Raw genomic sequence first — 121,896 nt, 5'->3', positions numbered from 1 at the left:
CCTCCCCCTTCTCTCTCTCCCTCCTGCCTGCTCTGTAAGACGTGTTTGCTTCCACTTTGCCTTCCACCATCATAGTAAGTTTCCCGAGACCTCCCTAAAAGCAGAAGCCTGGACAGCCCACATAATCGTGAGCTGATTAAACTTCTTTTCTTTATAGATTACTTAGTCTCAGGTATGTCTTTATAGCAGTGTGAGAATGAACTATGAGTTCGTTCAATTAGTTGACATTCATTTGGTCAACTATTCACGACCAAATGAATGTCATGTAACTGAAGAGCCTGATGTCATATTAGGGATATGATAATATCACATAATAGCGTGACATACTGCTAAGATGCTTCCTAAGGTACCACTTTAAAGTATAACCAAGACAGCCTATGCTTGCGTAACATTGTTTTTCATCTCTTACAACAGCAATTTTTTTTTTTTTTTTGAGACAGGATCTTGCTTTGTTGCCCAGGCTGGAGTGCTGTGGTGCGATCTTGGCTCACCGCAGCCTCGACCTCCTTAAGCAGTCCTCTTGCCTTAGCTTCCTGAGTAGCTGGGACCCAGGTACTTGCCACCATACCTGGCTTTTTTTTAAAAAAAATTATTTTTAGTAGAGACAAAGTCTTGCTTTGTTTCCCAGGCTGGTCACAAACTCCAGGGCTCAAGAAATCCTCTTGCTTTGGGCTCCCAAACTGCTGGGATGATGCATGTGAGCCACTGCACCCGGCTGACAACACTAATTTCTATTTTCTACTTTGTTTAGGGCCCAAATCTCAGAATTATTTTTGATCCCTTTCTTTCTCACATTCCACATATAAACCATCAGGAAATCCTGGTATCTTCAAATCCTCTACCTTCAAAATACACAATCAGATTACCTGAACTGGATGCTAATTATGAACATGATTCCTGATAGTCACCTTGCTGTCCCTCCTGGCACTCCCTTCCCTGAAAGCTCAACAGTCAGAGGGATCCTTTTAAAACATAAGTCGGCCGGGCGCGGTGGCTCAAGCCTGTAATCCCAGCACTTTGGGAGGCCGAGGCGGGTGGATCACGAGGTCAAGAGATCGAGACCACCCCGGTCAACATGGTGAAACCCCGTCTCTACTAAAAATACAAAAAAATTAGCTGGGCATGGTGGCGCGCGCCTGTAGTCCCAGCTACTCAGGAGGCTGAGACAGGAGAATTGCCTGAACCCAGGAGGCGGAGGTTGCGGTGAGCCGAGATCGCGCCATTGCACTCCAGCCTGGGTAACAAGAGCGAAACTCCGTCTCAAAAAAAAACAAACAAAAAAAAAACAAAACATAAGTCACAGCTTGTCCTCGCTATATTCAAAATTCTCCGTTGGCTCCCAGCTCATACAAAGTAAAAGCCAAAGTTCTTATCACAGTTGGCAGAAGTCCTTACAAATGGCCACAAGGCCCTTTGTCATTGTGCCCCTGCACCTGCTTACCTCTGTGACCCAGAACCTTCCCTCTAGCTGCTCTGCTATGTGTTTCTGTTCCTGCCTCAGGGCTTTTGTACTTGCTGTCACCTCTGCCTGGAATCCACAGGGCTCCCTCAGCAAACTTAGGACTCTCAGACATCATGTTCTTAGTGGCCACTCTCTTCTTCCTTGAACATACTGTTTAAAATGACTGCCAGGATGGGCGCGGTGGCTGACGCTTGTAATCCCAGCACTTTGGGAAGCCGAGGTGGGGGGATCACCTGAGGTCAGGAGTTCCAGACCAGCCTGGCCAATAGAGCGAAACCCTGTCTCTACTAAAACTACAGAAATTAGCTGGGTGTGGTGGCATGGGCCTGTAGTCTCAGCTACTTGGGAGGCTGAGGCAGGAGAATTGCTTGAATTGCTTGAACCCAGGAGGCAGAGGTTGCGGTGAGCTGACATTGCACCACTGCACTCCAGCCTGGGCAACAGAGTGAGACTCTGTCTGAAAAAAATTAAAAATAAATAATAAAAATAAATGGCTAGCCCACCCCCAGTATCTCCTTTGCCTGCTATAATTTGCGTAGATTTTTAAGAATCATCTGACACACGCACATACACATACATATATTCACACGTTTATTTGCTATCTCCCTGACTAGAATGTAAGCTTCATGAAGGTAATGATTTTTATCTCTTTTGTCTACTGACATATCTGCAGGGTCTAGAACAATAGTGCCCGACATGCAGCAGGTGCCAGTCTTTCTTGAATAAATGAAGGGGAAATATCATTTTGGATTTTATGTTTCCACAAGCAAAGTTATACACAGACGATCTTGTAATAGTAGCTCAGGAAATCAGGCATGTTTTCTGTATACTGGAGTTTTTTGGCCTTTTAAAAAAATTCGCTTTATCCATTTCTTACCTTCAAACTTCATGATTAATTAGGGAAAATTTAATATATCGGTTCATTAATGATGTCAAGACAATATGGCACAGGAAAGAACTCTTTCTTTGGGGAATATAACAGTGTGTATCTGGTGAAAAATAAAAGGTGGGGGAAAGAAACATGTTGTTTTTGTGTTGTGTGATCTGTTGGCATAAACGTACGTATGCAGATCGTGTGGAGCCTGCTTTGGTGTCTCCTGCTTTTGAGGTTGTCCCCCTCGTATTTGCTTTGTGGTCTCTCCCTTAGAAAGTGTTTTCTCTATAGGCACGCACCCAGGAAAAAGCAATATTCATCCAGGCACGTGCAAAGTCCTGCACACTCTAAAGATTCATTTGTAAAATGGTCATGTTATAAATCTCGGCAGACAATCCAGTATTTGTCCAGCCAGAGTGACCTCTGCACTCAGGAGACGAGGAAGAGGGAGGGAGTGGGGAGGAGGGACCGAATGGGCGCTTGGTTCCGCTGGTTGCAATTTCTCATAAACATTCAGCCTGTGTGATGTTACTGGGATGTGTCTGAAGTGTTAAGACGTGGCTATGTCATAGCTCATTTTCCAGAGCAGCTTTGGATGGCATGTTTGAATTAATTCCTAAGTCAAAGGGGGCACACTGACCCTGGTTTTTCTTGGGCAGAAGTTAGCTTCCACCTCTTCCTGACCCTCACTCTTCCATGCTCACTGGGCTCCTCCTCCATGATCCCCAACCCACTTTTTAGAACACAAAGCCAGTTTTAGTTCCGTCTTCCTGGTGCTCTCTATGGCCCTCCCATTCGTGTAAGATCATCACATTTTAGCCCCTTCTTTTCTTTTCTTTTCTTTTTTTTTTTTTTTTTTTGAGACGGAGTTTCGCTCTTGTTACCCAGGCTGGAATGCAATGGCGCGATCTCGGCTCACCGCAACCTCCGCCTCCTGGGTTCAGGCAATTCTCCTGCCTCAGCCTCCCGAGTAGCTGGGATTACAGGCACGCGCCACCACGCCCAGCTAATTTTTGTATTTTTAGTAGAGACGGGGTTTCACCATGTTGACCAGGATGGTCTCGATCTCTTGACCTCGTGATCCACCCGCCTCGGCCTCCCAAAGTGCTGAGATGACAGGCTTGAGCCACCGCGCCCGGCCAAGCCCCTTCTTTTCTTAAGGAGGACAAAGACTCTCCCCAGTTAAGCCTTTCCCTTTTCCTCAGGTTTCCCCTTCCCGACTCAGCCTTGGTTTACCACTTAGATTTGCCATATGCGATAGAAATGAGCAACAACATTTGACTAATTATTGGTACTTTTTTTTTTTTTTTTTTAACCAAACATCAAGTTGGTGACGAAGTTATTTGGAAATATCAACCAAGCCCCAAAGACGACACAAGACTACAGGAGAAGGCGCTCTGGGAGGAGATGATCCTAACACACAACACCCATTGTATATCCAGTTCTAAGTGTTTAACATATATTAACCCTGTTACTTCTCAAACAACCTCCTAAAGTAGGTACTACCATTATCATCCCAGTTTCCCATAGCAGGACACTGAGGACCAGAGAGGTAAATGGTGGAGTTGGAGATTCTAATCAAGGAATTCTAGCTTCAAAGATAATTCAAAGACTTGCCCCCAACTGTGGACCAAGAGCTCAGATTCCCTGACTGTCTGCATTGTATTCTTTCTTATCTACCTGAATTCAGCAGCTAACACTGCATTTTCTCTGCTGTTGGGGGACTATCCCATAACTGTTTAGCATGGAAAAGTTGAATACAGGTTCAGGCGGGTTTTCAGTGCTGATTTTATTTCCTATCCATGGATGTTAAACTGAAATTTGCCTTTCCCCAGGCTAACCCTAGACAGTGACAGCCGGCTGTGATAAAAATGGAACCATCTGTCTATGAGCCGGGGCTCAGGGTATGAAGAGACACCCTGGAGATCAGGTGCTGGGAGGAAGATATGGGGGTTGAAGCTTGCCAATGAATCTTCAGAATATGATTCCCCTTGGCCCTTGCACAGCCAGTGGAGCGTGGTCCTTGTTTGATTTGGAAAGGTGGAGCTAACCATCCTTGGGGCTCTCAGTTGCCAGGGTCAATTGTCGGCATATCTTGGTTCAAATAGGATTTGGCTAGAAAAAGTCTCTAGAGATCGGCTCCAACCCCACCGACCCTCCCTGTCTTCCATCTACACCTCTGCCCAGATGACTTGTTAGGTAAATATGACCTTCTGGCTTGTCAGGGTTGTTACAACAATGCAAGATCTAAAATCTACCAAAAGCAGACGCTTGCTGTTCCAGAAACAACACGAATCCAGATACAGGGCTTCATCTGGGGCTGGAGCTTGAGGCCTGTGTTCCTTTCCTCTTCCTAGAGCTCACGGGAACCATCCAACAGGACATCGCAACTCACGAAAGGGGATCCTGGCCTCTTTCCACATGCAGTGCTTGCTCTTGTCCTCAGCCTCCTCAACCCCGTCATGAACTTCTCTCTTGACTGTTTCAGTCCAAATTACATTGTTAGGGGGAGCCAGAAATCAGGTAAAGTCAGTATTTCCAAATCCATCCACTCCTGCTCTGGGAACATAGTAGGTACTCAGTCAGTTCGCCCAGCTCACGGAGGATTGAATCTCCTACTACAATGGAATTTTGAAAAAATCCATCCCTCACAGTCTGGTTAGCCCCATCTTTGCTTTCAACTTTCACTGGGACATGCTGTACCTAAAAGCGAAAACCCACAGGCCATTAGGCCTTACGCTGTTTGGCGGAAGAGGACACAGCCAAGAAGACAGATCCATCTTCCTTTCCCCTGGAGTCAGCACTGAATTACCTGCGGCAAAGTCCCTGCTGGCGGAGCCTCTGGGCCTTTGGCTTTTTACTGTTTGGACTATTTGTATTCCTTAGTATCCCTACCAGAGACAGAATCTTGGGCAAGAGGTGACATCCACAAGAGCCCATTCTCTTAGTGACTGACAGCCCTAGGGAAGGAAAAGGAAGGCAGGAAGAAAGTCTGGAGTTTATGCTTTAAATGAGGCTAAAACATTTACCCACTGGGTTGTCATTCATCCTACTTTTTGTCTATCACACAGGTCACCCGTCAAGAATCGACTCTACGACTTTACCCCTGTGAGTTGCAGGGAAGAAAAGGGTCCTAGCTTCTGCCCCGGCCAGATTCCTTCCGAGTGACTTGGGGAGTTTCACTGGGGGAATCAACTCTCCTTTACCTCAGTTAGCAGGAAAGCCTACACAAAGACACTGGGAACATGACAGCAAGAGGCCACCTGCCTCTCTACACCCCTCGATGACACACTTAGTGATCCCAGCGGACTACACAGAACATTCCAAAGAGACCAGGGGCCACGGGTTCGTGGCGGAACCATGGCAGGAAAATGATCGAAGACAGAAATATGAGACTCTGGGCAATGATAAAATAAATCATTTTAATGGAAGGCTTTCTGAGACTGCAACTTTTTCTTTTACTATGAAATAGTCAGTTTCCCTGCCCTGGGGTTTCTTAGGGAGTGGTGCACGGCTGGACTCCCACCCCACAGAAAGCTAGCATGTTACTCTGACACGCTACGTTGAGCCCCTCCGGGGATCCAGAGGTGTGTCTTACTGTCAGGAGACTGAAGTTAGCTGGTGGTCAGTCCACGGTATTTCATCCCTGTGAGTGTCCAGGCCTGAGGGAGGGGACAAGGGGCTTCGCTTCCCGCTCAGGGCGTTTCTCCATGAGGGAAGAGAGGGGACAGATCACTTTTGAAATTCTGACTCTGACCTTTACAAAGAAAATTAATAGACACTTTAGTATTATATACAGGGCAGAGGGGAGAGGACACGGAAGGGAAATTGCACTTAATTACAGTAGTTTATAGTTTACAGCCATTGGACAAATTTACTTCTTTAAAAGAAATCTCAAGATCATTTGGGATGGGGCGGGGGAAGGAGTCTGCGGATATTTACAGTGTGTTTGGCTCAGTTCAATAGCACGCGTCCTCCTCTCCTCGTTTCAGTAACAGATTCAAGTTTTTGCATCAGTTTGTTCGATGAAGGATCACAACGTAGAAACAACAGCTTTCTTGCTTCCTCTTCGGGGGCGGTTCCTTGTCTCCCACCTCCAGGACAGACAGGAGTCCCTGACATCGTGGGAGAGGCATCGTGGCAATACTGCACAGAAGGGAAGCTGGGCTCTGGGCTGTGCCTCCTGAGAGTGGATTGTCTGAGGTGCCAGCAGGACGCCCATCAGGTAAGCAGGGACCTCTCGCAGGTGCTTGTCAGGTCACCGGGCTTCTCCATGGCGGCTGCCCAGAGGGTGATGGTGGGGAAAACGGGCTCCTTGCTGCTGTGCACAGAGTGAGTGATGTGTGGGCATCACCAGGCTTGCAGAGGACACTGCAGAGAGAGAGGAGGGAGAATGCTCAGCTGTGTCATTTGGCGGGGACATGGGCCATTAGTTTGGCTTCTCCAAGGGAGCTGACGCCCAACTCAACCAGCAAAGAGCAGCAGGTGGAGGGCTGGGGGCCTCCTGTACGCTCAGTTCTGCAGTTTTCATCCTGAGGCAGACTTCCTGCAGGAAAACCTGGGAGCCGGCCTTCCCGGCCACTTCAGAAGACAGAAGTGAATCACTGGGGACCTTTAACTTGTCCTAACTTGCTGACCTGACTCCTGAAGTTGGGCTCCTCTTTCTGTGACAGTGGAATTTATGGAGTGCTCAGTGTGCTTGAAAAAGCAGCTGGATGAGAAGCTCTTGCCTCTTGGGGAAGCAAGGGTCTCTTCCTAAGACCTCTAAGAGCAGAGGTCTCCTGAATGAACGTTTCTCAAACTTTAATGGACTCACAAGTACCAGAGAGCCTGTTAAAATGTGGATGCTGGTGCAATTCTGATTTATAGGCCTGGGGTGGGCCTAAGAGTCTGCGTTTCTAATAAGTGCCCAGGGTATGCCAAGGAGGCTCACTAGGGCGGCCAGGCCAGAAAGCACACGAGAAAACGACCACTCACACCACTCATCGGCAATGGTGTTTTGCAGATGGCAAAGTGCTTTGTACGGGTTTCTTACTTTGGGCTAAGAAACTCATAGGACCAGGGAAAGGATCCAAAGGCTGAAGCGCCTCTGAGGCCATCGTTGAGGATGAGCCAGGGCGGGAGACCCCAGAATGGCCGGAGAAGGCCTCAGGAGGAGCCACCTCACCCGACTCAGGGCGGCCTCGCCCAGTGCCTGGGCCTTATTCATTTGAATCGTCCTGGAGCGTCATTGCTCCCCGTTTGACTTCCGGAGAGTCTCTTTTTGGCCTCCCTCGGCCTCCTCTTTCCTTTTTGCTTTTGTTGGTATCTAAGGTTCTGCCTTTGACTTAGTGGCTTATTCTCTCCAGATCTGCCCCCCCGCCCTCCAAACACACACACAAACACACACACCCCAACACCTACCAATACTGCTAAAGGCCACTGTTACCTCATTGATCAGTGCTCCGACCATAGCCCTTTAGGAGGAGACCATTATGTGTATTTGACAGATTAGGGAAACAGGGCTCCAAGTGAGTCAGCCAATCGTCCAAGGTTTGAGAACTAGGAGAGTGTGGAGCCACAGCTTCAAACCAGCTGTGTTGGTGGCCACTCCGAGTGTGCTCTTTCTATCATGATAGTAGCTGAGGAGCCTTCTACTGAGCTTTGTTCTCTTGGACAAGTTACTGTCTCTGTGCCTCAGTTTCTTTCCCTACAGAATGGGAGTTGCTGTGGGATTGGATGAGTTGACACCTGTGGAGTCCTGAGAGTGGTCCTTGGCACAACTGTTATGAACACGGGGTTCTTCGGCCCATGCTGCTCCTCGGTGCTCTTAAGAGTGGGGCTGCAGGCTGGGCGCGGTGATTCGTGGCTGTAATCCCAGCACTTTGGGAGGCCGGAGCTGGCGGATCACGAGGTCAGGAGTTCGGGACCAGCCTGGCCAATGCAGTAAAACCCCGTCTCTACTAAAACTACAAAAATTAGCTGGGCATGGTGACGCATGCCTATAATCCCAGCTACTTGGGAGGCTGAGGCAGGAGAATCCCTTGAACCCTGTTGTGAACCGAGATCGTGCCATTGCATTTCCAGCCTGGGCAACAGAGCGAGACTCTGTCCCGAAACAAAACAAAACAAAAAGAGTGGGGCTGAGCAGCGCGTGCATGTGAGGAGACAGGCGTCTGACCCTTCTACGTTCTTGAGACACTGGTCAGGATCCTCCGATACCCTTTGCCTCCTCTTCCTCCCCTGACCCTCCCCACTCTCGAGTCTCTTTACTTCTCACTATCAGCCTTTTCCCAATTTTCCGATTTCAGGTGGAGGAGAGAGAAAATGGCTTGTGACCTTGCAGGTTTCAATAGAAGAGCAAATAAGAAAGGCAGATAAGGAGACGCCAGTGAGATTCTATGACCTGTCATTAGGGATGGGCTTCCCAGCTATCAAATGTTTGCTCACATAATAAAATGGTGGCAGAGCCCAAAATGTTGTCAAAGGACTTGGAGTTCTTTGCCCCCTTCAGAGTCTAAACACAAACATCTGATAAGGGTGCACTGTGGTCCCTCAGAACTGGAGGCCCAGCACACGCAGCCCCAGGGGGGCCTTGCCCAGAAGATCTCTGAACGATCGCAGGGCCCTCCTTCTGAAAGGCGTGGTAGCTGTGCCAAACGTGCAAGGCATTCTCATTCTAAGATACGTAACAGTAAGAGTGAACATTCTCGAGGTCCTCCTGTGAGCCAGGCACCGTGCTAAGAGCATCACTGCCTCGAATTCTTACATCGACCCTTTGAAGTAGGTGATTATCATGACTTCATTCAACACATGTTTGAGTGCCTACTGCGTACTTAGTACTTTTTTAGACACCGGAGACGCATCGGTAAACAAGACACTGTCCACTTCGTTACAGACTTTACCTCCTAGTGAAGGCTTCGAATAATAAACAAGTAAACAAATGTGCGCGCGTACGCACACACACACGCACATGCACACACACGCACACACACACACACACACACACATGCACACAGGCACATGCACACACGCACACACAACTTTAGGTGGAGATGAGTCCTCCACAGAAACCTAAGCACAGAGGTTAGGGTAGCTTGGGGAAAAAGAGATTAACTTAGATGAGGGCATCCGGGGAGGCTTGTGAAGGGGGAATACCTGAGCTGAAGGAAATGAAGGAGCAAGCATGTAACAATGCACGGAAAAAGAGCTCCAGGCAGACACCACAAACGCAGGAGTGCTGGAGTGGGATGCTTCAGCTCTGGCACAGCTAACGCTGCGTGGGCAATGGAGGGAGGAAGACGGTGAGATGTGCGACACTGGAGGTAGCATCATTACATGGGGCCCTGCACGTCTGTCTCTGTTTTAGTTTGATTGTAATGGAAAGCTGCTGGAGAGTTTTGACAGGGGATCGACACGCTTGATTTCTCTTTGTAAGAGATCACTCTGGCGGACAGACCGTAGCTGGGCAAGGGTGGAAGTGGGAGATGGGCAAGGGCCGCTGAGATGAAGGAGACTGGGCTGGGACTAGGCCAGTCCTGATGGGGGTGTGAGGAGAGGTCAGATTTGGGATGTATTCTGGGCCCCCCAGGAGAACGTACTGATGGACTGGATGTGATGTGGAGAGAAGAATCAAGGATACGCTCAGCTATCTCACTGGAACGGCTGGTACCAGTCTTGGAAATGGGGAAGCCCACGGAGGAAGCGGTTTTGGTAGGATGAAATCAGGGCACAGTGAAGACTTCCTATTTTAGGCCTGTTGAATTCGAGAGGCTTATTAGATCTTTTAGACATGCATGTCCCTGCCGAAGAAGGATGGTTTTGGGAATGGGCACTCAGTAGGGAAGACTGGACGGTAGACAGAGTTCTAGGAGCCGTCGGTGTGTACACTTGTCCGAAAGCCACGGGACCGGAGGAGATCACCCAGGAGTGAGCATAGACAAGAAGAGGCCAAAGAGCGAGGCCCGGGCCCTCCAACACGTAAATGCTGGGAGGGTGAGTTGCCAGCTGAGGAGATGAGCAGTGGCCAGTGCCACAGGAGAAGAACCAGGAACGGTAGTATATTAAACTCCCGCGGAAAAAAAGGAGGGAGCGATCGGCTGTGTCAAAGACAGAGATTGAAAAGGCACCACTGGAATCAGCAGCCTGGTGACTTAGTGAGCTGGACATGGTGGGGTGTGAGGACAGGTGGGTCACTTCTATGATTGTGAACTTAGGCGACATTCACTGTGACTCCATTACTTAAAAGTCCTGATTCTAATTCTGGTTTTACAGATGAGGGAAATGTGGTCTAGAGAGGTTATAGGTAAGCAGAGTTTGTGCTCCTCACCTCTATGTAGATCACTTCTTTCAACCCCCTCAACAGGGAGAAATAAATGCCCTTTGCCACTGAAAACCCTTTTCCCAAACTCAGAGACACTCGGTGGTGCCAGCGGGGGAAGTCAAGAGTGACCCAGCTTCCATGGGCTGGGTGTTTCCTCTGCGACAAGCACCAAGGAAAGTGTCTTACAAGTCTTTGTACAGTTAGTCCTTTCAGTGATCCCATGAAGGAGATAGCATTATCTTCATTTTACAGGTGAGCAAACAGAGGCTCAGAGAGGCTAAGACATTTCTATGAGGTCACACAGGTAGAAAATGGTAGAATCTTGAGCCCAGATTGATGCTCCCAACCATCAGAGCACTCTGCTTCCCCACCCAGTGAAGAAGTCGGGAGAGGGCTGGGTGCCGTGGCGTGATCCCAGCACTTTGGGAGGCCGAGGTGGGCGGATCACGAGGTCAAGAGATCGAGTCCATCCTGGCCAAGATGGTGAAACCCCCTCTCTCCTAAAAATACAAAAATTAGCTGGGCGTGGTGATACACGCCGGTAATCCCAGCTCCTTGGGAGGTTGAGGCCGGAATATTGCTTGAATCCGGAAGGCGGAGGTTGCAGTGAGCTGAGATCACGCCATTGCACTCCATCCTGGGCAACGGAGTGAGACTCCATCTCAAAAATAAAGAAAGAAAGAAAGTTGGGAGAGAGGGAACGGCTGAAGGGGACAGACGATAAGGCCACCCACCTCCCCCTTTTCAGTGCCCTGACTAGTTACTGCTCTGGGGACCCTCTCTTGACTGTCCCATAAACTAGGAAGTCAAGCAGCAGGGAGAGAACGCTGTGGAAACAGGAGGCGGCTCACAACGCGCCCACACTTGTTCTAACTGAGGTCAGTGCTCGCTGTGGTCTTGTCTCTAGTCCAGTGGGGCATTGATAAACTCAGGCAGAAACCCACTCAGAGGTGACTTGCCAGCTCCCAAGAGTTCGGGAGGGGGAGAGGTAGGTGCTGTGGAAGGGACAGCTAGGCAGTAGCTGCAGAAGGATTCTTTGCAGCAAGAGGTCCCAGCCTGGAGTTCCTGACCCGTAATCTCCAAGGCCCTTGGGGCATGTCTGCCTTGGCAGCAGGAAGTACTGGAATCAGACGGATACGAGTACAAACCCTGGCTTTAGCCTTGTACCTGGCACAACATTGGGTTACTATGGGTGCTTCAAAGTGGACATGGGAAGGTGAATGTCGTTTAATAGGTTAAGAGTGAGAAAACCCGTCTGGAAGTCCAGCTCTGAAATTTGTGATCTGTGTGAACTTGGCCAGATCCATACCCATCTTGGAACCTGTTTTCTGCTTCGTAAATCAGGTATAAAAATAACAACTTGGCCGAATGGGTAAGCGGGTTCTCCAGGAAAGGTAAGCTAGAAAAGCATCTGGGGTGCTGCTTGGAAAACGGAGGCATCAAAAAAATACAAGTTCTGCATTCATTCATTCGTTCATTCACGCGTTCACTCATGTGTTCGTTCATTCTTTCTTATTTACTGAACATCTGCGATAGCCCAGGCCTTTGGCTAAGTCCAAAGGGCATGGGTGCTTTGAGAGGCCCTGAACTATTTGCTTTTTTCCATGGAAGTGGGTGAGCGAGTGTCTGTGTATCAGCAGGAGAATGGGAAACAGGGATCTGGAGCAGGCTGATTGAGAGATGGTAGCAATCCTGAGACATTTTCTTGTCCCAGACTCCTTTGACTGCATGGAGAGCAAGCACTGAGTTGGACATTCGGAGTCACTAAGCTGGGTGCGCGGTGGCTCACGCCTGTAATCTCAGCACTTTGGGAGGCTGAGGCAGGTGGATCATGAGGTCAGGAGTTCGAGACCAGCCTGGCCAACATAGTGAAACCCCGCCTCTACTAAAAATACAAAAATTAACCAGGTGTGGTAGCACACACCTGTAATCCCAGCTACTCAGGAGGCTGAAAGGCGAGAACTGCTTGAACTCGGGAGGGGGAGGTTGCAGTGAGCCAAGACCACACCATTGCACTCCAGCCTGGGTGACAGAGTGAGACTCAAAAAAAAAAAAAAAAAAAAAGCAAGAGTCACTGGAAGAGGAAAAAACTATCTCCTAAAGGATCACAGACAGGAGAGAAAACAGGGAGGGAGCGACCACTTTTGAGTGCTTGACGATGTACGAGGCACTCTGTTAGGCACCTTGAATATTTTGTGAGATGGGGATGGGATTTTTCCCATTTACAGATGAAGAAACTGAGTCTCCTAGCAGAGAATTAACTGCCCAAGGTTATATACCAGGGAGTGATGGAGCTGAAATTAGCTCAGGTCTGCTGGCGCTTCCTACCACCGTACAATGCCTCTAAAACAGCACTGCTCTGATGTGTCCCTTTGACCCGAGCAGGGTGCATGCTAATTGTCCGGTCCAGTGCACCCATCAGCAAGTAAAATGCTTGGAGAAGCCCTGCCCAGTGGCATTTAACTCTGTGTAATCCAGCAGTCCCCCCAACATATTTGACCAAGACATCCTTCTCTCTCCTCATGTGTATGTCCCTGATACCTAGCGATATGGTTTAGATGTGTGTCCCTTCCAAATCTCATGTTGAAATATGATCCCCCGTGGTGGAGGTGAGGCCTAGTGGAGGTACAGGATCCTGGAGGCAGATCCTTTGTGAATGGCTGGGCACCATCCCCTTGTGATAAGTGAGCTCTTACTCGAGTTAGTTCACACGAGACCTGGTTGTTTAAGAGTGTAGGATCTCCCTTTTCTCTCTCTTGCTCCTTCTCTCACCAAGTGACATGCCTACCCCCCCTTTTCCTTCTGCCCTGACGGTAAGCTTCCTGAGACCGCACCCGAAGCGGATGCTGGCACCACACTTCTGTGCAACCTGCAGAGCCACGAGCCAATTAAACATATTTTCTTCCCAAGTTACCCAGCCCCGGGAATTCCTTTATAGTGATGCAAATGGACGAACATAAAAAAATGGTACTGGGAGTGGGGCATTGCTATAAAGATCCTTTAAGATGTGGAAGCAGCTTTGGCAACGGGTAGCAGGCAGAGATTGGGAGTTTGGAGGACCAGAAGACAGGAAGATGAAGGAAAGTCTGGAATTTCTTAGAGACCTGCTAAGTGATTTTGACCAAAACCCTGATAGAAATATGGGGAGTGAAGGCCAGGCTGATGAAGTCTCGGATGGAAATGAGGAACTTATTGGGAACTAGAGCAAAGTTCACCCTCCTTACGCCCAGGCAAAGAACTTGGCTGCATTGTGTCCATATTCTAGGGATCTGTGGAAGTTTGAACTTAAGAATCACAGCCTAGGGCAGGCATCCCCAAACTTTTTCCACAGGGGGCCAGTTCACTGTCCCTCAGACCGTCGGAGGGCCGCCACATACTGTGCTCCTCTCACTGACCACCAATGAAAGAGGTGCCCCTTCCTGAAGTGCGGCGGGGGGCCGGATAAATGGCCTCAGGGGGCCGCATGCGGCCCGCGGGCCGTAGTTTGGGGACGCCTGGCCTAGGGTATCTAGTGGAAGACATTTCCAAGCAGTAAAACATTCAAGAAGTGGCCTGGCTGCTTCTAACAACCCATGGTCAGCTATGGAAGCAAAGGAATGATTTATATTTGGAATGCTGGAATTTATGTTTAAAAGGGAAGCAGAGCATAAAATTTTGGAAAATTTGCAGCCTAATCCTGTGGTAGAGAAGGAATTCAAGTGGCCTATGGAGCAACAACTTGCTAGAGAGATTAGCTTGACTAAAGAGAGCCATGTGCTGCTAGCCAAGACAATGGAAAAAGGGCATGGAAGCATTTCAGAAATCTTCTAGGCAGCCCCTCCCATTACAGACCCAGAGGCCTAGGAAGAAAATATGGTTTTGGAGGCCAGCCCAAAGGCCCTGCTGCCCCGCACAGCCTTGGGACCCTGCTCCCTGCATCCCCACTGCTCTAGCTTCAGTCCTGGCTCAAAGGGTCCCAGGTACAGCTTAGTCCACCGCTCTAGAGGGTGCAGTCTATAAGCCTTGCACAGAATTCAGGAGTGAAGAAGGCTTGGCAGCTTCCACCTAGATTTCAGAGGATGTGTCAGAAAGCCCGGGTGTCCAGGCAGAAGCCTCTTGAAGGGGCAGAGCCCCCACACAGAACCTCCCTCCACTAGGGCAGTGCAGAGGGGAATCATGGGACTGGAGCCCCCACACAGAGTCCCCACCAGCATACTGCCTAATGGAGCTGTGGGAATGGGCTTGCCACCCTCTAGACCTCAGAACGGTAAAGCCACTAGCAGCCTGAAACCTCAGCATGGAGAAGCCACAGGGGCAGAGCTGTCCAAGGCCATGGGAGCCCACCTGGCATGCCAATGTGTCCAGGATGTGAGACATGGAATCAAGGATTATTTTAGAGCTTTAAGGTTTAATGTCTGCCCTGCTGGGTTTCAGACTTGATGGAGCGTTATCTCTTTCTTTTGGCCAATTTATTTCTTTTGGGATGGGAATGTCTACCCAACGCCTGTACCACCCTGTATTTTGGAAGTAAGTGTACATATAAGCTCCTAAGTGGAAGGACTTGCTCTTGAGTCTCAGATGAGACTTTGGACTTTGAGTTAATGCTGGAATGAGTTAAGACTTTCACTTTGGGAGGCCGAGGTGGGTGGATCACAAGGTCAAGAGATCAAGACCATCCTGGTCAACATGGTGAAACCCCGTCTCTACTAAAAATACAAAAAAGTAGCTGGGCATGGTGGCACGTGCCTGTAATCCCAGCTACTCAGGAGGCTGAGGCAGGAGAATTGCCTGAACCCAGGAGGCGGAGGTTGTGGTGAGCCGAGATCGCGCCATTGCACTCCAGCCTGGGTAACAAGAGTGAAACTCCGTCTCAAAAAAAAAAAAAAAAAAAAAAAAAAAAAGACTTTCGGGGACTATTGGGAAGGGATGATTGTATTTTGCAATGTGAGAAGGACATGAGATTTGGGAGGCCAGGGGTAGAATGATATGGTTTGGATATGTGCCCCCTCCAAATCTCATGTTGAAATGTGATTCCCAATGGTGGAAGTGGGGCTTTGCGGGCATAGCATCATAAATGGCTTAGCACCATCCCCTTGGTGACGAGTAAGTTCATGCTTGAGTTAGTTCACGTGAGATCTGGCTGTTTAACAGAGTCTAGGGCTAGGCATGGTGGCTCACACCTGTAATCCCAGCACTTTGGGAGGCCAAGGTGGGCAGTTCACTTGAGCACAGGGTTTGAGACCAGCCTGGGCAACATGGGGAAAAAAAAAAAAAAAAAAAAGCAAAAATCCGACGGGCATCATGGTGTGTGCCTGTAGTCCCAGCTACTCTGGAGGCTGAGGTGGGAGAATTGATGGAGCCCAGGAGGTTGAAGCTGCAGGGAGCTGTGATTGTGCCACTGCACTACAGCCTGGGTGACAGAACGGGACCCTGTCTCAAAATATAAAAATAAATAAATAAATAAAAAGAGCCCAGGGCGTCCCCCCTTTCTCTCCTGCTCCCATTCTCGCCACGTGATACGCCTGCCCCGCCTGCACCTTCCGCCGTGATTGTAAGCCTTCTGAGGCCTTCAGCAGAAGCAGATGCTGGCCTCATGCCTCCTGTACAGACGGCAGAACCGTGAGCCTTTTAACCTCTTTTACACGGCCTCAGGTATGTCTTTATAGCGACACAAACAGACATCGCGATAAGCCATACATCTGAACACACCAGCAATGAATTTGAAATCCCTTTTGGAATAGAAGACCTTAAAAAAAAAAAAAAAAGAGCAGAAATGCCATCAGGTCTCGTTCAGAACTCACTGCTGACCCTTTGCCTTGGGAACAGAGGTTTTACAAACTGTCTTCGCCTTGGGTAGCTTCTGCTGTCAGGAGGCAGCACATTTACCCTCATTTAACTTCACTCTGCCTCTCCCATTTCTCCCTCTCTTTCACCTTGTCGGAAAAATGTTTCCTGACTGGAATACAGCAAGTGAGCTTACTTTCTTACTCTTGTTCCCCACCACAGTAACGACAAGAGTGGCAGCAGTTGCCACCGAATTTTAAAGATGGGTAGTGGAAGGCAAGTATTTGGAGCCAAAGACCAAAGCCTGAGGGTCCAGCTCTAGAGTTTATCATCTGTGTGACCGTGGGCAGGTCACTCTTCATCTCTGGGCTTTAGTTTATTTCTTTGTACTTAGGAGGTTGCAGTAAAAAGGAAATGATGAGACAATGTTCGTGAGAAGTATAAAGTGTAACGTGCCACGTGAGTGTTTTTCATCCTTACTGAGTGTAATAATCGTCCTCATCATCACAGAAATGAGTCTACTGCCAGACTTCTGCAACATCTGGGGACACGGAGACAACGCCATTCTGGGAGGCCACACACGCAGCTCCAGGGTCTGCTGGCCACTCTGTCCAATGGCGAGGAGAAGCCAGTGGGGGGGGCTGGTGCAGCGTCTCAGGGAGCATCTTAAAGTATTTTGATTAAGAGACCATTTCCTGAATTCAGAGGACTTGTTTCAACAAGCAAGCATCAAAGTCAACTTGGGAAAGACAGGAATAATTAATCACGGTCCTGTCTGGGGCTGACCAAGCGGCAGATGGATTGATAAACCTTTCAAAGGGGAAGGTATTCCCAAGGAGGGCTGCTGCGCCTGGCTGCCCCCCTGATTGAGATTTGTGAGCACAGATAAATGTTTTCCCTGCTCACTACAAAGAGTGGGAACTCGCACGGGAGTCGAAGGGCAGGGTAGCGAGGGCTTGTCCTTTCATCTTCTATTGGGTGAGAGAAGAGTAGCAAAGCAGGTCCCACACACCTCTCCCTCTACCCCCGGCTCCAGAGCCCAGCTGCCCTGGCCATGTGTATGTTTCAGTGCCCAAGACACCAGGTATTTAATCTACACCACGTTGCTGAATCCTTAGAACAAGCAGATGTTACGACTCCCACTTTAAAGATGAAGAAATAAAGGCTCAGGGAGGTCAACGTCACCAACCAAATGGCAGAACGAGGAATAGAATCCACCTGCTCCACTACGCTCTAGGGCTGGGAGGAGTTTGGGGCAAAGGAAAGAACAGAGAACCCTGATCCCATGAAGGAACCTGCCGGGAAGCCCAGGGCCGTGGATGAAGTGTGATTTGCAGGGCTTTGATGAAAAAAAGATCATCAACAAGACCAAATTCTGCTGAGAGCCTTTGACATGAAGTTCAAGGTTGTCACCTACTTATCTAGTAATCAATAGAGGCCAAACAGTTCTCACACTGCAGACACCAGCAACTAAAAGATATCATTGTGTTACTCTGGAATCTTCACCTATGTTCAGACATCTTGTCCTGTTTTCTAACTCTCGGGGTCTTCTTGCGGTCCAGCAGTGAGCCTCGCCATCAGCTACCCGTCTTTACTATCCTATCACCTCTATTCGGAGGTGGGACTTAGTCATCAACTGAAACAGTGACTAAGCCTCTGGATTCCCCACTTTCAGTGCACCAGGAAGTTGATTCTCAATTTCTTGATAAAACCCCAAGTGGATGCATACCCCTGGAAAAGCCAGGCTGTCTACTGGGGAGTCCCCATGGGTTGGCCTAAGTGGGTCATTCCCAGAGCTTATGGCATTCTGGGTCTAGCCTGGGTCCAGGGGAATCAGCCTCAGGACCTCTGACTTCCTACTCACTTTCTCCACTGACTACTTCGTGGAGCCTCAGGGATCCCTCTTGCAAAGCATGGACCTCAGCAGGGGATCTCTCCTCCTGAGCCCTCCTTGGAAATACCTTTTCCATAGACCATTGATCATTCTATTAGGGAACACTCAATTTCAACACCTAAGCGCTCTATGTCATCCAGTCTCCAGTGACCTATCAAACTTCTGTCCCGGTTTGGTGCTTTTATTGGGGAATCTGGGGAAGCAATAATAAGCCCTTTCAACCTGTGGCCTTTTCTCTCTCTCTCTTTTTTTTTTTTTTTTTTTGCCCTGGGACCTTAAGGATTCCCTTTGCAAGTAACAGGGAGCCTCAGAAGGACCCAACTTCTTCTGGCCAAGTGCATGCTTGCCACGCCCTCTGCACATCAATAGCCTTAGTCATATCCTCCCCACACCCCAACCCCCGCAAATCCTGCTGGCGTTACCTGTTTACTTGAAGACATGTTGGTGAGCGTGCTGATGCTGCTGGTATCTGTGACCACCATTGCAGATGGAAACCGGGAGGTGTGGGAATACTGGGGGGGTTCCTGCTTGTGTGCATACACTGGAGAGAGAGCGAAGACAGAATCAAGGTGCATACCCAGGCACATACCCAGCTCCAGAGCCCCCATCCCACACCACAGCTCCTATTTCCCCAGGCAGATAAAAGGGTTGGTGGATTTAAGTGAGGATTTTTTCATATTAGTGATCTATAAGATTCATGTAAATTTTAAGTCACATGACCAACTCCTGAAAGCATGTGGACTCTTGGCTGTGAGGGAGAGACCAGCCTGTTCTCAGAACATGGGGCCTACCAGAGAGGCCTCTAGTACAGAACAGGGGTAAAGATCACTGGCCAGTGCCTCAGCTTGCCCTTCCCATGCAGGGAGGCAGGTTATTTCCTGGTCCAGGGCACCATGGGCTCTCTCTTCATGGGTGGCCAGGCCTGCTGGGCCTCAGCAGCCTACAGGTCCCTGGTGACCACTCTCTGACTGTCCCACCCAGGCCTGACCACTGAGGAAGCCTGGCCAGGGGAAGGGATAGGGGCAAATGGGGAGCACATTGCCAGGCTCTGGGAGGATGGGAAGTGGGGCACATGTGGTCTCAGACTCTGCTACAGGCTGTGGCAGATTTTTAGAAGCCACTAAAATGTGATTGGAATGTGAGATGGTGCTCAGAAACCAGCTCCACAGGCCCGGAGGGGGGATTGAGCCCTGAAGATAGAAGGCTGGACTTGGCTATTCTCTTTCAAACCCACAGCTTAGCCGATGCAGCTAGGGAAGAAACACAAATCTCTTTCACCATCCTTGCCTTCTAGGAGTCCCTTTATAAATAGTCTTTATAATTCTTTATGCTTTCCAAAGGCATTTCAGCCCGATGTTTATTTCTTCTTCATAATGACCCTAAATGCACACTATTTCCATTTTTATGGATGAAGAGATTGGGCTCAGAGTGGCTAAGTAACTTGCATTAGGTTACATGGCTGGTAAGTATCACAGGCAGGATTTAAATCCAAGTCTGTCTGATCTAAGACTAGTGCTTTATACTGAACACTTCCTTGGGGTTTCTGAAGCAGAGAAGCCATGATTCACCCCAAACTCCTGGGTCACGGGCTGCAGCCAGACCTGGCCAGAGGACTGGAAGCCTGGGACACAGGATGGAGGGCAGAGAAACCGAGGCTGGGACTGGATGGGAAATAAGTGGTTGAGAGGAGGCTTAGGGTAGGTATAGAAATCAAATACGAGAAACAGTCTGCGTGCAGGCATGCAGGGGTAGTGGGGAGGAAGAGACTCTAATGCCCAGGATGGCATGCCCCTGGTATTTTTCGCTTGTGTTCACGGTTCTTGATTAGAGGTGTTTGGGGTGTATACATTGGAAAACATGGGACTCTAGAAGATTCTTCTTCTATCTTAGGGAAGGCAAACAGGATGCAAGTTAGATGCCAGCTCTGATCATTTCATAATGGCTGCTTAGAAGTTTGGATTGCAAAGGCTAAGCTGAGGTTCACTGGGAAAAGGTGCCGGTGGTTTAAGGGCGCTGTCCTTTCCAGAGGTGTTAGAATGGGAAATTGGGCTGAGTGTTCCACCTGCCGTCTATCTCCAACTCCCCTTCACCTGCAGGCCTACACCCACTTCTCCAAATCTTTCCGTAGTGATCTCAGGGGTAGACAAGAGGACTAGAAAAAGTACAGCAACACACAAGAGTTATCCTTGACCAACAGTCTTGGTTGGTGGATCATAGGCGGGAGAAAGTTACTTCCGAGAAAGTGCAGACCGATAAACTTCCGAGAAAGTTCGGACCCAGAGAGGGAAAGTGGTTGGCCACCGAGGGTCCTTAGTGCTCCCTCCCCACTACATGCCCGTGTCCTTACTGTGTGAGTTCTGCAGCTGAGTCACAGCAGCCATGAAGGGCTGCTGGGCCATGTGGCTGCCTGGGCTCTGCTGCATGAGGGGCTGCTGGTGAGAACTGTGCAGCTGCTGGGAGAACTGGACGGGCTGCAGGGCTGCCAGGCTGCCGGCCACGCTGTTGATGACAGGGACACTCTGTGCTTGGGAGGTGTTGAGGCCTGTGGGAGCAAGAGGAAAAGATCAGAGACGGCGTCTGGGAGGAGGAGAGGTCCACGGATGTCATCGTTTGAGCCCCTGCTCAATGTACCAGCCACGGGGCTGAGCCTGTGACACAGGAGATCGCACGCGAGGTGAGTCTAAGACACGAAGACTTGGAGAGATGAATGTACTTGCTCAAGTCCCACAGTGAGTTGTGGGTTGGAGATGGGTATTAAACAGATCTGATTGAAGCCCGAGAGTCTCCCAGTCATCCTGTGGCCTCCCACATTTAGCTCTCTTGAGGTTACTAGGGCCCTGGAAAAGCTGGCTCTTCTTGCCTACTCCATCCGTGCCAGGCTGTGAGGCTTGCCCTGGTGCCTGCAGGGCAGAGTTAAAGGTGTCCACACCGAAGCACAGGTTATTGCCAGATCTATCTGTCCAGTAGAGGGCAGGAGTGTGCAGGAACCCAAATTTTGATTAAAAAACAACTTCCAGAGTCCCAGAAGTATGAAGTTTGGAGACCCTTATTCAGTAGACTGTACAAAGACCCCAAGAGAGGTCAAGTGCCAACTCTCTTGACTGTAACAGAGAGTGGAGAAAACTGGACACAGCCAGTCTCTGAAGCGGGCGTCTCTTATCTGGCAGCATAGGGCTTGTGGCAGTAAAAGGACCAGGTTTTAGAAAGAGGAAGTAGTAAGTTCAAGGCTGACTCTTGGCAGGTACAGTGGGTCTTGCCATCTTTCTGTTCTGCGGATGTCGGGGTCCCTGTGACTGGGAACTGCGCCTGTATTCTGAGGCCTCTTTAGAACCTGGGCCAGCGCTGTGAGGAGTGGATTCCCTGGTACCCACGCTCTATCTCTCTGTCTGAGAGAGACACTGAGGAATACAGCTAAGGCAGGGTTGGAGTGGGGACAGGACGATCGGGAGAGAAGCCACGGACCTACGTCCTGGGTCTGCCTGTGTTCCTGTGATCTTGCTTTCTGGGAAGTGGGGGTAAAGAATGGGATGAAGAAGCAATCCAGGGAAAGGTCTGTTTTAGGTGGATGCGGCAGAGACACCTAGAGGGGGTTTCCTGAGATGGAGAGGGTTTCATAAGCCGGTTGGTGGGAAGTCTTCAATGGAGATAACACAGAGTCCTCCACAATCGCCTACTCGGAGCTTTAGCTGATACTGTTATCAGAAACCTACAAGGTGAGACCTCTGAGCAGAAAGGACAGGGGGATAATGCCACTCCTGGCTTTCCTGGGTGGGGGCTGGGGGGTGCGATCCTCTGATCACCCACAGAACAGCACTGTCTCCAGTTCCCCAGGGGGCTCAGTGTCTCCTCAAGCCGGCATCTCACCAGATACCTCGATTACCTTGTTTCCCTCTCCTACCTCCTGCTTCCGGCCTAAGTCTCCCAGGAAGCCCCATGGATTTGCTCTTTCTGAGAAATCTCTGAGGGCGCCGCTGCTGCTCTTTTTGGGAAATCACTGCCCAGAAAAGCAAATTATCCTGCGTAGAGTACATGACATCTGAAGACATAGTTCTGAAACCTGCATGTGCTTCAGAAGTCGTCTGGGGGAACTCTTTAACAAAGAGACATTCCTGAGCCCCACCCAAGACCTAATGAGTCAGAACCTTCAGAGGTGGGGCCCAGGAATCTTATTTTCAATGCAGTTTGTGATCCTGATGGACTGAGAGCCACTGATGCCATTCCAGCTCCCTCAGTGGGTAAGTCTTGACCTTTTCATCTGTTTCTGTTTCTGGGCACTGGTTCCTGCTTGGGAAGTATGCTATCCAGTCCGAGGAAGACACGAGGAAGAGAATAGGATAAAGAGATGAGAATGAGTAGAGAATAAGGATTTGGCCCTGCCAAATAATCTGTTACCATCTTCTCCACGGGCTTCTGCAATTCTGAGGCTGGGCCTGGGGTACTCAACACGTCAGTCAGTTAAATGAGGATGCCTGCAACCAGTTCCTCGTCTTGATGGTCTGCAGTGTGGGACCTCTGTGTCTCAGCAGTGTTCTGGTGATTGTCACCATTCCTCATGCGCTGTTTACCCCAAGTGTACACAGATAATGTACACACACAGCCATCCTTCTAAAGTCAGTGTGCACTCTGGTGTACCCTGCCTGAATAGGAGATTAAGGATCGTTGTGAGACGATAGAGAAATATGAGTAGAGGAAATTAGGAGGAACAAAATGGAAAGATATAGACTAGTCCCAGGCAAAATTTTAATTCAGATGGCGCCTAAGGGGGAAAATGTATACATATAAACTATATGGCAGTGAAAGCTTAGCATGGGAAGAAAGAAGGTAAGTGGGACAGTTTATTATTTTGGTTGTAGAAATAAGGAAGTAGAATATCTTCCCCATGGGGCTTTTAATCAAATCTTCTAAATTGCAAGCAAGCTGGTTTTAGGTATCTTATCTCATTCTCAATCCAAACTCTGATATTCGTATAATTACCATATTCTATATACCAGAGGGCCCAGTCAAAAGGCAGTACATGTAAAATGATCATTTATATTGTGAGTCCTCTAAATGCTTCTCCAATCCCATTTTCCTTCTGTCGAAATAAATGCACTGTGTGACAATTTCCAAGACGCTAAGGACAGAGTGAAAGCCACATATACTCATTCAATACATTTGTCTGTCATTCTCTTCGGTAGTGAGAATCCAAGTTCTGACGCTAGCTAGAGCTGATTTAGGGAGAGAAGAAGAAAGATGGGGCAGAAACAAAACAAAGAGGTGGCCAACATGGGCCCTAGACAACCATGAGCAAGGTCAAGAGGACAATGGGGTGACACAAGGTTGAAAGAAAGCTGACCAACGTGCTACCCTTAGATCTCTCCCAAGACATCCCAGCAATACGTCCAAGGGTCACAAGGATGGTTTTCAGAAACAATGACTTGGCCTGAGCTGTCACAGTGAAGCTGAAAATATGCTGACCACTCATCAACGTGAAAACTCTCAAAGAGACATCCCCACCCACAGTTCACTTCAGCCTTCCCATGCCTCGAGATGGCCCATCTATGGGACGCCACGGGCTTGCTGTTGAATATGAGCCTCCTGGAGTTGGAGGGACCCGATCGATCTCCCTGTCTTCAGGCATGTGCCAAAGCAACCTATTTCTCCTTAAAGTTTTCAAGGCTCTCGGATACAATGACAGTTTCCGGGTCCCCGCTTGGCGTATTTTCTCTGCTGGCCAAGGAGGTTTCAGATACCACACAAAAGTCCCTGTTTAGAAGGACGCCCGTCATTCTTACTTCATCGTCACCAAACATAAAGAATCTCCTGAAAAACCTACCACCTACTTAGCGATAGGAATGAACTCAAGACAAAGTATACACTATTATATATATTCATGCTTCAGAGATTTACAAGCATGTTCACGTTCACTGTCATTTGATCACTTCAACAACCTATTTTATAGACGAGGACAGCGAATCTCCTAAAGGTTCAGTGATTTGACCCAGGACGCACAGCTGCTAAACTGTGACCAGGATCCAAATCCACTCCATAATTCTCTCTTCTCTTAGGCTAACCAATCCAAATATCAGATTTAAGGAGACAGATGAGAAACTAAAGAAGTTAAACCAAATCTACAAGCTGTGGGTGAGTTTGAAGACCTATAGTTATTTTTTACCATATTAATTTGCTTCCCATTCTTCTTCGCCCTGCCCCCAGGTTTTCTGACCAAGAACAAAACTTACTTTGTGCAATTGCCATGACTCCAGAGAGGGGTGTCATGATGAGGTTTTGAGATTGCTGGGGATTATGGTGGGAGAGGCTGTGGATATTCGTCAAGGTGCTGACCGGGGGCAAACCTCCTCCCGAGACTGAGATCTGAGGGAGAGAAAAAAAAAAGCAAGAGAAACATGGATGGACGTGGGCTACTGAGAGCAGTTTCCAACATGATGTGACTTAGTGATTCCTTGGCCCAGCTAGTTCTCAAATTCCTTCCTTCCTTCACTCCATAACAATTATTGGCTGGGAGCAGTGGTTCATGCCCATAATCCCAGCACCTTGGGAAGCCAAGGCAGGAGCACTGCTTTAGCTCAGGAGCTCAAGACCACCCTGGGCAACATGGTGAAATCCCATTTCTACGAAAAAAGAAAACACACACACAATTATTAAGTGTCTACTGTGGGACAGACACTATTCTAGGTGCTGAGGATACAGCAGTAAGGAAAACCGACAACGACCCCTGCCCTCATGGCACATCTATTGTTGACTGTCTGAGTTACTAGCCAGCTTCAGAAATTACTAAGGGTTGGGGGAGATTAGCCATTTTAGGGTGTCTCTACTTTTTCCATATCTCCATTACACATAACGAAATTTTTTATTTCTTTTTTGGTTAAGAATCCTATATTGTCATCACCATTGTATTTTAATGACAGATTAGTATGAGAAAGCTACTGAGCTTTGTGTATTTACTTGGTACATGACCCACTTCACTAAATCCTATTAGTGTCTTTTCCTCATTGATTTTTTTCTCCAAGTAGGCAATTGTAATACAAGCATCTAATGCTAACAGGGTCTTTTCCCTGCTAGTACTGATATATCTACATGTCCTATTGCATTGCTTAGAGCTTATAGTATTAAACAATAATAGCTGTCATGGATGTGCTTGTTTTGCTTCTGATTTTATTAGTCCTGTTTCCAATGTTTTCCCATTAACTATAATTCTAATTTAAGGGTGCTATCAGTTTTATACACATGTGTACTTTTTCATGATAAATAAGTTTACTACTTACAGTTTCAAAATATATTTTTTTCCTTTTTTGAGGTGGAATCAAGCTCTGTCACCCAGGCTGGAGTGCAGTGGTGTGGTCTCGGCTCACTGCAACCTCCACCTCCCAAGTTCAAGCGATTCTCCTGCCTCAGCCTCCTGAGCAGCTGGAACTACAGGGGCTCGTTACCATGCCTGGCACATTTTTATATTTTTAGTAGAGATGAGATTTTACTGTGTTGGCCAGGCTGGTCTTGAACTCCTGACTTCAGGTGATGTGCCCACCTCGGCCTCCCAAAGTGCTGGGATTACAGGTGTGAGCCACTGTGCCCAGCCTCAAAGTAATTTTTAAAGTTATTATTAAGAAAGGACTGGGCCATCTCATGCTGAACTAACCCAGGCGTGGCGTGCTTGAGAGCCTCAGGAACCCTGAGAGGTGCTTTAGGGTTAGGATACACCAGATATCTGAGTAACTCAACTTTCCTTCTTCCATCTTCCACCTTCTGGAGCTCTTCAGACTATAGGTCTCACACCAGCACCCAGGTAAGATGCTATCTCCCACCCTGCCCTTCTGGTCAACCCCATAGCGTCCAAGGTTAATTTGAAAAAGAAAGCAAGCAAAAACCAAACAGGTTTGTTTGTATTTTTAAAATAAGCATCAAGAAATGAGTTAGGGGTCACATGACCAAGAAGGAATTCTTACCACATCAAACAGGAGAGAACCAGCCTGTTTGCTGGACTTGTTTTTCATAACGTCAGAGTCATTAAAAAAAAAAAAAAAAAAAAAATCGTAACCCGCCCTCAGACTGAATCTCCTGGGTAATGTAGTTCCTTTGGAGAAAGTCAACCAAGTGACAGTAATTTCTCTGTCATTTCAGCGTTTTGTTAATGGTGTAAGAGAAACGTGGAAGCCAATGATAAAAAGAATTTAAATGTGTGTGGCTTTAGAATTTGTGAAGTGCTTTCACTGATGTCCTTAACTGATAGTAACACAAATAGGGCAGGCATTATTACTATCAGTCCCTATATTACAGATTAAGAAACTGATCTTCAGAAGAGTTGAGACTATTTCTATGTCACTTGACTTGTAAGTGAAAAAGCCAGAATTCAAATCAAGTTTTGCTGGAGCTTAAATCTTATCCACTTACTAAGGGAAACCTTGATCAAGTTACTTTCCATTCTAAAACGCAACCATCATTAAAAAAAATTTTTTTTTTGAGACTGCTCTTGCTCTGTCACCAGTGCTGGAGTGCTGTGGCATGATCACAGCTCACTGCAGCCTCAAACTCCTGGAATCAAGCAATCCTCCCACCTCAAACTCTGGAGTAGCTGGGACAACAGGCATGCACCACCATGCCTGGATAATTTTTTTTATTTTTTGTAGAGACAGGGTCTTGCTGTGTTGCTCAAGCTGGTTGTGAACTCCTGGGCTCAAGCAATCCTCCTACCTCACCTCCCAAAGTATTACAGGAATTACAGGCGTGAGCCACCGTGCCTGCTACCACCTCTATTTGGCTCCTGGACTGAAGGAAGCTAGGACACCGCGAAGGCTATCAGTGGTGATCCTTACGTGGTAATTTGGAAAGCCTGAATTATATTCATGCTGTCATGGTCTCTTCACTATGCTGGGTGCTTTATCTACTTGTAATCTACAAGGTCGGTATTATTATCCCTATTTCATAGATTAAGGATACTGAAGTTTAGAGAAGTTAAGAAATGTGCTCACGTGGTAGAATTGGGGTTGAAAGCCAGCTATCTGCCACCAAGGCCTGAGCTTTTCACAATTAGGCATATTGCTTGACGCTGTGAAAGCATCCAGTATGTGCTTTTCTCTTTTCTTTCTTTTTTTTTTTTAAAGGTTCAACATGCACAGACTGCAACCCTAAACTTGGCCAGTGTTTTGTCAATGCATGACATTTGGGCACAGGGGTGGGTAGGGGCAGACAGTGCAACAGAGAGTTCAAATGGATTGGCCTTATTTCCAAAACCAGTCCTTGGGGAAAGATTTCAAGGCATGTCCTAATGAAAGTCAGCACGCAGAGATTGTCATTCCTAGAACAGGGCTGACCCAAAGAACAACAGTGCCACAAGCAATCTTCACACCAAGCCTATGACACAGGCTTCATTATCCCCCATTTTACAGCTGAAGAAACAGGTTAAGCAATTTGTCCGCCCTACTGCTGGCGAATGACAGAGCCAAGACTTGCACACACTGATTCCCTTGCCTGCATGCTTTTTAGCCGTGCTCCACTCTTGCCCTGGTGGACCAAGATCCACGACGGACATGTTATTATATTAACAAGAAAACAGACTCTTGAAGTTGGGCATCCGATGATAGTGACATAACGTATGCACCAGGGTGCTAGAGACAAGAGAAAAGCAAGTCCCTGCAAACAAGCTTCCAGTTACTCGCTAGCGTTGAGGTGTGCAGTCTTGGTCAATCATCAATCCGGTAGCATACCGCTCACTGAAAGCACTGCCGAGCAGAACAGGAAGCAAAAAGTGTGTCCGCAGGCTGCGTTTAGAGCAGCCCTGGCCTGGGTGAGGCAGCTTGCCTTTTAGGAGGAGGAGTGGCAGGGCTCAGAAAACCCCCAAGGACCTTCAAGCCATGAGAGCTGAGACTTGGAAGGTTTTTCCACACTGAGAAGTCAAGATCTCTTCCACAAGGCCTCCTTCTCCACGGAAGTCCGGGTCACCTCAACCCTAACTTGTTCGGGACACTCTTGAGAAGTCATAAAGACTCATTTGTGCCTCTCACAGGTAACCGCCACAAATGGTCCTTTATATGGAGAAGAATCTTTCTTAAGGGATAGGTGGGCGTAGGAGAAGGGGGGCTGCAAGATGCCTCCCCCAGGAGCGCCCCTTCATTTTTGTTTGCAGAGGCTGCGTGTGACCAGGGAGAGCAGCTCAGGTCCTCCGAAACCAGAATTGGCCGGGCCACTGCTCCCCTCAGAAACCACACTTTGTTTTTCCTCCAGGGAGCCAGGGACCCGATCACCTGTGACTCACCATTTCTGTGTTGCCTATACAGCACACACGTCAAGATCTACAATGGCCTCTGCACCCTGCTGGGCCCTCACCCATCCCGGCCCCCACTCTGGGAATGTGTGCGGCTCCACCTTCGGTGTGGAAGTCAGGAAGCTGTGGCTCCTCCCTCCCCTGAAAAACAGATCATGACCCAAAGAACAGGGCTTTCCATTCTCTACCCTTGCCAGCGTCGTAATGCCCCTGTTTTCCCACAAGCCACTGTCTCCTGCCCTCATGTCGCTAGAGGATCAGAGCCTAATCCGAATTAGAACCTAGTTTGTTTTATTTATTTTTTATTATTATTATTATTATTATTTTTTTTTTTTTTGAGACGGAGTTTCGCTCTTGTTACCCAGGCTGGAGTGCAATGGCACGATCTCGGCTCACCGCAACCTCCGCCTCCTGGGCTCAGGCAATTCTCCTGCCTCAGCCTCCTGAGTAGCTGGGATTACAGGCACGTGCCACCATGCCCAGCTAATTTTTTGTATTTTTAGTAGAGACGGGGTTTCACCATGTTGACCAGGATGGTCTCGATCTCTCGACCTCGTGATCCACCCGCCTCGGCCTCCCAAAGTGCTGGGATTACAGGCTTGAGCCACCGCGCCCGGCGCTATTTATTATTATTAATTATAATCTTTTGAGACAGGGTCTTACTCTGTTGCCTAGGCTGGAGTACAGTGGCATGAACTCGGCTCACTGCAACCTCCGCCTCCCAGGCTCAAGTGTGCTTCCTGCCTCAGCCTCCCAAGTAGCTGGGATTACAGGTGCAAACCACTACTCCTGGTTAATTTTTGTATTTTTTTTTTTTTAAATAGAGATGGTGTTTTGCAATGTTGTCCAGGCTGGTTTCAAACTTTCTGGCCTCAAGTGATCCCCCTGCCACAGCCAAGTGCTGGAATTACAGGTGTGAGCCACTGCACTGGGCCTGGAATCTAGTTTGAAGTAGAAAATTCATATTCAAGTTGTCCGTTCTTCACCAAGTGTGCCCAACTTGCCTCTGGGTGTGAGGCCGTGGTTATGGATATAGAAACTTTCATTTAATGAGAATGATATCGACATTAACACGACAACAACAATGCTGTGATTTCTTATTTCCTTTGCCAAACGCTGCAGAGTATTTCTCCTATCTTATCCTACTCATGCCCCCAACAAGTCTGTTGTTACCACCTCCACTTTATAGATGAGGAAAAGCGATCATAAGCAGTCAAGTAACCTGTTCGAGGCTGCACAGCTATTAAGTGCTGGAGCTGGGATTCGAACCCGGGCAATTGGAACTTCAAAGTCGGCGCTTCTCCCGCCCTAAGCATTGCCCCGCCCCATTTACCATTTGCGCTGTGATCTTCGCTGTCACGGCCTTCCACGTCTTTCACTGTTCCAGTTCGGGAAGCTGCTCCCCACCGCCTCCTATCCACTACATCCTGACTTGCTAATGGCTCTCCTTGTTTGTACCGAGGCGATGGTAAGGAGGAAGATGGGGACTGTGTCAAAGTGAGGTGCTCTCTAGGTTAAAAAATTGGCTTTGGAGGCCTTGGGGGAGGGATGCATGAATGTTTTATCAACACAAATGTCATTGGCAGCCCCAAAACAAACAGTGTCCCACCGGGCTTGCTCCTTTATGAGGCATTCAATCAATAACATGAGAGCAGAACTCTGTCAGATTTATGGGCTGGGTTCAAACCGAACACCTCTTCTACCCGCCAGAGCCTGGGTCACCAGCACTACCTCTCCCTTCCAACTCTGGACAGCCCCCATTTTCCCCTGTGAGGCGACAATGGTTCATTGTTTGAGGCAGGCCTTGTGAGAAGTTGTGTTTGTTTTGCCTCTTATCTTATCAGCTCCAGAGCTACAATGGCCCAGGTGTACTCACCATTTTACCATCAGGTGAGAGGAGATTGTGGCCCGGGTCCAGGCTGGCTGGGGAGGCCTGCTGTAAAACCGACTGGCTGGTCACCATGGCGCTGTTGCCATGGTGACTGATTGTCGAGGAGGAAGTGACCTCACTGTTTCCCTGCTGGCTGTAGCGCACTCCTGCAAAACAACACAAACCCAATAGGGAACATGAGTGACCGCAAAACAACACAAACCCAATAGGGAACATGAGTGCCGCCAGGGTCCTGGAACGATGACTCGGCTCCCCTTGTTTTCAAGGGTGGGTGATAAGAAAATAAAGTTGCCTTCTCCTCCCCTGTCCAACCACAGGAAATATCAGCTGCTTTCCTCCAGGGTAAGCATGGCCATGTTCTGTATCTAATTCTAGAATGTAAGCTCCATGAAGGCAGGACATTTTTCTCTCTTTGGTTTTGTTCATTGATGTATCCCTAGTGCCTTGGCGCTGCACAGACACTCAGTAAACTTCTGTGGAATGAATGAATGACTGAATGGATTCTGTTGGTCATTGCTTCCACACAGTCTTTCAGGATTTGGTGGTTGAGACTAGTCTTCTCTTCCTACTGGCTGGAGTATTTCTTTTATTCTTCAAAACGCCTTCTAGAAATGTGTCCCTGGCATCTCTCACGGTGCTGCAAAGCATAAGTAGACCCATGTGACAAAGGAGAGACCCTTGTCCAGTGATCCTTGAAAGAGCCATAGCTTAGGTATCAGTCTCTGTGTACCGCCTTTGTGGCCAGGACCAAGAGGTCAGGGGCATGGACAGAGGCAGAGCAGGACAGGGATGAGGCTGCATCCAGGAGCCAGGCTCTGGAACTCACATTCCTTTGGTGGGGTCCCATTGGGCTGCCTTCCAGGGCACAGGGAAAGGTGCGTCTGCCAGGAGGTGGGTCAGGCAGCACACACAGACAGATGCGGATGTTTAGTAAACCACTGGAGTTGGCTCTGCGAGGGAAGGTTAGAACCAAACATGTTTACAGCCTCACTGCTCTCCCCGTCCCTCTTGCTCAGGCACCAACAAGGAGGGCTGCTCTCAGGAAAGAAAAGTTCTGGACAGAGATCAGGCAACTGAAGGAAGCCAAAAAGAGGGCCCAGAACCTGGATCCAGTTTGCAGGTGCAAATCCTGCTTGATGTGCCCATGCAATAGCCAAGGACAAGGTCGGGGGTACACGGGGCCTCTTGCCCTAAGCTGAGTGCTTAGAAAGACTATGTGCTTGTTTTTTTGCTTTGGATTTGACAACAAGGTTTGGAGGACCCTGCCCTGCAGAGACCAAATGCTCTAGGCATGGAAGAATCTGGAGAAGCAGACCCACTCTTTAGCTGCGTGTCTTCTTTTGCCCAGTTGCCCAAGATGAACCATCCCTGTATACTGATTCTGTTGCTGTTTCTTTCAGCCACCCACCCCCTGCCCGAGCTAGAGCCCCCCACTCCCCCTTCCAGAGGAGGCTATACATTCCCCCAGGGGCCAGGCACACTGCCATAATCACTGTCATAATCTGCCTCCAATTCATTAAGATGAAGCTTACCAAGATGAGACCAGATGAGCCCTAAGCCAGTTTTCCTTGGATCTTCCTAAGGATAGTACTCAAGGCTGACATGACCTAGAGCTTAAGAGGGTTAGGGAAGCCGGGCGCGGTGGCTCAAGCCTGTAATCCCAGCACTTGGGGAGGCTGAGGCGGGTGGATCACGAGGTCAAGAGATCGAGACCATCCTGGTCAATATGGTGAAACCCCGTCTCTACTAAAAATACAAAAAAGTAGCTGGGCATGGTGGCACATGCCTGTAATCCGAGCTACTCGGGAGGCTGAGGCAGGAGAATTGCCTGAACCCAGGAGGCGGAGGTTGCGGTGAGCCGAGATCGCGCCATTGCACTCCAGCCTGGGTAACAAGAGCGAAACTCCGTCTCAAAAAAAAAAAAAGAGGGTTAGGGAAAACAACAGACAAGTGCCAAAGCTGGATTCTGACCTTCAAGAGCAACTTGTCTGTGTATGCCGTGACTTGATGCTTGCTCTATAAGATTTTCTACTGGCCATTTTCCCCATTCTTTGAATCAAGGAGCTGGTAGTGGGAGAGTGGTGACAGTGGGATGGCACTGGAATTGGTGGTTATTGGTTTAAGGCACTACATTTTTTAGAAAGAACTGGAACCGTGAAGTTAAAAGGAGGGACAGCGGCCAGCTCCCCAAGTCAACAGCCTCTGCCCAGTCCCCTGTCCTCCTGTGCACCTATGTGCAGTCCCCAGGTCTCCTGTCTGCCATCTCGATGCCATCGCATTGGATTAAGTGAGGTCTTCTTCCTTCACTCACGTTTGCCACCCAGTTCCCAGCAGGATGCTTCCAACAGTTCAAAGTGTTGTTACATAGAAGAAGAAAGAGATCTGAACCTTATGAGCTCTGAAGGCAGAGCTAGATCCAGTGGGAAAGAGGGAGGCAGATTTCAAATAAATGAAAGGAAGAATTTTCTATCAAGGAGGGGGCAATGGGAAGCCTATGGACTCTGCAGCTAAGCCAACTCAGGTTCAAATCCTAAAGCTGCTCTTAATACATCTGTGAGGGCCGGGCGCGGTGGCTCACGCCTGTAATCCCAGCACTTTGGGAGGCCGAAGTGGTCAAGAGATCGAGACCATCCTGGTCAACATGGTGAAACCCCGTCTCTACTAAAAAGACAAAAAACTAGCTGGGCATGGTGGCGCGTGCCTGTAATCCCAGCTACTCAGGAGGCTGAGGCAGGAGAATTGCTTGAACCCAGGAGGCGGAGGTTGCCGTGAGCCGAGATCGCGCCATTGCACTCCAGCCTGGGTAACAAGAGCGAAACTCCGTCTCAAAAAAAAAAAAAGAAAAATAGAGAGAATGCATCTTCAACAGGGCTCTTTTTGGGTTAGAGGTAACATCTATACAGTTTCTTGCAAAATGCCATATAAATGGCAAGTATGGGGGGGATACTGTGGGGCTGAAGCTGGTGTAGGAATGGACCCCAAGATATTTGCCCTGAGATTCTAGAATTCTTGATAGCCTAGGACAGATTCTAAACACTGAATGGAATTATTTTTCCATAGAGACCATTTTCCAAAGAATCCTACCCTGGCAGAACCACTGATGCTTTGCTCTGGAAGCAACTTGGGAGGGAGGTCTGGCCACTGCCCTCTTGCTCCTTTCGTTTGGAAGAACTGGACTTCACCCTGTTTTTCTCCTGCTTTCTCTGACTCCCTAACCAGCTATTTACCTCCCCGAGAGGCTCTGCTCCTGAGAGAGAGGTGATAACGCTGGGAGTCAGGTGTGTTTCCACCTCCCAGCCTGTCCCCATCATCGATTCAGTCTCAAGTCAAACAGTCTCTGGATTTACCCTATTTAATTTGGCTGACGGAAAAGGGCCAGCCCTCTGATGATCAAATATGGGTCACAGGGAGGCTTCTCCCCTACCAAAGGCTACGCAATTATTTATTTAAAAATAATTAACCAAGGATTTCCGCAGGAAACAAAAGGCTTCTTTACAAGGGAGCATGTCAGGAGAGACTCTAGAGCCATTTGTTAGAATCCAGGCAGCATATCCCAAGGCTGCTGTGGTTTCCACACTTTGCTTTCTCCCCACCACCGTTTATTATATAAGAAACATAACGGTGGAGCTGCTCAGTTAAAAGACAGACACACCTCGACCTCTGAGTGTTCCTTTAAAAGTCTCTGGTGAAGTGATAGAGGACTGGCTGGGAACTGAGGGATCCCTGTTTTAATCTCAGCTCTGCTATCGATTTCTTGGGTGAGCGCCAGCTTCCTCATCTATAAGCCAGAGGACTGCCCACTGTGGGTGGGTGGGGCATTGTCACAGCAGTGTGATGGGAGCCAGGCACCAGGCTGCTCATCAGCCCCAGATCCATCTGCAACTGTTCCCACGATGTTCCTCTCACCAAGAATGTGGCAATCACTGACCCCTGAGAGGGTGGCTGTAATCAGCCAGCCATCTTATGAGGGGACGGGGTGGGAGTGCATCACAAGGTGTTCACCAAAAATAAGTGTTGTTGTTAGAGGCAGGCGAGGCCAGTCCTCATAGATTTCAAAAACTCAGAAGAGCACTTGAAGTGAGAACAAAAATAAGTGTAGGCTCTGGAGCCAGGTAACCCGGGTTTAAATCTTGGCTCTACTCTATAAGACCTGTGTGACCTTGGGGAAGTTCCTTAACCTCCCTGAGCTTCAGTTCCTTATGGTTAACAATATCCACCTGTCAGGCCACTGGGAAGACAATGGAATGAGTTAATGGACGTCCAAGTACCCAGATCATCCTGGGCATGTAACAGCTGCTGAAAACATGTCAATTCCTCCTACTTTGGAACTATGTTTGTTTAGAAGACATTTTTAGGCCGGGCGCGGTGGCTCAAGCCTGTAATCCCAGCACTTTGGGAGGCCGAGGCGGGTGGATCACGAGGTCGAGAGATCGAGACCATCCTGGTCAACATGGTGAAACCCCGTCTCTACTAAAAATACAAAAAATTAGCTGGGCGTGGTGGCGCGTGCCTGTAGTCCCAGCTACTCAGGAGGCTGAGGCAGGAGAATTGCCTGAACCCAGGAGGCGGAGGTTGCGGTGGGCCGAGATCGCGCCATTGCACTCCAGTCTGGGTAACAAGAGCAAAACCCCGTCTAAAAAAAAAAAAAAAAAAAAAAACCAAAAGAAGACATTTTTAGGAAGGTGAGGTCGTGCCACTTTATCGGGCATCTACTGTGTGCCAGGCACTGTGCTAGGGAGTGTTAAGAAGTGGAATGACATCTTCCCTTCTTCTTCCACCAACGCAAGTTCTTAAAGTGAACGTATGACAAAGGGCTCTGGTTTAATGTTGATTAACCAAAGACGCCAGGTTAATAGCTACCAGTGGACCCACAGGAGAAATGACGGTGACAGATGATAGCCATTCACCTTCCACTTCCTAGCTCAAGCCACTAATTGGCCCTGTCCCTATTGTTGGCTCTATGAACCACAACATGTGTGTCCAGCAGCAAAAGCCATCCAAGGTGGAGTCTAGAGACCTCCCTGAGGCCCTGGTGAGTAGATCATCTACTTTCTCCTGTTCCTGGGCATCAGCATCATGGGTGTTGGGTTATTTCTGGATTCCTAACAGCATATGGGACAGACGCAGATCATTTGGATTCTATCTAATATGACTGGTCAGAATGTCAAAGGCTGGCCGAGGTGCATGGTTCCAAGAAGCCAGCATGCTTGCCCTGCCTTCCTGTGCCAGCACTGTCTCCAGGGTGCTTTTCACACTGCTGCAGCCTGGGATTTCTTCCTAAAACAAAAAAACACCATGCCTCTGCCCTGCTTGGAAACATCTGATAGCTCCTCACTGCTTTCCAGAAGAGCCCCAACACCTGAGGCTGGCAGAACTCGGCCTTTGCGACTCGTCTGTCTTACCTGCATCATCTCTCACCACAGCCATGATGCGCTTCTCAAATGGCCTGGCCATCTCCTGCCTCTGCACCTTTGCTGCTCCCTCTGCCTGGAAAGCTCGTCCCTTTTTCTCATGTCACATGGTCTCCCTGGAGATGGCTGCTCCATCCTTCGTATTTTACATGCAGCAGGCAGAGACTTACAGCAGGAGTCGGCCACCCTGCACTCTGACCATATGTTTACTTTTCTTTCCCTCTTAAAGAAGAGATGAGTTTTTACTTGTTGCATCCTCACAGCCTAGCAGACTGCCCAGTACTATGAATATTTATTGACTGAAGCAATGAAACCCCAGAGGCTTTGAGCACCCATGCCCCAGATAACGAGCATCACTTCTAGCAGAAGGAGAAAATGCAGTCAGTTCTGTGTTTATTGTATTGAAAGTGTAAATCTGTTCCAACTCTATTGACGTAGTGGGGAATAATTTGAGTGCAATGTGAATTTCACATTTGCAAAAACACTTAGTGAATGCAGAAACCTGTATCCAGCTGAACGGAACCACATAGGAGAATAGTAAAAACATTCCTGTGTGTACATATACACACCGCAAACATCTGTCAGCCACCTCACTCCACTGCGGGTACTGGTAAGGCACATCCATACGATGTTCCTCCCGCTTCAGATAACCCTTTCTCCACCACTTCACAGTAACTCACAATCCGCAGCTCTTCTGATGCTCACTTCCCTAAGAAAACTGGCCGTATTTATTGTTGTACAGCATTGATCTATTTCTTAACTATTTAACGGGTATAAAACTCTGGTAATCTTTTTATTGGATTCTTATCTTTTAAAAGTGTGTTGGCTGGGCATGGTGGCTCACGCCTGTAATCCCAGCCCTTTGGGAGGCCAGGGCAGGTGGACCCCTTGAGGCCAGGAAGTTTGAGACCAGCCTGGCCAACATGATGAAGCCCCGTCTCTGTGAAAAATACAAAAATTAGCTGGACATACTGCTGCGTGCCTGTAAATTCCAGCTGCTTGGGAGGCTGAGGCAGGAGAATTGCTTGAACCCAGGAAGTGGAGGTTGCAGTGAGCCGAGATCACGCCGCTTCACTCCAACCTGGGCAACCAGAGTAAGACTCCATCTCAAAACAACAACAAAAAAAAATGTGTCACTGAGGAAGTTTTCACGTGTTGTGCTTTAAAAAATTTTTATTTTAGAGATGGAGTCTCATTCTGTCACTCAGTCTGGAGTGCAGTGGTGTAATCTTGGCTTACTGCAGCCTCCACCTCTGGGCTCAAGTGATTCTCCTGCCTCAGCTGGGTCTACAGGCTCCCACCTCCATGCCTGGCTAAGTTTTTATGTTTCTGGTAGAGATCAGGGTTTCACCATACGGGCCAGGCTGGTCTCATACTCCTGACCTGAAGTGATCTGCCTGCCTCAGCCTCCCAAAGTGCTGCGATTGCAGGTGTAAGCCACTGCATCTGGCCTCAAGTGTTGTGCTCTTAATTCTGTTTTTCCCACAAGCCCTGTGGTTCTTATCGCATGGGTTAGCAAAGTGTGCTGATTTTTAGGCTGCATATGTCAGGTTATATAGAACCAACTGCGCCTGTGTGTTCCAAGACAAACAGGACTGGCTTACAGGAGGACTCCACAGAGGAGCTGTCAGGGTGTCATTCCAGAGAGACTTTGCAGAAACCTGTGCTTCAGGGACTTAGAGCTATAGCTTGTAGAGCCCCTGGCCATTTAATTCAGCTCTAAGAGCTTCAAAAAGCAGCTGAGACCCCAACTCCACATTTCCAGAGATCAACTGGGCACCAGCCTCTAGATCAGGCATCCCCAAACTTTTTACACAGGGGGCCAGTTCACTGTCCCTCAGACCGTCGGAGGGCCGCCACATACTGTGCTCCTCTCACTGACCACCAATGAAAGAGGTGCCCCTTCCTGAAGTGCGGCGGGGAGCCGGATAAATGGCCTCAGGGGGCCGCATGCGGCCCGCGGGGGGCCGTAGTTTGGGGACGCCTGCTCTAGATTCTTTTTAACAATCTCTCACTCTCTGCCTTAACTCTGATGATTCTAGATCACTTAACTTTTGGGCCCTGGCATTTTTGTCTGTGAAATGGACGTACAAATATTCCTTCTTCACAAGCCAGAATCGTGAATGAATAAAAGAATGGCAGAGATGCATCAGTTCTGTTGTGTAAACAGAAGAGCAATGTCATCCAGGAAAACATGACCAGAATTGCTCTTTTAGGAAGAAGAAAGGCGGAAAGTGGGGATTCCTGGGCAATGTGGGGCTCAGTTTGCCCCTGATGTGGCCTTTGGCACTGAAGCCTGGGAGTTCCTTTCACTGAGGTCTGCGAGCTGCACCCAGAATCTGGTGGGATGCCTTTCACCCTTGACATTTCAGAGCCAACCTCCCATCCCTGATAATGCAGGAATGTTCCTCTGGCTGGTGGACCTCTGCCAGCGGAGTAAGCGTCCCAGCTACCAACAGAGTAAACATTACTCAACTCGCTAGGGCTCTGTCACACACATTCTTCCCCTGTGTTTCTAACCTCACGCAGAGCGCAGCCCAACCCTGATGGGTCTAGAAACTGGGAATTTAAACTCAGGCAGGAGAGAGCATGTGAAGGAGACAGCTCGTCCAAAAGGAAAGAACTATGTCCATAAATTATGAGTAGACAGAGCCATCTTTTCTATGAAGGCAAATCATTATGAGAGAGAGGACAGGGAGGGTCGGGGCCCGGTTTGACGGACCCAGTACTGAGGTCCGGTAACTGCCTTTTCCCTGAACACATTACTTTTTTTAAGGACAGAGTCAGAGAGACAAATGATTCAGTCTCGTGAACTTCTGAGATGCTCATTTGGAAGAAAAGAATGCGAACAATTCCCTGGCTTGAAACCGAGAACTCCAGAAATGCAAGCTTTCAAATGAGTTAGCATTGCTGCCTCAGTTTCCTTTTTGTGGCACAGGACTTTTGCTAGTTCTTATGGATATTTCCTCCTCTGTGAGGATAAAGATCCATGTTCGCAAAGAGTTTAGAAGATCAAAAATCTGCAAGTCTGGAAGAAAAAGCTGATGCCAGATGAAAGCCATTTAAATGCTGGGGTGGTTTCAATTCCGGGTCCCTTTCTGCCCTAACACGGCTTCGTTAGGAGCTCAGTTCACAAGAGGAGAAACACAGACAGGCCTGCGGGGACAGTCAACATTCTTGACTCAAGGAGTAAAAGTTGAGTGATACTTAAGGGAAGCCCACAAACTGGTTTTCTTATTTAAAAAAAAAAAAAAAGAAAAAATCAAAGCAAATGTAACCAAGAAGAGAAAAAGAAAACAATCTTTGATCAAAAGCACCTTGGCTGAGAACAGAAGCTGATGTGCGTGGTGCACCTGAGAAAACGGCACGCACAGGGAGGTAGAGGAGCAACAGAAACTCCGCGTGTCCTCCCTGCGAGCTCCACCTGTGCCACCACACCTCCTCCCTGCTAGAGCGGCAGTTTCTGCAGGCAAACGTCAGCTGGTTTGCGACGAACACTTGAGCCTGAAGCCTGCTGCTGTAGGTGAAAGGAACCAGCCTGGCACTTGAAAACTTGGGCGGTACTCACATTTGAGACTATGTTACTCGCGTCGGCTTCTCAGTGTGTCCCAGGCACCCATGTGACAGAGTGGAAAACCGATGTTTAGAAAGGACAAGGTTGTTTGCACTATCTCCTGCTGGGGGGTCTCCCAGCAAGTCAGTGGTATGCCAAAGCTGACCCTTCTCCCTCCTCCCCATAAACCCCAGATGGGCTCCAGATATGTTAAGCCTCCCCACCACGATCCGTTAATAGCCTGAAATGATTCTGCAGGTTTGTCTTCTGGTTCCTTGGCTGCATCCCTCACTGGAATGTCAGCCCCATGAGGGCAGGAGCTTGTGTGGAGTCTCCATTTTCTGCTTGACGTAGAGTCATGCTAAACATTCAATAAACATTTGTTGAAGGAGTAAATGATGAACGAATGACCCTCGCTTCCACTCTGACTGATGACTCCGCCTCCCTTTCACCTTTAGGCTATTGAATTGAGTGGTGGTAAAGGGACTGACGTATATCCACGTATCGTCTCAATCTCCCCGTTTTTCTTTTCTTTTTTGAGACAAGCTTCTAGCTCCGTTGCCCAGGCTGGAATACGGTGCACAATCCAGCTCACTGCAGCCTTGACCTCCTGGACTCAAGGAATCCTCCCACCTCAGCCTCCCAAATAGTTGGGTCTATAGGTGCATGCCACCATGCCTGGCTCATTTCTTCTTCTTCTTGTTATTGTTATTGTTTTGTAGAGGTGGGGTCTATGTTGCCCAGGCTGGTCTCAAACTCCTGGGCTCAAGTAGCTCCTTTGCTTTGGCCTCCCTCTGCCAGTTTTTCTATGGGCAAGAGAGGCAAGCAGGCTTTTTAAGGAGGAAGAGAGAAGGGGAGAGAGCTTCAAATATAATCGAAATTGAAGAAATAGTATTGATAGACTTGGACAGTTTCACATTTGAGGAACCGAGTTTGGGGGCCACTGGGTTGATCTGGGGATAATGACAAGAGTCAATTAATGGGAATGTGCTGTGGCAACATGAATAACTTAAATGCCCTTTTCTCCAAAGAAACCAGGGTGAAACGAAGAAGGGTTAACGGTGGTCATCATTAGCCCCAAGGGCTTGGGGACAGACACTGCCCTGCTGCAGTCTGACTCCTGGTGTTTTCTGAGCAGCTGCCTTTGCAGGCAGAGATAATATGGCTGCGACAAAGGCCTCTAGGCCTGGCCAACAAGGAGAATGGTGATGTTCCCAGTGGGTCTGGCAAAGGGAGAAAAGCTGTAAAGCCATCAGCAGACTGAGCCACTGGGTGTCCACACAAAAGTAAGGTCCTATAAACAGACATCTGTATTGTGACTGAAGGGCTAATAAAATTGCCTTAGAAAACAGAGGTTTTCCACCACGGCCTATTCACAAGCAAGACCCTACTGGGAGATGATACCCAGGGAGAAAATCCTTTGAGGCCCGGCAAGTGTCGGAGCTGCCTTGTGACAGGGATTTGCCCGGTCAGATCCCAGCCTCTTCATCACTGTCACAGAGGGCATCTCCATCAGTCTCATTATCATCATCATCATCACCATCATCATGACAGATAGCCGCTGATCACGAGCAGGCCTAGGGAGGTTCGTCCCAGGGAACACCAGGTGTTGGGCACTGAGACAGGAGCACCAGCCAACTGCTCAGGGAGCACCGCCAGAGACCTGGTGGCTGCCCAGAGCGGGGCAGTTTTGTTTCTGTCTCTTCAGATCATTGATTTGCAGTAGTCCAGTCCCTTTTCCAGACCTCACTTTGCTCAGTGGAAACACAGGAAGAAGAATCCTTGCTCTTTTCTCACCCTAGGGATACTGGTTCGAGATTATAAAAGTGGTAGAACATTAAACTAGCTAGTAGAACTAAATTACATGAGTAGACTAGTTTACCAGTAGAACATTAGGGAGAAAGTCATCATATGTTATTTGAAAACTTTCTAGTAGCATTAAATGTTGACATTAATTTGTGAACTTACTCTCAAGCAGTGTTAACGGGGTGAAGCTGGATGACATTGTTTCTAGAGAAGACAAAATATGCATACATATATATATATATATATAATTATATAGCACATACATGTTATATAAAACAAAACTAATTCCATGCCCAGTTTAATTATTTTTTTAACTCCCCTTCTCCCCACCCCAGTTTAATTCTTAAACCGAATACCAAATTTATAAAACAGGGGATTTCTGCACATGCTTCGACAGGAAACCCTCAAACAGATATCTTTATTTCACAAACATATGCAGTGTCTACCATGTTCCAGGCACAGGGCTCCAGGCCGGAGACACCACGGTGAAGAAATCCAACTCAGGTTTAGATGCCGGGACAGCCCACAATTCTACCACTCTGAATACATGCACAGAGAGCAAGGTGTTCAGAGGCTTCGGGGACCTTCTTCTTCATGATAAGACCAAAGTTTACAGTAGGGATGCAAACCCTCCAGTTCCCCTGGCTGTAGACAATGAGGAAGAAAGCCTGCTCATTTCTGTCTCCATCCATAAAACACCTTGAGAGAAATGAAGCACTTTTGTGTCCATCGCGCAAACTGACGTTACACAAATAGGAGATGCTGTTTAAGGGTTTTCCACCCTTGCTAAACAAGAACTCGCTTACGCTTCACGGCCAACTGAGTCCAGTGGGTGCCAACCAGGAAGGGGCACCCACAGTGGACCAGGCCAGAAGGCATGGGCATGCCAGCTGCCATTCAAAGGCCCCGAAAGTGTTAACCTCCAGCAGTTATAGGTGTCTAGTTTATACCCATTATAAATCTGTTTACTGTGACTGGCTCCACCCAATCTGCTGGTGTTGTAAAGCTCTAATGATCCCTAATAAAGGTGGAAGGCTTCTAACAGCACCCAGTTCCTGAAATGGGGAAAGGAGCGAGGGAGTGAGGGAGAGAAGGAGAGAGAGAAAGACAGATGATGAATTTCACAATAAAATATCACAATGGCAAGCCTTCCTTTGCACTTCAAGCTGCGGAGTTCTGGGCCCCAAGACTGGATGCAACACACAGTCTCCAAACAATAGCCGGACAGAGTGGAAAGGCCCTCACCCCACACCCTCATTTGCCAGAATCCCCAGGAAGTGAAATGATTCACCCAAGGTCACCCTTGCTTATTGGTGGCTGATCTCCTGAATCCTAGACCAAGGCCCCTCACCCCAGGCTGCCTTTCCTTTCCTAGTTTAGCCAGAGGCCATGAGAATTACCCTCAACCCCTTCAGAACTCTCCTGCTCCATCTGGCCTAGTGATGTCCCCCCTGACTATACATCCAAATCTCTCTCTCTCTTTTTTTTTTTTAAGATGGAGTCTCGGCTGGGCGCAGTGACTCACGCCTGTCATCCCAGCACTTTGGGAGGCCGAGGTGGGTGGATCACGAGGTCGAGAGATCGAGACCATCCTGGTCAACATGGTGAAACCCCGTCTCTACTAAAAAGACAAAAAACTAGCTGGGCGTGGTGGCGCGTGCCTGTAATCCCAGCTACTCAGGAGGCTGAGGCAGGAGAATTGCCTGAGCCCAGGAGGCGGAGGTTGCGGTGAGCCGAGATCGCGCCATTGCACTCCAGCCTGGGCAACAAGAGCGAAACTCCGTCTCAAAAAAAAAAAGATGGAGTCTCTTTCTGTCACCAGACTAGAGTGCAGTGGCGTGATCTCGGCTCACTGCAACCTCTGCCTCCTGGGTTCAAGCAATTCTTGTGCCTCAGCCTCCCGAGTAGTTGGGATTATAGTCATGTGCCACCACACCCAGCTAATTTTTCTATTTTTGTAGAAACAGGGTTTCACCATGTTGGCCAGGATGAGCTGGATTCCCGGATCTCGTGATCTGCCTGCCTCAGCCTCCCAAAGTGCTGGGATTATAGGCATGAGTCACTATGCCCGGCCTCCCTTTTTTTTCGAGACAGGGTCTCACTCTGTCACCTGGGCTATAGTACAGTGGCACCAATGGGCACTAGTGCTGAATTTATCTCAAGGTGTTTTATGGATGGAGATAGAAATAAGCAGCCTGCTCTCCTTGTTGTCTGCAAACCCAACTGCCTTAGCTCACTTTGGCCTCAAGTGATTCTCCTACCTCAGCCTCCCAAGTAGCTGGGACTATAGGCAAATCTCTTAGGGCTTTTGTCAAAAGCGCTGATGCCTGTGACCATTTCATTTCTCCATTCTGATTCTAAAGGTGTGTGTGGTTGGAGGGAGCCATACGTATTTCTAATGAGCTCCCTGAATGACTTTTATGTGGTCTGGAGAGAGATTTGAGAACCACAGATCTTGCCAATACTTAGTTCTTTGTTTCTGATGTTTCAAATGACGAGCAGCTTCATGGAAAGGGAAATCCTTCCAGGGTGAAACAGCAAGGCAACACCCTTGTCAAGAACTCAGGGACACCCCAAGCTCTTCCGTTCTCTCAACACCCTGAAGGTTCTGAGTCAATTCAATAATATTGTAATGGCAGCTAAACTTCCTTGCCAGGCACTGTGCTTGGCACTGGGTGTGTCTGATCACATTTAAGCCTCACAGCAGCCCTGAGGAGACAGGTATTGGGGCAAAGACACTAATAACTTGAGGCCACACTGCCAGATAGTGACAGAATCACAACCCAACCCAAGCCTGATTTGGGTGCTATACTTGGCTACCCAGACACACCCACCTGAATCCAGTCCTGAGAAGGGACTGCCCAAAACCAGCCCACCTTGGCTCAGGTAGACCTCACTTGGGAAAGTCTACATGCTAAAGACCATCTGCATGGTGTTTCTTCAACTTGGGAAGAACATGCAGAGTACAAGTCCTGAGGAGACTGGCTCTTGACTCCCCGAAAGCACTGGAGGCATTGAGTCCCCCCTTGCCAGCTGATTCCTCAGTGCCTGAATTCACACACGCGTGCTATTGTGGAGGCTGCTGAAGTCAGAGCATAGGGTAATGGGAAGGTACCTAAAGCAGATGCATGCTCACAGGTTGAGGGGAGTGGTTTCCAGAAAATCAGCCCTTAGGAGCTTCTGAGGTTTCCCTCTGCTCACTGTGGGGTGTGCGCACCCTCTCCTTCTTCATGCTCTTTTGCCTGAAGTTTGGGGGAACTTCCCTTCTAAGAACAAAGGGCATTAAGCTTCCCAGATGCAGCCTCCACTGGGAACATCCCACACCCCCTCTACCTGGCAGGTTCCCAGGGCTAGTTACTAACAAGCAATACACATGAGAGGGGTACTCGCGCCTCCTTTAATTAAAAAAAGAAAAATGCCCTATTAGCTGTAGGAGATTCATGGCCATCTTGAATTCATGAACATCATGAACCTAACCTGCTCCATGGTCATGACCCTCCCCTCAGCCCCCACCAATCCATGGTCTTCTCAGCTTCCCCTCACTGTGTCTGGAATTTGTACCAATGCTTTATAGCACTCAATATGCCTTATGGTTGTCACAGAGAAGTCCTAGGAGGAGCCGGAGACTGCCTCATACCCAATGTGCTACATACAAGAAGCCAGACTGAATTTGCTGCAAACATCAAGATGAGTATACCGCTGGAGATGCTCAAATCCTCTAAAAATCAAGATTGAGGCTGGGCATGGTGGCTCACGCCTGTAATCCGAGCACTTTGGGAGGCTGAGTGGGGTGGATCACCAGGTTAGGAGTTTGAGACCTGACCAATATGGTGAAAATGGTGAAACCCCCCGTCTCTACTAAAAAAAGAAAAATTAGCTGGGCGTGGTGGCGCATGCCTGTAATCCCAGCTACTCAGGAGGCTGAGGCAGGTGAATTGCTTGAACCCGGGAGGCGGAGGCTGCAGTGATCCCAGATCACACCACTGCACTCCAGCCTGGGTGACATAGTGAGACTCTGCCTCAAAAAAAAAAAAAAAAAAAAAAAAAAAAAAAAAAAAAATCAAGATTAAATGAAACCTCAGAATGACAGGGAAACGGGGAAAAAACTGAAAAACCAAAAAATGAAGAAACCATCCACCAGCCTCTGCAAGGAATGATAACAGCTACTATTTATGAGAGCCCGTTATGTACGGAGTGTTTCACATAGATATTATCTCATTTAATTCTTCCAGCATCTGCATGAGTGGGTTTCTCTACCCCTTGAGAGGCAAGCACAGAGATTCCAGAGACTTGCCCAGGGTCACACAGCAGTTAAGTGGCCAAGTTAAGGTTGGAATTCAGGTCTGCCTCCACAGCCTGCCATTTTGTTGCTGTACCCACTGGATTTAAAAGGGCATTTCCCCATATTAGACGTCAAGGCTGGCGATGGGGAGACAAATTATACCAGTTAGGAGGCAAAGGGGAGTGAGTGGCTAATTCACTCCCACTACTCAAAGTGTTTCCCAGACCACCCTCTTCAACAGCACCTGGGAACTTGTTGAAAATGCAGAAACTCAGACCTCACCCCAGGCCTACAGAATGAGAATCTGTATCTTACTCGCCCCTGCCCTCCCCCAGGGAGTTAGCACACACTTTAACATTTGAGAAGCGAAATCTGAGAACCTTAGAGCTGGTTCTCAAATGTAACCTGTCTATTGGTGTCACTTAGAAAAGTTTTTACTACTGATGTGCAGTCCCACTCACAGCCATGCTGACAGGTCGGGGGTGCAGCTTGGGCACTGGGAGTTTTAGACACTCCCTCAGGTGATTCCAAAGTGTGGCCACGTTTGAGAACTATTGTCCGACAGTGGGGTCAGCAAACTGGTCTTTTGGCCAAAGCAGCCTGTGTGACCCACATGCTAAGAACTGGTTTTACATTTTAAAATAGTTGAAAAAAAAAAAAATCAACCGAAGACTACAGGATGGTATGTGAAAATTATATGAAATTTAAATTGCAGTCCCCATACAATAAAGTTTTATTGGAAGAAAGCGATATCCATAGCCCATAGACTGCAAAGGCACGGTTGAGTGGTTGCGACTGAATACTTAATATTTACTATCTGGATCCTTACAGAAAAAGGTTGCAAATCCCTGTTCTAGAGTATTTGTGACTAGCTAGGATAATAACCATGGTTAACTGACTGATTCGACTTTATTTGTGGGCTGCATTCCTTTTTTTTTTTTTTTTTTTTGAGACGGGGTTTCGCTCTTGTTACCCAGGCTGGAGTGCAATGGCACGATCTCGGCTCACCGCAACCTCCGCCCCCTGGGTTCAAGCAATTCTCCTGCCTCAGCCTCCCTAGTAGCTGGGACTACAGGCGTGCGCCACCATGCCCAGCTAATTTTTGTATCTTTAGTAGAGACGGGGTTTCACCATGTTGACCAGGATGGTCTCGATCTCTTGACCTCGTGATCCACCCGCCTCGGCCTCCCAAAGTGCTGGGATTACAGGCTTGAGCCACCGCGCCCGGCCTGCATTCCTTTTATATATATAATTTCTCTATGTGTATGTGTGCGTACATATATGTATAATACACATATACGTATGTCTATTTCTCTCTCTCCTCTTCATCTGTGTTTGTACTTCCCACTAAGAAGTGGGTAGAAGTATAAGGCCAGATCCTCTTTCTTGCCGTTAAGCAGGCAGCTTCAAAGGCCCTTGCACCGATTTCTGCCTCTCTCTGCACCTGTGGTGCTTCTAAGTTCCTGTCACTTCCCATGAAACCTTCAACAAACAGTTTCCAAGAGCACTTCTCCCAGAAGCTGCAGGCCAGGGCTGTGTGCTTGCAGGCGGCTTCCTTCCTCCTCAGAACTGACTGGAGGCGGCAAGGAGTCCTTGAATCCTCTAAGGATCCTTCAGGGGTATTAGGCATGACCAGTAGGGCTGCCTTAGGTGATAGGACTCCACTATCTCCTGGCCCCTTTGTGCAGAGGCTTGGAGCCCCACCAGGCAAGCCGCCCAGTTTCTTTGTATGCAGACCAGGGTTGGTCCCTATCAGGGGGAGGCTGACAGCAGAATACCCTGAAGTCTAGGCCTCTTAATCTCATTCATATCCTGATTGTCTTCCCCAATCTAGTGGCAGCCGATGGGGTGGTACCCACAAGATAAAATGACCTTCAAATTCAAGAGATAAAATGGCACTCCGATAAAGTCCCTAAGACGGAGCACACTGGAATCACCCACGTCCACCGCTAAACCTCAGGTCAGTATGAAAGTGTTTCCTACAATAGCAGACATATCACGGCAGGATTGTCTCTTTTCGGAACTGAAGTAATCTGCAATTTAGGGACAATGGGCCTTATTCACTGTGAGGAACTTTGCCGCCCGAGATGAATATTTTTTACAACGGCTCTCATAAACCCCTCCCCCGGTCTGCCGCCCAGGGAGCAGGCGGAGCTCCCAGCGGTGAGCTGAGGTTTTCCAAGCTGTCTCCGAAGCCCGTTAAGTTGTTAAGGCATTTAGCAGCCCAGACAGTACCGACTGCAAGGGCAGTTCAAATCCCCACACAGATGGGCATGGGATCGTGAAAGAGGGGGCTTTGATTTCTTGCCTGGGTAAGGCACGGAATCCACGTTGGTCAGGGGCAATGGTTGGGGAGGAAGCAGTAAACTAGCCAGAATGAGAGACTCCCACCCTTACCCCACCTCTTTGGTGGCCATGATCTCCCAAAGCCTCCATGTCATTCAGAGGGGAACTGTAGGAATGCGGAAAAAGGAACTGGGTGTGGGGTGCTGTATGTGTGCGTGTGTGTGTGTGTGTGTGTCTCTCTCTCTGTATGTGTGCTGGGTTTTGTGCCTGAAAAGTTCTTACATCTGCAGAAAGCAAAAAGAGACGAACAGTGTGCAACAGCTCGAAACCTGTCCCCCGCACTTACGAAGAATATGAACTTGGGGACATTCCTTCCATTCTAAACAGTTCATTTCCTTGATTGTAAAATAAAGATGGCACTAGGGAAGGCTCCTACCCTGCAGGTTTGGGATGCAGGTTACGTAACACGATGCACTGAAGAGCCCAGCCCAGGGCCTGGGACCCAGGAAGTGCTCCATTGACACTGGCCATTAGAATTGCTCTTGTTGAGTCACCACCTTGCCACTGGACACTTTGGAGATTTCCTTGGGTCCTGCAGAGTTCAGTGCCAGGGAAAACAACAGCATTCACACAGGTACCCTGGCCCGCAGTTTGGCTTGTCTGAGACCCAGGGTTAGATTCCTGCCGGTAACCTGGGAGGGATGTGAGGGGGATGAGGGAGAGGCAGGAGGCAGGATTCTGTTTCCCAAGCTCTGCGCCACAACAGGGAAGTCAAGTCCACTGGGCTTGGAGAGGAGAGGGAGGAACAGAGTTCTGCGAGAGGGAGGAGCAGCGGCCACAGAAATACGTCTCTTCTTCGGTAAAGGGACCCCTAAAGTCCTCCTGGAGAAGCCTCTTCTCTTCTGTGCCTCATTTTCTTTGCAGGAGAATAAGTCCCCACTTCCCTCCCAAAAGGTGACAAAAGAGTGAGTATATCAGCCAGGCTCGGTGGCTCATGCCTGTAATCCCAGCACTTTGGGAGGCTGAGGTAGGCGGATCATGAGGTCAGGAGTTCAATACCAGCCTGGCCAATATGGTGAAACCCCGTCTTTAATAAAACTACAAAAACTAGCTGGGCATGGTGGCACGCGCCTGCAGTCCCAGCTACTCAGGAGGCTGAGGCAGGAGAATTGCCTGAACCTGAGAGGCCGAGGTTGCGGTGAGCCGAGATCGCACCACGGCTCTCCAGCCTGGGTAACAGAGTGAGGCTCTGTCTCAAAAAAAAAAGTGAGGACATCACACTTGGGAGAGCGGAGGCTGATGAAGACCTTTTACCCTTCCTCGCCTCCTCAAGGCGGTGGCCAGGTGAGCTTGCTGCCGACTAGAGCAAAGCACACAGCGGGCAAGGCAGCCACAGATCACACCGCGGTACCACGGCTCGGGCCAAGGCTAGCCGAGCTGCCATCCCGCGCCAACTTCCTCCTCCTCCTCCTCGAGCCAATCAATACAAGCACCAGGCTCCAACCAGTCCTTCTCCTTGCTGCCGCCCTGCCCTCTGACCTTTAGGGGCCTTTCTCTTGACTCATCTCCAGAAGGGAGGTAGAGGCCATCACTCCGGGCCTGCTCAATGGCCTCAGAATGGGCTGTCATGGGGCCTATAACCAGGGACAGCTCCTGCTGGCTGGGAGCTGGAATAGGGGGTGAGGGCAGATAAAGGCCTTCAAGGCTGAAGATAAATGGCCGCCTGCAGCCTGCTACAGTAACTTCAGGCCCCCAAGAAGAGCAAACAAAGGGTGCCCCTGTGACACTCCCTGGAAAGATGAAGGCCCAGCAGCGGCAGCCAGGCGGGTTCAAAGCCCCAGCTTAATTGTCAATTAAGCATGCATAAGGGAGACAAAGCCATGACAACCCTGGGCCGCATGCTGGTGTGTGATTGTAAAGCCAAGGAGGGCTACACCGCAAACAGCTGATTCTGCTGACGATGTGTTTGCAGGGCATCTTGTAACCAATCAGCCGCTGACAGAGGCAGAGTGCTCCTCCAGCCACCCCCATTGTGCCGGACATTCCAGGACCAGGGTCACACCGTGGTCATCGTGGGCAAGTGGGCCACAGCGTGGTGAGCCTGGCCGGGAGGGGAGGTGCTGTTAAAGAAAGGTGCTCTTCCTCTCCACGCAGAGGGTCCTGGGGAAGCTTCGTCTCCAGGGTGCTGCCAGCCCTCCTAGCTCAGGTGCCCGTGTTTGGAGAGGGGAGAGCGTGGAGAGTGGGCATGGTAACTGGGGCCTTGTTCCCCCCAGCTCAGTCTTTGGGGTTGCCAGTGCTGACTGTGGATGCTGGGCTCTCCTCAGCAACATGGAGCTCCTTTTTTTACTTAGATGGAGTCTTGCTCTGGCGCCCAGGCTGGAGTGGCGTGGTGCGATCTTGGCTCACTGCAACCTCTGCCTTCTTGGTCCAGGCAATTCTCCTGTCTGAGCCTCCCAAGTAGCTGGGATGGCAGGCACGTCTGCCACCATATTCAGCTAATTTTTGTGTTTTTAGTAGAGATGGAGTTTCACCATGTTGGCCAGGATGGTCTCGATCTCTTGACTTTGTGATCCACCTGCCTCGGCCTCCCAAAGTGCTGGGATTTCAGGTGTGAGCCACTGCACCCAGCCCATAGAGCTCTTATTATATTCTGCATGCAGTTATATTTCTGGCTTGGCTAGTGACCATACCCTGGCTGTGGTCACTGAGGTGGGAAAAGCGCCATGCGGCTCCAGACAGATGCCACCTGAGTGCTGGGCTCCAGCCTGCCGTCTACCTGCGTGCATTACTCAGGAGCCCTGTCAGGGGGCACGTGCCATCCTGGCAGCCTGAGATGGGGACACACATCTTCAACCCCAGCATCCTGCATTCCAGGCACCTCTGTTTCCAGTCGCAGGGCCAGGACACATCTCACTGCCTCTTAGGGGAATGGCCTGGTATGTGAGATTAAAAAGAAAATGGGCCGGGAGTGGTGGCTTATGCCTGTAATCCCAGCGCTTTGGGAGGCCGAGATGGGCAGATCATGAGGTCAGGAGACTGAGACCATCCTAACATGGTGAAACACGTCTCTACTAAAATTACAAAAAATTAGCCAGGGGGTGGTGGCACATGCCTGTAGTTCCAGCTACTTGGGAGGCTGAGGCAGGAGAATTGCTTGAACCCGGGAGGCGGAGGTTGCAGTGAGCCCAAATCGCTCCACTGCACTTAAGCCTGAATGACAGTGAGACTCCATCTCAAAAAAAAAAAAAAAAAAGAAAGAAAATGGATTTCTGCTGCCTTCCAGTCTTCCCACTGCCCTTGCTGAGAGTCATAATGAGGGTCGTATGGGTTATTGGGAAAGGCGTCTTCATGCATTCACTCCTTTGCATCCTCACACGCACCCTGTGTGGAAGGTCCTATTTCTCCCTGTTGCAGGCAGGAAACTCAGACTCAGAGAAGTTATGTGAATTAGCCACAGTTATAACCTCACTGGTTAGAACCCAGATTCATAACTACACCCACAGAAGCCAGTCCTTGGGCTTGGAATAAGGACTACGTTGCAGAGGAGCCCAGAGTGAAAATTAAGGCAGAGGGGCTGGGCAGTCTCACAACTGTAAACCCGGCACTTTGGGAGGCCAAGGCAGGAGGACTGCTCGAGACCAGGAGTTCGAGGCTGTAGTGAGCCAAGACTGTGCCACTGCACTCTAGCTTGGGTGACAGAGGGAGATCTTGTCTTTAAAAAAAACAAGCAAAGGAAAGGCAGCCGCTGAGAATATTCAGCGTCCCATAACTGTTCCTTCAGAAACAGTAACAGGAACTCCCACTCTATAGAAAGAAAAGCCCCCAAAGAAAACCTCCGTCCACAGCTGGGTCTGGGGATTCGACGCTAACCTGGTATCTTTCCTACCAGACAGTAAAAACCCCAGAGGGCAGGACACACAGCTCCTACAGCACTAGCATATTGCCAGGACTGGGTAAGCACTCCACACATCTTTGTGCCGTGGGAAAGTACAGAGTGGGAACCGGCAGGCCTGAGCTCCAATCTTTGTTTTGCTACCACTGCGCTGAGTCACTTAGGCAAATCGCTGCCTCTTTCTGGACCTCAGTTCTTCGAATTCCCTCCAAATTCTAATATTACATGATTTTTAGAAAGATCCAGACTTCAGGGGCACCCCAGAGAGTCCACTTCCTGTGGGACAGGCCCTTCCTGGACTCCCCTCAGAGGATGACACAGGCTGTGTTTTCTGCCCACCCTGCTGGGTTTCCAGTACCTGCTCTCCACTCCTCCAGCCCCAGCCCTCTGGGTCTCCCGTCAGCACACCGGATGCCTAAGCCAGCGACCCTGTGGTGACCTCAGCAAAGCCCCAGCTTGTCAGAAGGCTGCTGGGCCTTTGTTTGGCTTCCAGGCTCCCTGACTTTGGTGTGGAGATCACAGGTCCCAGCACAATGGCCATTGTCTTCTCAATAATGCCCCTTGCCCCAACCACGCCTCCTGCAGCTCCCAGCTTCAGCTCCACAGACCGCTGTGGTGGGCAAGTGATCTGGTCCTGCTCAGTGCCGGCCACGTGCCTTTTGCCACAACCCTCAGAACCCTGCTTGGACTTTCCGCAACGGGGCGAAGTTACCCTGCAATCAGGCCAGTCTTTGCCTAGGGGCTTCTCTGCCTCTTAGGTGACCCAGACTTTGTCCCTGTGTGCTTGAGCCCTTCTCCTCTGTGGGAGTGGAACCGAGAAAAGCCATCAGCGCTGGCCCCAGCTCCCAGAGGCCTGGAAGAGGCCATGCCATGGGAGGGCACAGGAGGCATGGAACAAATGCTGGTACACCACCAGCTGGTGGCTCCGAGCCTGTCTCGGTGGCTTTGGTCTCCTCAACACTTGGGTCAGCTCCCAGCCCTCAGGAGGGCAAGCAGCGGGCGAGGGGGTAACAAGTTTCGGAATCACCCCAGAGTCAGAAACAGCGTTTGGCTTTCCTTTCTAGGAGGAGGCAGGAGACTGTGTTACACTTTGTCCTCACGGGTACCACACAGACCCCGGTGAGCACCCCAAATTAGGAAGCCAGCTTTGCCGGAAGAATGAAGGACCAAAAGAAATGCTCAATTCCAGCCTGTGCCTCACACAGCGCTCAGCAGGCAGGGTGCTTTCCCTTCCATTCTGACAAACCCAAACCCCACAGGGCCCGGCACGCAGAAGCACTCCATGAAGCATGACGGAGCAGGTACTCAGTACGTTTTGCCCAACTCATCACCGCAAAGATTTCAGGTGACTGACACCCCTCACCCTGAAGACACACGGAAGCCAACAAGCAGAGGCCACCCACAGAGTGGCCATCCCCAAAGCCTCAGGGCTTCTCCTGAGGCAGCCGGACTGAGCGAGGGGCAGCACACAGCCAGGGATGGAGCAGGTGGCCAGAGTGCCATCCTTCAACACAGCGAGCCATCACCAGACCTCTGCACACCCAAAAGGCAGCCTCCTCGGTGGAGAATGACTGCTGAGCCAGCAGCCACGCGGGGAAAAGAAGAGAGAAGACGACAAATAGGGGAAAGGGCTCCCTGGAGGCTGAGTGAGCCCTCGCAGCTCAGTGGCTGAGCCAGGAGTTGATGGAAACTGACCAGAGTCACACAGTATTTCCAGGAGAATATTCTGGCAGTGAGAGGAGAGCAGCCCTAGGATCATCCCAAAGCATTTGCTCCTCTGAGAACCCTTCAACAGGATGAGACCTGTGGGGAGCGGCGGGATGGTCGGGTTGCTGAGGCAGTGAGGCCCAGCCTCTACTTACCTGACAGCTTGTTCGGAGGAGAGGCGCTGGGCTGGTGGTGGGGGGAGCCGTGGGAGAGCAGAGGGTTCAGGCTGTGCGTCTGGTTGGAGCTGTAGGCGTCCATGGCCAGCTTCTGCCGGAACGCCTCCTCCTTCCTGCGGTTTGCAAACCAGTTGTAGACACGGACCTCCGTGACCAAGTTGGAGCCCAGGCCGTGGGCTTTGGAGGGGGACACCCCTCGCTGCAAACATTCTGCCCTGGGGATGGACGGAGGAGAGACGGTGAGTGACGGTGACGGGGGGCCTGGGTGGTGCGTGGCCGTAAACGCACTATCATAGCAGTCTTGGCTGGGAGTGTGAAGAGGCTGTGGGCAGGTAGAAGGCTGGGGAGGAGAAGCCTGCACAGAGAAAAGGCCAGTCCATGGAGCAATGTGATGAAGATGGCCGGAGGGGGCCTGAACGCAGGGACAGAGCAGCCTACGCTGCCTTGGGAGTCAGGGGCTTAGGCTCTGGTGTGGCTCCCGAGGAGAGAGAAGAGAGCAAGCCAGGAACAGGCAGTCCAGAGGAAGGTCAGATGGGGCTTCCCGACACCCCCCTATCTAGCCGTTCTTCCCACCACGCAAAAGGCAAAGCCCTGCGCTGGCTCTGTCTGAGTGCCTTCAAAGCCCTTCGAGAGGATTTCTGGTCTTTTGGGGTTTGAACTCCCGGAAAGAGGGCTAGGAAGCAAGATGCCTCGTCCCCTCCAAAAGGCAGGCTGGGTGGGGTACAAAAGCAGGGCACATTGATGTGGCCGGTCTCTAGCTCTATCAGCGCTGGTCAAGCCTCAAACCCAGATGTGAGGGATTCTTAAGACACTACTGGGTGCTGCAAGGCATCTCATTAGTCGGGGTACGGAGCACAGCCTGAGGATTCAGTGGCAGCACAGGCCACATGCTCTGCCTCCCTGCTGCCCAGCCTGACCTCCCTGGCTGCATCCACTGCCAAGGCCAGCCCAGCCTAGAGACAGAAAAGGAGTACACAGACCACAGAGCTGCATTTTTAGAAAGTCAGTACTGGAGTCAGGAAGAACAGGGCAGGAATGAAGTAAAAATATTTCCCAAGACTTTCGAATAGTTTTTTTTTTTTTTTAAATAGGTGGGCACTAGAGCCTGTAATCCCAACTACTTGAGAGGCCAAGGCAGGAGGATCACTTAAGCCCTGTTCAAGATCTGCCTGGGCAACACAGCAAAACCACATCTTAAAAATAAAGAAATAACACATCGTTTTTTGTTTTTGTTTTTTACAAAATAGAGATAGGATCTCACCATGTTGCCCAAGCTGGTCTCAAACTCCTGGGCTCAGGCAATCCTCCCACCTTGGCCTCCCAAAGTGCTGGGATTGTAAGTGTGAGCCCTCATGCCTGGCTGGTAGTTAACATATTAAAAAAAAAAACAAAACTCTGTTGAGTCAGTAGGGACAGAGTGGACTGAACAGATCTGACCAGTTCTTTTTTATTTTATTTTATTTTTTACCAATTCTTACTCTCCTGCCAAGTTTCCTTTTGAACCACACTGCATGTCTGATAATTGCTAGAGGCCAGATCTAGAGTCTGTGGCTAAGGGACTGTATGGAGATCAAACACACAATTTTCACTTCAGAGACATCATATTTTATATCAGCAGTCTCGAGTATCTTCCCTAGAATAAAAATCCATGGGGTTGTTTGTATTCTACCAAAGATTCCATAGTTAACGACCAATTCAGCAAAGTGAATGGGTTTCTTAACTACAGGGCTTCTCAGAGCCTTTAATACATTAATGTATGGGCCGGGCACGGTGGCTCATGCCTGTAATCCCAGCACTTTGAGAGGCTGAGGAAGGCAGATCATGAGGTCAAAAGATTGAGACCATCCTGACCAACATGGTGAAGCCCCATCTCTATTAAAAATACAAGACTTAGCTGGGCGTGGTGGCATGTGCTTGTAGTCCAGCTACTTGGGAGGCTGAGGCAGGAGAATCGCTTGAACCCGGAAGGTGGAGGTTGCAGTGAGCTGAGATTGTGCCACTGTACTCCAGCCTGGGTGACAGAGCAAGACTTCATCTCAAAAAAAAAAAAAAAAATATATCAACATCTGTATTTATCTATCTATATAAATGTACGTCATGGCTCTCTAAGTGGAAGTATCCATATAACGGTTCTCAGATGTATTGATTAAGGAATTGATATTGGGGGTTCTGCGGGACATACTTTGGGAAGCTCTGATCTAGCCACACTTATCTGGATAATCAGTGTCTCAATATCCCAGCACCGAGGGGATGGATCCCGGGTCCATGTGCTTGCCCACCTGCCCGAATGAGCTTCTGGCGGTATTACCTGTTGCATTCCTCCACTAAGGCCTCTCTCTCTTCCTTGCTGGGGTTCTTTTGCCGATCGTAGGCCTGGTACAAGATTTGCTGGGACGCGGGCCCCCATTTGAACCGGTTACGGCGCATCTTCTTGCTGGTGGGCTCAGAGCAGGCATCATCGGACTGCCCAGGCCCCTGGCTCTGTTGACTGAACTCTGGAAAGAGAAACAGCAGCTGATCCTGACTGCTTTTGTCTGTCATATTTCCAGAACTCTGGACTGTCTGGTTGAATTCTGAAAAGAGAAAGGAGTAGATTTGATAGGGTCTGTAGTCTTTACTCAGCAGATAGACAGACAGACAGACAGACAACAGACGAAGACACCTTTATGCCCCTCAACTAACTAAGTTCTGCAATCTGCTCTCACTGCAGGTGGAACTGTAGAGACTGGGAGGCCTCAGCACAGGCCCTTACTGCTCGCCTCAGTTGCTCCAGCAAAGCCACTCTTTTCTTTTCTTTGAAAGAGCTCAAACATAGCCAGCCATTGTTTTAAGAAAATTATTTTTTTTTTTTTACCCTTTGGCTCACTGGCCCTCAGACATGAAGCAATGCTCTATATCCTGAACTCTTGTATTTTGATGCCAAGTAGGGGAGCTCAATCAAGTCTCATGTCAAGGGGAAAATCGTCCAAAGGTACAATTCACACTGGTATAAAATATTCAGAGGCTGTAGCTAGCACTCCTCACCTCTCCTCCCTCTTCCTATATCCTGGGTGTCTACATTATAAAGTCAGGTTTTGAGAGAGATCCAAGATGGTTGATCACTAGCAGCTCGGGATTGTAGCTCCCAGTGAAAGCGCAAAGAACGAGAGGACGCCACACCTTCCCGTGAATTCTTGTTGCTCACGCACCAGGAGATTCCCAGCGGAGGAGCCCCACGGGTCGCCAGCGCGACTCTCGTGACCGGCGAGGCGGTTTTGCCGGCGCCTCGGAGCGTCGGTTCTCGGTGCAGAGTCAGAAAAGCACCATCAATCTTAACGCCGCTGATTTAGTCGGGCAGTGGGTTGTTCAGATTTCGGCGCTGAGAATCAATAAGTCGGACGTCCACTCAGAAACCCAATTACAAAGACGGTAAATACAAAGACCACAGATGGATAAATCTACAACGAAGGGAAGAAAACAGCCAAAAAAGGCTGAGAATGCCCAAGATCAGAACGCCTCTCCCTCAACAGGGGATCCCAGTTCCTCATCAGCAACGGAACAAGGCCTGATGGAGAACGAGTGGGTTCCAATTACAGAAGCAGGCTTCAAAATGTGGATAATGAGAAACTTCTGTGGATGAAAAGAACTTGTTCTAACCCAATCCAAAGAAACTAAGAACTTTGAAAAAAGGTTTGACGAAATGTTAACAAGAATACACAATTTAGAGAGGAAAATAAGTGAATTGATGGAGCTGAAAAACACAATACGAGAACTTCGTGAAGTATGCACAAGTTTTAACAGCTGAAGTGATCAAGCAGAAGAAAGGATATCAGAGGTCGAAGACCAACTCAATGAAATAAAACAAGAACACAAGATTAGAGAAAAAAGGATAAAAAGGAAGGAGCAAAGTCTCCAAGAAATATGGGACTATGTGAAAAGACCTACTCTACGCTTGATAGGTGTACCTGAATGTGACGAAGAGAATGAATCCAAGCTGGAAAATACGCTTCAGGATATTATTCAGGAAAAATTTCCCAACCTAGTAAGGCAGGATAATATTCAACTCCAGGTAATACAGAGAACACCACAGAGATATTCCTCAAGAAGAGCAACTCCAAGGCACATAATCGTCAGATTCACCAGGGTTGAAATGAAGGAGAAAATACTAAGGGCAGCCAGAGAGAAAGGTCAGGTTACCCACAAAGGGAAGCCTATCAGACTCACAGCAGATCTCTCAGCAGAAACCCTACAAGCCAGAAGAGAGTGGGGACCAATATTCAACATCCTTAAAGAAAAGAACTTTCAACCCAGAATTTCACATCCAGCCAAACTAAGCTTCATAAGTGGAGGAAAAATCAAGTTTTTTGTGAACAAGCAAGCACTCAGAGATTTCATCACCACCAGGCCTGCTTTGCAAGAGCTTCTGAAGGAACCACTACATATAGAAAGGAACAAACAGTATCAGCCTTTCTAAAAAATATCAAAAAGTAAAGAGTATCAATATAATGAAGAATTTACATCAACTAATGGGCAAAATAGCCAGCTAATATTAAATGGCAGTATTAAACGCACATATATCATTATTAATTCTAAATTTAAATTGACTAAATCCCCCAATCCAAAGACAGACAGGTAATTTGAATAAAAAACTAAAACCCATCAGTATGCTGCATCCAGACCCATCTCACATTCAAGGATACACAAAGACTCAAAACAAAGGATGGAGAAAGATTTACCAACCAACCAGAGAGATAAAATAAATAAATAAAAAGCAGAAGTTACAATTTTTGCCTCTGATAAAATAGTCGTTAAAGCAACAAAGATCCAAAGAAGCAAAGAAGGACATTATATAATGATAAAAGGATCAATGCAACAACAAGAAGAGCTAAAGATCCTAAATATATACGCACCCAGTACAGGAATACCCAGACATACAAGACTTATAAAGAGACTTAGACTCCCACACAATAATAGTGGGAGACTTCAACATCAATATTAGGCAGATCAATGAGACAGAAAATTAACAACGATATCCAGGACTTGAACTCAGATCTGGAACAAGTCAACGTAATTAACATTTATAGAACTCTCCACTTTAAACACACAAAATATACTCTCTTATCAGTACCACATCATATCAACTTAGAAGTTTAAACGAAATCTTGGTTGGCTCCTTGTTTGTTATTCTCTTCCCTCATTTTCTTTTATATCTCCATTATTAAGGACAATTATAGGCATACCCATATGTAGACTGCATTCTAGCCCGGGCAATAAAGCAATACCCCCATCCTCTCTCCCTCTTCCTCTTTCTCTTTCTTCCTCTTCTTTATTCTTTTTCTTATTAAAAAAAATAAAGTCAGGTTTTTAGAAAAAAAGTCACTTTCACGATTTTCACTTCTAAAGTAAAAATTTCAGAATTTCACTTTAGAAGTGAAAAATTGTGTGTCTGGCCACTATACAGGCCAGGGTAAAACTTTTCCTGAGCCACAGACTCGAGATCTGGCCCTTACCAATTGTCAGACATGCAGTGGTCCAAAAGGAAACTTGGCAGCAGAGTAAGCATTGGTTAGATCTGTTCAGTCCACTCGACCCCCATGGACTCAACAGAGTTCTTTCTATATGTTAACTACCACACAGGCACGGGGGCTCACGTTTATAATCCCAGCACTTTGGGATCACACTTTGAAATAAATATAACTGGAGCTTTGTATTGGAAAGAAAAGATGTGCTTTAGATTGCAAATAATTTCAAAGACTACAAACACAGGACCTGTCTGGGAGTGGTGTTTAATTAGCTAGAAACGATGACCTCTGCCTGTCCAGTTCCCTGGGTTCAGGCCTACTGTGACCCTCAGGAGATTTTTGTGGAATGAATGAGAGCCAGCAGCTCGGCTCAGTGGTGGTGCCTTATCCTACATGGTTTAAATGAGATTTGATATTTACATTACTGAAGAAGAAAGCTTTGCTGTCTTTGTCTTCACATCTGCATGAAGCAGGGCTCATCAGGGGTGATTATTTCCATTTTACAGATGAATAAACAATAGAGTCTAAGCACTTTGCTGAGCAAAGACACATAACACATTCATTTCCTAGCTCTGGGTCCCTATGTTCTGGATGTTAATGTCTTTTTTTTTTTTTTTTTTTTTTTGAGATGGAGTCTCGCTCTGTCACCAGGCTGGAGTGCAGTGGCAACATCCTCTGTCTCCTGGGTTCAAGTGATTTTCCTCCCACGTACAGGGACTATAGGTGAGTGTCAGCACGCCCAGTAATTTTTGTATTTTTAGTATAGACAGGGTTTCACCATGTTGGCCAGGATGGTCTCGATCTCTCGACCTTGTGATCCGCCCTCCTTGGCCTCCCCAAGTGCTGGGATGACAGGTGTGAGTCACCGTCCATGGCTATTTTTTGGTATTTTTAGTAGAGACGGTCTTTCATCATGTTGGCCAGGCTGGATTCGAACTCCTGACCTCAGGTTATCCACCTGCCTTGGCCTCCCAAAGTGCAGGGATTATGGGCACGAGCCACCGCGCCTGGCCTTGATGTCTTTCTCAGTTCTTGGAATTAACTCCCGCAGGTCATAGAGAGTGGAAGGCTGCCACCTCCCTTTGTGATACGCTCTGGATGTCCCATCATTTACATCCTATCCTTCTTCCTTTGGACAACTGGATCCAAAATCCTCAAGGTTCAAGTCAGACAATTACTTAACGTTTGAATCCCCTCTACAATCCCCCACCGAGTGCTTCTCTAGACTGTATGCCTCCAACAGCCGGGGACTTATCACCTACCTCAGGCTCATTTCTATCAGCCAGGACTTGGGATCCCAGCTGCAGGTGGTGTTGGGCTTTGTTTAACTGTGGACTGACCGTGTCACTGGGGGGGGGGGGGGGCTTTGATTTGGGCCCATTCATCTTGGAGGATTCTTAGGCCACCTTAGGGCTCTGTCTTCAGTGACCCAACAATGCCGTTAGAGACCTGAGAGAGTCCCTGCCAAACTTACTAGCAGGAAGTCACTGCTGGTGGGATCATGTGGGGCCCCAGCCACGTTGCTTAATTCCCTCGTCACTTCGATTCCCCAGCTGCAGAATGAAACTGACTGAAAGCTTAGGGGCACTAACTCGTCTTTTAGAATATCTACCCCTAGTCAGGATGATGGCAATGAGTATCAGGCCCAAATTCCTGATACTCTTTCTTTTTTTCAGACAAGGTCTTGCTCTGTCACCCAGGCTGGAATGCAGGAGTACGATCTTGGCTCACTGCAGCCTTGACCTCAAGGCATCCTCTCGCCCTCCCAAGTAGCTGGGCCTACAGATGCACAAGCCACCACACCTAAATTAAAAAATATGTTTTTGTAGAGACGGGGTCTCGCTATGTTGCCCAGGCTGGTCTCGGACTCCTGGCTTTAAGCAGCCTTCTCACCACCTCAGCCTCCCACAGCACTGGGATTGCAGGCGTGAGCCACCATGCCCCACCTGACTGTACTTTTCAAAGTGCTTTCGCCCCGCTCTAGTTTCTGGTTTCACAGCAGTTCTCTAATTGCAGTTACTTGTGGGGAAATTGAAGGGGGAGAAGCAGATGGTCCCTGTTCAGTGAGGTCTGTCACAGTGTCTCCTCTCCTCTCTGTGGGCCTGTAGGACACCGGTGGAGTCACCAATGGCAAAGCCAGAGTGGATCGTCCCCAGGGCCACGAGTTTTTTTTTTTTTTTTTTTTTTTTCATTTAATGTGAACAGACACAATAACGGTGACATTTATTTAACCATGCCTATGGTGAGGTACTGTGCAAAATCCTCTAAATATATCCCTTAATCTAATTCTTCCAACCTCTCCATGTGAGAAGTACGGCCATCTCCATTTTACAGATGAAGAAACTGAGGTTCAGACTGGTTAAGTGACTTGCCCAAAGTCATAAAGACTTCCAGCAGGAGCCTGGACCTGAGCCCAACCTGCAGGCCTTAAGGCTCCTAACCACCAGCCTGTGTTTCACCTCTCGCTAAAAACAAAACCCAAACCATGCACCCACGCTCCCTTCAGATCCAGCTTGCGTGGAGGTGACAAGACTGACTCCTGAAGCTTTGTGTGTGGTGGGTGTGAGACACTCGCAGCTGCTCCATAGTGTGGGGGCTGCCTCAGTCTCTCACCTGTCCTTTACGGAAGCAGCAGCCAGGTGGGCTTGCCTGTGGGTGCTCAGAACTATTCACGTGCCGGGCGCGGTGGCTCAAGCCTGTAATCCCAGCACTTTGGGAGGCCGAGGCGGGTGGATCACGAGGTCAAGAGATCGAGACCATCCTGGTCAACATGGTGAAACCCCGTCTCTACTAAAAATACAAAAAATTAGCTGGGCGTGGTGGCACGTGCCTGTAATCCCAGCTACTCAGGAGGCTGAGGCAGGAGAATTGCCTGAACCCAGGAGGCGGAGGTTGCGGTGAGCCGAGATCGCGCCATTGCACTCCAGCCTGGGTAACGAGAGCGAAACTCCGTCTCAAAAAAAAAAAAAAAAAAAAGAACTATTCACGTTCCGCTGACCTCAGGGGCTTGGCTCCAGCCCCTCCCAATTTTTGAAGAACTAGGCTCCCACATAGACTCCCTCTCGCCACCACCCACCACCCTGTACTACCCTTCAGATTAATTGGAGTTGGGGAAGGAAATGTTCATTGCCCATGAAAATTACCTTGGAGAAGTTGGCTTCGGTAGCCGCTTCGTAGGCTTGGGGGCCAGCCTGGACAAAGAGATTCTGTGTGTGTAGAGGGCCCCATGAATATTACCATTTGTTATTTTCAGTTTTTCAAGGAAATCTGTAATCATCTATCATTTTTTTTTTCCCCCTCAGGAAAAACTGTTGCCCAGGCTGGAGTGCAGTGGCGGGATCTGAGCTTACGACAACCTCCGCCTCCTGGGTTCAGGCAATTCTCCTGCCTCAGCCTCCTGAGCAGCTAGGATTACAGGCACGCACCAACACGTCCAGCTAATTTTTGTATTTTTAGTGGAGGTGGGGTTTCACCGTGTTGGCCAGGGGGGTCTTGATCTCTTGACCTCGTGATCCACACTCCTCGACCTCCCAAAGTGCTGGGATGACAGGTGTGGGCCACCGTGCCTGGCCATCATGTATCATTTTGTATTCTCTCCCTTCTCTTCCTCCTTCTCCCCACTCCATTCACTTGTGTCCCTCTTTTATTTCTCTTACTCCCTAATTCTTATACTCGTATGTCTTATATTCATCCTTCAAGACATGATTTGAATGCCACCTCTTCTAGGAAGCCTTCCATGATGTCTCCAGGCAATTTAGCAATTCCTCTGCTGCCCCTTGTGTATATCTTTATAATAGCTCTTAGAAAGTGAATGTCATTTACTCAAACATCTCCACTTCCTCACTGGATGGCAGGTAAGTCCCTGGAGAAAAGAATCTACGTATTCCACAGCTTAGCACAGGGTTTGGCACATAATAGGCACTTGTATAATAGTTACAGAGCCGGGCGCGGTGGCTCGAGCCTGTAATCCCAGCACTTTGGGAGGCCGAGGCGGGTGGATCACGAGGTCAAGAGATCGAGACCATCCTGGTCAACATGGTGAAACCCCGTCTCTACAAATGGTGCAAAAAAATTAGCTGGGCATGGTGGCGCGTGCCTGTAATCCCAGCTACTCCGGAGGCTGAGGCAGGAGAATTGCCTGAACCCAGGAGGCGGAGGTTGCGGTGAGCCGAGATCGTGCCATTGCACTCCAGCCTGGGTAACAAGAGCGAGACTCCGTCTCAAAAAAAAAAAAAAAAAAAAAAAAGTTACAGAATGAAGGAACGTTTCTTAAGCTTTATATCTCATGTAACTTTAAAACAAAATAACAATAACAACAATCTCTTGGAGAGACTGTTGTATGTGTAAAATGTCCCTTCCTAAGCATCTTGAGAAACTTTCTGGACCTCTGTCTTTTTAGAAGTTTCCAGTCTGCCTTTCCTGCCTCCTTCTCCTTTCTGAAGAAATTCTCATTGAACATAAGAGAGGCAGCTCAGACTGGAGATGCAGCATAAAGCTTCAATTAGGCAGGGCACAAGGGTTGCTGGGTCTTCGGAGACGGTGGCTCCTGAGAATTTTTTGAGGCTTTCCAGGAACTACAGAGAGTTGCTTCATGTCAGGAACACAAATTCTTAAAGAGCTAGTCACCAAGGATCGGGGGTGGGGGTGGGGTGGGGTGGGGGAGGGCAACCCATACTTGGAAAAGTCTCCCCTGGTAAGCAGCAAACAGCCCCCACATTGCTTCTTCTAATCTATTCATGTAATGCTCCCAACAAAACCACAAACACCACAATGTGAAATGAACACCTAAAACCCTTCCTTTCACCATCCCAGAGACATTGAGACGATCAATACTGAAACAATCACTTCAGAGCAATATGTAACAGAAAACAAGAGCAATTTCAAGAAACCAGAGAAAAAGGCCAACCCCGAAAGTGGTGGAAACTGACGTCCTGATGAAGACAGAGAAGCCTAGATAGAGCCAGAGGATAGTGTGTGGGGAGAGTCAAAACGGATACAAAATTTTCTTAGGAAAAGGACTGGATCAAAGTAATGAAAGTGTAATGTCAAAGAATACTTTCCTCAAATACAGACAGTATGTCATTCCTACTCTTGTGATTCTAATGCAGTTCACACTTCCCTAGACTTACTTCAAAACCAAAAGCTTTCAGAATTATTGGGTAGAAGAAATCTTGGCACAGAAAAAAAACTTTGGGATGGAAATGGGAATGACAAGAATTGATGCACCAGAGTTCCAAATGCAGACACTTTTCCTGTGCCCTGCCTTAGCCAGAAGTAGCGTCTTCATGAGAAGGGCCACCAGCTGAGGTTTTCACACTATACCAATTTTGGTAAATGTGAGTAAGCACCTTAAATTGCCTCAGGACTCAGTCCCTCCCACTATCCCCCAAGAACAGGGTAAAGTTCTGAATATATCTCTCTATATAAATGCCTTCTATCGTTTATACTTTTTCCAGAGAGGAGGAAATTAGCAGTAATAGTCATCAATATTACTGACTGCAACAAAATGTTTTCTTTGGAAATTGACCGATGGTCATGTATCAAACGGGAGATGCTCGGCTTTCTCTGGGGGAAGAAATGACACTCTGTCAACTACTCGGTTTCAAGTACACTGCATACACTGACGGGCTCCTCAGAGCAACCGGCTGGGTAGCAAGGGACTGTGACTGAAGAATATGACAGAAGCCAATCCATCGTACAGCAATCACCAATCTACCTGCCAGCTTCCTTATATCTGCCAAGTGCTCACAAGGCCTTGTTGATAAAAGGGAAACTGAGGCAGCCCATGGGGTGAGAGGGCAAAGGTCACTTCAGGTTGAGGCAGAGGCAAAATGAAAACACTTACGTCGGAGGATCTCTCGTTGCTTCCTGACGTACCAAGTGTACAGGGCGGCACGCTTCTGGGTCTTCATAGGGGTGCCCTTGTTGAGATGCTGGGAGAGATGTGACTGGTTCAGGCCGGTGACATCGACCACCTCCCTCTGGGGGATGTTGTGTTGCTGCATGTAGCCCTTGATCATTTTAGCAGCCCTCCAAGGGTCCTCACTAGACAGACAAGCAGATGGTTAGGGTACTAGTGGGAGACATCAGGGGAGAAATATTCTCTTCCTAGGGGGTGTTACCTATACTCTATGCAAAACTCTGAATTTTCCACCTGTCTAAGCCACGACTTTGGCCTAGACATTAGGCCCAAATAGAAGCTAAACAGAAGAGAAGGTGATGACCCCTGTGCAGTACACCTCATCCCTTGCTCCTGAGGTTAGCAGGGAAAAGACTTTCCATCTTCAGGAATAAAAAAGCACCATCACCACTCTCTCTTATTAAGCAAAAAGAAAGGCTCTTACTGGTAGATGTCTTTTAAAGAATAAAAGGAAAAAGTAAAATTTTTAATAATAATAAAAAAAGAAAGGCAGTTTGTTTGTTTATTTATTTGTTTATTTATTTGTTTATTTATTTTGAGGCAGAGTTTTGCTCTTGTCACCCTGGCTGGAGTGCAACAGCATGATCTCAGCTCACTGCAACCTCTGCCTCCCGGGTTCAAGCAAATTCTCTTGGCTTAACCGCTCAAGTAGCTCCCAGGCACCCATCAACACACCTGGCTAATTTTTGTATTTTTAGTAGAGATGGGATTTCACCATGTTGGCCAGGCTGGTATCAAACTCCTAAGGTGATCCACCTGCCTTGGCCTCCCAAAGTGCTGGGATTACAGACGTGAGCCACCACGCCCGGCCGTTTTATTTTGCTTTCTTTCATTTTCCCGGAATGTAGGAGACTTAAAAGGCAGGAGGCCCTCAGGAAAGTGGGGATGCCATTAGCTTGGGGCTGGACTCACTGATTCTACAATGAAGTGGGATCGCATCAGTTTCTGAATTTGCCCAATTTTAGCTTCAACCTCTCCTACATTATTTTCCTTCTGATAAAACAGAGGTAAAATGTGTGTGTTCACCTTCTGAGAAGCAAGGAGGGTCTCTCAGCCAAATAGTAGGTAGTTTTCAGAGTTTTAGAAAAGTTTTCCAAAGTACGATGTCATACCTCCTTGGGACTAGAAGATCACACACTGAGGTGAGGCAAGCAAAGTTAAAAAAAAAAAAAAAATCCACAGCCTCACCTCCCAAATAAAATCTAATGGGCTCATGGGGACAAATAATTTCAATTTCCGATATTAACAATTTCAGATGCCTGTTTTCCTGTATTATCGGGTTTCTCACAAATTTCAAGCACGGGATAAGAACATGGTTAGAGTTTTCATTTCTCATAAACACAGCTGTGCAAATTGCTGGTTTTAGCACCTTTGAATTTTATTTGTCTAGAATGGTTTCAACTTTGCTAATATCTTTTCTTGCTTATTGAACCCGTACTTTGAAAAGATAATTTAAAAGTAGAAATTAAGAAAATAGTGTGCAACACAGAACTACTAAAGAAGCAATATGTACACATTTGCCATTTATTTAGTGCAGGTACATATTTAACTTACAAAAGCCAGCACCCCATTACTGTATGCTGATGTATGTATTAGCCTGATAGAACATTAAAAAAAAAAAATGAAGAGAAAACTAGTTTCAGGTGAAACAACAACAAAAAACCGATGTAAAGGCTGAAATAGAGATAGCATTGCAGTGTAATAACCAATATTATTTCCAAATAGTGCCTTTAATATTTCAAATGAAATTAATTTTGTTTAATGAAGAAAAATCCAGTAATTGAACATACTTTGTAAGCATTTGGGTAGCTGTGATTATTTTAACAAGCCTTTGATATTAAATTCGTGAGAACACAGGCTTTGATAGAGATGCTTTTGAGAAATGCAAACTTTTTATATTAATTATATATAAGAACGGATTTCTGAACTATTTATAAAGGTACTTTCCAAGTACACAATATAAGGAAGTAGCAACAAGATCAAAAAATGAGAAAACGAGTTACAGTTTACAAAGTGGAGAATTCACATTAATTGGAAGACAGTGTAATAAACGTTTTAGACATATCCATGTAAACATCACAGATCATTTAAAAGCTTATTTCTGGTGAATATTTCCACAGATATTTTTAGGGTGGAAAACACTTTCAACCGTTAAGAGCAAGAAACTTCGAACCTTAGGGGGAAAAATGCATTTTAAAAGTTAATATTGCTTTAGCAAATTCTTCGGCGATTTTTCTTTTGTTTAAATGCCTTTACCTGTGCTCATGTTGTGTGCCTAAGAAACCTAGAAAAATAGGGCACTGTCCTAAGTGGGAACGGTTCTGTGGAAATAGTGAATTAACTCAACAATCGGGAAGGGGAAAAACAAAAAAAAAATCCCAGGAAAGCCTTATAAATGATGGTAAAATCTTCAAGCCCGACTTAAAAGAGAGTGGGGAGTAAGATGGCGCAGTTATACCTTTACAGCTCTCAGACCCCGGAATTCACTTGTGTTCACTGGGAAGAGTCGGGAGAGCGGGTTATTTTTTTTATTTGAAAACCACAGCTCAGGCTCAGGAGTCCCTAACAGGGAGAAAGGCACGGGTTCCGAGGAGCCCCGGCGGCCACTGGGTCCCGAGCGCAGGTGTCAAACGCCGGCCGCCGCGCCCGCAGGGTCCGTCCCGCTCGCTCCTCCTCAAACAATGACTTTGCCTCCCTGGAGCAGAGAAGCCTGGACCCCGGTGCAGTCCGCGGCGCGTGCGTTAAGGAGCCCCAACTTCGGCTTCGCAGAACGCAGCCCGCTTTCCAGACGCCCCCGGTGCGCCCGCCTCGAGGCCGCAAGCAAAGCCAGATCGCGCCCGGAGCCCGGGGCCGGGGAGCGCGCAGCCCCGACCGTCCTTCCCCGCCTTTCCCTTCCTGGACGTTTACGAGAACTCCGCGAACTCCAAACGCGACTTGGCTTTCTCTTTGCTGTTCGTCTTAAGGGAACGCGGTGGGCAAAACAAGGGAGTGCGTGTGCTCGGGGCTGGGAGCCCACTGTGCCGTGACCTGGGAACCGCTAGCGATTTCTTGAAAAATGACTTTAATTTAAAGTCCGGCGCTCCCGGGAGCGGGGGAGGAAAGGCGGCACCCGCTTGGGACGGGAGAAAAAAGCCTCCAGGTCGGTGCCGCGTCTCCAACTCGGCAAGGGTCTCCGGCTCCCCAAGCCCTCCTCCTTGCCCTGCTGGAGCCCGGAGCTCTAGGGAGGGAAGAGGGGGGCTGGGGTGTGAGGACCCTGGGCCCAGCCTGGCTCTCCGCCGGCCCGGCCTGAGGGTGTCGGTGACCCCGGGGCTCCGTGGACCGCTCAGGCTCTCGAAGAGCCCGGGTCAGGCGCCGGGGCGGCAGGAAAGCGGGGCGGCACTGGGCGCCGGGCTGGGTGCAAGCTGGGAGCGGCCAGCAGCCCCGCGCCCGGGTTTTGATTTCCTTCCCCCTCTAAGCCGCGTTTACAACTTCACCAATGAATAACCCGCCTCTCTTTTCAACCTAATCACGACTCTTTGTGTATCTTTCTGTTGATGATTTATAGAAATAAATTAATAACACCCCAACTCCACGTGCTGCAGTTTATGTTACGTCTCAACTGCGTCCAGCCCGGCGCGGGGCCCGGTGCGGAGGTGCGCCCTGGGTACTTCCAGCGCCGGGCGAGAAAGCGGGCGCCGGCGGCTGGGCGGGAGGGCCTAGGCCCTGTGGCCCCCAGTGGCCGGCGGTGGGAGCCGGCATCGACCTCCCGGCCGCCTTGGCGCCCCAGCCGCTCCTAGGGGCCACTCGCTCGACCCCTCTTAGCCTCCGCGACTCGCACCTTCCCGCGTCGCGGAGCTCTCTGGCAGGAGTTCTCTCCCGGTGGGGGAGAAATCGCCTCCGGGCGGGAGAGCGGCAAGGGAGAAACCTCAAACCTAGAAATTACCGCAAAGTATGTTTTTTGGGGAAAAAAATCTACAAGTTCCCCTGATTGTTTTGGCTAGAGGGCAAAACGCCAGACCCTTGGATCGCAAATTCAAATGCAAGGTCAGATCCCACCCCGAACTGCCGCTGCAGGCGTGCGGCCGAGGCTCAGGCTCGAAATCGCGGCGCTTCAGTGTTCGAGGCCACACGATGGTCTCCGTCCTAAAGCGGAGTGGCCCGGGAGCGACGTGCGTTCTCAGGGAACCGCTCGGCTCCTTAGATAATTAGTAACCAGCTGTCAAAGCCTAGGGCGGTCGGGGAGGACCCACAAACGATCCCGGCCCCAGGGATAGATCACCAGCCGGCCTGACCTCCCGGGGAGAGGCTGGGGGTGGGCAGCAAGGTCCGGAAACGCCCTCCTTTCTCAGACGGAGACCAAATCCTCTGCGAACTGAAGTCCGAGACGGGTTCGCCCCCGCACCACCCCGCTTGCTTTCTTCTGCCCCGCGCGGGTCCACCCCGACCCTACAGCCAACATTCCCTTTGCAAATGTAAACCCGCGTTGGGGATCCCGGGCAATTCCGGGCCTTGCATGGGCGCTGCTAACAAGCGTGCACAGCAGAAACTCGCCTCCCAGATCCCAGCCCCGGATGCCGCCTGTCTCTAGGCAAAGAACTGCAGGTCGCCACGCAGGTCAATGCGTCCCAGGCCGGCTTGCGGCTTTCTAGACCCGGGGCAGCGAGCAGGGAAGTGCGCGGCCTGGGGCCGGTAGCGGCGCGAGCCTCGGCTCTCGGGAAGTCACGGCAGGTTTCACTGCACCCACTCGCACCCTTCAGCCACGCGGGCAAACCTCCCGGCAAAGGGCTCCGCAGCTCCAGTTCTCCCCGGGCGAGCCCCAGCCCCGCGGGGAAAGCCCTTGGGTCCCCGACTCTGGCCTGGGCCTGGGGAGAAGAAGCCGGGTGCGCCGCAGGGTGGTCCGGCTAAGGGGTTGGGAAGGGTCCAGGTGTCGGGAGAGAAGCAGAGCGTCCCCCGGGGGGCTTCTCTGGTGGGAAACGGGCTTGGCCAGCGTGGTCCGCGCAGTGTCACTCAGGCCCCGGGCCGGGGCTCCAGGGGGTTCGGGTGGGTCCTCGGCCCCTAGCTCTGCGCCTACCTGAGCATCCGGTCCACCTCCGCCCGCTGCTCCGCCGCCTCCTCGGTGTTAAGCGCCTGCAGCTCCTTGAGGATGGGAGGGGTGTCATAGTCGTCGCCGTCCTCGGAGCCCTCGTCGCCGGACAAGCGGCCCTTGGCGTGGCCGTTGGTGAGCGTGTGGAAGACCGGCTTGGTGTCGGGCTCGGCCCCGCTGCCGGGGGACAGGGGCAGCGTCTCCAGCTTCACCCCGAAGTTCGGGGATGGCAGCAACTCCTCCAAGGCCTGGACCAGCACCTCCTTGGTGACCCCGGAGCTCAGCAGGGCGCTCAGGAGTTCTTGCTGGAGCGACGTGAGCTTGGACACCATTTTCCAAGGACGGAAAAAGAAGGGGGTGAGGAGGTGGGTGGGTGCAAGAGAGGAGGGTGGAGGGGAATTTCACAAGCAAACCCCAAATCCTGGAACCCCTCCACCCTTCAGCCTCCAGACACCTGTTACTCCCCAGGGTCCCGGAGTCTCCTCCGAGAGGAGTCAGAAAACTTCTAACTTGCCATGATCGCCACCATTAGGCCATATAAGATATGCAAATTAGTGGGAAGGGCCCAGCTTTCGGCTGGATGCAAATGATGGTGGGGAGGGGGAAACCCGGAGAGAGGGAGAGCCGGAGACCCGGGCCGGGAGCGGGGCTTTACCAGGGTCCATTATACTCACTCGGGGGGTTGGGGGGGGGGGGGCTGGAGACCTTCTTTTACTGGTTCTGCTTATCAGCCAAACTACAGCTAACCTTTGGACTTGTTAAGCCAGCGCCTTGCAGCCTAGGCGCCGGGCTTTTCCACCGGTTCTCAGTTCTGCTTTAGTCCAGAGTGAAGATACTACGCTTCGGGGTTCAGGTGAGAGACGGAGGAAGCTGGGGTGCTCGTAGAAGAAGGGGACGCAGGAGAAAGCGAAGAGTAGAGACCCTGGATGCATCCCGGCCGACGCCGACGGTGGGCCAGGAGAGCCCGCAGGGCGGAAGAGAAACTGACCACCTGAGAAGGGGCGCCGAGGCCAGAGGGGAGGTGAGGTGGCCTTCAGCGGGGTGAGCGCGCCCCGGAGGGGCTGCATTCATTTCCGCCTTAGTTACTGGCTCTGCAGGCCCCTGCCCGCGGGAGAGCGTAGGCGAGGGCGAAGGAGGCCGGGAGGACCCTTGGAAGGAGACACCGACTAATTGATGGGCAGAGGGAGTAGCCGGAGTGGGGCTCGCCCAGCAGCCGAGCTGCACCGGCGCCCGGCCTGGCGACACACCTGGGGAGCCGGACGCCTGGGCCTCGCTCTCGGGTTTAAACCCGGATGTCAAGGCGCCTCCGCCTTGGGAGAGGATGGTGAGGCCGGATGGTGAGGCACTAGCATGGTGAGGCAGTGAAGGCAAAGCTTGACCTGCGGCGGGGTGGACGTTTGCAGCCGAGTGTCCCCCACGGCCCACTCATTTCGGGTTTATTTGCAGTTCCTGAACATCTGCGGTTCCCTGGGGCGGGGAACGCGCTGCAGACGCGGTCACTGCAGCAGGGGCGGGAATCTCGCACTCCCTAGTAGAGAAGGTGTCGACAGAGTCGCTGAGGGAAAGAAGTTTTTTTTCCAGCTTGGCCTGGGCCAGGAAGGAAGCCATAGGCCTTGCAGCTCTATCGGAGCTTCACCTGCTTCCCTCCTGGGCACGCGCAAGAGGCGCGCCCGAACCTGCAAGGCTGGGACCTGACCTGTAGAAGTATAGGGGAAGGGGCGTCTTTGCTTCCAGCACACACGGACCTAAAGCTTCTGGGGCAGAGCATAACGCTTCCCCTCTGGGAGCCTCAGCTTCCTCATCTGCAAAAAGGAGATGCCACTGATACTTTTGGAGGTGGGCGGGGGGGTCGGTTGTGTATATTGAGTGAAACCTCTTGTGCGACCTCTTGGTCTAATAACGCGGTTCAACACTTCCTGGTCTGGGACGACACGAAGCCAGTTCCCAGTAATAAAATGGGAGTTTTTCTGAAAACGTAGGGTTTTCCGAATCAGAGACACAGTGCTGGGGTTGGAGGGATTTGGGGACTAGGGTTTCAGAATCAGCAGAAAAATTGCAAAGGAGTTTCTAAGCACATTTTCCTCCCTCTCCCACCCTTGAAAGATAACCAGGAGGAAGTAAGGTTAGATTAGGGATAAAGAGGAATTTGAGCAGGAGGAGGAAGAGTCTAGAAGCTTTCATCTGCTTATGGACAGGATCAAATCTCCTAGGTGTGCAAGGGCTGATGGTGTAATTTATCAAGTCCGGCTGTTAAGGAACCAGGATGCCTCTTAAATACAGGCTCTGCTACAGGTGCCTACTTGTGTTGGGAGCCAGAAGAAGCGGGGTGGTTGTGTGCATGGAGCCTGGGGAAGGTTTATACTGATCTCAGCCCCTCTTTCCCTGAGACAAGCAAACCCCAAATTCAGGAACCCCTCCATCTTCAGCCTCCAGATACCCGTTACTCCCCAGGGTCCCAGATGGAGTCATCACTTCATGAAAATGTTGGCTTTTCTTTTCACCTTCTTTCCTTCTAGTTTGTTGTGATAGGTGACAGATCTTTGCCTCTCATAATTCTCCCAATGGAAGAACATCCTCTGCCTACCCAGCTTGCCTCAAGAAGGGTAATGAAGTGTTCAGAGTAAATGTCCCTGGAGAGCAATCTCTTTTTCTGTGTCTCACTTGCTCTCAGAATAGAGCAAGTGTAATGAAGATCAGTTACTGTGTTAAGCTGGGAAAACCCACTTTAAAAACCGCAATCACTTCTGTTATAACAACAACACTTTGAGTGGCAGTTCCAGCTGCTGTGTGCCCCATCTGACTCCCAAGCCTCAGTCTCTCTCAAAATTCGGGTGTCAGCAAACCCATTCTTCCCCAAACCCCAGCTAACTACGTGAATGTGCAGGAAATTTCACTCAGCAGTTAGGAAAAACTTCCTATGAGTGTCCAGCTACGTTTTCCAGGTAATCTGGTCATTTATATCCAGGAACTTCCTGTAATCCTCCTTCCTAGACCTACCCTGTAATATGCCACTTGGTGCAATGTAAGTGCTCAAGTGATTGTTCTGAACTATAGATCTTCAAACAGATTCACCAGTCCCTTCATATGGGAATTTAAAAAGAGATGTGTAAAGTGGAACAGCCGATAGACCTTCAGAATGCGGCCGTAAATGCTAAGTGAGCTTTCTTAAAACACTCTTCAGTTAAACTTCCCTCAAATAGAAGAAGATGGAGTAGGGCTGAAATAACATCTGTTTCTGCTTCACATAGAATAAAGTGGTAATGGACTGATATAGTAACTCCATTTTCAAGATGGAAAAATAATATATGAGAGAGTCTCGGGTTTCTTGTAGCCACTTTAGCAAATTAATAGAGGAGTTGAGATTGAGGCTCAGAACTTTTGAGCAGGGCTTTAGGATGAAAGAGGAAGGTCTCCAGCTGTCATTGCTTTAGGAGATGAGAAGTTGAAGGGGGGATTCTTTGGGGAAGAGGTAGAGGATACCCAGCAGAGAGCAGAGGGCAGGCTTTGGAGTAGTCGAACAGAACGAAACTTGAACCTGAGCTCTGCCTAACCTGCTATGCCACTTTGGGCATGTCCCATCATCTTTCTGATCCTTAGTTTCCTCTTGTGTAAAATGATAATAACACTCTCCTGTGCTTGTGTGACGATCAGATGAGTTAGCAACTACAGGTTCCTAGACTAAGGTGGGCTCTCACGTATGTAGAAAGAAGAGGCGCGTCTTGAAAACATACTGAGAACGGAGGCGACGAATGTCTTGAAGCTTTGATAATCCCAGCATGTTTTTAAGAGCTACTGAATTGGAAGAGACCAGGTTAGTTTCATCTACTCGGACTAGATAAATTTGCAGTTCAAATCCCAAGGGCTTTTTTAATGGGAGGTGCAATCCCCGGTGTAAAATAAGTTGAAATCCAGTTAATTCGTCATTCTCTGAAGGCGTTCTGAGCACTGTGCTCCCCATTCCACAAATCGGCAAATGTGGCTCCTGTGAACTCATTTCCCCTGGAACTTAGCAGCACGAGAGGTATTTCTTTTCTGATTTGTGCATGAAGTCTGTCCCCTGCTTCTTACAGTTGCACTTCTTTGTTTACAGAAGAGAGAGTCTGGTCATTTCCACCCCCACCACTCCACTCTCCCAGGCTTTCTCATTGGTTCACAGAGTATCTAGAAGGCCTCAAAATGAAATCTTCTTTAGAGAAAAACATAAATACCACCCTAACCTGGTCTGCAGGAGGTCAGGGGCCTTCTTCTTAGAGAGGGGTGTGGCAGCCTGGAGAACATTCTAGACCAGGCGTCCCCAAACTTTTTCCACAGGGGGCCAGTTCACCGCCACACACTGTGCTCCTCTCACTGACCACCAGTGAAAGAGGTGCCCCTTCCTGAAGTGCGGCGGGGGGGGGGGGGGCGGAGAAATGGCCTCATGGGGCCGCATGCGGCCCCTGGGCCATAGTTTGGGGACGCCTGTTCTAGACTTCAGGCTCCAGAAAGAGCCTGAGGTTCTTCTTCTGGCTACAACACCCCTTTCTGGGTGATTCACCTCCCCCTAATGTTTTGGTGAACACCTTCTCTGGGTCTCTGATTCTACCTGTGAAAAATGGCCAGTTGGCTCCGATGACCATTCAAGTTCTCCAACTTTTTTGTGATTTGAAATTCCTAAAAGGTCTTACGTGATTAGGGTGTCTACTTGCAGGCCTTTGGGGCCGATGGGCCAGGAGCTCAGGCCAGACCTCTCTGTAGTAGTGCACATGAAGCCTTGACTAGCCATGAAAAAAAAAAAAAATACGCCACAGAGAGCAAGCCCCATGAGGGGCAGGCATCTTCTCGTGTCTTATTCCTCAGTGCCTGGAGAGGTGTGGAGGCGTGGTAGAGGCTCAGGAAAATACTTGCGGAGTAAATGAACATGTGATTGCCTCTGGACAGTGCTGTTAAACATAAATACTGGCCAGGTGTTGTGGCTCACACCTCTAATCCCAGTGCTTTGGGAGGCTGAGGTGGGAGGATAGCTTGAGCCCAGAAGTTCAAGATCAGCCTTGGCCGACCCCGTCTCTACAAAAATAAAAAAATAAAAATATTATCCAGGCATGGTGGTGTGTGCCTATGGTCCTGGCTACTCAGGAGCATTGCTTGAGCCCAGGAGTCTGAGGTTCCGTTGAACTATGATTGTGTCACTGCACTTCAGCCTTAGTGACACAGTGAGACCCAATTCTCTAAATAAATAACTACTTTTACCAGACACAAAAGAGTATGTACTGTGTGATTCCATTTATCTAAAGTTAAAAAGTGGGAAAGTGAATCCATGGTGCTAGAGGTTTCTGGCGTGCTAGAAAAGGTTCTACATTTTGATTGGGGTGGTGGATCCATCACCAGCGTATACATGTGGGATTTGTGCATGTTGCCATGTGCAAGTTACAACTTAGTATAAAGTAAATTAAATAACTCCAAGTATAAAATGTAAACAGTGTAAATCATCTTACCTCCCCCAACGGTTTATAGTTGCTGTTCGGTTCTCCAGAATTTGTCCTATTCATCATTATAGTTCATCATCGTTAAAGTCTATAGCTTAGTATATTCCAGGAGTCAGCAAACTTTTTCTATAAAGGGCAAAATAGTAAATATTTTATGCTTCCTGCACCAGATGGTTTCTGTTACAACTACTCAACTCTGCTCTTATCGACTATACATAAATGAATATGTGTGGCTGTGTTCCAGTAAAACTTTATTTACAAAAACAATTAGCTGGCTGCGTTTGGCCCATGTGTCACAGTGTGTCAACCCCCGGATAAAGCACGTATGCCACTAGAAGTCCACAGATCCAAAAGGGACCTCAGAGTCTTCCCCCTTTACTTCTTCCTCTTTGGGATAAGGAAGCAGATTCAGAGAGAATAAATTACTTTTCCAAGAGATGCGGAGCAGGACCCTGGGAGAATCATCAGTTTTGGGGTCAGATGGGCCACCTGCTTTCTGGGAGTGTGTGGGCATAACTTTGGGCAAGTGAATACATTTCTTTCAGCCTTATGTTGTCACCAGCGGTAAACGGTGATAATAATGGAATTCATACCTTATAAGGTTGTTGGAAGAATTAAATAAAGTTACACAGAAAAACAAGTTGTGTGGGGTTGGCACATGCTGGGAACACATCGAGTGCAGCACACAGCTCAGAGGACCCCTCATGTCCTCCCTCCCTCCCTTCAAAATGCAACGCTTCTGGTCCGAGTTCACTAATCCCACTGAGTGTCTGCTCTGCACGGAGCACTCTGGAGAGCAGTACACGGGAAGATCCCAGATCCCACCAGTCACGGCCATCAGCTTCCTTTCTAGAAACCCCTTTTGGCTCAGAGCTTTTTTTCCCCCAGACATGCTTCTATTAGATGATCATTGCCAGGAAAACTCCTAAAGGTAAAGAAGATTTCCCTCTCATTTTGATTCAACAACCCGCATCCTTCTGCTGGGTCATTTTTTAGAAATAGGGTATTCCCAGTAGCTTGTGAAAGATTAAATTAAAAACTGGCAACCTAGTATGATATTAAACTAATAAATACTACACCTACCATAAAGAGCCTTCGCTCCAGAGCAACCATCTACTCCTCTTTCTTTTTTCACAACATCCATGAAAAATGAAATTGGCTGTGGGCCCAGCACAGAGAAGATGCCCTGTGACTGTTTATTGGGTAAATGGTGGGCCCGGCACACAGTAGGTGTTCCGTAAATGTTTCTTGAATAAATGATAATGGGCTAAGCTATGGTGTTTAGGAAAAAAAAGCAATAATCTGTACTAGACTTTTCTGGGACCTGTTTTCAGATTAATATTTAAATAAGTGTTATTGAGGTACCCTAGCTACATTGCCCCCTTTTCTTCCTCACAGACCTATGAAGTAGGCAATATCCTCCAACCTCGCTTTAATGATGAAGACATGGAAGCTCCATTGGCCCAAGGACCCACAAAGGGTTAAGGAGCAGAACTCCAGACCTGCACGGAGGACCTTCGGATCCCATGTTAAGTGCCTCATTTCTGGCACTTTGACACCTTCCAAGCCCTGAAACAGATGGGGGCATGCACAGAAGCACCCTAAAAAGTCTCAGCACACAGAGAAATCTTGTGATTGCTTTAGAGAGGGAGAGAGAGAGGGAGAAAGGGGAGAGAGAGAGAGAGTAGAGGGCGAGAGAGAGCCAAGTCTTTCCTGTCAAAGGGGATACCTGGCACACACAGCACTATGCTATCGTGCAGTGTTTTATGGTGTGCAAAGAGCTTTCCTCTTTCATTTGATTTTCAAGAGAGTCCTGCAAAAAAAAAGCAAGGCAGGCATCACTATCCATATTTCACAGATGAGGAAACTGAGGCTCAGAGGAAAAATGACCCCCAACGGTGCCAGAATCACCATCTGAGACTTCTGCATCTAGAGCCCCATGTTTTCTCCAGGACACTGGGTTTATATAATGACAAGATCAGCACAAAGCACAGCCCAGGAACAGGGACCAGGACTAAGAGGAAGACACAAGACACTCCAGTTTTCGCTCCCAATGCCATGCTCCAGTGAGGCAAAGGCTTTTTCCTTCCTCGAATGTAAGGGTTCCAGGAAAGAGCTTGGCCCGTGTGTCAAGAGCCTCTGTCCACTTGATGTTTTCCCGTTTCTCTCCACCGATGTCTCTTCTCCAATTCTAGAGGTCCTTGTTGCAGAGCAGGAGTGAGGTGAACTCTGCCTCTGCTCAGCCTACTGCGTCTGGTCGGGAGTGCTGTCCATGACTTGTGCCTTGGGCATGAGAGTTACCGCTCAGCCTCCCACTAAAGGATGACTATGCCCTGTTCGCAGGCTTGGGGGTGAAGAGTCATGAAGGACTGCTGAGTCAATGCAGCAAACGCTTATGGAGCATCTGCTCTGCGCTGGGCATGCGGTCAGTGTCTGGCACAGCTGGAACAACCAGATTCACTTCCTGCTCTAAGGGAGTTGGTTATCCAGACTGAGAGACACACATGGACACACTTACCTCTATTGCTAGACAGAGCGCAACTGGCTTCACGATCGCACTGTGCTGATTGCTTCACACAAAGCATCTCATTTGCTCCTCATAACTGCCCATGAGACAGTCTTATTATTACTCTTTTTAGTTTTCTCAACTGATGCTTGAACTGTTGGAGTTGCACAGAGCTTGCTCTTGCTCAGATCAGGTTGAGATTCAAATGCAGCTCTGCCTGGCTTTCTGGGCTTGCCAAGAGGCAGTAGCCATGGGGAACAGGGTGGGGCTTGGAGTCAGCCTGATCTGGGTTGAAACCTGTCTCTGCTGCTTTTTAGATGTGACCTTGGGTAAGCTGACACTCTGAACTTCAGCTTCCTTATCTGTAAAAAGGACAGTGTAGAAATTGACAGGCCAGATAGTATATGTAACCCCCTGGCACAATGAATAAATAGAAGCAAATGTCAGCAGTAATAGGGGAACCAACAAACTTTTGTGGGGGCTCAGGGTCCTTGAAAAGTAGATAGAATTTTGACATCAAGGAGAAGCCAGAGAACATTTCAGGCAGAAAGAAGAGCTGAGCCAAGCATGAAAGCAGGTAATAAGGCAGTGGGGGAGGAGGGCAAGCTGGGCTGCCTGGACCATGGAGGACTCTTGCTAATAATGACGCTGGGAAGGACAGCGCTAGTTGGAGAGATCCAAGATGGCTGATCACTAGCAGCTCAAGGATCGTAGCTCCCAGGGAAAGCGCATAGAAAGAGAGGACGCCACACTTTCAGATGAATTTTTGTTGCCCACGGACTAGGAGATTCCCAGCGGAGGAGCCCAGGGGTCACCAGCGCGACTCTCGTGGCCAGCGTGGCGGTTTTGCCGGCGCTTCGGCGGGGCAGCTCTGGGTGCAGAGTAAACGGGACTGGGTCCCCTTTGGATCAACGTTTGGAGCTCCAGGAAGGCAGAGTCACCCATGTACCTGATTGAAAAAGGGATTCAAGAGGGAAGCCAGACCAGAGATTCCCGAGCAGAAAAGCACCACGAATCTTTAATGCTGCTGCTTTAGCCGGTGCAGTGGGTTGCTCAGATTTTGGTGCTGGGAATCAACAAGTTGGACGTCCACTCAGAGACCTACTTTGAAAGTTGGCAATCACAAAGGCAACAGGTGGATAAACTCACAATGATGGGAAGAAACCAGCAGAACAAGGTTGAGAATATCCAGAATCAGAATGCCTCTCCTTCTACAGGGGATCACAGTTCCTCATCATCAAGGGAACAAGGCCTGATGGAGAACCAGTGCATTCCATTAACAGATTTAGGCTTCGGAAGGTGGATAATAAGGAACTTTTGTGAGCTAAAAGAACATGTTCTAACCCAATGTAAAGAGACTAAGAACTTTGAAAAAAGGTTTGACGAAATGCTAATGAGAATAGACAATTTAGAAACGAAAATAAGTGAATTAATGGAACTGAAGAATATGAGAACTTCATGAAGTATGCACAGGTTTTAACAGTCGAATTGATCAAGCAGAAGAAAGGATATCAGAGGTCGAAGACCAACTCAATGAAATAAAACGAGAAGACAAGATTAGAGAAGAAAGAGTAAAAAGGAATGAGCAAAGTCTCCAAGAAATATGGGACTATGTGAAAAGACCTAATTTACGTCTGATAGGTGTACCTGAATGTCATGAAGAGAATGAATCCAAGCTGGAAAATATTCTTCAGGATATTATTCAGGAAAACCTTCCTGACCTAGTGAGGCAGGAAAATACGCAACTGCAGGTAATACAGAGAACACCACAAAGATATTCCTCAAGTAGAGCAAACCCAAGACACATAATCGTTAGATTCACCAGGGTTGAAATAAAGGAGAAAATTCTGAGGGCAGCTAGAGAGACAGGTCAGGTTACCCATAAAGGGAAGCCCATCACACTTACAGCAGATCTCTCAGCAGAAACCCTACAAGCCAGAAGAGAGTGGGAGCCAATATTCAATATCCTCAAAGAAAAGAACTTTCAACCCAGAATCTGATATTCAGCCAAACTAAGCTTCATAAATGAAGGAAAAATAAAATTTTTCACTAACAAACAAGCACTCAGAGATTTCATCACCACCAGGCCTGCTTTACAAGACCTTCTGAAAGAAGCACTACAAACAGAAAGTTTACCAAAACATAAAGAGTATCTCCATAATGAAGAATTTACATCAGCAAATGGGCAAAATAGCCAGCTAGCATTAAGTTACAATATTGAACTCACAAATATTAATATTAATCCTAAATTTAAATGGATTCAATGCCCCAATTAAAGACACAGACAGGCAAATTGAATAAAAAGTTAAACTCTATTGGTACGTTGCATCCGGAGCTAACTCACAACGATACACAAAGACTCAACATAAAGGGATGGAGGAAGTTGTCAGTTTTGTCTCTGACAAAGTAGACTTTAACAGTAACAAAGACCGAAAGAAACAAAGAAGGACATATAATGGTAAAAGGATCACGCAACAACAGGAGTTAATGTTCATAAATATATATGTACCCAATATAGGAGTGCCCAGATACATAAGACAAGTTCGTATTGACTTATAAAGAGATTTGGACTCCCGCACAATAATAGTGGGAGATTTTGATATCGTATTGTTAATATTCGATGGATCAATCAGATAGAAAATTAATAGGGACATCTATGATTTGAATTTAGACCTGGAATAAGTAAACTCAGTGAATACTGATAGAATTCTCCACCCCAGGTCTACAGAACATACATTTTTCTCAGTATCATATTACACCTATTCTGAAAGTGACTGCATAATTGGAAGTAAATTCCTCTTCAGTATTTGCATAGCATCTCACAGACCTAAGTGAAATATTGGTTGGCTGTTGGCTGTTTGTTATTTTCTTCCCTTATTCCTCCCTGTCTCTGTTAAGTACAATTATTGACATAAAAGAGGTTATTAATACCTTTTTTTTTTTTTTTTTTTTTTTTTTTTTTGAGACGGAGTTTCGCTCTCGTTACCCAGGCTGGAGTGCAATGGCGCGATCTCGGCTCACCGCAACCTCCGCCTCCTGGGTTCAGGCAATTCTCCTGCCTCAGCCTCCTGAGTAGCTGGGATTACAGGCACGTGCCACCATGCCCAGCTAATTTTTTGTATTTTTAGTAGAGACGGGGTTTCACCATGTTGACCAGGATGGTCTCGATCTCTCGACCTCGTGATCCACCCGCCTCGGCCTCCCAAAGTGCTGGGATTACAGGCTTGAGCCACCGTGCCCGACTTATTAATACCTTTTTAAGGTTGCATTCCAGCCTGGGCAATAGAGCAAGAATCCTGTTCTCTCTCCCCCTTTTTCTTTCTCCTTCTTTCTAAAAAGAAAAAAGAAAAAACAAAAAAGGACAGGGCTGGTCATGAGCAAACGTTGAATGCAGGGCCCGGGGGTCTCATCCTCTCCCCTTAGGCAATGAGGCATCTCAAAGTTTTCAATGGGGTATGAGCCATTATTTAATTTTTTTTAAGGAATGCTTGTAACAACAACAATAGTAGCGACTATTGTGTACCTACATCACTGTATCACTGTGCGAAGATTTACACTGTAATCTCATCTGATCCTTAAAATTATCTGAGGTTACTGTTTTTGTTTTCGTTTTTGTTTTGGGATGGACCTTACCCTGTCACCCAGGCTGGAGTGCAGTGACATGATCTCGTCGCACTGCAATCTCCGCCTCTTGGGTTCAAGCAATTCTTGTGCCTCAGGCTCCCGAGTAGCTGGGATTACAGGCATGTGCCACCACGCCCTGCTAATTTTTGTATTTTTTGTACAGACAGGGTTGCACCATGTTGGCCAGGCTGGTCTCGAACTTCTGACCTCAAGCGATCTGCCTGCCTCGGCCTCCCGAAGTTCTGGGATGACAGGCCTTGAAGCCACCGTGCCCCGCTCCTTATTGCGTCCATCTTGCAAAGCTGAGTGAAATGGCTCAATATGAAGACTCTGGAGCCAAATTGCCAGGATTCAGATTTTGGACTCAGAACTCACTAACTGTATAAGTGCAATTTACCAAACCTCTCTGGGGCTCACCATTCCCACCTTTAAAATGGGGATAGAGGTAGCAGTCACCTAACAGGGAGGCCGTAAAGAGCAAATGGCCGATACCTACACAAAGCGATGAGAAGAGAGGCTGTCAATATGCTCTCAGTGACTCTTATTTGATGATGATTGCCCAAGGTGACACACTTAGAGAGAAGGGGTCCCAGTGGGTTCATTGATGGAGACCCTCCAGGGAGCCTCTGCCCACAGGAGGCGAGTGACGGTGTTGTGGGGCAGGGCAGAGATGAGGGTCTCCACGGAAGGAGCCTCTTCAAAGTTGCCGATGGGTGTCCCTCAGCTTTCACGCAGCAGGGCCTTAGGAGGAGTGAGTCACAGCACACACCACGTGCAGGGGAGGCCCAGAAGTCCACCAGAAGCCACCATGGGGCAACAGGCAGGTTCAGATAGAATCTATATAAGGTTAAAAGACCCTTCTGTTATTCAGCCTCTCCCCACACTTCCCCTGCCACACCATCCTCCCTACTAGCCCCTGTAGCACCTTGCTAATTTCCATTCCTCTACCTGTTCACCTGCCACTTCCTCCACCTGGAAGAGCTCCTTCCAGCCAAACCAGACTTTGCAACTTCCCTGAAAATGTGGTTGAAAATTCATAAGCTGCCGGCAGCTTTCCCGATTAGCTCTTTTCCTTCCAATCATTCCCCCCTAACCCCCTGCCTATCCCTTCTGAGATCAGCTGAGAGGCTCAAGTCCTTTGAGAAACCCCACGTGACCCTAGTGGTTCTCACCTGGGCATGGTTTTGACTCCTAGGGGGGCTTTGGTAATGTCTGGTAGGGCCAGCTTCATGAATGTGCTTGGGGTTTAATGCATTGTAGTTGCCATCTTGAAATTTTTTTTTTTTTTTTTGGAGACCGAGTCTCACACTATTGCCAGGTTGGGGTGCAGTGACATGATCTCGGCTCACTGCAACCTCTGCCTCTCAGGTTCAAGCAATTCTGCCTCAGCCTCCTGAGTACCTGGGACCACAGGCGCCACCACACCCAGCTAATTTTTGTATTTTTAGTAGAGACAGGGTTTCACCACCTTGGCCAGGATGGTCTCAGTCTCTTGATGATCCACCAGCCTTGGCCTCCCAAAGTGGGATTACAGGTGTGAGCGACCGTGCCTGGCTGCCATCTTGAAATTCTTAATAGTGTCATCTTTGACTTTCTGTTTTGTAGATGAAGCCTGATGGGACAGCAGCACGTATGCCGGGGGCTTAGCGTCTTTGTTCATGTGGTCCCCCTCCCCCACTGCCTCCTTGCCTTTCTGGCATGGGTTTCAGGTGCCAGCTCTCCACCCACTGGTGCTCCTGGCCTGGCCTGGCTCTCCCTTCCCACTCAGCAACCACCACTGCCCTCTGTGTCCTTAGGGGGTCTTCATGTGGGTATGGAGAGGTTGACATAAGGTGCTTTTGCTGCATGGCATCTCAGAGTGGGGCATGGCAGTAGCCATTCCTGACCCAGGCTGGCAGTGCCATGAAGCATTAGGCAATAGGCTACATGGGGGGCAAGCTTTTCACCCACCTCTGGACCAAGGGTATCCTCGTGCCATGGTTGTAATGCCCTTGGGGGTTGTCCATCTGCCATGGATTGGAGCAGCAAGCTGTGGGAAGGCTTCCCTGGTTTGACTTCCATGGCTTCGGAAGGACAGATGCATGGCCCAGTGGCTGGTCAGAGCGGGGACACGGCAGCTGGCGGATCGCCTGTGTGTACAGAGTTACAGAGTGGGGTCACCAGATACCTACAAGGGTTTTCACTTACGCTGCTAGTGTTCCTGTCCCTAGGGAATGAAAATACTTTCTATCCGAGTATCTTCAATGGCACTTTTCCTCTGCTTTGTGAACAAAGGGTCCCCCACTTTCCTTTGTGCACTGGTCCTCACAAATTATGTAGTGGGTCCTAACGTCTAGAGATGATTTTCGTTGTCATGGCTGAGGGGGTGCTACTGGCGTCCAGTGGGGAGAGGCCAAGGCTGTCGCTAAATATCCCGCAGTGCACAGGGCAGCCTCCCACAACAAAGAATTATCTGGTCTAAAACATCCATGGGGCCGGGTGAGCTGGCTCATGCCTGTAATCCTAGCACTTTGGGAGGCTTAGGCGGGAGGAGCTCTTGAGCCCAGGAGTTCGAGACCAGTCTGGGCAACACAGTGAGACCCCGTCTATATTTTAAAAAATAAAATTAAAAAAAAAACGTCCATGGGGTTGAGGTTGAGAAACATCGGGTTTTGCATTCTTCCTTTCTGTTCCCAGTGCCCCCCGTGCTGATTTCTATACTAGCTCTTTGCCCGGGTTGTGGAAATGACCTCATCGCGTGTTTAGACCAGAAATTCCTCAAGGGCAAGGTTGAATTCTTATCAATCTCAGATCCTTAGCACTAGGAGCTAAGATGGTGATGGGGCAGAGTCATTCCAATACTGACCGTACTGGCAGACAAGCTGATGAACTTTATCATACTTTAACCTATTGTTTTGTGTGTGTTGGAAGTAAAAAACCACTTACAGCTGTTCTTGAGGCATTACATGAATGTTTTATCTTTCCTAAGTGGATTATAAATCCCTAAAGCACAGGAAATAAACTTTATTATTATGATTTTTTGAGATGGGATCTCATTCTTGCCCAGGCAGGTGTGCAGTAGCAGGATCTCAGCTCACAGCAACCTCTGCCTCCCGGGTTCAAGTGATTCTCCTGCCTCAGCCTCTGGAGTAGCTGGGATTACAGGCTCCCACTAACATGCCCGGCTCATTTTTGTGTTTTTGGTAGAGATGAGGTTTCACTTTGTTGGTCAAGCTGGTCTCGCATTCCTGACCCCAAGTGATCCACTTGCCTTGGCCTCCCAAAGTGCTGGAATTACAGGTGTGAGCCACCGCACCTGGCCAGGAAATAAACTTTCTAAGCCTTCTCTGTTGCTCAGGGGTGCTTAGAACAGTGCACTGTATGCAGCAGGTGTTCTGTAAGCGCTCCTTACTAACATATTTTTCTCTGTTCTGTGTCTACCTTTCTGCATGTCCAAGGCCCATTTATTAATTTATTCATTCAATAAACATCCATTCAGAATTTACTATATGCAAAATACCGGAGATTTCAAGATGTTACAGATACAATTTCTATTCTCAAGGAGTTCAGTCTGGCCAGGGAGTTAGGAAGTGTCTTAACTCCACGTAATTAAGCATCACAGTTGCTGTGAAATTAGCCTTCAGAAAACTAATGATCAAGAAGAGAAGAGAGAAAATACAGTAGGATTCTAATTTCACCAGAATTAGAAAATTCTGTTTCTATCAGAGTTCTCAAGCCTCATTTGGGTTTCTAATTCGGACCTCTGCAGCAGTTGGTTTGTTCGTTCAAGTATGCGTCTGTGTGAGGTCCTGTTCTGGGCACGGGTGACACAGCCGCGAATGAAACAAAGCCCCTGTCCTCCCAGAGCTCACCTGCCAGCAAGCGCCAGGGACAGACAGCAAGTTAATCTGTGGTGTATCACAAGAGGATATATGATCGAGAAAAATGAAAGGGCAGGGGACAGTGAAAAAGGAGCGTGCGGGGCACTGCTGTTAAGGGAGGGATCTTCCTGAGGAAGGAGTTTCAAAAGTGACGTGTCGCCAGAAATCAGCTCAGACTTCTTGGGACGTTGGTTCACTCCACCCACCCTCCCGAACAGGCCCTATGCATGCCCAGAAATCCCCTCTGAATTGCAAAGACACTGACTGTAAGTAGGAATGAGTTGAATGAAGTGTTGCTAAGTTTTTAATGGGCTTTTCTTTAAAGCATTTGGGTGAACATGTTTTTTCCCAAGTTATTCCTCTCAGTTAAAAAAAGAGTTTGGCCGGGCGCGGTGGCTCAAGCCTGTAATCCCAGCACTTTGGGAGGCCGAGGCGGGTGGATCACGAGGTCGAGAGATCGAGACCATCCTGGTCAACAGGGTGAAACCCCGTCTCTACTAAAAATACAAAAAATCAGCTGGGCATGGTGGCGCGTGCCTGTAATCCCAGCTACTCAGGAGGCTGAGGCAGGAGAATTGCCTGAACCCAGGAGGCGGAGGTTGCGGTGAGCCGAGATCGCGCCATTGCACTCCAGCCTGGGCAACAAGAGCGAAACTCCGTCTCAAAAAAAAAAAAAAAAAAAAAGAGTTGGAACATTTTATTTCCATTATTTGTATGAATGAATTAATTAACTTACTATGTGTGCTACCATACTAATATTTCATGCTCATTATAAGACTAACACAAGAATACAAAGTATGGAGTTAATAATAAATACAAAAATAAGACTGGGCATGGTAGCTCATGCTGTAATCCCAGTAATTTGGGAGGCTGAGGCAGGCAGATGACCTGAGGTCAGGAGTTTGAGATCAGCCTGGCCAAAATGACGAAACCAAGTTTCTACTAAAAATACAAAAAAATTAGCTGGGTGTGGTGGTGGACACCTGTAATCCCAGCTTTTTGGGTGGCTGAGGCAGGAGAATGGCTTGAACCCAGGAGGCAGAGGTTGCAGTGAGTAGAGAGCACGCTATGCCATTGCACTTCAACCTGGCAAAAAGAGTGGAACGCCGACTCAAAAATGAAGTAAGAATCCCAGCACTTTGGGAGGCCGAGGCAGGCAGATCATCTGAGATCAGGAGTTCAAAGTCAGACTGATCAAAATGGTGAAACCCTGTCTCTACTGAAAATATGCAATTAACTGGGCATGGTGGTGCATGCCTGTAATCCCAGCTACTCGGGAGGCTGAGGCAGGAGAATCGCTTGAACTCAGGAGATGAGGTTACGGTGAGCTGAGATCTCGTCACTGCACTCCAGCCTGGGCAACAAGAGCAAAACTCCATCTCAAAAAATAATAATAATAAAATAAAATAAGACCCAAGATTTTCATCCTGTCCCCTCCATACATCAGCTTATGCAACCCCCCCTTGGGGACCCCTGTTCTAAGGTCAAAAAGTACGAAATTCTATTTTATTTTTGGCCAAGAAGAAACTTGGCTAGAGGTGACCAGATAGACACCTCTCAGGAATTTTTTATGACTTGGAAAATAATAAGGGGAGATTGACTGGAGATACAGGAGGAGAGAGAAAGGAAAGAAGGAAGCAAAGAAAAGGGGGATAATGAAGAAAAGAAATAAGAGAAATAATTTTTTTTTTTTTTTTTTTTTTGAGACGGAGTTTCGCTCTTGTTACCCAGGCTGGAGTGCAATGGCGCGATCTCGGCTCACCGCAACCTCCGCCCCCTGGGTTCAAGCAATTCTCCTGCCTCAGCCTCCCTAGTAGCTGGGATTACAGGCACGCGCCACCACGCCCAGCTAATTTTTGTATTTTTAGTAGAGACGGGGTTTCACCATGTTGACCAGGTTGGTCTCGATCTCTTGACCTCGTGATCCACCCACCTCGGCCTCCCAAAGTGCTGGGATTACAGGCGTGAGCCACCGCGCCCGGCCAATTTTTTTTTTTTTTAAAAAAGAAAGCAAGATAAAAGGGAAGAAGAGAAGGAAAGAAAAAAATGAAGACAGAAAAGAAGGAAGGTAAGAAGGGGAGGGGAGAGAGAAAGGGAGAGAGAGGGAGCGAGGAAGGCAAAAAATAAAGAAAAAATACCCCCAAGACACCACTGGATAGAGGCAGTGCCTGTGCTCAGACCTCTCGGTGTAGTAAGAATGTTCGTCACAGTCCACAGGCTGCACCTTGGCCTCTTTCCACATGTTCAGAACCACCAGCGAATGCCATGGAGATTGCTTTCTGGTCCGCCTCTCTTCCCCGATAGCCAGTTCCCCTTCCTGGCCCTCACTTGGCGGTGGTTGTCAGGAGTGATGTGGAGGCTGACCTTTTCCCATCGCTGTCCTGCACACCTCATTAACTTCCCCCCGCAGCTGGGGATGACCATTATGGAGTAGAAGAGCTGACAGGTTTTTCAGAGAGCAGAGCAATGCACAGTTTCCCAGAAGTTCCTGACCCGGGAGTTCTCTCCTGTAGGGCACGGGAGATAATCCGGTTTATGAAGCCACGAGAAGAAAGTCATGTTCCAAGCTCTTAATGAACCCTGAATACTTTTTTCTTTTTGGACCCTGCCATTAAAAACAAAGGAATGAGACAAGGTGCTTCCAGGAAGAACAAATCAAGGAATACGAAATAAAATACCGCAAAAATGCTGTGCAAAATGATACAACCATAAAAATACAAGCTATGGTTTTTGAATGAAAGTTTTAAATTTTGGCCAGGTGCAGTGGCTCATGCCTGTAATCCCAGCACTTTGGGAGGCGGAGGTGGGCGGATCACAAGGTCAGGAGTTTGAGACCAGCCTGGCCAATATAATGAAACCCCATCTCTACTAAAAATATAAAAAAATTAGTCAGGCATGGTGGTGCGCACTTGCAGTCCCAGCTCCTCTTTGGGAGGCTGAGGCAGAAAAATCGCTTGAATCCAGGAGGCGGAGGTTGCAGCGAGCAGAGATCATACCACTACACTTCAGCCTGGGTGACAGAGGGAGACTCTGTCTCAAAAAACAACAAACAAACAAACAAACAAACCAAAAACCAAAAAGAAGAAAGTTTTAAATTTCAAGTTTAATCTAGCCCTACACCAGGAGGCGTGCAATATTTGTTGAAGGAATAGTGGATTTTCACGATAGTTCTGTGACGATGTAAGGTGAACAGGATCTCCACGGAACCAAGGAGACCAAGGCCCCAGAATTTAAGGGCCCATGGCCATACAGCAAGTGAGCAGGTGGTCACAGCCTGTCCTCCATTGTCACAAGGCACTGCTTCCATGCGGACCTTTTGTTTCCTTTGGGAAGATCTGTCACTTGTCTAGCGACTCTGATGAAGTCATTGCTTTAGGGCAATGGGATTGAGTTTAAACAGAATTGAGCACCTACAAGAAGGCAGGCATGTGTTGGGCATGGGGTGGTGGGGTGGGGTATAAAGCTGCAACACTGGCCTCTGCCCCCAGGAAGCTCACAGCCCATGACAGCTGCAGTGACTCTTAAGCCTGTCATCTTCACTACTGTCTTCCTTGTCTTGCTATTGAATATTATTGTCATCTATGTGAGGATTCCCTTTTTTAAAAAGGCTTTTAGCTTTTAAATTATAAAACTAATCAATATCACCATGTTATCTAGCAATTCTATTTCTGGGTCTAAGCCCCAAAGAACTGAAAGCAGGATCTTGAAGAGATATTTATACACCCATGTTCATAGCAGAATCATTCACACCAGCCATAAGGTGGAAGCAACTCAAGTGTCTTTTTTTTTTTTTTTTTTTTTTTTTTTGAGATGGAGTTTGTTCTTATTGTCCAGGCTGGGATGCAGTGGTGTGATCTCAGCTCACTGCACCTCTGTCTCCCAGGTTCAAGCAATTCTTCTGCCTCAGCCTCCTGAGTAGCTGGGATTACAGGCGCCCACCACCATGCCTGGCTAATTTTCATATTTTTAGTAGATACAAGGTTTCATCATGTTATCCAGGCTGGTCTTGAACTCCCAACCTCAAGTGATCTGCCTGCCTCAGCCTCCCAAAGTGTTAGGATTACAGACGTGAGCCACTGCATCCGGCTTCAAGTGTCTATTGAGAGATTTTACATATATATATATATATATATATATATATATATATATATATACACACACACACACACACACATAGAGATTATAATACATATATATATATATGTTTATTCATTCATCTCTCAATAGACACAATAATTTTCCATTGTAGATATACATATCTAGTATATATACACTATATACATAGATATATACATTGTATATATACATGTACATACATATACATACAATGGAAAATTATTCAGCCTTAAAAAGGAAGCAAATTCTGACACATGTCTCGACAGGAATGAACCTTGAGTGGGTTATGCTACTGAAATAAGCCAGTCATGCAAAGACAAGAACTGTACGATTCCACTTACACGAGCTATCTAGAGTAGCCAAATTAATAGAGACTGAAAGTAGAATGGTGTTTTTCAGGGGCCGGGAGGTGAGGGATGGTCGGTTACTGTTTAACGGGTACAGAGTTTCAGTTTTGTAAGATGAAGATTATGGAGCCGGATGGTGCTGATGGCTGCCCAATAAGTGCTTAAAATACTATTGAACTGTACATTTAAAAATGGTCAAGACAGTAGATGTTATACTCTGTGTATTTATCATAATTTAAAAAGATCAAATAGACATTATGATAAATTCAAATAATCAAAACTTACCAAAGCAAAAAGAAAGTCTGCCTTCTTGCCTGTTTATCACCTGCTTCTCAACCTCCTCTGTTTGGGCAATTGCTATTCAGTTTATTTGTTTCCTTTGTACTGTTTTGCCTGCTTGCACAGATGTACACACACGCGCGCATGCATATATGCTTTTAAAAGACAAAACAGATCACCGATTCCTACTTCTCCCCTGTACACTCCTCAAAGGGAGCCAAAAGTAGCGTTAAGAATGTGGGTGATGGGAACAGCTGGCTGATTGGAATTTCCATTCCACCCCTAACTTACTGTGACCATTCACTAGTGATTTAATTTCTTTAAAGCTCGGTTTCCTCATCGGAAAACTGAGATACTATTATTGCTGGAACTTAATGATGAAAAGAATGGAAGGCGTTGGCACATAGGAAACATGTAGTCAGGGCTGGCTGGTTCTGCACCTCTGGAAGTTTCTTACATGACGTGGACTCTGTGTGCAGTCAGGGCTCAAGGAAGTCTGTAGCAAAAGAGAACCTCTTAGCGGGCATTATGCTCGTGCCTGGGAGGCACATACCATCTTCCCCAAAAGGTCTAGCTAAGAAGAGTTATTGGCCAAGTGAGGTGGCTCACGCCTATAATCCCAGCACTTTGGGAAGCCGAGGCAGGTGGATCACTTGAGCCAAGGGGTTCAAGACCAGCCTGGGCAACAAGTGAGAACCTTTTCTCTACTAAAAAAAAAAAAATTAGCCTGGTGTGGTGGTGCACCCTTGTAGTCCCAGCTACTCAAGAGTCTGTAGCAGGAGGATCTCTTGAGCCTGGGAGGTTAAGACTGCAGTGAGAAGAGATCATGCCACTTCACTGCAGCCCGGGCAACAGAGTGAGATCCTTTGACAAAAGCAGCAGCGGCATTATTCTGTTCTTTCCAGTAATGAGAAGCAGCTGTTACACGGTGGCTATCCTCAAAATCGTTGATCTTGGAAGTGAAAACTCATCATATAAACTTATAGGTACAGTGACAGAGCAGAACCCCCACAGCATTTAGGATCTGTGGACAAGTGATTAAAGGAAGGGCTTAGGGTCATGAAATACGTGCAGCACATGGGGTCCAGAGATCTGAGTTCAAGTTCTACCGTATATATATATATACACACACACACACACACATATACACACACACACACATATATACACACACATATGCACACACACACACATATATATATATACACACACACATATATATACACACACACATATACACACACACATATATATACACACACATATATACACACACACACATATATATACACACACACACATATATATACACACACACATATATATACACACACACATACACACACACACATATATATATACACACACACATATATACACACACACACATATATATACACACATACACACACATATATATACACACACACACATATATATACACACACACACACACACACATATATATATATAGCCTTAAGTCATACACACTATACACTCTTTTTTTTTTTTTTTTTTTTTTTGAGACAGGGTCTTACTCTGTCACCCAGGCTGGAGTGCCATAGTGAAATCTCAGCTCACTGCAATCTCCCCTTCCTGAGCTGAGCTCAAGCGATCCTCTCACCTCAGCTCCCCAAGTAGCTGGGACTACAGGCGTGAGCCACCATGCCTGGCTAATTTTTGTATCTTTTGTATAGGCAGGTTTTCACCATGTTCCCTACTCTGGTCTCAAACTCCTGAGGTCAAGCAATCCACTTGCTTCTGCCTCCCAAAGTGCTGGGATTACAGGCATCAGCCACTGTGCCCAGTCTCAGTTTCCTTCCCCAGAAAATGGGCATCATGTTAGGTATCTTACAGGGTTAGCGTGAAGGTTAAAGTAGAATGTGCATGCAAAAGTGCTTTGCAAACCGTAAAGCTCTACGTTGGTGTAAATGACTGAATTATTTTTTTTTTAAAACTTCAAGTTCTGGGATACATGTGTAGAACGTGCAGGTCTGTTACATAGGTATACATGTGCCATGGTGGTTTGCTGCACCTGTTAACCTGCCATCTAGGTTTGAAGCCCTGCATGCATCAGGTATTTGTCCTAATGCTCTCCCTCCCCTTCCCCACCTGCCCCGACAGGCCCTGGTGGGTGATGTTCCTCTCCCTGTGAAAGACTGAACTTTTGTATCAATGGGTTTGTGTCCGTGTTCTGCTAACCAGTACTGTAATCCTTTTTAATTTTTAAAAATGGAAATACCTTTTTTTTAGTTCTTGGTAACATATAATCATTGTAAAAAATTAAGGCAAAATGAGAAAAGGCAAGTTTCTTTAATCTCAACTGCTGATGATACTTTCTAATTCTTATTTATTTAAAGATATCTCAATACATTACTGAAAAAAGTTTCAAATATTTTTGTAGTATGATCCTACTTATGGCTTAGGAATTACTGCCTATTAAATATTTGTGAGAAGAATAAACATGCAACATACTACATTAAGATTATATGATCTTTTAGAGACTTACAATTTTCCAATTCTATCAGTGATTGCTAATGATCCTTTATGTGCTATCCAAGAATAGAGTACTAGTTAGAATTTAGGTTCTACACTGGTAAAAATGAAGATAATATAAACTCAAATTCATAATTTGAGTGAAGATTAAGTTAGATAATGCACAGTATTATCTTAAAGCAACATAAATGTTAGCTGTTATGATTATCAATAATAATACATTGAGGTTATTTTGTTACTTGCTTTTGCTAAAGGACCTGCTTACTGATGACCACAGGGTGGTTTATCTGATTAACCTGTGATTACTGGGGATAAAGTACAAGGTTTTAGGAAATAAGATTGTTAATTTACAAGGTTGGGAGGTGGTGCAGAGGTAATCATGAAGACTGTGGAGGCTGGCAGCAGTGGGTGAGGACAAGCTGTGGTATCTGGCTGTGGCTTCTTTGGTCATATGCTTTAACTACTGTTACTGAGATTTCATGTGCATTTCCCTATACAAATCTTCAGTGCAATTGCCAGATTGCTAACATGTGAGGAGATAGTGCTGGCTTTTTTTCTCTGACAATGACCAGAAACTTACTGTATGAATCATGTCAAAATTCCACAGCATTTTTTTCTCCATTTAATCTAACTCCAAAGTCTTTTCCCTACCCCTTATTAAAATTTAAATGTTGTACCTGCAACACTTGTAACAGAACAAGAGGCATAGGATTTTTTAAAGTTTAAAAGTTACTTTTACAAATAACATTTTCTAAGCGAATTTCTTCTGTATCTTTGTAAAGCTGTACACACACACACACACACACACACACACACACACCCCTCTCCCAGCTGTCAATGAATGGTATAAATTAACCACCACAAAAATGGGTTACTTCTTAGGCTGTCTTTGAGGTTTTCCTTTTAAAAGCTGTTTCTAGGAGCCAAGGGTTTTTTTTTTTCCCTAGGATCACTGCTGACTGACTAAGGACTTCAGGCTGTTTACGTGGGAGAGCTTTAGATATCGTTATTTGTATGGCATTGTATCAAGGCCTTCAAATATTTGCTGGGAGGTTCGGTGGAGAATGTCTAGACCAGTGCAAACACTGCAGGCCCAGAGAAATCCAAGAAGCTCCAGGAACCATTCAAGAACGCTTTCTTTATCCTATTTCCATCACAAGGAATTACAAGGAAATCTTCTGAATCTTTGTCAGCCTGGATGAGCCCATCAAAGAGGGTCCAAGTCAATAAAAGATCTTGATTTCACCATGCCTGGTTTCATTCATCTCACAGCGATGAGAAGTAGAGGGGAAAGCCATTGATCTTAAGAGTCAGGTGAGCTCCATACCAGCCCAACGTCTGCCACTCACTTGCTGGTTCACCCTGGCAAGTCATTTGTCCTCTCGGGGCTCTAGTTTTCTTAGTTTTAAATGAAAGTGGTTAAGTAAAGAATGTCTAGGCTCCCTTTCTTTGATCCTATCTATCTATTAAGTAACTTTCAGGTGTAGTCATTGAACCAGATCTGCAGTAAAAGATACAAAGAAAAAATTATAAGATGAGATCCCTTGTCTCAAGAAAGTTTGATTGGATGTTTAAGCCTCTTTCATTATTTCTCAGTTCCTAGGAGTTTCTTGGAAGCACATAATCTCACAGAGCGTATGTGGCCACAGGCAAATACATAATAAATAATTTACTGATGTTATATCACAATACAAGATAAAATAATATCATCTACATTGCTGGGCTTTGAGTCCACCCTGAACTTTTATACAGGTGGGCAACACACAAATAAATATACCTATAATAATATTTTATGTGTAATAGGAGCTATAATATATCGGGCTCCTGCTGTGTACCTAGTTCTCTGCTAGATGCTTTAAAAGCCTTATCTCTGAAACTCTCACGACAATCTTGTAAGATAGGCAGTGCTATCTCCATTTTACACATGAGGAAACCAAGACTTTGAGAGATTAAGAAACTTGCCCAACATTGGCTGGGTGTGGTGGCTCATGCTTTTAATCCCAGCACTTTGGAAGGCCGAGGGGGGGTGGATCACCTGAGGTCAGGAGTTCGAGACTAGCCTGGGCAGTATGGTAAAACCCTGTCTCTACTAAACAAAACAAAACAAAATTAGATGGGCATGGTGGTATATGCCTGTAATCCCAGCTACTTGAGCGGCTGAGGCAGGAAAATCGCTTGAACCCAAGAGGTGGAGGTTGCAGTGAACCGAGATGGCGCCACTGCACTCCAGCCTGGGTGACAGAGTAAGACTCCGTCTCCAAAGAAAAGAAACTCTCCCAACATCATGTAGCTAGGAAGGGGCTGTAGCTCTTTCGGTTCCAACATCTAATCTCCTTTCACTGTACCTCTGCCTCTGGGTGTAATGTTTTGCGTTTTATAAAGCATATATATGTGTATACACACACACACACACACACACACACACACACACACACACACACACCCCGGGATTTTGGAGATGAGTAGACTGCAGCACAGGCTGATTAAATGATGTGTCCCAAATCCCTTCGCTAGAGAGTGGCAGATGAGGGACCTGAATGAAACCAGGTGCTCTGACTCAAGAAAACGTTCCCTCACCTGCAGGGCTGCTTGCCGCATGCCCCGGCTGACAGGGTTTTGTAAGATTCCTTAACGCTCCTAGGTGGGGCAGGCATGCCACATGTCCCCTCCCGACATTGTTCATACGCTGCTTCCCATTTTCTTGCTCAACCCTCTTGCAGCCTCTCTCAGTTCCATACATGGGCATTTCATCTTTCTAGCTGCTCAGGCCCCAGAACAAGAACCAAGGACTTGTGCTTTTCTCTTACCCCCGAGTCTACTCCTTCAACAAATCCGCCGGCCTTCCTTCAACACAAACCCAGGATCTGACCATTTCTTGGCACCTCCATCAATTTCCTCTCCATCACGCCAGGCATCTTTGCTGTCATCTCATCTGGTCCCTCCGTATCTTCCCTTGCTCCCCACAGTCTCTTCTCCACACGGTAGCCAGAGGGATCCTGCTAAGTCAGAAGCCACATCCTACCCTTCTCCGCTGATAAATGCTCCAATGGTTTCCGGTTTCACTGTGAGCAAAAGCCCTGTGAGATGGACTTGACTCCTGCCACGAGGCCTCCTGGCTGTTCCTGGAACACATCAGGACCACGTCTGCCCCAGGGCCTTTGCACATGCAGTTTCCCCACCCTGGGACCCTCTTCCCCAGATGTCTGCAGAGCCCGCTCCTCAGCTCCCTCAAGTGTGTGCTAATTTGCCATCTCCTTGCGGAGGCTTCCCTTGCCCACCTTTATTTAAACTACCGCTCATCTCCTACATGATGTTTTCCAGCCTCACTCTGGAGCTCTGCCTCCTTTCTCCTTCTAAACACTTATCACTGTCTGGCAAACGATGTATTGAACCAGTTCATTTTATTTGTCATCTATCTTCCCAAATTGAATGTAAGGCCCCCAAAGGCAGGGTTTCATTTGGGGAGGGGACGTTCTGGCTCGTTCAAGACCGTAAAACCCTAGTGTCTACAACAATGCCTGGCACTTAGTAGGTCTCAATATATATATATTTTTGACAGTCTCGCTCTGTTGCCCAGACTGGAGTGCAGTGGCGCCATCTCGCCTCACTGCAACTCCTGCCTCCTGGGGTCAAGTGATTCTCTTGCCTCAGCCTCCCAAGTAGCTGGGACTATAGGTGTGCACCACCATGCCTGGCTAATTTTTTTGGCATTTTGGTAGAGAAGGGGTTTCACCATGTTAGCCAGGCTGGTCTTGAACTCCTGATCTCAAGTGAGCCACCCACTTCAGCCTCCCAAATTGCTAAGATTACAGGTGTGAGCCACCTTGCCTGGCCCTAATGCATGTTTTTCGTACGGATGAATGAAGGATATTCATTCCCTGTCCCCTGACAGGTATTAGGGCCTCATTTCTTCCTGATCTGCAGAGTAGATCTTTTTTTTTTTTTCAATCTCAGGCATATGTTCACTCTTCTGAGGTGCGGTATGACCACTCATTTCTCACTGACTCTCACCTAAACCCAGTTCCCAGATGCTCTCCGCAGAGGCTTGGGTGAGGCTGCAGTCATGCCAGCTTCTGCTCTCATCCCACATTCTTTGAGTTTAATGAGGAAGTCTCCCTCAGGTGCCATCCTGGACTGCTTCCCAAGACGCTGCCTTCACAGACAACCCTCTCAGTTTCGGGAGCCACCCAGCTGTTGAAGGTCAACCATTCAACTTACTGAGTATTAATTACTCAAACGTGTCTGGTTGTATGGGAGTCCTTCAGCCAGCAATGAAATGGAGGGTGAATCAGGGTGAGGGAGAAAGTTCATATTAATGAATGGTACACCTTTCCCTATCTCAAAGAGGTAAATACCCTTGAAAGTGCCCCTGTGCTGCTGGGTTGAAGAGAGTGCAGGAGCCCAGGAGGAGAGAAGGCTATTCAATTTGTAATTTGCAAAAAAAAAAAAAAAAAAAAAAAAAAAAAAAAAAAAAAAAAGAAAGAAAAGAAAAGAAGCCATTTATCAAAGTTTCTGCTTGAGATATTTAGTAATAGAACTGCCCTTCAAGGTTTCCTTAAGGGTAATGTTGCTGCTTAAAAAGGAAATATGCTCTCCCATTTTGCATTGGAGAAAACTACCACACGGAGTCGGGTGGTGACTCTCAAAGGACAACAGCAGTCCCTTGTATCAAGGGACAGCCATGTGCACCTCCACCCACCAGAACTGTGTCCCAGACCATCTCTGGAGGAGGATGTCATCATGAAAGTTGCCTGCCATCGAGAGAAAGAAAAGGAAGTGAAACTCACTCACCACTCAAACCCCAAACGGTGCTGGGTTAGGAGTGAGAGCAGAGCAGGCAGATCTGGGCAGAACCTGAGAAACAGCATTGGGGTCCTGGCTGGGTAGGCCTTTAAAGGTCAGCCAGGACAAACTTGGAGGTCACCTGCACTTGGGGAAGCTGAGGGGCAGAGGGGATGAGTGGCTCCGGGGTCCCAGCCATGCAGGGAGTTAGTGAATTAATAGCAGTCAGAATTCTGCCACTGTGAGTCTCCACATGGAGCTACGTCCAGGGTGCTCGAATGAGCATGGCCACCCACTGCTTTCGTACCCTTATGTTCCAGATGAGGAGACGGACCCATAAGGCAGAAACAGCAGTGAGGCCAAGGAAGCCAGGGAAGAGATTTAATGTGGACCTTCACCCGTTGGCCTCTCTTGAGTTCACTTAAGCAGGACTTTCTGTTCTTTCTCTCTTCCTTTCCTTCAGTGTCACGGTGACTTTTATAACAATTTTGTCTAGTCCCTCAGGAAATGGTCTTGTGAACTTGAAAAACAAATGCCTAAATTCACTGAACCAAGTTAGTTTCTTGTACTGTCTCTTCCGTTCCATGCCAGTGTTTCTGCCCAGAAGTGGGGTCAGTTTGTTCAGAGTGGAGGGGGAGGCAGAGATTCTGTGGACTCCCCCGGAGTCACAGCTTAGCAGTGAGAAGACAGGGATGCATAAGACAGTCTCCCCAAAGCAGACCATCCCAGTGTTCTCAGCATACAGCAGGTGCTTAGCAAATGATGGTTGCATTGTGTTGTCAGGCACCATGCTGGAAAACTTACAGGCTACCAATTTTATAACAGACCAATGGAGAGGCGTATTGATCACCCAACTACTCTGTGTCCAGAGTTATCATTGGAATTGTCCAAAAGTCAAGAGACATATAGCTTTACTCTCAGGGACCTGGAAATCTCATTGGGAGGCCAGTTCTATCATGCATAACATATCTTGAGCAAAATACAAGACAGTTCTGTAAAAGATCCTGTAATATTGATGAGATTGTAGAGAGAGGATTTAAAAGCCAGCTTGCTCCATCATCATGCCCATGTAATAATAATGATGGTAGTAGTCATAGCTGCCCTCTTTTGAGCAGTTAACTGTAGTTACCATCAGGCACATGCTAAGCACTTTAAATATATCATCTCATTTACTCCGCACGACAAACCTACCAGTACTAATATTATCTCCTTGCCCACGGTCACATAGCTGAAAGTGTAGAGCCAGAACACATAGACTTCTTCTATGTGGATTTCTAAAAACAAACAAACAAACAAACAAACAAACAAACAAACAAAAACAAAAAAAAACAGAAAAGTGTAGAGCCAGAATTGGAATCTGGGCACCTTTTACTAACCCTAAGCCTAAAGCCATGTTCTTAGCGTTGACAACCACAGCCCATCCCCAGCCTCTCTAGTCCTCTGTGTGTAGGTGGCTCCTTGAAAGACGACTGTACCTTTTAAAGTCTCTCTCTGCGTCCTCTGGCCACCAAGTTCCGGTCCAGATCAGTGGTCCTCAAACTCTCGGACACCCACCACATCATAGAGGGTCCTGATGAGAGAGAGAGAAAGGGGAACTGCTTGTCATGTGTGGCCCATTTGCGCCCACCCACCCCTGGAAGTGAGGGGCACACGTGAACCCTGTCCCCACGTCGTCACTCAGGTGGAAACAAGTTGAGAACCCCAGTTTTGGGGTCACCCCGGTTGCTCCCATCCCATTTTGCATTTTCCCTTCCTGCTTTCCTGTGGCTGGCTTTGCTCTGCTGATGTCTGTCTTAAACCCCAAGCATCAGATAATCTCTGAAGCTCAGCCAGCCAACTCTCCTTCATTTGCCCGGAGTCTCCTGTGGGGTCCTCAGGGTTCTCCCAGCTCCTGAGCCACCTACTTTTCCCTGGGCGTGTTCCCGTGTCCCGAGTGCCAAATCATTGGTGCTGCCTTGTGGCTATGCTTGGGAATTGCAGCTCTCCTGCTCGTTGGGACAGCTGGGCCCCCGGAAGGCAGATTTCCGTGGTACCCTTCTCCCACCGCTATACTCACCGCATCTCCCAGAGTGGAAGTACCTTAAGTTAACAAGCCCATCTGACATCCTGAAATTACCACCATGCCTTCAGGGCATGTGAACATTAAAATCACCCCGGTACTATGACTACTTACTACCACCACTCAATTCCTGCCACCACGACTAATACCTTCCCCTACAACCACTACCACCACTGCTACCACCACTTCTATCACTGTTAACATCACTACGACTACCACAACCATTACAGCCTATGTTAATACCACAAATGTTACCACTACATGACCAGTGCTACTGCCACTACCACCACCATTAATACCACTGCTATTACCACTGTTAATACCGTTGCTACTACCGCTATTAATATTACCCCTACCACTATTTTTTTTTTTAAGAGACGGTGTCTCGCTCTGTTGCCCAGGCTAGAATGCAGTGGTGTAATCATGGCTCACTGCAGTCTTGAACTCCTGAGCTCAAGCCCCCAAATAGCTGGGACTACAGGTGCATGCCACCACACCTAACTAAGTTTTTTTTTTTTTTTTTTTTTTTTTTTTTTTTTTTTTTTGAGACGGAGTTTCGCTCTTGTTACCCAGGTTGGAGTGCAATGGCGCGATCTCGGCTCACCGCAACCTCCGCCTCCTGGGTTCAGGCAATTCTCCTGCCTCAGCCTCCTGAGCAGCTGGGATTACAGGCACGCACCACCACGCCCAGCTAATTTTTTGTATTTTCAGTAGAGACGGGGTTTCACCATGTTGACCAGGATGGTCTCGATCTCTCGACCTCGTGATCCACCTGCCTCGGCCTCCCAAAGTGCTGGGATTACAAGCTTGAGCCACCGCGCCCGGCCCACACCTAACTAAGTTTTAAACATTTTTTCCAGAAATGGGGTCTTGAACTCTTACCCTCATGCAATCCTCCTGCCTTGGCCCCCCAAAGTGCTGGGATTACAGGTGTGAGCCATAGCACCTGGCCACTGCTATTACTATTAATACCACTCTTACCATTATTAATACCACCCCTCCTACTACCACTGCTCATACCATTCCTACAACTGCTACCACCACTACTACTATTGCTATTGTTGCTGCTGTTAACTGTAGCTACTGAAGACTTATTGTGTGCTTGGCTCATGATATTTTTCTTATATTAACTCATGTAATTCTCACAGCAACTCTTAAAGAAGGAAATATAATTATCCTCATTTTACAGATAAGATAATCAGGACTTGGGAGTCCTTTGAATTGTCATAGTTCCCTCTCCTAGTAAGAGGCAAATCAGGATATGAACTCAAATTGTCTGGCATCAGAGCCCATGCATTTAACCACTAGTGTGAGGAAGCAACGTTGGCTTTGGAGTCAGGGAGACCTGGGTTAGAATCCCCACCTTGCTGGGTAACTGGATGAGTCTTCTTTGTAAGATGAGATTTCCATTTGCATGGATAGGGTTCTTTAGAGGATTAAATGAGATGATATATATTGGGATGTCCAATCTTTTGGTTTTCCCAGGCCACATTGGAATAAGAATTGTCTTGGGCCACATATAAAATACACTAACACTAATGATAGCTGATGAGCTGAAAAAAAATTCCAAAAAAAATCTCGTAACGTTTTAAGAAAGTCTATAAATTTGCATTGGGCTGCATTCGACACCGTTCCAGGCCACATGTGGCCCATGGACCATGGGTTGGACAAGCTTGGTATGTATGAAACGTGTAACAGAAAGGCTGCACGTGATTGGCCCTGCCTCCCAGGGAACCTGGCAGACCTGTCTTGTGAGTCTCCGCTCACAGCCAACAATAGGTCCTCTGCAAGAACCTAATGTTGGATAACACACTCTCCACTCAGGCCATACAAACTAACCTGTTAATGATTCATTCATTCATTCACCCACATATCTCACATTGATTGAACATCTCCTATAGGCTAGGCATGGTGCTTGGGCCTGGGGATGTGGTCACAGCCCTTGTGTCATGGACCCTACTGGAATTTTCTGTTTGCCACCTACAGGAGATACAAAGAGCAGTGTGGAACAGTTGAGGCACAGAGAATCTGGTGAGCTTGGAAAAGGGGTAAAATGAGGAAGTCAATGAGTAGGTACAATGAGGATTAAGACAAACATCTTAGGAGATTAGGGAATGGATAGTCCTATCAAAGGAAAGAAACATCTCACTGCTGGATGGATCGGGCAAAGCTTGGTGGCATCACTTGGAAGGAGGGGAAGGAAATGGCGAAGGTAGCGGCTGGAGGAACATCCTGGGTAATTAGTTTTTTTCAGCGAGGGGCCGCTGGACCTCTTGCTCATCCTTCACTATTTAGAGAGCACTTCTAATGACCAACGACTGTCTCACAGCAGCTTCACTGGAGTGGGAGGGCTGGACCTTGGTGGTTCCTCCACAGTGGAGGGACGACCATGTGAAAATACCCCCACTGTGATCAGGCTTTGTGCTGGACTCCAGCCCCCACCACCGAGCGTGGGACTCCCATTTTGCAGATGAGAAAATTGAGACTCAGAGACATTCGGTGACTTACTGAAGTTACCGAATGCAGAAGTCACGATGCCAAACTGGGTCCATCTAGTGCCCAAGGCCATCATGAAACACTTTTCTTTCACGGAGAAGGCTGGAAGCCTGGTAAGCTTTCACTCAGATCTGATCATGCAGGTGGAAGGCTGTGTCCACCAGATAAAGGAGGCAGGGCTTAGAGCCACACAGGGTGTTGAGAGGAGTGGCTGAAACAGACGTCGGGGTGTGTGGTGTGAGAGGCTGCCGCACGCGGTAATCGTTGTCAGGCAGACCTGGGCTTGACTCTCAGCTGGGCAAGCTTTTTTAACCGCATTTAAAAATGCTACCCCGGCCGGGCACGGTGGCTCAGCCTGTAATCCCAGCACTTTGGGAGGCCGAGGCGGGTGGATCACGAGGTCAAGAGATCGAGACCATCCCGGTCAACACGGTGAAACCCCGTCTCTACTAAAAATACAAAAAATTAGCTGGGCATGGTGGCGTGTACCTGTCATCCCAGCTACTCAGGAGGCTGAGGCAGGAGAATTGCCTGAACCCAGGAGGCGGAGGTTGCGGTGAGCCGAGATCGCGCCATTGCACTCCAGCCTGGGGTAACAAGAGCGAAACTCCGTCTCAAAAAAAAAAAAAAAAAAAAAATTGCTACCCCAACGATTTCCCTCTGTGATCATGTTTTAGCTGTTACACACATGTTAATGAAAATTATAGTTATACTGTAAGTTTAAACCTTGGTTTTCTCATCTCTAAGTCAATAATGTCTATGATAGGATTGCTCATGCAGGCGAAATCAGTTAACACAGGAGGAGCTCCACAAAGCATGGGCATACGGTAAGTACCCAATGCATGGTTTTTTTTTTTGTTGTTTTTTGTTTTTTTTCTAGAAGGACCTAGAACAATGCTGAGGACATTGTTTTAGGACAGTGCTGGGGTGCTCAGGATGCGGCTGCTTCATTTTTTTCTGGAGTCTGACAGAATCCTGGCCACTGTACCCCTAACTGAAATAGTCAAGAGGGTGTTTTGTGAGCTTATGAATTTTTATAAGGTCCCACTCTTGCAATTTCATGTAATGCTCCAGTGCCATTGGACACGTCAACTCCTGACCTTTCAGTTGGTGAGGCACTTCCCATAAACAAAGCCATAAAAGCCCACTGGTGTTCTCCTTGGCCTGTGAGTTTGTTTGGTGCTCTCCCTCTCTCCTTCACCATTTGAATAGTGATGTCATGATTCCAACATCCTCTCACCTCTACTGAAAAGGACCAAGCAGTGACTCCCTCCTGGGTGCTCAGCAACCCTCTGGGGGGAAGTTGTGGTTTCAGCAAGGTGTAAGCATCATGAAACCGAGAGAGAACTGGGAGGGCAGAGAAGTCACCCAAAGGTAGGAGAGAGAGAAAAACGCTCACATGCTTTTATTCAGCTCAAGACAGTGGTCAAGTCAGTCTTTATTTATTTATTTTTTTTTAAGGCTTGCTATTAAGCTATTAGTATAACACCATTTAAGGAAATATAAATAGAATAAAGCACCCACCCATTCCCCACCACCAAGTGCTAGCCCAATTATTTCCCTTTACAAGTGATCACTTTTAAATGTTACACATATTTTAATAACAATTATAATCATACTACAGTTTTAATTTAATCTCCTTCTCGAATGATGTTATTTCAGGAATGCTTTTTCTTTCTTTTTTCGTTTTTTCTTTTTTTTGGAGATGGAATCTCACTCCGTTGCCCAGGCTGGAGTGCAGTGGCACCATCTCAGCTCACTGCAACTTCTGCCTCCTGGGTTCAAGTAATTCTCCTGCCTCAGTCTCTTGAGTAGCTGGGATTACAGATGTGTGCCATCATGCTCGGCTAATTTTTGTATTTTTAGTAGAGACAGCGTTTCACCATGTTGGTCAGGCTGGTCTTGAACTCCTGGCCTCAAGTGATCCACCTGCCTCAGCCTCCCAAGTGCTGGGATTACAGGTGTGAGCCACCACGCCCGGTCCAGGAAGGCTTTGTTGACGCTGCTGCTTCTTCCTGTTTATCATGGAAGCTACCGCATCGTGGCTTGTTCCCGGGACTGAGTGCTCCAGCATCTCGGCTGCAAGCAGTCACAGCGGTGAATGGAGCAGGCAGCGATATCAGAGTCACAAAGCCTTGGGTTCAAGCCTTGCTTCTGACACTTACTACTCACGTGACCTTGGTTCCATTATTGCCTTATGCTTTGAGCCTATTTTCTCATCTGTGAAGTGGGAGGTCACACAGACGTGGCAGAGCTACCGTGAGGTTTAGAAGTAAAGCATGTAGAGGCCTGGCAGAGAATTTCTTCAGCCAATGGTAGCTGTTCTTAGAGATGTGCTGTTGTTGACCTTACTGTTGGATTGTTCTCGATGATGCCATGATGGACATCTTTTATAACATCTCTTCTCCTTTGGACTTCTCTTCTGAAGAAAAGTTCCAGGAGTGGGATTTTTTTTTTTTTTTTAGCCCAAGGGTATAGACATTTTTGTGGTTTTTGACATGTATCGCCAATTTGCCTTCTAGAAAGCTGATACGAATTCACTTAATCATTGGCAATGTAATTAGTATTCGATCCAAAGCTAGTAGCAAAAGAAGGTGAGCGACTAGTGATGTTAGTAACACAGGTCAGTAGTAAGTAGTTCTTTAGGAAACCAGAGGCTGCAGTTTGTGGAATTTTTGATGTTGGAGGCCAGAAGTTTGAAGACAGTATGAAAGTAATGGAAACTAGGCTGGGCATAGTGACAGACCAGCAAAGGGCAGCTATTTACTATCAGTGTGTTTGTTAACACATGTACTCCTATAGGGATGAAGTATTTGATATTAAACCACGATTCTTCCAAAATTTATATCCGGCTTAAAACCTAAAGTGGAAATTCTGCCTAAGTCTTGCATTTAGGGTTAACTCTCTTGCTCTGATCACTGCCTCTCTAGTTCTTTTCTTGGGGAATTCATTAAATTATTCAAAACAAGTTTTTCTAATTTTGACTTTTTTTTTTTTTAGATGGAGTTTCACTCTTGTTGTCCAGGCTGGAGTGCAATGGCGCGATCTCGGCTCACCAGAACCTCTGCTTCCTGAATTTAAGCGATTCTCCTGCCTCAGCCTCTTGAGTAGCTGGGATTACAGGCACGCGCCACCACACCCAGATAATTTTTGTAATTTTAGTAGAGACGGGGTTTCTCCATGTTGGTCAGGCTGGTCTTGAACGCCTGACCTCAGGTGATCCACCCTCCTTGGCCCCTGAAGTGCTGGGATTACAGGCGTGAGCCACCACACCTGGCCCTAATTTTGACTTTTATAATACACTGAAACTACTGGTTCACTTGGTCAAACAATAAACCTCAGTGCCCGTGTCTTATTTTCATATTTGTGTGGGAGTGAAGTTCAGTGCTGTGATGTTTTCATTTATATTTTATGTTTTCTTTTTTTTTTTTTTTTTTTTTTTTTTGAGGCAGAGTTTCACTCTTGTTACCCAGGCTGGAGTGCAATGGCATGATCTCGGCTCACTGCAACCTCTGCCTCCTGGGTTCAGGCAATTCTCCTGCCTCAGCCTCCTGAGTAGCTGGGATTACAGGCACGAGCCACCATGCCCAGCTAATTTTTTTTTGTATTTTTAGTAGAGACGGGGTTTCACCATGTTGACCAGGATGGTCTCGATCTCTTGACTTCGTGATCCACCCGCCTCGGCCTCCCAAAGTGCTGGGATTACAGGCTTGAGCCACCGCGCCCGGCTATATTTTATGTTTTCTAGCACCTCTCTTGAATGGGGTGGACAGAACACTGAGTTGAGAATTGCTTGAGGTGGATTCGGGGACTGATTCTCTCATTACCTCACAATGTAATTTGGGGGCAAATTGCTACTCGTTCCCCAGATTCTGATGCCTTCCGCAGTGGGGGCTCACTGCTAGGGCGGCCATGTTCCTGGTGCCTGATGGTTTACCGCTTTGAGCTTTCAAAAATCAGTTCTGAAGTTCTCTGTGACAATATGCCAAGGGTATTTAACAGAAAAAAAAAATTCCTATAATTAATTAATTAATTACTTTTTTGGATATGGAGCAGGCGTCCCCAAACTACGGCCCTCGGGCCGCATGCGGCCCCCTGAGGCCATTTATCCAGCCCCCTGCCACACTTCAGGAAGGGGCACCTCTTTCATGGGTGGTCAGTGACAGGAGCACAGTATGTGGCGGCCCTCCAATGGTCTGAGGGACAGTGAACTGGCCCCCTGTGTAAAAAGTCTGGGGACGCCTGATATGGAGTCTTGCTCTGTTGCCCAGGCTGGAGTGGAGTGACATGATCTCAGCTCACTGCAACCTCCATCTCCTGGGTTCAAGCAATTCTCCTGCCTCAGCCTCCCAAGGAGCTGACATTACAGGTACCCACCACCACGCCCAGCTAATTTTTGTATTTTTAGTTGAGATGGGGTTTCACCATGTTGGCCAGGCTGGTCTCGAACTCCTGACCTTAGCTGATCTGCCCTCCTCGACCTCCCAAAGTGCTGGGATTACAGGCATGAGCTACCGCACCCAGCTCATTGCTGTATTTTAAATGCATTGAACACATCCTATGAGTATTTGCAGGCCAGGCCTCTCTTCTCCTTGCTGGACCTTGGTTTTAGGCAACTGCTGAGGTCCCTCCTTCTCTGAACGTACCCCCACCCCATGCTAACGTTGAGGGTTGCTGGAGCTCTGCTGTGCAGGCCGCTGCTCTGCCTCTGACCGTGCACTGGGTTAGGGCCTGTGGATTTTGTAGCACTCCACTCAGTTTAGCTGCTTTCTTCTCGTCAATCTTCAAGGAAGAAAGGATTAAATACACAGAATCGGATTGCTGGGCCCTTTGTGTCAACAGAATATGTGCGGCCCCTTCAGAGAACGTCCTTCATTTTTGTTCTCTTTCCTACCCCATTTCAAAGGACGCTTTGGGGAGTTCAGGGTCAGTTTTGGTGTGCAGACCCTGGGCACCACTCCGCTCTAAGCAGGCTGGGGGACCCCATCTCCAATTCGCTTGCAGGAAGTGACTGTGGCCTGAGGGCCCTAGACACTCTTTATAGTCTGCATTCATTGCCAGTGAAAGAAAAGTGCCCAGGGCAATCTAATTAAATGTAGATGAGATTATTACTGGAATAGGGTTTTTTTTTCCTCTTTAAAAATAAAAACAGCAGGTTGGTGGCATTGGAGAAGTGTAGTGAAGGGGCTCTCTAGAACACCACCAGCTACGGGTGTGAAAATTTACAGGCAGATGGCCAGCCCCCCCCCCCCGTCATTGCAATTTCTCCCTCTTTTAACAGCTACTCTGAGGCAGGAGAATTGCTTGAAACTGGAGGCGGAGGTTGCAGTGAGCCAAGATCACGCCACTGCATTCCAGCCCGGGTGACTGAGTGAGACTCTGTCTCAAAAGAAAAGAAAAGAAAAGAAAAGATGCAGAACCCCAGGCACCCCGGATGTATATGTAGAGATGTCTTCCTACTTCAACCTTCTGAGTAACTGGGACTAGAGAAAGGGGCCATCACACCTGGCTAAATTTAAAAAAAATTTTTTTTGTAGAGATGAGGTCTCTCTATGTTGCCCAGGCTGGTCTCAAAATCCTGGGCTCAAACGATCCTCCCACCTCAGTCTCTCTAAGGGGTAAGATTAAAGGCATGTGCCACTATACCTGGCCTATAACATTTTTTTTTTTTTTTTTTTTTTTTTTTTTTAGATGGAGTTTCGCTCTTGTTACCCAGGCTGGAGTGCAATGGCGTGATCTCGGCTCACCGCAACCTTTGCCTCCTGGGTTCAGGCAATTCTCCTGCCTCAACCTCCGGAGTAGCTGGTATTACAGGCACGCGCCACCATGCCCAGCTAATTTTTTGTATTTTTAGTAGAGACGGGGTTTCACCCTGTTGACCAGGATGGTCTCGATCTCTTGACCTCGTGATCCACCCGCCTCAGCCTCCCAAAGTGCTGGGATTACAGGCTTGAGCCACCGTGCCTGGCCAACATTTTTTAAAAGAACAAATTTGGTGGGTTTAAAAATAAAATGAAAACAAATTACTAGGACACAGTAGGGTTTTGGGAAGGGCAAATTAAAGTGTCCCAAGGTTTTATATATTCATTAATTTTAGACTAATTAGGACAAGTATTTATATTAAAAATTTAAGGGTTCCCACTAAAAGAGTAGAAATAGAATGTAAAACTTTCAAACTAACTAAGAAAAATAATATGATCAATTGGCAGAATGCAAAAAAAAAAAAAAAAAAAAGAAAAGAAAAAAAAGGAGCAAAGATGTAAAGATAAAAAGAAAACACAAAATAAAAGGGTATTAGTAAATTCACAAATATCATTAACACAATGATTCTAACTGAAGGAAACTTAAAATTTCTGAACATACACTTAATGCCAGGTACTGTGCAGTGCCCTGAGGATACAAAAATAGAGAAAAACTTCTGTCTTCAGGAGCTTATAGTTTAGTAGGGGGTGGGGCAGGGCTGAGAGTGAGGCTAATATCTTGTTCTATTGCGCTTCTCATGTACTGAGCATTTTTTTTTAAAAATAACAAATTCAAGGTTTTTGGCAACCCTGCATTGAGCAACTGTATTGGTGCAAATTTTCCAACTGCATATGCTCATTTTTTTGTCTCTGGGTCACATTTTGATAATTCTTACAATATTTCTAACTTTTTCATATTATTATATGTGTGTTGTTGATCTGTGATCGGTGACCTTTGATCTTACTATTGCAATTGTTTTGGGGTACCACAAACCACGCCATATTAGATAGCAAACTTAATCGTTAAATATGTGCGTTCCGATTCCTCCACCAACCAGCTGTTCCCCCATCCCTCTCCCACTCGTTGGGCCTCCCTGTTCCCTGGGACACAATATATTGAAATTCGGCCAACTAATAATCCCTGCAGTGGCCTCAAAGTGTTCAAGTGAAAGGAAGAGTTGCATCTCCCTCTTTTCAAGTCAAAAGCTGGAAACGCTTAAGCTTAGTGAGAAAGGCATGTAAAAGCCACAAGCACCAAACGGTTAGCCGAGCTGAGAAGACAAAGGAAAAGTTCTTGAAGGAAATTGAAAGTGCTACTCCAGTGGACACATGCGTGATAAGGAAGGGAAACAGCCTGTTGCTGATACGCAGAAAGTTTGAGTGGTCTGAACAGAGGATCAAACCAGCCATTACATTCCCTTAAGCCAAAAACTTTGCCAGAGATAAGGTCCTTATTCTCTTCGATTTTTTGAAGGCAGAGAGAGGTGAGGAGGCTGCAAATTTTGTTTTGAAGCTAGCAGAGGTTGGTTTATGAGACTTAAGGAAAGAAATCATCTCCATAACATAAAAGTGTAAGTGGAAAAGCTGCAACAAGTTATCCAGGAGATAAAGCTAAGATCGTTGATGAAGGCAGCTACACTAAGCAACAGGTGTTCGGTGTGGACCAAGCAGCCTTCTGTTAAAAGGAGATGGTACCTGGGACTTTCATAGCTAGAGAGAAGTCAATACCTGGCCTCAAAACTTCAAAGGACAGGGTGAATTCTCTTGTTAGGGGCCAATGCAGTTGGTGACTTTAAGTTGAAGCCAATGCTCACTGACTATTTCAAAAGTCCTAGGGCTTTTAAGAACTATACTAAATCTACCCTGCTTGTGATCTAGAAATAGAATAACAAAGCTTGATGACAGCACACCTGTTTACAGCATGGTTTACTGAATATTTTAAGCCCACTGTTGAAAACTACCACTCAGAAAAACAGATTCTTTTCAAAATATTACTGCCCATTGACAACGCACCTGGTCACCCAGTAACTCTCACAGAGATGTACGAGGAGATGAATGTTGTTTTCATGCCTGCGAATACAACATCCATTCTGTAGTCCATGAATCAAGGAGTAATTTTGACTCTCAAATCTTATTTTTTAAGAAATATATCTCATAAGGCTATGGCTGCCATAGATAGTGATTTCTCTGATGGATCTGGGCAAAGTAAAGCGAAAACCTTCTGGAAAGGAGTCATCATTCTAGATGTCATTAAGAGCGTTCATGATTCATGGGACAGGGTCAAGATATCAACATTAACAAGAATTTGGAAGAAGTTGATGCCAACCCTCATGCATGGCTTCAGTGGAGGAAGTCACTGCAGATGTGGTGACAATGGCAAGAGAACCGGAATTAGAAATGGAGCTCGTTCCCTCCTCCCTGCCTCTAAAAAAACAGTAGAGCCTGAAGATGTGATTGAATTGTTGCAATATCATGATATAGCTTTCTCTCCATACATATGACACTATCTTCTCAATTTATTACAAATTGTAATAAACATATAATCAAACTAGTGCTCCACTTGGAAGACACCACAGAAAAAGACACAATAGAGACTGCCTTGCAATAAGACGTCCAAATTCTTTCTGTAGAGATGGAGAAATAAAAGAACAAATCTAGTTTTCTAAAAGACAATTCTCTGTACACATTTTATTTAGTTTTGTACATTGCCTTAATATGAATTGGACTGCTTTTTCTACCTGAGCCATTTTAACCCCAAGCAAAATAACTTAAGTAATACAGTGTTAAAATACAGTATAAAAAGTAGTTTTTTTCTAATTCTGTGTAGAATGTCAATGGCCATTTAATGGAAATAACATTGAGTCAATAAATTACTTTGGCAGTGCGGTCATTTTCACAATATTGATTCTTCCTAACCACGAGCATAGACTATTTTTCCATTTCTTTGTGTCCTCTCTGATTTCCTTGAGCAGTGGTTTGAGTTTTCCTTGAAGAGGTCCCTCACTTCCCTTCCCTTGTTAGCTGTATTCCCAGGTATTTTATTCTCTTTGTAACAGTTGCGAATGACAGTTCATTCATGATTTGGCTCTCTGCTTGTTTATTGTTGGTGTATAGGAATGCTTGTGATTTTTGCACATTGATTTTGTATCCTAAGACTTTGCTGAAGTTGCTTATCAGCTTAAGAGCTTTCGGGCTGAGGTGATGGGGTTTCCTAGATATAGGATCATGTCATCTGCCATCAGAGACAGTCTGACTTCCTCTCTTCCTATTTAAATATGCTTTATTTTTCTTTTGCCTGATTGCCCTGGCCAGAACTTCCAATACTGTGTTGAACAGGAGTGGTGAGAGCGAGCATCCTTGTCTTGTGTTGGTTTTTAAGGGGAATGCTTCCAACTTTTGCCTATTCAGTATGATATTGGCTGTGGGTTTCTCATAAATGGCTCTTATTGTCTTGATGTATGTTTCATCAATACATAGTTTATTGAGAGTTTTTAACATGAAAGGATGTTGAATTTTATGGAAGGCCTTTTCTGTGTCTATTGAGATAACCATGTGGTTTTGGTCTAAACTGTTTATGTGAAGAATCATGTCTATTGATTTTCATATGTTGAACCAGGCTTGCATCCTAGGGATGAAGCTGACTCGATCGTGGTGGATAAGCTTTTGGATGTGCCATGCTACTGGACTGGGTTTGCCAGTGTTTTATTGAGAATTTTTGCATCGATGTTTATCAGGGACATTGGCCAGAAGTTTTCTTTTTTTGTATCAGGTTTTGGTATCAGAATGACTTTGGCCTCATAAAATAAGTTAGGGAGGAGTCCCTCCTTTTCAATTGCTTAGAATAGTTTCAGAAGAAATGGTACCAGCTCCTCTTTGTACCTCTGGTAGAATTCAGCTCTAAATTTGTCTGGTCCTGGGCTTTTTTTGGTTGGTAGGCTATTTATTACTGCCTCAGTTTCAGAACTTGTTATTGGTCTACTCAGGGATTCAACTTTTTCCTGGTTCAGTCTTGGGAGAGTGTATGTGTCTAGGAATTTATCCATTTCTTGTAGATTTTCTAGCTTATTTTCATAGTGATGTTTTTAGTATTATCTGATGGCTATATTTCAGTGATGCCCCCTTTATCATTTTTCTTATGTCTGTTTGATTCTTCTTTCTTTTCTTATTAGTCTAGCTAGCAGTCTATTCATTTTATTACTTTTTTTTTTCCAAAAAACTACTTCCTGGATTGATTTTTTTAAGGGTTTTTTTTTTTTTTTTTTTTTTTTTTTAATTTCTATCTCCTTCAATTCTGCTCTGATCTTGGCTATTACTTGTCTTCTGCTAGCTTTGGGGTTTGTTTGCTCTTGGTTCTCTAGTTCTTTTAGTTGTGATGTTAGATTATCATTGTGAGATCTTTCTAGCTTTTGCTACAGCATTTAGTACTATAAATTTCTCTGCTAACACTGTTTTAGCTGCATCCCAGAGATTCTGGCATATTGTCTCTTTGTTTTCATTGGTTTCAAAAAACTTCTTGATTTCTGCCTTAATTTCATTATTTACTCAGGAGTCATTCAGGAGCAGGTTGTTCAATGTAGTTGTGTGGTTTTGAGTGAGCTTCTTAATCTTGAGTTCTAATTTGATTGTGCTGTGGTCTGAGAGACTGTTGTAAGTTCAGTTCTCTTGCATTTGCTGAGGAGTGTTTTACTTCCAATTATGTGATTGATTTTACAGTAAGTGCCATGTGGTGCCAAGAAGGACGTATATTCTGTTGTTTTTGGGTGAAGAGTTCTGTATATATCTGACAGGTCCACTTGATCTAGAGTCGAGATCAAGTCCTGAATATTTTTGTTAATTTTCTGTCTCGATGATCCGTCTCATGTTGGCAGTGGGGTGTTAAAGTCTCCCCATATTATTGTGTGAGAATCTATGCAAAAATTGATAAATGGGATCTAATTAAACTAAAGAGCTTCTGCACAGCAAAAGAAACTATCATCAGAGTGAACAGACAAACTGCAGAATGGGAGAACAATTTTGCAATCTATCCATCTGACAAAGGGCTAATATTCAGAATCTACAAGGAACTTAAATTTATAAGGAAAAACCAAACCCCATTAACAAGTGGGCAAAGGATATGAACAGATACTTCTCAAAAGAAGAGATTTATGTGGTCAACAAACATAAGAATAAAGGGTCAACAACACTGATTATTAGAGAAACCATTTCGAAACCACAATGCGATACCACCTCACACCAGTCAGAATGGTGATTATTAAAAAGTCAACAAAACAGCAGATGCTGGTGAGGCTGTGGGGAAACAGGAACACGGTTACACTGTTTCGCATGAACTTACTTGGTGAAGTGGTGGTAGGATTTGAGAGAATTGACTCCAATTTTGAAATGACGTCTACTGTGGATAAAATGCTACCAAAATTTCTCTGCATGCTACAAAGAAATCTTTTGTAAAAGGAAAAGTCAATCTATGTCACAAACTTCATTGTCTTATTTTTTTTTAAATTGCCACGCAACCTCCATCTTCAGCAGGCACCACCCTGACAGTCAGCAGCCATCAACAGAGAAGCAAGACCCTCCACCAGCAAAAAGATTTCAACACACTGAAGGCTCAGATGATTGCCAGCAATTTTTTTTTTTTTTTTTTTTTTTTTTTTTTTTTTTTTTTTTTTTAGCAACAAACTGTTTTAAAATTAGGGTGTGTACTTTTTAAAAGATGTGATGCTATTGTACACTTAACAGACTACAGTATAGTGTGACCATAACTCTTAAGTGCACTGGGAAACCAAAACATTTGTGTGACTCACCGTATTGCCATATTTGCTTTATTGCAGTGGTCTGGAATTGAACTCACAATGTCTTCAAAATATGCCTGTAAAAACAGTAACAGCAAAGTGTTATGATAAAGGAAACACAGAGTGCTATGGAGCTAAAAGAAGGGGCACCTCATTTAGCCTGTTGGGAGAGGGTCGGGAAAAGCTTTCTGAAGCTGGTGACCCCTCAGCTGCACTTTGGAGGATGAGTAAGTAGACAAAAGGGGGCTGGGCACGGTGGCTCAAGCTTGTAATCCCACCACTTTAGGAGTCCGAGGCGGGCAGATCACGAGGTCAAGAGATCCAGACCATCCTGGTCAACAGGGAGAAACCCCGTCTCTACAAAAAATACAAAAATTTTTTGGGTGTGGTGGAACATGCCTGTAGTTCCAGCTACTCGGGAGACTGAGGCAGGAGAATCACTTGAACCTGGGAGGCGGAGGTTGCAGTGAGCCAAGATCGCGCCATTGTACTCCAGCCTGGGTGACATAGCGAGACTCCAACTCAAAAAAAGAAAGAAAGAAAGAAAAAAAGGGCCGGGCGCGGTGGCTCAAGCCTGTGTAATCCCAGCACTTTGGGAGGCCGAGGCGGGTGGATCACGAGGTCGAGAGATCGAGACCATCCTGGTCAACAGGGTGAAACCCCGTCTCTACTAAAAATACAAAAAATCAGCTGGGCATGGTGGCACGTGCCTGTAATCCCAGCTACTCAGGAGGCTGAGGCAGGAGAATTGCCTGAGCCCAGGAGGCGGAGGTTGCGGTGAGCCGAGATCGTGCCATTGCACTCCAGCCTGGGTAACCAGAGCGAAACTCCGTCTCAAAAAAAAAAAAAAGAAAAAAGAAAAAGAAAGAAAGAAAGAAAGAAAAGAAGGGGGTAGGAAGGGTGTGCCAGGCAAATGTAACAGCATGAGCAAATGCATAGAGTTGCAAGAGACCACGACGTGTTCTGGTCCAACGTTCTTCTGTCACAGATGAGGAACCTGAAGGCGAGAAAAGCTGAGGAGACTGCCCCAAGGTCACTCAGTGAATTAGTAGCAGGATCAGGATTTGCACCCAAGACTTGCATTTCCTTTTACATTCGGTTTTCCACTGTCCCACAGTGCCTTAGGTTTGCCGCAGGACGTTCTATGACTAGAGGTTGTTGAGACTGCAGCCAACTTTGAAAATGAGCTGCATGTGGGTGTGTGGGTGGGATCTGTCTCCGGCCTGTCCCTGGCTGGAGCCAAGCCAGGAACTCGGCAGTTTCCAGGGCTGAGCCACCCAGCTCACCCCAAGAAAGCCTCGGCCTCCAGCCACGGCACTACCACAGGGTTTAATCATTAACTCCAAGTTCATAGGGCTGGAGCTGGAATGCACAGGACCTGAGGAGCAGGCTGGGTCTCCAGGGGGCTAAGGGAAAGCTGGCTTTGAGGTGGGAGGAGACCAAAGTTTAGAATGGGGTTTTTCCTCCCTGAATGGATCCATGCCCTGGCCTCAGGAACAAGGGTGCTTGCTGTTACTCTCAATTTTGTCGGAGTTTACACATGGCGTTAGCTTGGTTTCAGGATTTCCTTTCAATTTCGTTCATAGCAGATTGTGCTTCCCTCTGCCACATCCCTCAGCCTGCATTCATTTACCCTACTCAACTGTGATGCCCCCTCGGAGGGCAGGACTCAGTGCCTGGCACAATCTGGCACATAGTTGGTGCTCATTAAATATATGCTGATTGATTGAATAAATGAAACCCTAACTCTGCCTAAAGGTGTCCCAAAGCACATGCCTTTAAAAAAAATTAAAAGACATAGAAACCCGGCTGGATGCAGTGGCTCCTGCCTGTAATCCCAGCACTTTTGGAAGCTGAGACGAGAGAACTACTTGAGCTCAGGAGTTCGAGACCAACCTGGACAACAAAGTGAGACTCCATCTCTATAAAAATTGAAAAGAAAAGAAAGAAATGGTAACTGATTTTCCTTTAAAAGTTCAACAGAGGTTCACAAACGTCCCTGGAGATACCCTGTGCTATCATAAAATAATCTAGCACCATGCTGAGGTCCACTGTTCTAGAAGAGATGGACTGTTCTTTTTTTCTGAAACAATTTCAACTTTTATTTTAGATTTGGGGGTACATGTGCAGGTTTGTTGCGTGGATATATCGCATGACACTGAGATTTGGGGTATGAATAATTCTATCACCCAGGTAGTGGGCACAGTACGCTACCTTAGATCAAAAAATGACCTAAAGGCCGGGCGCGGTGGCTCAAGCCTGTCATCCCAGCACTTTGGGAGGCCGAGGCGGGTGGATCACGAGGTCGAGAGATCGAGACCATCCTGGTCAACATGGTGAAACCCCGTCTCTACTAAAAATACAAAAAAACTAGCTGGGCGTGGTGGCGCGTGCCTGTAATCCCAGCTACTCAGGAGGCTGAGGCAGGAGAATTGCCTGAGCCCAGGGGGCGGAGGTTGCGGTGAGCCGAGATCGCGCCATTGCACTCCAGCCTGGGTAACAAGAGCGAAACTCCGTCTCAAAAAAAAAAAAAAAAAATGACCTAAGCTGTTTCTCAGCCCTTGCCTTCCTCCCTCACCCCTTTTGGAATCCCCACTGTCTACTGCTCCCATCTTCGTGTCCATATGTACCCAGTGGTCAGCTCCCACTAATAAATGAGAACATGTAGTATTTGGTTTTCTGTGCTTGCATTAGTTCCCTTGGGATAATGGCCTCCAGCTGCATCCGTGTTGCTGCAGAGGATGTGATTTCATTCATTTTTATGGCTGCATAGTATTCTATGGTGTCTATGTACCACATTTGCTTTATCCAACCCACCGTGGATGGGCATCTAGGTTGGCTCCATGTCTTTACTATTGTGAATAACATGTCAATGAATATGTGAGTGCATGTGTCTGCTTGGTAACGCAATTTTCTTTTCCTTTGGGTAGATGCCCAGTCATGGGATTTCTGGGTTGAACGGTAGTTCTCTTTGGGATGTTCTTTTTTTTTGAGACAGAGTCTTGCTTTGTTGCCAGGCGCCAGGCTGAAGTGCAGTGGTGCAATCTCAGCTCACTGCAACCTCCGCCTCCCAGGTTCAAGCAATGCTCCTGCCTCAGCCTCTCGAGTATCTGGGACTACAGGTGTGCACCACCACACCCAGCTGATTGTTGTATTTTTTAGTAGAGACGAGGTCTCACCATGTTGGCCGGGATGGTCTCTATCTCTTGACCTCATGATCCGCCCAGCTTGGCCTCCCAAAGTGCTGGGATTACAGGTGTGAGCCACCGCGCCTGGCCGGGATGCTCTTAAGGAATCAGTGTGTGGATGACTGCAGAGTCTGTGAGGTTGTGTTGGCATTCTTGGGAGAGGGGTGCTATTCAGTTATGAGGCCATGTTTTATTGAGGAAACAAAAGCCCAGCGGAGGTCAAATTCCAGAAGCATAATAAAGGTAACTGCCTCTTTTGATTTCTGAAAGCTGTAGCCTGCAATTGGAGAGACTGCATTATCAGTAGCATTGCTAAGCCCTGGAAATGCACCTTTAAAGGGATTTCTGGATTCCACGAAACAAGACTTCCCCTGGAAGGTGAGGTGCCCGTGGCAGTAAAATCTTTGTTCCTTTTTGGTGAACCCAAGTTTCCTGATCTGTAAAGTCGAGAGGGTCATCTCTTCTTCACACAGTGCTTGTACTGGTTAAATGAATGAGCGCATGTGACATCCTTGGCACCTAGGAGATGCCCAGTTCTGGTGCAAATGATCTTCTTTTTCTTGAAAGTAAGAATCCCGAACCAATATACAGAGCCAGAGATGTGGAAATACATTTTGCTCTTAGAGGCCACGTGTGTGGTGCCCAGTGACTTGGAGACCAGTAGGGAAGGGAGAGAATCCCTCTGCGGGATGCCGGCTTCCAGGGTAAATGTGCGTGAACGTGTAGCAAACGGGTTGCTATAGCTAGCACTGGAGCATGCTGGGAGAAGAAACCTCCCTTGCAAGAATAGTCACTGGAAAGTAACTATTGGCTGGAATTCAGCCATGAAGGCTGCTGACTCTCACCCTAGCAAATTCTGTGTCACCCCAACTTCCTGGACATTCTGGGCAGGCAGACTGGCCAACGTCAGGGAGCCTCTTTCTGTACCAGCCTCTGGGTCCTTTTTTAATTTGTGGGTTAGTGGCCAGTTTGCATTTACCTCTGTCTTAGTACCTGTAGTTGTCAGGGTTCTGTAAGTTCTTTAAAGTTCTAGCACTCAGTGATGACTAAGTCAGGCAAGAAGTTAATTCAAGAAGGACCTCAGGCCTGGGTTCCTCCAACTTCCCATCTGCCCTTGGTCTCAGCACCAATGGAGAACAAATGGCCTTTGCCAGGAACCGGAAGACTCTGAGCTGCTCTGGCCACCTGATCTCTTTTTCCCTTCCCTTTATCATTTCTCTCCTCTGCCCTAAAAACAGATGAATTGAGAAGTAAATTGCCAAGGGAGATCCTCTCCTGGGGCAAATTTCCTGTCTTTGCTTACGGGCACGGAGACCCTGAGTGGGAAGGCTGGTTGCAGGGCACTCTCCCAGAACCAGCCCTGGGGTGACAGGTGCAGGCAGGAGCCATGCTTTCTTGGGGGAGGGGAAGGATTGCAAAAGAGGAGGAAGAAAGACTGTGGGAGACCCCAAGGGCTGCCCCTATTTCTCTACTCCACTCCAACCTGAAACTGTCAGCCTCCACCAAGCCTGAGAGAGAGAGAGTGAGCGAGAGTGAGAGAGAGAGAGAGAGAAGGAGAGAGAAAGTGGGAGTGGGGAGAAAGAGACAAGGAGGGGGAAATCAAAGAAAATTGCAAAAGTCAATGGCCTGGAACTAGAGGCAGCCTCAGCAACTGCAGTGTGACTTTGATTCCCCTATCATAACCCTGAATTAAAAATTCAGGCAATTATCTGCATGGCTTCCTTCTGATTAGAATGAGCCGGAGCCTCATTAATGCATCAGCACAGAGGAAAGCCATTAGGGTCTGTGAAATGGAATGTTTCTCTGAGAACAGGTTCCGCTTGATGTAGAATACCCAGCAAAAAGAAATTTCACACATTTTTGAGCTCAGAGTCACAGGACGGAACCCTGCTTCAGGGCTGCAGACCCCGCCACCACGGTCGTCACCTCTCAGCTGGCTCTGGGTGAAAGCCACCTTTGTTTCGCAGCCTCTCACTGGCACCTCCATCCACTACACTGTGTGGACAGAGGGTAAAGGAGCTGAGAGGCCGAGGGGCTTGCTGAGTGCTGAGACACTGAGTCAGCCTTCAGCCTGGAGCCCCAGTTTCAAAGCCCTTGAGCCATGGGGAGCACAGGAACTTCTTGGGAATTCACTGCCCTCCTCTGCTAGAAGAACTAGAATAGAAGCAAGTTTGTCGAGGACAGTGAAGGTCCTAGACTCCAGAAAAGGTCAAAATATCTGCATAGACCCCCAATTCTTAGTACTTTCTTCATGCACGTGGTAATTTGGTCATCCCAAGATGGCCAAAGCAGGATCTGGCAAAGCTCAGTCAGCCTCGGAAGCTTGTTGCTTAAGAAAGGATGAAGGGACTGGGTGTGGTGGCTCACGCCCATAATCCCAGCACTTTGGGAGGCTGAGGCAGGCGGATCACGAGGTCAGGAGTTTGAGACCAGCCTGACCAACATGGTGAAACCCCGTCTCTACTAAAAATACAAAAATTAGCCAGGCATGGTGGCTCATGCCTATAATCTCAGCTACTCTGGAGGCTGAGGGAGGAGAATTGCTTGAATCCCAGAGGTGGAGGTTGCAGTGAGCCGAGATTGTGCCATTGCACTCCAGCCTGGGTAACAAAGTGAGACTCCATGTCAAAAAAAAAAAAAAAAAAGAAAAAAGAAAAAAAGAAAGAAAAAGGGTGATGGGTTGTAGGGCATCTTTTATTCGTGGTCCAGGCTGTCCTTTATTCATCCCTTATTCTGTAAGCTCCAAGCTTCCAGAAATGCCAATCTATTGCCCAGTCTCTAAGTGGGTGAATATCCCTACAATATTTGGCATTTGGAAACACTCATGCACCGCCCCCCACCCCACGGTGGGATTTCCATAGGGGCAGCTTTCTTCCCTAAATGACTGTATTGCTTTTGGGGAAACCCAAGAATGATTTTCCAAACCAGTACCTTTGCAGCCCTAGTGAGTTCATCTCTTGGGAGAGTTGGATTTGACTTCACTTTGTCTAAATTTTCTTCTAGTTGGTGGGTAGGTCTTGGGCTTCCTCATTTCAGACGTCTTGACATTCCTCCAATACAGTGATTCTCAGACACCAAACATTAATCCTTGGCATGAATAACAAATAATCCCTTTAGGAGAAAAGCCAATCTTATATGGTAAGAACTGAAGTCGATAGGATGCCGACAAAGAAAATGTTATCCTTCAAACGGTGTGAGTAAGCCACGTTCGTCTCGTGGCACACCTGTTAACTATTCAGTGTTAAGGAGCCCAGGGCTAAGTGTCTGAGTAAAGCTGTGAACAGGGCGCACCTGTCATTAGCGTACTGATGGAATGTGTATCAACAGCGCCCTCTACTGCACATGAGCAAAACTGGACAACCCATAGTAATTGAAGTTTTCCAAAGTGGTTTCAGCCAATCCCACGTAGGAAGGGTACATTCCTGGTCATCAGGGAGTTTTTATGAAGCCTGTTTTCAATACTGCAGACGGTTTTATGGGTGAAGGCTCCTACAGTTTATCTCACTCTCTAACACAAACAAGATGCTTGGTGAATCAACCATGCTGTTTGTGGGCTGTGAGCATCCGTCTCTCTGACTCTTATTAGCTGGACTAACACTCGACACAGTCAGACATACTCGAGAATGACTTGTGACTTCAGATGATCCCATGTCAAGGACTAACCTAAAGGCCACCCCAAGTCTCTAGGAGGTGTGTGGGGGGGGGAGTATCTCTCTTTGCTCACATTGGTATGGGAGTGAAAAGAGCGGGCCAAAGGTCAGGAATGTAGGCCTTCCAGGGAGGAAAGCTAGTCCGCCGGCTCCGCAGAAGAGGCCTCCTTTCTGCCACTGGAAATGGTCAAATCCCAGCCTTTAGAGCTGTAGCACTGTTCACTAATTCTTTTATATTTTAAACATAGATGCTCTTCCCAGGCAAATCATTCCTTTCCCCCCCAAGATCGCTCAGCTACTTTTGTAATTTGTCACTCTATACTCATAGGACAAACATTTTTCAAGCAATTATGATACGCTCTACATTGCTTAGAACAGAGTGACAGCACCAAGCAGACGGCGGATGACGAATTCCCTGCTCTTTGGAGCATGCGTTCTAGTTGGGGGTATAGATGATAAACAGAAAGACAAGCAAGGGTGTCAGAGCTGTAAATACTGTGATGCATGATCTTGGGCAAGGGGGGCAGAAAGTGATGGGGGCTGATTCGCACAGGTGGGCAGGGGAGGCCTCTCTGAAGAGCACGTTGGGAAATCTTTTGAATCCTCGCTGCCAATTTCTCTTCTTTTAAAACTAGAATTGCCTCTCCCATTAAACTTTCCAAGTTGACTCTCCCTGTCTTTTGACTTTCTGTTCAGCTCATCTCTGCTCAGGCTGCTTCATCTTGCAAAGAGACAGGATCATCGTCTCCTTGAGAACAAGGGCCCAGCTTCGGTTTCTTTGCCTTGCTACCAGCGTGAGGAGGAAGGAACAAATAAATGTTCCTAGAGGAAGAGTGGAAGTAAACAGTGAGCCACAGGGCCTGAAGCATCCCCTCGAATGAGAGCAAGGAAGAATGCAGCCTGAAGGAAATAATACCCCAGGACCAGGACGGGGAGTCGATGCTTCCCAGCTGCTGCAAGAAACAGTGGAGCGAAGAGGCCAGAATGGAGACTCCTTGAGGCAGGGACTCCTTTCTGCCTCGGCTCCATCCTGTGGGTCTAGGTCACATAACAGGTGATCAGTCAATATTTGTTAAATGAATGACCTTGGGTGGGCTACCATAGAGAATCCCTCGTCTCTGCTAAAAGTACAAAATTAGCCGGGCGTGGTGGCACATGCCTGTAATCCCAGCCTCTCCGGAGGCTGAGGCAGGAGAACTGCTTGAACCTGGGAGTCAGAGGCTGCAGTGAGCCAAGATCGCGCCATTGCACTCCAGCCTGGGCTACAAGAGCCAAACTCCATCTCAAAAAAAAAGAGTTAATTTTCTTGCACAGCTGATTTTGCAGGCTGATTTTAATATTCAAGGATGGACCAAACCTTTGAAAAGTAGACATTCCTAGGAGACCCTTGCTAGCATTTCAAGTTGAACAGTTTTCTCCCAGGTAGGCATGTGTACACAGAGAGCAACTGACCTCTTACCTCAC

At 47.5% G+C, this 121,896-nt stretch overlaps 1 protein-coding gene and 2 long non-coding RNA genes across 6 annotated transcripts; 1 reads left to right on the top strand and 2 right to left on the bottom strand.

Annotated features, from left to right (window-relative positions):
* Window positions 1–5,738: 5,738 nt before the first annotated feature.
* On the bottom strand, window positions 5,739–70,553 carry HNF1B (HNF1 homeobox B). Of its 4 annotated transcripts, none has more exons than XM_003929062.4 (9): window positions 70,029–70,552; window positions 64,904–65,103; window positions 55,866–56,130; window positions 53,537–53,772; window positions 30,430–30,590; window positions 24,517–24,649; window positions 20,643–20,837; window positions 18,718–18,836; window positions 5,739–6,707 (listed from the first exon to the last, which is right to left on the bottom strand). In XM_003929062.4, the coding sequence occupies exons 1-9, from the start codon at window positions 70,370–70,372 to the stop codon at window positions 6,687–6,689; spliced, it is 1,674 nt and encodes a 557-aa protein (XP_003929111.1). In that variant the 5' UTR covers window positions 70,373–70,552; the 3' UTR covers window positions 5,739–6,686. The 4 variants fall into 4 exon arrangements, with proteins under 4 accessions (XP_003929111.1, XP_003929112.1, XP_074244139.1 ...); XM_003929063.4 differs by having other exon boundaries at window positions 55,866–56,052; window positions 70,029–70,551; XM_074388038.1 differs by lacking the exon at window positions 18,718–18,836.
* A 108-nt stretch (window positions 70,554–70,661) lies between these two features.
* Window positions 70,662–105,410, top strand: LOC141581770 (uncharacterized). The gene is made up of 3 exons (XR_012514501.1): window positions 70,662–71,061; window positions 102,834–102,894; window positions 105,068–105,410. It is a non-coding gene; the product is annotated as an uncharacterized LOC141581770 (long non-coding RNA).
* Window positions 82,109–120,210, bottom strand: LOC120366757 (uncharacterized). The gene is made up of 5 exons (XR_005581324.2): window positions 119,714–120,210; window positions 113,607–113,671; window positions 98,988–99,082; window positions 83,583–83,761; window positions 82,109–82,469 (listed from the first exon to the last, which is right to left on the bottom strand). It is a non-coding gene; the product is annotated as an uncharacterized LOC120366757 (long non-coding RNA).
* Window positions 120,211–121,896: the final 1,686 nt, after the last annotated feature.

The sequence above is a fragment of the Saimiri boliviensis genome, chromosome 17 (genome assembly GCF_048565385.1).
Source record: "Saimiri boliviensis isolate mSaiBol1 chromosome 17, mSaiBol1.pri, whole genome shotgun sequence".
NCBI classification, from domain to species: domain Eukaryota; kingdom Metazoa; phylum Chordata; class Mammalia; order Primates; family Cebidae; genus Saimiri; species Saimiri boliviensis.
This window is presented reverse-complemented; position numbering and strand designations above follow the sequence as displayed.

Excerpts from the sequence above, each read along its gene's own strand:
- HNF1B (XM_003929062.4), bottom strand. The coding sequence starts at position 70,372 with ATGGTGTCCAAGCTCACGTCGCTCCAGCAAGAACTCCTGAGCGCCCTG. Across the intron at positions 53,773-55,865 it reads TTAGTGGAGGAATGCAACAG|GGCAGAATGTTTGCAGCGAG; the intron begins GTAATACCGCCA and ends GTCCATCCCCAG. Across the intron at positions 24,650-30,429 it reads TCTCACCTGATGGTAAAATG|ATCTCAGTCTCGGGAGGAGG; the intron begins GTGAGTACACCT and ends TCTCTCCCTCAG.